Raw genomic sequence first — 144,179 nt, 5'->3', positions numbered from 1 at the left:
ATAATTTATCACAATATAACCAATATAATCATAAAAAAGATTCATGGTATCCAGCCTACATTTTCCTTTGTCTACTATCCATTAATCCTGTCATGATTTGCAACTTGTCCTGAGTTTCAAGTTGTTTTTCACAGTTCTCGATATGGGTGTAGTTACTGAGGAAAAAAACGGGGAGTAGTCAAACTCTTCTGTAGAAAAGAGATAAAGAAATGTATGATACTTTCAAATAAAACACATTTAAAATGTTTCTTTCACTTGCATTTGACATTTATCATAACTCTAAGAACATTACAGAGTAAAAAGCATCATAATTAACATTGTAATTAGTCAGAATGTTTTAAAAAATGTTGGAGTGTGTTGTTTAATATTGTCATTTTCTTAACTGTAGCAAGGTTCAACATGTTGCATATTTTACCACAAAGATGTGGATGTACTTCTGTTTATGAAAGTAGTTCAGTAATCATGGGCTGGGAAGTTAGTGCCTTGTGATATATTGCTCCAGGAATAATCACCTTCCAGAAATGATGCTTCACTTCTTCAGATTTTATGCAGCACCATAAAGGGGACTGTTGCTTTTCAGATAACCCTGAAGACAAGCCCACTATACTGAAGGTCTTACATATAAATAGATAATGTACAGATGAAGATGGGGAGTGAGGGAAGGGATGCAACAAAAAAGCAAGTGATCCAGTGGTGGTGATAAGATATACATGTACATACGTCTACATATTATTATTGTTTTATGGTATCATCCAAAAATACTTATTAATATCTGAACTCCCTTGTGCCTGGTGCTTTTTCCTTTGTTTCAAATGCTGCACTTTACAACCTTAAACATTCTTTTTAATGGAATTTCCTGGAGCATTTTAAAAGAAATATTCTTTTTAAAGGAAGTTCCATCATATGCAACTAGATATGCCATTTCCTTATCTTTGACCAAGAAGAAAATTCTACCTTTTGCAAAATATTACTTTGTCACTCAACAAATTCTAATGGAGCCAGAACATTTCTAAAGCTGCTATGTAGGATATATAATGAAAAAATAATCAGTCCTCATCTGTATTCCCTGCTCAGTGAGAACAATTATACTTTATTCTGTATATTAAGGACACAAGATCTTCAGCACTGATGTTTTAGTGCCAGAGGGCATTCTCAATTGTTTTTCTTCAGTAACAAAAATGGGTTCAAGCCAAAAATCACAGATCCTGAACTCTGGAATCTGCAAAATCTGGGTCTGAATTTTGCAGGTTGAGCCCACCTTTGTAAATAATATAACAAAAGCTATATGTAGATTTTCCCAGGCTTTGCAAATCAATTTTTTTCCTGTAGCCCATTTCACTCTCTTTGAGCTGTGATGTATTTGCTCACATGTTTTCCATTTTCATGGCAGCATCAATTAAGTCCCTTAACTTTGCCCCCGTTTCTCTCAGAATGTCTTGATGTTCCCTTTGAAGCCTTCCTGCCCATTATCTACCATTTTCAATGTCAGGGGCTGACCTTAGCAAGAGTAAAGTTTTCAGTCAATAAACCCTGCCCTCTTGGTAGATGTGTTCAGATGAAAGAACTGAAATTACCAAGTAAGCTTCAGTAGTGGGCACTGTCACATTCTATGATACTGAAGAGAAGAGACAGAAATAGAGCTTTGGTATAATAATGTCTACCCCACATACCCATACATACTTTCCCATAGTTCAATTGATGCTTGGAACTAGTTCAGACTCATCTCTAGTAATTTATTTTTAATGCTGCCATTAACTAATATTTACATGTTTTCAAATTAATTAGTTCCTACCATTTTTTGAAAAAAGGAAAAAATTCTTGTAAAAAATTGCATATACAGTAATAGTGAATTAGAATTTTAAAACTAAATCCCCAGACATTGAATCCATAGAACATCTGTACATGATAGCAATAAAAACAGCCATTTTAGAAAAGTGATAGTCGTGAGTGCATTATCAGAAATAAGGCACAATTAAGGCTAACTTGATGTTTAAATTCACACTTGGGAGCTCAAAGTTAGCTGAAATATAGGTTTTTCGCCTTCCTCTGCAGCATGGGGAATGGGTCACTTGCTGGTGTATTCTCTGTACCTTGAAGTCTTTAAACCATTATTTTTGGACTTCAGTAACTCAGTCAGAGGTTAGGGGTCTATTGCGAGAGTGGGTAGGTGAGCTTCTGTGGCCTGCATTGTGCAGGAGGGCAGACTATATGATCATAATGGTCCCTTCTGACCTTAAAGTCTATGAGTCTCTGAGTTAAGGGCTTGTCTACATGAGAGGTTTAGTTTTCCACTGAGTTGACATGAACTACCTGCTGCACAATAAGTAAACCGCAGTAATAGAGTACACATGGGATGACTGTGCTCTCTTTCAATTTGCATCATTGTGTACACACAGCAGGGAGCTTGGAGCACACTAAGTGCATGGCATTTTGGGAGGTCCTTTGCTTTTCTGCTGAGCTATGTGCATTCTGGGATTTTTTTCTCACTGGTCATTGTGGGATGTATAGCAGAAGACAATTGAATTCTGGATTCTAGGGTCAGACTCCAAAAATCCCATGATTCTGCTTCCTCCATCACATGGTTCCTCTCTGCCTGGGAGGTCTAGCACCACTTTCGAATTGCTGGCTGCCAGCATGGACCCAGCAACGTTCTGTGCCACTATGCTGGCAACTGCGAATCTGCAGATGTTTGGGCCTTATTTAAACTCTTGGAGCAGCTTGGGTTGGATTTTGGACTTCACCTGCCACACCTCTGGGCAGAGGATGTGGCTGCAGCAGTAGATGCTCCAGCAGCAGAGGATGAGGAAGAAGAGGACAACATCGAACAACTGCCACTACTATTGTTCCTGGAAGCTGCATACAATGCAGTGACATTTCTGGGCACAGGAAACCAACATTCACTGGTGGGAAAGGTTTACTCTGAAGACCTGGGACAAGCAGCAGTGATGACAGAATTTCAGGATGATGATGAAGATAACCTTTTTGAGATCTTTGCTGAACTTGCCCAGAACTGCAGTGGCAGCTTTCTTTATGTGGTACCCCGTATCCATTCAGAAACAGATTAACATTATCATCTGGAAGGTGACTATCCCCAAAATGTTACCATCCATAGCAACCAATAATATCATCCATTGGGGCCATTGTCATGCCAGAAGTGCGAGGCCAGGCAGAAGGTACTGTTGCACCCGGTTATAAAACATGGTAATGCTCAGGAGATTATTGATGGCTTTGCATGCACGAGGATCCCAAAACTGTATTGGAGCAACTGATGGGACCCAAGTGCATATTGTTTGCACCCACACCAGGACTCAGAGTTAATGAACAGAAATGGGTGTTTCTCCATGGAGCGCCAAGGCCTGATTGACAATCATTGCAGGTTCCCAAACCTATATGGTCTGGAAAGGCCCACAATGCTAGGATCTTTTGGAACTCATCTCTATTTACCTTAATAAATAAAGGAGATTTTGCCTGCAGGATCACAATGGACAATAATAGTGTCCATTAACATTAATAATTAACATTGTTCTTGTTATCCTGGGAAACCCAGCTTACCCTTTGCCTTTGTGGATAATTAAACCATTTACAGGCCACCTGGACAGAAGGAAAGAACTGTTTAAATGTGATGTCAGTAACTGCAGAATGACAGTGGCATGTGCACCTGGCCATCTGAATGGAATGTGATACTGTTTGTGGGCTATGCTGGAAGCTTTGGGAAAAAGCTTGCATAGGATTATAGCTGCATGTTGTGTTTTGCACAGCATTTGTGGGAGTAAGGGAGAAAGTCTTAATGATGAGTGGGGGGCTGAGGTGCAGAGACTTGCCTCAGAGATTTTAGTAGCCACCAAGTTGTCCAGTAGACAATAGAAACCTGCAGGACAATACTGTCAGGGATGCTTATTGCTCTTACTTTGAGTCTGAGGCCTGAAAATGTACAGCTGAACATCTAGTTGTTATACCGAGGAGTTGGGAGGCGGGGAAGGAGATGGATTATGAGCACTTCAGTTTATTTATGGGTGGTAAAAGTGGCACATTGTGGAACTCCTTATTTTGTCTTGTGTCTGAGCTTTTATAGTTTTCTAAAAATCTATAACTCATGTGAAATGTACAGTGTGTGTGTGTGCCATAAATTGCGGATTGCAGAAAGAATTTCTATTTTTTTTAAAATTATTAATGCACAACTTATAAAAACACTAGAAATAAACCTTTGATTAAAACAACAATGAAACAAAGCTTTAAAATGAAACAGTGCAATTGAGGTCAGCATATAATGGTAGGGGAGGCGTCAATTCACAGGCAAGTATACATCTTGCTTCTGCTTGTTCTACTGCCTTCTGCTGTTGAGTGTCTAAGTTCAAAGTTATCAGGGGCATTCAATGGCTGGAAATAGCTAGGTTCCCAAGTGCAACTGTTCTCGCTGCCCTGAGCTGGGCTGGGTAGAGGAATGGTACCTAGGAGCACAGCTGCAGAGGTATGGCAGAGAACATACGTTAGTGTTCCCAGTTCTCTGTATTGTCCAGGGGCTGCAGAACATGGCTGGGTTGGGAACACTGGATTGCCTGTATGCCCATTAGCAGCATGCGTTGCAGTAGAGCATTCTGCTTCTGTTTTGCCTTTGCATGCATTCTGTACCGTGGATTTGGCCAGGGAAGTGCTGTCTCTGGCCACTTCAGTGCTCATGTTCTCTCCTTCTCTGACCTCAAAAGCAAGCTCCACTCTCCATTATTTTCATTTGAGGGGGGAGGGCATCTGCAAAGAGGTCTGTGAATATCTCATCCTAAATTCCCCCTCAGGTTAGCCAGCTGCTCAGCCATTGATAAAGGCCCTATCCTTGAGGCTCTGGCCACTGCAGGTGCCATGGCTAGATGAGTGTGCTGGGGGGCGGGGTAGAAGGGAAGAAAAACAGGCAGTTGTTATTTATGTTCCAGGGAGGCAATGATGCATTTTTAAAATGTATTTCTGATGTCCCTTTCTTGGGCAGACTTCAGAAATGGTAAGTGGTGTGTGCATGCGGGCTGGATTGGTCTTTTGGGATGAGCAGTATATTCTGTGCCTTGGAGAGACTGATATGGGGTGGGAGGGGTTAGCAGTGCTGGATAGTAATCCTCTCTGCACCCTCTGTAAGCTGTCCTGACTCTTGATTATGATCCACTGAGACAGGTGACTAGGAGACAGGGATTGGCTTTATTCAAAAAGGCAAAGGGAAGACAGTGAGAGGCAGGCTGAGTCCACACTTGTCACTGCGGTATGTAGCTCTATACCACAGTGAAAGGCTCTGGGAGGGAGAGGCAGCGGGATGTTACACTGCTAACAATAGCAGCGTAGCGTGGGAGACACTGCTTGGGCAGGTAGACAGCAATTTAGGGTATATACCCTGGGGTTCAGGTGCTTAGGGCATGTTACTCTACTCATTTAAGCCATGCCTCACCATCTACGCTGCTATTTATATCCATTCTAGCTGGGCATGCAGTGTCTTTACTCCACACGCCACCAAGGATAGATGTATCCACACTTTCTCTGAGCCTCAGTTTCCCTCTTAGAGGGGATGTTGTAAGCATAATGCAGCAATGTTTTGTGAGTTGCTCAGCTATTACCATGATGGAGGCCATATAAACACCTAGATAGCTGCCAAGGCCCTATTTCCAGTATACTTTACAATTTTTGCAAAAAAGAGATGTGCTGAGAGAAGGAATGGGCAACATAGCTAAATCGCAGACAGAAGTCCAGCTTCAAAATCCTATGCTGTGTATGCGGCCCAAACCTGCATGCCTGCCCAAAACTTGGTGGCTTCCAGTATTAGCTTAATTTATGGCCTACCTAGGTTCTGAATATACCTTAGAAAACAGAGACCATGCTGTGTGTGTGGAGAAGAGTGCAGACATACAAGCTCAACAGTCCTGAGGCTTCAGAAACTCATGTTCAACATTTGTAAATAAAATGGTGATAAGCACCTGAATGAAATTTTTATTTATTTTAAAACCCGTGCACGAGTCTGCGGAAGCTTTTTTGCCCTAGCAACCCCGGCGGTCGGCCCCGGCGCCTCCTGGAGTGGCGCGCGTATAGCGCGGCATATAGGGCTCTGCCGACCGCGTGGGCCCCCAGTCCCTTCTTTCTGCCGACTCCGACAGCGGGGACGGAGGGTGGGTTTGGAATGGATATGAGCAACACATCTCGAAGAACAACCGTTACTGGTAAGTAACCCTGTTTTCTCTCTTCGAGAGTTGCTCATATGCATTCCAATATAGGTGATTATATAGCCATACCTTTGGTGGTGGGAAGGACTCAGTTGCGAGAAGCCCTTCTCAGCACGGCTCTGCCTACTGCTGCGTCCTCTCTTGCCTGTCGCACGATGGCGTAATGGGAGGTGAAGGTATGGACCGATGACCAGGTCGCTGGTCTGCAGATATCTTGCAGGGGCACTCGCTCCAGGAAGGCCGCCAAGGTGGCTTGGGCTCTGGTTGAGTGCGCCGTAACTGGTCCCGGGAGTGGTACCTTTGCCATCTCATAACAGGTGCGGATGCAGGTGGTGATCCAGGAGGAGATGCACTGGGTGGAGACAGGTGAGCCCTTCATGCGGTCCGCGACTGCGACAAAGAGTTGCGTGGACTTCCGGAACGGCCTGGTCCGGTCTATGTAGAAAGCTAAGGCTCGCCTGACGTCCAATGAGTGCCATCTCCGCTCCTGTTCCGAACCGTGTGGTTTGGGAAAAAACACGGGGAGGAAGATATCCTGGTTATAATGAAACTGGGACACCACCTTAGGCAAGAAGGTCGGGTGCGGTCTCAGTCGTACTTTATCCTTATAGAAGACCGTGTAAGGAGGGTCTGATGTCAAAGCTCTTAACTCGGAGACCCTCCTAGCCGATGTAATGGCTACCAGGAAGGCTACCTTCCATGAGAGGACCAGGAGTGGGCAAGTAGCCATGGGCTCGAAGGGGGGACCTGTGAGAATGGCAAGGACTAGATTTAAGTCCCAGAGAGGCAATGGTTCACGAACCTGTGGGAACAGCCTCTCTATGCCCTTGAGAAACCTGATGGACATTGGGTGAGAGAAGATAGACCTCCCCTCCACTGGGCAATGGAAGGCCGAGATGGCCGCCAGATGTACCCTCAGGGAGGTCAGGGCTAGGTCCTGCATTTTTAGGTGTAGTAGGTAGTCTAGAATGGCCTGGATGGTGGAGTCCAGCTGAGTCTGAGGCGAGCCAGCCTCACCACATAGGTACATGCCGCCATGTGCCCCAACAGCTAAAGCATGTAGAATGACAATTAGTGCACTATCTAGGCTCCAGTTTTATCCATTTCTGTTGTGAATAATATGCCACGGGAGAAAAAGATACTTGATATTTTACTTTTATAGTGGAGACTTTGGTGACTACTTTGTTACTTGTTATTTCCTTCTCTGCTCTTCTTTTCCCCTAATTATTTGTCTATACATTTTCTTCTTCCTTTTTGTACACTTGAAACACTTTCTTATAGATTAGCATTTTTGTCACCTTTGTTTAGAAGAGATGTGGATATATTTATCTGAGCAACTAGACAAACTTACTCACATGAAGAAGAAATATTGCAAGGAGACGAACATCATCTCCAATTTAAAATATGAAATTAGATAAATAATAGCATAAGAGTGGAGCTGGGTTGGACAAAATAACGGGTAATGAGCAACTGAAGTGAACATGTTGGCTGCAGTTTTACTAATCTAAAGAGCAAAACATATTTGTTCAGAAAGCAGCCCTTGAATGATAAGAAATCTTTTACTATTGTGTCTTTTCACCTACCTATAAGGATGAAAGGATTTCTCCTATAGCAATACCAGGTGTAATCATCTCTAGTATGTATTATTGCACATCTCCTTCCTTATTCCACCCTTCAGCTTTCAATTATCTTTATTAAGTATTGAGCTTTACAGCACATTAATGGTAAGAAAAGTACACATTCAATTAATTTTCCAACAGGTAGAAAATGAATGTCTCCAGCTATAATTCTGTGTCTGTTGTGTCTTTCCAGGATTCTGTTCCAACATATATCTTTTCAGAAGACACCAAACCTGCTGTATGGCAAAAAGAAAAACTAAGTTCAAAGAAGGTAAGGCAACTGAAAGGTAATCAGAGAATAAGTGTCTGAAATTGCAATGCACATTACTCCTGTGAAGTGTTTGTTAAGAAGCTGCATTTACTGTTGTTGGAGGCCCAGTACAATTTGAGTTGCTTGACCACTGTCCTACAGGCCTACCATAGCTTTAGTTGCTTGCTTGGCTATTCTGACCCCTGTAGCATGACATCTTCCAGTTGGCAGAGATCGAATAACCTTATAGATGTCTCAGTTTCTGCATAGCATGGCACATAATAAGACAAAATACAGATACTGTATGCTTGCAGCTACACATAGATAATGGTGATGGGAACAACGAGTTATCCTTGAATATCTGGGAGTACACTGTTTTATTGCCAAGGGGCATACTTTTACTCTGCCCCTCCTAACACCAGATGTTGTTTTAACAACCCCAATTATTATGGTGAGAATGGAATGTAGTTAAGGGTGGAAACCCAATGTAGGTAATTAGCATATATAATAATGAAAGAAAGAGAATTAGGTGAAGGTTGTTTATGGAAGGGTATAAGTAGTTATTACTTAGACAAAGGGAGGCGCTCCATCAACACCTGACTCCATGGGAGGTGCTGCCGGTTGGACTAGAGGCACTGACTCCCTGGCGGGGCCCCTGAAGAAAGCCATTCCTGTATACAGCCTTCTGAGTGACTGCTTAGCTCTCCAGGCTTAATGAGTATGATATATTGTAGTTAATTTTAGGCTTTGTATCTAACTAGTACATTTATAGAAAACCTTGCACATTAAACCTTATTGATCTGCAAATCAGGTGTACTGTGTCTCACTGGTATCCACACTGATCACAAAGTGTCCAGAACCAACAATTGGTGTCCCTGTTGGGCTCGATCAGCTGTGAGTGAGACGATTTTTGAGGCCCACAGTGCAAGGGTTTCTCTCACTGCTTGTCATCAGGGTAGCAACCTGTCTGGCACAGTTCTCCGCGAAGCTGTATTTGTATTTGGCTTCAGGAGGAGGGCATGATGTCCTCTACAGGAATGTGTTGTGAGTCAGGTGGTGGAGGGGTTGCCACTCCCGCTCTCCTTTTGCTAGAACCAGTCTCGGATATGGAAGCTTTTGTGGATAACCTGGGTAAAAACCCATGGTCTGTAGGAACATTTAAGGGTAAAACAGCATATGAAGACTTGATGCTCCAGTGGTAACAATTCACAGAGATAAAGCCTGATCATAAGAAAAAACGCTTGGCTGCTTTACATGGGCTCATTTTAGTATCTAAACCCCTTACTGAAGAGTTAGGGAAGTTAGCCAAAGAAAACAAGGAGCTGCATGAACAACTAATAGCATGCCAAGGTCAAGTACAGAAACTGAAAATAGAGTATGAATCTTCAGTGTACCACTGTCTTACTCAGGCTAATTTGCTCTCTAGCTCTCAGTGTGATGCAGAGGGTTACAAAGAGGAAGCTAGACAGTGGGAGGAAACAGCTCATACCTGGGAAGCGAAATGTAAGGATGCGCAAGCTGTGGTACGCGTTGTCCCGGAGGAGAAAAAGAGGGAAATTGAGGGCCAGTCCCATGCAATTTGTCGGCGGCAATTGTCTCAGTGTAAAAATCGATTGGCTGCTACCCAGGGAATTATTGCTACCATGCAGGCAGACGGAGGTTGTGACAGTGCAGAGAGTGATGGTATGCAGGACTTTGATCTGTCAGCCCTCTGTTATGCAGAGGCCATATGGGATAAGAACAAGTCAGATCAGAACATAAGTCCTTCCCCCTATGCTCCTCTCAGGCAGATAGTAAAACAGCTGGCTAAGGGAGATACGCCACGGGCTACTGCACCTATGGCTCCTGTGATTGTAGAGACCAAGGAAGAGACTATTGGAGAGGGGGAGAGGAAAACACCACTCACACTACCATCCAAGTGAATAAGATACTGAGACCTGAGCAAGGGCAGGCACTGAAAAAAACTTAAGGAAACATCACCCCTGAGAATGTATTTGCCTGGTTTGCACAGCTTACTACAGTGCCTCAGTTAAATTATAGTGATTATGCTTTGCTCTCAAGGGAATGTCTCCCATTAGACACCTTCTTGTGACTTCCCGTGGATATACAGAAAGGAGAAAGAGCACAGAGGGGTACCCTTATGAGGGATGTTTTTGATGTAGTAGATCCTGGCAAGCACATTGAGGTACGTTTTCATTTGGAGTGGCAAGCCCTAGGGGAACTCCCTGATGCTTACTTACAACGTAAAAAGATCCTATGGGAAGCATGAGGAGGAAGGTCAAAATCTTATGAACACAGACTTTCCAACTCATTTCATAGAAGGGCTACGTCCGCAAGTAAAAGTTGCCTTGGGAGGATCGATCCCCTGCGCTGGGTACTGTGGAATCGAGCTCTCCAATATGCCCCTAAAGCTCTAATTGGTGGCAAATCAAATAATCAGCTGGCTGAGCTGATTTGTGAGAAGGAAAGGGAGTCTCATACTCTGGAGAAATGTGTTGATGAGGGTCAATGGCTGGCCCCACGTCCTGAGGGGAAGCCCTCAGAGGCAAGGGAGGCGGGGAGTCCCTGAATCCCCTGATATATGCGGCACCTTTAACATCTGATGAATGGGGATGACCCACTATCTGGGTGAATTTTGAACAGGGGACGTTCGGACAGCATATGCTTGTAGATACTGGTGCCACTATTTCATCGATTGATGACTGCTTAGTTCCTGCAACAGTCAAGTTAAAGGGAAATCACTGGCAGAGATTGGAGGGTTTTGAATGTACCAGCATAGATATGCCCCTTTCTCATCCCCTTACTTACACCATTGTAAGGAAAACATGGACAGGGATTTTTGGTTTGGCACATGCTGGAGAAGCAGCTATTTTGGCATGAATTGTATGCTTAAGATGTAGGCTGTTGTTGATTTAGCTAATTGGGTGTTGTGGATTGGATTGGGAATTCCTAGAGTTGTTGCAGCTGCGCATAGGGTGGCAGCTCTTAAAGCACCAGAGCCACTCTCAGTTACAGCAAAGCAGTATTCCCTGGAAGTTGCTAACATTGTACAAGCGCACACACAAGCATGGACCAAGAATAAATTGGATTGTGGCCAGGTGAATGCCTATGTTCTTATTGTAGGACCTGATCCACCACCCCAGAAGCAGTCAAATACCCAAAGGAGGCTGAGGAAGGATTGTTACCCACGATTACTGCTTTCTTGCAGCAAGGAGTATTAGTGGAAACTAATAGCATAAACAACTCCCCATATGGCCAGTCCGTAAAGTGGAAGGGGAAAACCTGGCGACTTACTGTAGATTACAGGGCTTTGAATACATGTACACCCAAGACAGCCCCTGTGGTGGCTAAGTTACCAGAAGTGATGGCTGCAATAGATATGGGAGCTAAATGGTTTTCAGTATTGGATTTATCAAATGCATTCTTTGCTATTCCTCTGCATCCTGACTGCTGGTATAAATTTGCTTTTACCTATACGGACTGTCAACTCACTTTCACACGTGTTCCACAAGGGCTACACTGCTCTCCCATGATTTGCCATGCCCATGTTATTAAATTATGGGATAGGTGCACAGCACCGATGAATGTTATTTCTTATGTGGATGACATTCTCATTTGGACTGTAAACTGAGAAGCTCAGCTGCTTTTGCTCGATGAAGTAATCTTCCTGATTGAGCAAGCAGGCTTCCAAATTAATTTGGAAAAAGCCCAATTGCGTCAGCAACAGGTCTGATACCTGGGTTCAGTGTTGGGACAAGAAGGAATTACTCCTGATCAGCAGAGAGTGGAATCAGTTTGTAAACTGCCAGCACCCACTGATGTCTCTGCATTGCATTCCTTCTTAGGTCTTACAGGATGGCTCCACAATCATGTGGAGAATTTTGCCTTAAAGGCACAGCCACTGTATCAACTATTGAGGAAGTGAGTACCCTGGAAGTAGATCCCAGAACAGGATCAGGCCCTATTAAAATTGATGCAAGCAGTGATCTCCACTCCTGCATTAGCATACCCAGATAACACTAAACCATTCGTGTTGCAGTTAGCTCATTCCCCAAAGGGAATAGGAACTATTTTAAGCCAGGAGGGGAATTCTGGTCAAAAGCCAGTGGTATTTGCCTCTCGAGTACTGGAAGAGCCATAGATTATTTTTACCCCTTGTGAAAAAGAAATGTTGGCATTGGTATGGGCCTTGGGGCATTGGCAATACCTTACTGGTTCTGCCCCAATTATTTTGCGAACGGCCCACACCTCTCTTAAGTACACAGTGTATGGATAAATTAAAGAAGGGCATGTATCCAGCCCTAGATTGGCTAAATGGATCATAGCTTTAATGAATAGAAATGTTGATGTCCAATCACCTAGAGCTTCCAACCAGGCCCCATATGCTCTGATTATTGAGGGTGCTGATCATAATTGCCCTCTCCCTCCAATGGAACCAGCACTTTCCAATCCTTTTCAGCCTGTAAGTGGATGGGAAGCCATAGAGATTCTACCTGGAAAGCCAGATTGTGGATGGATCATCTTACCTGATATAAACAATCTCCCAAAACAGGGTATGCAGCAATTCGCTATCCAGATGGAATCCTTATGACAGGAAGCTGCATGCCACACTCTGCACAAACAGCTGAACTTGTTGCTGTGCATGCTGCATTAATGGGTGCTGGGACTAATAGCCCTGTAGTTATAGCCTCAGACTCTGACTGGGCTATAAGAGCATGCTTAGATTGGATGTCCATATGGAAGGAAAGCACATGCATAGCTTAGATGCTAAACCCATCTGTCATGCTGGAAAAATTGAGGTATTATGGGAAGCCGGACTGCAACACCAAGCTCCAATCTGGCTACTGAAAGTACCTGCCCATAAGAAATTGGGAGTGATAGCAGAATGGAAAAATAAGGCAGACAAAGCAGCCAAGGAGCGGGCACAAACAGGTGCAGAATGGCAGATGCCAATCACTCCAATAGCTGTTGCTTGGGGAATTCAAAAGGAATCTGTACCCATTATAGATTTAACAGTTTTGCAGAATAGTGATGCTAGCATACAACAGTTGCTGCAACAAGGGGAGGTGAAGGGTGGAAATTTTAAAAGAATTCAAGTGGTTTGCTCATAGCCAAACAGGGGGATCAAGGAGTACCAGTATGGATTGTTCCAACAGGATGACGAGATGATTTAATACAAGCAGTGCATGAAAATGGACATTTTGGTATAGAAAAAACTTTGAGCCACTTAAAAACAGTAGGATGGTGGCCCGAGATTAAATGAGATGTGGAACGCTGGGTAAACAATTGCCTAGCTTGTGCAGTAAACAACCCCGATGTTTCTAAAAAGAAAGGCCCACTAGGCCACCAGAGGCTTGAAGGACCCTGGAGTCGCCTCCAGATGGATTATATGGAGTTACCCACCAGTAAAACAGGCCATTGTTACTGTTTAGTGATTATTGATCCATTTACCAAATGGGTCGAGACCTTTCCCACTCAAAACAACACTGCTCGTACCACAGCTAAGATACTGGTAGATCACGTTTTCTCCAGATGAGGGCTCCCAAAGAAGATTGATAGTGATAATGGTCATTACTTTATTGGTGAGATTTTGAAATACACCTGTGAAGCCTTAGGCATAAAACAAATACCATATCATCCTCAAAGTTCAGGAGCAGTAGAAAGCACTAATCGAACTTTGAAATTGGTTTTGAAAAAAATAATCAATGCTCAAGGCAGAGATTGGGATGCCAAATTGCCCTTGATACTCATGGCTTTGAGAGTAACAGAAACAGCCCATGGGTATTCCCTCTTTGAAGTTATGACAGGATGTAAGATGAGATTCTTGGAGCACTGTGGAAAAATAGTACTCCAGATGAACTCCAACCCAAATTGTTAGGTGATCAATATGTGTCACAGTTGCTACAAAATATTACACGCATACATCAACAAGTGGCCAATGCACTTGGTACAAATATTAAGAAAATGGATCAGCAATTTGGTCCCATATTGAAACCCCAAGAATGGCAAATTGGAGTTTGAGTGCTGTATAGAGTTACAAAGAAGTTTGCACATGCTTTAAGCCAACAATGGGTAGGACCTGTGTTTAAAGTGGATAAAGCCAGCCCCACTGTACATCAAGTAGAGATTAAAAATAAAAAGAAAACATTATATTGGTTTCATTCTTCACAGCTCAAGGCATGGAAAGGCAATACCTAAATTGAGTGCGATGACGGCCAACTCATGTGGTTCTCAGCAGGACCAATAGAATTTATAGGTGAGGGGAATTATAGAAGATCTTCTATTATGCCATATGATTTGGTAGGCCGCTGTATAACAGCAGATATGGAAATTAAATATATGTTGTAAATAATTGATACTAATTGGGGTCTGTAGATCCCGTTTTTGTTTTGTTTCTAGATAGATATCATACAAATCCAAGATGGCACACGAAAGCACAAGATCAAGATATGCAATACGAAGGAGAGTTGTATGGTGTTCTTGCTATTATTTTACTGTGTGTGTGTTTGCTGTCCTATGTTGGTGTGACAGATGTCTCAGACAGATGTTGTGTGATGGTACCCCTGCCCACTACCGTGTGGCTGGGGGAAGATGCTTTGGAGCTTAAGATAATGACTTTTTGTAATTTTGAGGGGCAACTCACAATTAATATCACCAAAATGAGTACCCCCCAAGAAGAAGGTGGCCCAGATGATTTGATTTATTTACACAGAGTGAATTGGACCAGAGAGGAACACACTGTTATGGTGTCAAAATCGGTCTGAAGTAATTTACAACAAAGGATTTTAGCTATTATTACATGGGGATATTCCTCCTAATAAAAGGAAAGACACCTGTTACTGAATTGAAGGTATACTATCCACAATGGATTTTAGTGGATCCCTCTGCAAGTATAGTGATGTACATAAACACCTATCTGAGTGTAGTTGTATATTGTGCTCCCAAGTCCAGAGAATACAATGTTGGGGACTTGGTATTAAAATAAAATTATAAGATCCAAGTACTGGAGACCCCAAAGGTACACCTTGTGAAAGTATATGTAGACATACAAAATATTAATATATCCTGCCTACATCCCCATTGCGCACCGTTTGTAACACCCCTAGTACAAGAATGACTGCACTGGATGGACACCTGGGTAACACACAATGCTAACACACATGCACGTTCCAAGCAAGACATTGGAGAAGATATTTTGGGAGGTATAGGAGCATCAGCAGGAGTGCTGAATGCAATTAATGAAGTAGTTTTGACAAACAAGTTAAGCATCCTAGGCAGAAGCCTTGGAACCCTATCAGATCCCATAGTACACACACATTCTGTTTGGGGATATGGAGAAAAGTTACTTGGAGATATATTAGTATCCTGGGAAATGAATAATGAAAAAGCACGCCTGAGCCTATTAAACCTCACAAAAAATATGATAAATGCTACCTCCAAAGCTTTAGGTTGCCTACAAGCACAACTTTGGGCTCAAGGAATAGGCCAAGGTCTCATTCGACAAGGATTTAGTGGAGTCCTGCCTGATGAAATAAATAAATTGATTTGGGATGATGCCACCACCCAAGAAAGGGTCTTAAGTCATTGGTGGAAAATGTTAAATTTCACAGTAGATGCCCAGACTCAAGTGATTACAGCGTATGTAATGACAATATCTGCTGCTCGCATCATAGACATACACAGAGTAGTTCCCCTAGGCCTCAATGTAAAAACTGGAGTGTTATGGCCTATTGAACACCTGACATGGGGATTGAACGAAGGAAATGAAACTCAATTGGTTAGTTTACAAAGCTGCACACGTGAAGCCATGTTGGGATCAGAATTGGGATATATTTGTGAAGAACCACTGATACAATTTACATCCCCTTGTAAGAAAGATGAATTGGATGTATGGAATTGTTAATATGCTTTGTTACACAATAATAGCATTAATTCTACCATTGTGTACATTGGACAAGGTTGTGTTTGTGTACGCACGCAATGTATCCAAGTTGTAATTAATGGAATTTATAAAAAAGACGTTAATCCTGCCCAAAACAAATGTCATTGAAATGTTGCTGTATTGGAATTGTGTGATGTAGTTTATGAAGTATCAAAGAATATATTTCAGTAATTAATAGTACATATTAATGTTGTAGAATATGTTCAACCTGTGATATTGGGAGTCAATACTGATTTGGTACAACACATGCTAACACATTCAAACATGATAACCCTGCTTACACACATTCAGGAACAATTGAAGACTGTAAATTTGATAGTTAAACATGATGGGACTAAAGTAATCGAAGTCCTAGATTCTGCAAAAGCTGCCACAAGGCACAGTTGGTGGGAAACCCTATTGAGATGGTTCCCCACTGCCACTGGGATATTAAATCTAGCCCTGCATCCCATTGTGCTCGTGTGTGTATTGCAGATAGTTTCTATGATGGCTGCAATGGGACTCTTCTGGTGGACTAGAAGATCCCTAAAGCAACTCAAGGGCATACCTGATGAAAACTATAGAGATTATGAAAAGAGAGAATTATCTCCTCCTTCCCCTGCCCCTCAAAAAAGAGAATTTTTGAGTTGCTTTGTTGTGATTAGGATGTGTTAGATGGTTTATGGTAACATGGGGAAAGTTAGATCAGGGCTATATATTTTGTTAAGTATGCTATAATACTATATGTTCTCACTTTCAGGGTCTGTAGATAACTTCATAGGATTGATATTTATTTCCAGCAAAAGAAACATTTTGTTTTTTGGAGGGAGGAATGGGGAGAAAAACAGAAAACAATGTCTGTAAGAGGTGTTACAGTTTGAAAATATTCAGTAGACACTGTTTAAGACCAGTTGCTGCAAAAATGTTCTTGATTCAAAACATTTTTCAATTTTATGTTGATACAAGTAACCTTATATTATCATAACTTTTTATATTATTCACATAACTTTTTTTTTGTATTATTTCTTCAGTTTTCCGAGGTAAATACTTGACATTTAATGAAGATATGTTATTCTACCCTGGTAAAAGTGAAAGAATTATAGAGAATGTATTTCATTTTGATGTACAGCTCAAAAGCACATCTCTTGCTGACAGGGATAAGGTCGCCTGTCAAAAAATTGTATTTGCTGTCCAAAAATTGATACGTAACAGTGAAAATTGTGAAGCAGTTTAAAACTTAAGATGTGTGATAGAGCTGTTGACCTTTTCTTCAGCAGAGGTAATACAGATAGCATCACCAATATGTTTGCTATGTTCTCAAAATATATGCAGCATTTTTGCAGAGCAAAAGTAGCAGCGTTTGGTTGGATGCTTATAAATGTATTTGTTTATTTTTTGGCTTTTTATTCTTTTTACAAGTGTTGTACATTTAGAAAATGGAGATCTGATCATGATGCTGTGTCATTCACCTCCCACTGAAGTCAACTGAAATGGATAGTGCTTAGCCCTTTAGAAGAGAGGCTCCACACCTCAGATCAAGCCAGATCCTGAAAAGAGACTGAAAAGATTGGGACTGTTTAGTTTAGAGAGAGCTGATAAGAGGAGACATGAGTTATGCAAAAATATTGAATGAATTGGCTACAGAAGGTAGATCAGGTACATCTATTTACCCTTTTTGTAGAAGAACAATGATAAAACCGAAAGGTTGCAAGTTACAAAACTCATAAATAGACATACTTCTCTACCTAAAGTCTGAATCACTTGCGGTATTCATTGTCACAAGGTATAACAGAAGCCAAGAGCTTCATGTGATTTTAAAAAAGAATTATCCATGAATGTGGATAATGAGACCATCCACAGTCCACTTTAGACATTAAAGGGATAGAAGGGAATATGAACGTGCAGGCTTCAGGGCCTATGCTAACTTTAACTGATAGGGACAAGCAAGAAACTTTCCCTCTGGTGTTGGAACTTTTTATGTGAGGCAAATAGGATTTTACAAAGAAATCTATATACAAAGGACCTCTCAACCCTCAGGTTCATACCCCTTCCCATATCTGTCACCGGGAACAACTACTCATGCAACAGAATTAAGTAAATCAAATAACATTTATTGAGCGATAACAAGGAAAATAGCTAAATGGTTTATAAAAATACAGGCAATAAAGCCAGAACCCAAATAATAACTGTGGGAAGCAACACAAGAAATCATACATCACAATCGATGCCTTTACAACAGGTAAGGATCACAGGTGCAGCAAAGATCTGGATTAGGACACCAATGGAACAGGATACCACACCGGAGGAATAGGAACAGGAACAATACAGTCAGGACAGATGAAAATCAGGAACGAGTGGAACACGGGTAAGTTTTCTTCTCCACAGCTAATCTTGGTCCAACATCTTCTTCTGTGAGGTGCGGGCACAACTATCATCAAGATGGACAGCCGCAAGTGCTGCCTCACACGGTCCTTATAAAGAATCCAGTTAGTAGGCAGATTACAGGTCACGTGATCTAGATCTTTTCCCACTGCTTGCAAAAAAGTCCGTTAAACAGTCTGTGAAGAAGGGGACATTATATGGATTCCCAACAACAACCTTTGAAAACAAAAAGGCTCTTGCAACAAATTATCTAACACTGGGTTTATTCCACCACTGTTCACTATGGTGGTTCTTGCATCTTCCTCTGAATCATCTACTACTGGAGACTATTAGAGACAGGATATCAGACTAGATAAACCACAGGTCTGATCCAATATTGTCATGTTTATGTTCATCTGTTACATTGGTCCATTAAAGTCAAATTAAAGTCAATTTTGCAGTTGACTTCAGCAGGAGTAGGATTCTGTTTCAAATGAGCAAGGAAAACTAGAACAAACTATCTTTAAAACTCTGGGTGATGAAGCCAGTCTCCATAAAGGAGGGCAGCAAAGTGCCAAGCTTCCCTGACCAGGAATAGAAACCAGACTGTGGTGGCAGCAATACAAATTCCTGACCACTATACCGTCAGGGACATACCCTATGGAAGGGCAGTTGAAGAGCCAGGTCATTTAGACTGTAAGCTTTTGGAGACCAGGACTGTCTCTTTCTTCTGTGTTTATACAGTGCCTAGCACAACTGGGGCCTCTGAGTGCTACAATAATACAAAATAAATAATAATAATTAACGGTACACTCAAGAAACCACTATAGGATATGGCATTCTGAACAACCTTTGATGAAGAATGCCACAAACCTAAGCTAATGAAAAACACTTTCAGTTTTTAAAGAAATCGAATGTGGAAATTATATTTAATATTTGCGCTTATATCCAGTCCATTGTTGCCCATTTCTTCTGTTTTTTGTTACAGACCCAAATCTACTTTTCCTGGTGAAGTCTCAAGTTTACTTGCTGTCTGGAGCAATCTCCATGCTAGGCCTATGTTGCTCCTCTGGAAGCTGTCAATCTGGGGTATCTCTACAGCCTTGGATTTGGAAAAGGTAGGGTGTTTGTTTGCTCTAAGAAGAAGAGAAGGGGCAGTGGTATTGGGTGAAGGGCTCCGGCATCACATATTGTATACCCTGACACTACTGCGATCCATCTTTCCTTCCCACAGCTACGCCCCCAATCTCTGGGCACAAGGTAGGAAAATAAAATAGATTAAATATAGGTGGGTTGATCCCCATGATAAATAAAATCTGTAATTGGAAACATCTGATCAGCATGAAAAAGAAAGACAGGCAGTAAGCAAAAGAAAATGTCTCAATAAAAATGCCAGTGGATCTGTGGGCATTAATAGGTATCTGATGTTATTTTAAATAAAGCTGTACAAATGCATTAAACTCCATTAGTGCATGAATTTCCAATTATTTTATGTCACCGCAGAAGTATTTAGCTGAGGAGTAATTAAAGAATATATAAAGAATTACATTCTAGAAAACAATTGGGAGGGTGAGCTGAGGGATTTTTGTTTTTTGTTTGGTTGTATTTGTGTGTATGTGTTTTGTTTTCTTTAACATTTCATTTGTCCATTTTATGATATCCAAAAGCTTTTTTGTACTGAAATGGTGGAAAGTATCAGGGATTGGATACAATTAACAAATATGTGCATGCATGCACAATTTGTGATATTGAATAATAATGAGGAATTTATCCTCTAGCTTTATTATTGTTTAATTAATTATGCTAAAGATTCTAGCACCAGAGGTAAGAAGATGTGTAAAAGGACAGTTTTGACTGGTGGGTCTTTGAAGATATGAATACTTTGACGTCATTCCATCAGTAATGACCAGTTTTAAATGAAATGTGAAAGACACCCTAATTCTCACTAATGAAGACATTGCCAAAGCCAGATATCTTTATTTCTCTATGGAAACAGATTCTTTGCTGCCAGATGCCTTCTGCATAACAGGCAAAATTGACTTTGATAATGATAGTTTTCACTTCTTCAGCAGCATCAACTGGGTTAACTAAAATTAGTAAAGTATGTAATATGAAACTTTGTTTCATAATCCCATAGAGTTTAAACTGATAGTTTTAGTTAGATACAGACTCAATAAAGATGCCAAAACTTCAGCTCTGATCCTTATTACAATAACTACAAAATTAATGATGTTGGCCTATTACTTGAGCAAACAATATACTTTGTGCTTTTCTTTTATTAATTCAGGGTCTACTGGAATAAGCATGAAGATGACAGATTTTCTGTGTTTAGAGAATAACTTGAAATCTTTATTAAAGCAATTCAATTATTCATTTAAAAATATTGGCTAACTAGCTTTAAAATATGTTATTTACATGACCATTCACATTGCTTAACCTGGGCCTGTTCTAAATTCCATTGAAAATCGTTGACTACAATGAGAACTAGATCAGATCCCTAATAACAAAACTTAATATTTATGCAAAAAGGGGAAGGGGGGGGGAATCAAGAACAAGAATATATCCAAAGGTAAAGGAGTAGATTGCTAGGGAATGCCAGAAGCTCTTTTTTTTTTTTTATCTATAAATCTTAACAGTGTAATTGTTTACTTGGTACCTTAATCAATAAGGTCCCAATCTTCTTCCTATTGAAGTCAATGTCAAAATGCTTGCTGATTTAAATGACATCAGGATTGGGCCTGAGAATTTTAATAAATCATAGAGATAGGTGACAGATTTCATAGACTTACCATGGCAAAGGTATACAGATTTCACAGTTTGCCACAGACTAATATAAAAAATGACAAAACCACAAAGTCAGTTATGCTGTTAAAATGATTCTGAAATGTGGATAGTTACTTTTAATTAATACAAATCATGGCAAATAAATGTTGGTTTATGTGCTGCATCTGAAATGTTTATGTTATATTATAATGAGTAGATTGACATTGATTGCTTTTGCTGACAAAGCTAAAAAACATTTTTTGGTAGGATCAAATTTTAAAATGTTTTATGGCCACTAGTGCTAACCTTGGAATATACGTTACATAGCACACATGTAAATATCATTAACTCAGTTTAGCTGGAGTTTCCCTGACTGTCTTCTGAGTGCCTAAAACTAGTTTAATCACCTAGAAATTTATAAGGCTCCATCTTAACTGAAAATAAATGTAGATAGATGTCTACAGTATGATAGTCTTTAGTTATTTTAATTAGTACACTGTTTTTTCAAGGCAAGATTTCTTTTTGTGTGTGTCTTCTGTGTGTCTCCTAGCAGCATCATATCTAATTACACTATCCTTTGTGTGTGTTTCAAAGCATTACTATATCAATAGAGGAGGATGGATTTCCTGTTCACCAAAAGAGAAATCCTGAATCTGTTTTAATATTTTCTGGAAGCTCCATATCTTCCCATATGCCACATTTTAAACATAAGTAATTAATTATATCTGCAGTCTTATGTTAGCACACATCAACAAACATATTTTGAATTTTTCATTGCAGATCTTAACATTAGTAGACAGTACAGTAATGCAGGATTTGTGGTCATGTGAAGAACTACTGTATTTCCTATTTAGCACCATGTCGCCCCCACACTTCTGTAAGGGTGAAATTCACCCCAATTAAGAGCATCCACATAAGGCTTTCTACAACACTTAATCCCCACCTAAAATGCACAAGAATGTGGAAGGAGACCCTGGATAACCCATTCCTCCCCTCTGCTGACATACTGCCCTTCTACAAACTCTGTGTATATACTTGAATCCACAGAGAACCATCTGAGAGAAGGGGTGAGTAGGGGCTTAGTGACACAGGGGTAGTGTGCCTCCTTTCTTAATTGAAAGATAGTCCAATCTGACTGTCAAGCCTATACATATTAGTTGGGTTTTTGACCCAATATTGGTTGGATTTTTTACAAAAAAACCTGAGTGTTTGGGTTCCATGGAATATTTAAAAATTTTGTTAACAATCTGAAGGTCCCCCCCAACTTTTTGGTTTCCAGTTTTGTTTTCTTTTTTAATGAAAAATTGGTTCTTCTCCTTCTATCCCCCGTTTTTGTCAAAATTTTCTACAACAAGGGTGGAAATAAATCTCATCACCTCTAATAATTATACAAACTAAGATAAAATCCTAATGCTCAAAAATCTGGAAAATTCACACATAAACCCCTCATTTAAAGATATTTAGAGTGGAAAGAATGTTATCATTGTACATTTGCTGCTGAGGTATTGTGACACCCTTTGTCTGAAAACAACACTCCAAAAACCCCATATTCATCTATCTCATGTAATTATGATGTGTGCTATACATGGTATGACTTGTTTGGTATTATTTTAAAAATCTTGATCTGCTAAACATTAATATCCTGTTGGATTGTTTGTGCTACCATTGTACGTGAAGTTATAAAATATTGTGGTAGAACATGTTGTGAGGAGAGAACCACCTAAAAAACAGCTTTTAAGGTACAACAATATAGTGGCCAGACATGCTAATGGGCCATCAAGGAAAGAATCCACTACCAGGAATTGCTTATAGTGATGACTTCCCTGTACGATGCATGTTTGCAGTGGGATCGCAATGGGAAGCAGCTGCCATGTCAGATGCATGAACTGTTCTAGCAAGCTGAAACAGACTATGAAAAGAGGAGCATGACATCATCACTGGGCTACACTCCCATTCAACTGAACATCTGGAGGGTCATCTGGAAGACAAAAGGACTTTGAAGATGGGAGGGGAGTCCCCAGGCAGGGAAGGTTGCCCACTTATGCCAGCTAACAAAGGTGAGACATTGCTATTTCAATAGTTTGTTAGTGTGTAGAATTTAGACTGTGACCTTATGTTTATTTCATTTGGTAACTTCTTTTAATCTCCTTACACTTGCTACTTATAATCACTTAAAATCTATTTTTCTGTAGTTAATAAACTTGTTTATTATTTTATCCTAACCAGTGTATCTTTGAGTAAAGTGTTAAGAAAAACTTATCAGTAACAAAAGCTGGTGCATGTTCCCTCCACTTTGAGGGATGGATGGACTGGATAATAATCTCCACTGGTCAGGCTTTTTGACCAGAGTAGATGGTGTGGTCCTGGGCTGAGGAGACAGCTGGAGTTTCTCTATTGTTGGTTCATGAGTGGCTGGGAAAAGCATTCATTGAACTAAGTTGGATGTCTGGCATCACCTGATGTTGGGCTGGGTGACAAGAGGGTCTGGAGAGGGTGCCTGTGGGTCACCAGCCAGAATGAGGTGGAGGGCTCCCCCAAGCTAAATAGTTGAGAAGAGTACCCGGTGGTTCCAGAGCTTCTAGGCTGTACCCCAGGAGTTCTGCATAACGTCACAGTTATCCAACCCACTATTAACTTAAAAAACCACTATGTATTTTACTAACATCATACATATTTACAACTATGCATCTAAAACCATAGTTCAATTAATCAATCAAATAAAGAGGCAGAATTAAACATAAGTGAGTGGTAGAAAAGGGCTGGAGTAATAGTGAATGGTCAGTTACGTAATGAAAAATTTACTAAAGGTATGTCTACATTGCAGTGTAAACCTAGGGACTGAGCATATACATTCATGCGTAATCCCAGGTTAGGAATTATTGAAACCTGGGTCCCAGCCTGGGGCTCCAGCATCTACAGTTTATTATGAGGGCCCATGTCCAATCACTCATTTCCCAGACTTCCTTACATCTTCCCAAAATGTTCCCACTCTGGCCCTTTGTTTGTGGTGCAGTGTGGGAAAATTGACTGTCCATCAATTTTGTTTGTCCAGAGGACAAGGAAAATTAGCCCATGTGACTGCGGAAAACTTTTGGTGGATTCCCAAAACACAAATCTAGTGGGGCTGTGTATACACTGCAAAGCAAGAGGGCTTGAACCCTTGGTCCTAGCTTGACTCTGGTTCAGAAACTCAAACTCAAGCCCTGTGTGGTCCTGGAGCTTTGGGTCTGAGTCCTTGTTTAGAACTATTTCTGTGTAAGCAGAAGGGGGGGGGGTCAGACTTGAGCTTCAGTTCAAACCCTATGCTCACATTGCAGTGTAGGTGGTGTTTAAAGGCATTAGACTAGCATTGATCTAATGTATTGCAAATAATATTAATTGTGAATATTGTCATTATTCTATTGACTAATTATTTCTGAATAATTGTTTTCATTATTTAATCATCCAAATTCATTACTTTAATTTGCACCATTTTGATAAATTTCTTGTGTGGAGCAGAATTGAGCAGTCCTTTGAAACATTAAGATTTGTACCAAATGTTGTACATATCAGTAAGATATCAACTAGCCTGGTACTTTGCATCATGTATAGCATAAATGTAACACAACTCTAATTTTTCAGTGACTGAGTTTCTTCTTCCTTTCAGTAATTAAGCAATTGTTTTTCTTATTTAAAAAATTTGCTGTCACTCCTACTCTGAACATTTAATTATCAAAAATAAACAAACCAAAAACTCCTGTAACTTTAAATTAAGATCTTTATAACTATACGACCCCCCCCCCCCCCAAGATATAGATTATGATAGTATCCAAGGGCCAAAACAGCTTCAATATGGTACAGGATATAGAGTGTAAAGAAGTAGTGGATCATTATTTCTATATAATTACACATTAGCTCCAGTACTTGGTTGGCCGTCCTATAATGTAACAAAAAGAGAGTTGCCAAAGCAAACTGAAACTTTCAGCACAGTTATTTGAAGGATATATACTACACAAACAATGTTCTGCTATAGTTTCCCAAGCCTTTGTATGAGTTTATTTAAGACAGAAAATTAATATGTTAAAAGTTACCTTATTTTTCCATAAAAACAACTTATCTCCCACAATTGTTCTGAAATTATTACCTTAGAAAGTGCATAAACCAACTAAATATAGGAGTTTAAACACTTCTGCAATTTTTTATTAATTGTCTTGACCTGCTATTGTCATTGTATGTGCCAATGGCTTAGTTGTTTGTAGTATTTAGCATATTGTGAAATGTTGATGATCCTATTTCAGTAATATGTGAATGATTTTCTTTGTAAAGAAGTGAGTTCTGTGCTAAATCCTCAAGCTTCCACATTTCTGAACTTGTTCCAATTACACTTGTAAGACATTTTGCTTCTTTTCTGCTCTAACATTTCAAGAAATGAAAATTTAACAAGTTTTCCTTGTTAATGTTTTTGCTTTGACTCAGCCCATGGCATGATCAGGCAATAGTGTGGGGAAGACATGTAATCTCAGCAAAATTTGCATGAATTTTAAATCTAACCACTTTTAAAATACCAGATTTGTTTTATTTTAACTTATGACTGCTACATAATTTTATTTAAATGAAGTTTAAAATGTGGGTGGTTTTTTATGTTCTAAAGTATGTTTAAAAATGGGGGAAGATTTTTCTAATATTCCAGCTAAGGGAAATGTGAGATACACATTTCTTTTGCTTATTATCTGTATTACAGTTGCACGTAGAATTTCCAGCTGAGATAGGGACCCTACTGTGGTAGGCTTACCCAGAAACACATTAAAATTCAGAGCCTGAAGGACTACACACAAAGTTGTACCAGTTCACCAAAGTCATGGTATTGCAGCCATTTAATTAAACTGGTGCAACTTAATGCACGGACAATCTTACATGGCTTTAGCTTCCAACTCCCATTGACTGCAGCTACAAGCAGTGTAGCTTCACAGAATTCTCCACAGCTTGACTTCTGCTTTTAAAGAGGGTCCAAAGTGTAAAGGAGCAGCAGCATGATAATAAGACAGCCTGAGAATAGCTTTTGAAATGATAAGGCCCACAGTTCTCCATCCCCATATTCATATCCCTAAATGGGGACTTGGGTAATTTATGGGGCAAGGAGATAAACTCCTCATGACTTTGCCAAGATCGTTACAAGAATTTAAGTGTGAAGATTAAAATTTACACTATATTGTTACTGGTGTGTTTGTGTATGCTGAAGAAGCACAGGACCAGTGGAGGCGAGAACTCATTAAGTGAAATGTTGATTTGGTGATATTTGGTTAAGAAGGGGAATGGATAGGTGTGTGATGGATTTGGAACTCTCTGTAATAATTCATGAATACTTGTATCTTATTCTTGTCTGGGTTATAGTGATGTTTACTGTATGCATATTGTGGCTGATGGCCGGCTTCCCTCAGTGGGTCTCGCACCTTCCTGCTTGTAGTGGGCCAGGAAGTTGCCCGTCACCCCGTCTTCCCTGGGGGAGAGGGGTAGGGACCCGGGCCCACCCGCTCCTCCGGGTCCCAGCCCAGGGGCCCTATGAACCACAGCGGTATACTGCTGGCTCTGTATTGTTTGAGCTGCAGCCTCTTCCCCTGGGCTACTTTTCCCCCCTCAGTCTTTCCAGCCTCTCCGGCCCTATGTCCTTGCGGCCCCTTCCTGGGCTCAGTACCTCCTTTGGGGTTCTTCTGCTCTCCCCCACTTCGCTTCTCCAATCTGCTGCTACTTTTCTCCGCTCCACCCAGCACAACACCTCTGCTTCCTCCAACTTGTGCACTGTGTGTTTGGGGGGGGGGGGGGGAGCCCTTTTATGGAGCACCTGGCTGATCACTAATCAGCCTCAGCTGCTCCTAATTGCCCCCAGTGGCTCTGAGTTAGTCAGCAGGGAACAAAGCCCGGAGCATTCTGGGGCTCACATATCTCCCATCCAGCACTCTTCTACTGCCTTCTGCCTTCACCATATCACAATATATTGAATTAATTCAATAGCCTGGTTGTCAGGAAATGCACACACACACTATGGTGATAGATTCAGATTTATACCTCTGAGCAAACACTAAGAAAGTGCAAGAGCCATTCATTTCGAATCCCTGGTTCAACTGCTGGGCCTGCCACACAGGTTTTCCCAGAAATGATTTGGCTCCTATGAAAGGGGGATGGGAATAAAATAAAAATAAAACTAATAATAATAAAAACCACCTCAGGAAGGTTTAAAAAGAGACACATACCATCAAGCAGAGTCAGGTTTTTTTAGTTAAGGAGACACTAGATCCTGCTGTGTGGGTCTAAGGAAAAGCTACAAGGGTCCCTATAAGGAGGATGGTTAGGCTTTTGATAAGATAGATATGCGAGTAGACCCTTTGTTGTTTTTAAATCTTTTCTTTCTCGTGCTCTGCTTTGTTCCTATGGCTAAAGGAATAAACACTTCTGTTTTAAGAAGGGTTTTTGTATCATTTAAATCCACTGGTCACAAGCTTCCAAAGGGAAGAACTGGAAATGCCTGAACCTAGTTGGACCTCCAGCATAAGAACAGTTGAGTATTAAGAATCACTGAATTCCAACCTGAAAGAGCTGAAGGTAAGAGGCCTCAAACCTGAGAAGAGTATACTCAGACAGACCAGGAGGGGTCAGAGGTTCAGCTAGCCCTGTCACTTTGACAAGGTGTTAGCTAGTCTGGATCATCTTGAAATTTCATCCCTTAGAAAAGAGGTAAAAGTGATTCATCATAGGTTAAAGCTTTCTCTCCAACTTAGAACCAAATCAGATTTCAGCATGTAATTATTCTCTCGTCCTTTTAAAATGCAAGAAAATTGGCTAAGGATAATTAGTGTATGCTTTTATAGCAATTTCCTGTCAGAAAGTGCAATAATACTTTGTACTTCTCCTTTCTACTTGAGATTTTTCACAGCACTTGAATAACATTATGTCACACTATCCCTGTGATTTAGGTTTAGTATTATCTCCATGTTACAGATAGGGAATCTGAGGCACAAAGTCCCAAATCCACAGAAGTACTTAAGTCCCAATTTTTGGCTGCCGTCTAACCGTGTAGGCACCTAAACTCAACTGATGCCTAAATTTTTGAAGTACAAGTTCCCCAGGCACCTGATTTTCTGTTTCTGGACATGCAGACTGCTGCCTCACTCTAGGCATCCAGGCACCTCTCCCTCACCTATGTTCCAGAGTGATTCACAAGCTGGAGGAAGACATTCATTCTCTTATCCTGCCTCCAGGGCCTGATCCAGTAGGCATACTCAGAAGCTACCCAGCAGATTGGGTCCCATTTGAAAATTTGACCAGAGGAAGGGGGTTGGTGCCCTGCATTCCTCCCCTCCCCCCAGCACCTGATAACTTTTAGCCTTGTGGGTTAGTGCGCTCACCTGAGATATGGGAAACCCAGATTCAATCCCCCCTCTGCTAGGAGAGGAGTGGAGAGACCCCTATTCAAATCTTTTCTCTCCCACTGTCAGAGGCAATGCATGGGAGGGCATGCAGGGTCATGTGTCTCCTTTTTCCACTAAATCTTTAATTAGTTACCCACAGTGGAACAGCTTCAACAGCAAAGACTGACATCAGGAACCCCACATCAGGATATCCTATAGCTCAGTGATTAGAACACTCTTCTGTGTGCTGTAGGAGAGCCTTCTTTAAATCCTTTCTTCCATTCAGGCAGAGGGTGAATTGAACTGGGGTCTCCCATATCCCAGATGAATGCTCTAACCACTGGGCTAAAAGTTACAAGATGGACAATGGCTCCTCTTACTATTCCTCTTGCTATTTTGTGTGGAGTGAGCTAGGCACATAACTCATGTTCACAAGAAACTACTTAGACACCTAACCACCTGACTCCAGAAGAAGGGCTCTTGGTTGTGGACTGCAAGCACAAATAGGTGGCTCCCTGAATCCAGGATTTAGGTGCCAACCTCCATGCAAAGGGTGGGGCTTTTAACCCCTCCCCTTTCATCAGCATCTCCCATTGTCTACTTTAGTTAGCTCCCCAAATAGCAAGATGTCTTTGTGGATCACATTCTTAGGCATCTATTTCTCCCCATTCATTGTATAGGGAATCTAGGGACCGAACTCAGGCTTTGTGGGTTCCATTGTTCCAGTGATTTTTCTAGGTGCCAAAAAGTAAGTCCCTTTGTGGACGTAGGCCAAAGTTATTAAATGGCTTGTCCAGTGTCATTAAGCAAGCCTATGGGGGAGTTGAGAACTCAGATCTCCTAATTCCCAGTCATGTGGGACCAACCTTTTCTGTCATAAAAACATTAGGATTAAGAATGAAAAATAAATGTCAGTGGTTTTACATTCTTGGATTATCAAGAAATTCAAATTCAGAAAGCAGAAATTTTCATTACCCCCAGTAGGAAAGTGTCCTAACTGGTGTGTCTTTTGTTCACATCTCAAGTCACAGAACCTCACCCATCCATTCCAGTAATAGATCTTTGACTTCTGGCTGAGTTATTGAAGTCCTCAAATCATGATTTAAAGATTTCAAGTTACAGAAAATCCACCATTTACACTAGTTTAAACCTGCAAATGACCTGTGTCCCATGCTGCAGAGGAAGGAGAAAACCCCCCATGGTTTCTGCCAATCTGATCCGGGGGAAATTCCTTCCCAATCCCAAATATGGCAATTTAGTGAGACGCTGGGCATATGAGCAAGACCCATGAGCCAGACACCTGGGAAAGAATTGTCTGTAGTAACTCAGAGCTCTCCTCATTTAGTGTCCCATCTCTAATTCTTTTCAGAAGCATTTTAATTTTATTTTATATTTGATCTAACAAATCTTAAGTATCTTAAAAGGGCAAATATGTTTGTTTCACTTTGAAACTTGAGTTCTCTTTTGTCATATATTGACAAATTTTTCACTGAAATACTGAAATGTTCCACAGGAAGGAGATACAAATAAATAAATAAAAATTCTGACTAACTCTAGTAACATAATCTTTGCTGTGAGGGGAGGAACAATGACCACCTGGTTCCATTCTAACCTTGGATGCTGGGCTTCCACTTTAAATTCCTATTGCCACTATAGCATGAACAAGGTGCTTGACTATGTTTTAGAAAACATTGGAAATGAAGACAGAGGACCAATAAGGACTAATAAGGAGAGTCTTGGTGTCTCTTGCTCACGCTAAACACATGGCATCATCAGTGGTGCAGAAAGGAGCCACTTTGTTCCTTTCCATCAGTAACAATATGTTTTTCAGCTGGCAGAGACCCAGGGTAATGGTTATGTGCATGATTTGTTTTTTATAATTTTATGAATGGTATTACACATGCAGTGGAAGGTTACCCAGCATTGTGTCACCTTCAGAACAAACTATTATTCGCAGAACATGGAAACCTGTGGAAAAATCTGTGGCTTAGAACGTTGTACAGCCTACAGGTGGAGCGGGATTCATTTCTTCCCAATTCATTTTCTCAAGGCAAATGCTTGTCATTCTCAGAAGGCACAGGAGCATATCTGTTGTCCCTGAGAAAGAACAAATAGAACCAACTATATGACTGTCAAATCCTAGTTCCTTGCTCTATGTTATAGTACTGGTGGATCCTTCCTAAGGGCATCCTTACTGACATGATAGCTAAAGTGCTGGTACTTGTTTATTGCATGTGTGAAAGTGCCTATGACAATTGCAGTGGCAGTGGCAAGCAGCAGCCACAGCAATTGGCAGCATGGCTGCACTGTGTGTCCCGGGGGGGGGGGGGGGAAGGGAGGGAAGCTTTATAAATCACAATACCAATAATCTTTGAGGAAACTGGAGACTGGTTTGATCAACTCCTCAGATTTAGTCATAAGTATCAATATGATGTGTACCTTGTATGACTGAGAAAGACACTATGTACACAAAACTGACCTTAGTGTCTTGGAGTGCAAAACAATATTTCTGTCCACTCTATCTCCTAAACTTAATATATTCCTCTCCACACTGTTGGGCAGAGGCCAGCCTTATGATTTTAGGAAGGGTCAGTGAGATGATTCTTTGGAACTGTCAAACCTATCTCACATATCTTATTTTAAAAAGGGGTATCTTCAGATGTCCCTCAGCCTCCTCCACTGCCAGGGAAAGGAAGCCTGCTGCTGTCTTGGAATCTGGACAAAGTTGTCAACATATTATCATGTCATTATTTTGATGCCTACAAAATACTTGTGAATGGATGGGCAGCTGGTGTGCTGTCACTAGTGCTTACTACACTAATCATAATCATCTTAAACTTGTGCTCCCCACATCCATTCCCTGTTGCATCCTATCTTCTATTTAGACAGTAAGCTCTTTGAAGCAGAGACTATCTCTTTGTTATGTGCATGTACAGTGCCCAGCATAATGGATCCCTGATCCTCAGATGAGGCCTCTGGGTGATGCCACAATACAAATAATAATAATAATAATAATTAATAATAAAATTGAAAATATTTCAAGGGACAATTCTATTCTTCAAATAGGCCAGGGATCTTGGAATAGCAAGGATATGGGGTTGACTGTTTTCTGGTGGATTATTGGTTATTTTATTTGCTATTTGCCCAATTATTTATCTATAGAATATAAACACAACATTAATATATAAGTGTTCAAAATAACCATTTCCATTAGTTTTGTCCAGAATGTACAAATATCTAGGATATAAAGAATTACATTAAAATGAGTGTAAATAAATACAATTAAATGCAATAACCTAAATTATTTTGTAATCTTATTTCTTTATCCCCTTTTTTCTCTTTTACTAGCCCACCCCTTCTATCTTCATGATACTTTATTTTCTCATTCTGGTTTGCTGTTCTCTTTTCATTCTCACCTTTCTCTAGATGAACCAGGAAATAGTTGCTATGTGGAATTCACTCTGCACACTCTGGAAGGAAAGTCTGAACAGCAGGTGGCTTTTCAAAGTAGACAAGAAGGAGGCTGTGTGACAACAAGGAGAACCTGCTTCAGTAAAAAAAAAAATCATTGACCACACACCCCTAGTTGTCATTGATCATTCCACCCCAGAAACCATAGAGGCTACCATCAACAGTTACAACCCATACTTGACGGGGACCACATCCTGAAAGAAAACTTTCTTGAACTCCCTCTTCTGGCCTTCAAAGAACCTCCCAACCTCACCAACCTCCCCAAAGACCAGGATACACCATCTCAAAGCAGCACCAGACTCTACCAGAACAACAGATGCAAAGCCCACAGATGTATTTCCACTGCTGTGATGATCAATACTCTCCACAACACAACTTTCAAGATCTATGAGTCTTACTTATGCTTCTTATAGCATGTGATGCACCTCTTCCAGTGCATCAAATGTCCCAACAACAAAAACAACTATGGATGAAATGAAACAATCACTATGCTCTCAAATGTGTAACACAGAAAAATGATAGAAGATAAATACACCAGATCACCCAAGGGTAAACACTTTTGGCAAACCAATCAATATATCTAACCTCTCAGTCCTCATCTTCAAAGGAAACCTGCATAATGCCTGGGAATTTAAATTCATATCTCTGCTAGACACTAAAAATCATGGTCTGAACAGAAACACTAGTTCTATGGCTCCTTACAACAATTTGTAACCTACTAACCTTTCTTTGGTCTATGATTGCAGAGGTGTTAATTGCCCACTTCATTTAAATTGGTTTCTTGCAACGTGTTAACTCCTTAAGCTTAACTATCTGTCCCACCTTCTATTTAGCTTGGACACTCTGGTTATCTTCTCCAGACCTGAGGAAGAGCTCTGTGAAGCATCAACAGAAGTTGATCCAATAAAAGATATTACCTCACCCACCTAGTCTCGCACAAGATCCAGACAGACAAGGAAACATGGGGAAAGGCTCAGAGGCACCTGCTGAAGAAAGAAGCAATGGGGATCCAAAGGGAAGCAGAACTGGTGGACCACAGGGCACAAACAAGAGTCATGGAGCTATCCAATATGGCAAATCCTGACCTTATATTGACAGGAACATAGCATGGGATCAGGGACATCTTGTAGACATTTGTAGTCAATGAGAGTCTTTCCACTGATTGCAATGGGCTGTGGATGAGCCCCTTACAGAGATGCCTTCCAAGCTAGTTTTGCATCTTATGTCAAACCAGAAAAAGTAGGGAATACTGGCTATGCAAACTCAGTCCATACCCTGAGGTAAGCATCCAAAAGAATATTTCTGCTGGAAAAACTGAAAGCTATTTAAGAATAAACAAAAAATCCTCCCTGCCCACACTGAAAAAAAACCAAACTAACATTGTTCACTGGCTTCCATGTATGAACCTATTAGAATTAATCTGTAAGTAGATGAGAATGGTACTATTTTGTATAATGTGTATGTCTGTGTCTACCATGTAGTCTGCTTCTTAGATCTTTTTTCAACTACTTGCTGATGAACTGAACAAAGCCTACTAGTGATCTCAGCTCCGAATCACTGAGGCAATGTGACAGGTAAGTCTCCAGGATACTTCTTAAAGAAATTCAGTTTAAAATCTTATGCCACTCTGTTCCTTTAATTATTTTCCTTTATCTGTTTTTCTTTATTTATATTTAGTTTTATATTTATTTGTCTTATATAGGTGTAAATATATACAGCTATGGCCATCTAAACAAAACCTACTGCCTTGATGAGGGAATTGTCTTGCATTCCTGTAAACACACCCGCCCTCTTGCAATCCATTTATGTTACCATGGCTATATCCACTGCAGTCATGCTAAACAGAATCTTACTGTTTCTTGTTTATATTATTTTAATATCCTGAAAAACAAAAAGCAGCATAATTTGTAAACGAAAACATCCATAATGCATGTCCAAAGTCATAAAAATAATACTTGTAAAAGCAGGAAGTAAATGAGAAAATATAGATTGTATTATTTATGTCATTAGTCCCCTAGTGATCCCAACTGAGAACAAGATCCCTCTGTGCTAGGTTCTGTACATATTCATAGTACAAGACAGTCTGTGTCCTAAAGAATTGACCGTCTGTCAAGGCCTCTAATGCGGGCAGCCTGATCTAAAGGTCAGAGCCCAGAGGAGTGGTCATAGTCATGGTCAGGAGTCAAGCCAAGGGTCACAGCTGGAGTCAGAGTCAGAAGCCATGCCAAAGGTCAAGCCAGAGTCAGAGCAGAAGATACGCTAAGGCTCAAAGCCAGAGTCATTAACTGGAGCAAGAGTAAGGAAACAGGAATAAGTCATGGTAACAAGAACAAGATGCAGTAAACAGGAAAGCAGGTAGAAACATGGTCTCAGGGATCTTGTCAGCAGTAAACCTAGTAACTAATCCCTCAGACAAGGGATGGGACAGGAATAAGAAGGTTTACACCCAGTGGTTTTCAATCAGCAGTCTGTTGCTAGTCCTCTGCACCCACTGAGTCAGTGAGTGTAACTTCTGGTGGTGGGGTATTAGCAAAAGTTATCTTGTTTGACCCTTGTGTTCCAGAGGGTAGGATTCTTGCATGATCACCCCATGGGCCTGTGGCACCTGACATCATCCCCCTCCCAGGTGTAGGGCCAGGCTTGTCAGGATGATTCCTGTGGAAGGCCCATACTTTTGCAGTGACATCCACATGTTGAGCCAGCTCCTATGAGCATTCTTCAGGCCCATAACCCTTCCAATCAGATCACAGAGGGGCCCTCTATACATTTGGGAGTCCAGGATGTCATGGATGATGTACTCCTCATGGCCTTCTATTTGAACCCATAGTGGAGGTAGCACACGCCACTGGGGAATGGATTGTCAAAGAAAGGCTTCAGAATGGAGACATGGAATAGTGGATGGATGTCCGAGGATCAAGGGAGCTCTAATTCAAACAAGACCAAATTGATCCGCCAAGTAGTGGTGAATGGGCCTGCATTCTGATGATCTAATTTGTACACAGGTTGGCCAGTATGTAGGGATTTTGTCGGCATCCACATCTTTTGACCTAGTTTTGGAGGTGGGACTTCTTCGTGGTATTTGTCAGCATGGCATATGTAGGACATCTTAGTCAATTCCAGGTGCTTCTTTAGGTGGCTTGAGTTTCTTGAGTGGTCTGTCCAGATCAGAAACTGTGGGAAACATTATGGACAAGGGAATGGAGGGATGGAAACATGGATGAAAACCATAGTTTGAGTAGGAGGGGTTGACTTGGGTAGAGGTGTGCTCTCCATTGTTATAAGCTAATTCAGTCAGTGGGAGCAATACAATCCAGTTATCTTGACAGTAGTTTAGGAAGCAGTGAAGGTATTGTTTGATCCCCTAATTGACTCATTCCAACTGGCCATCCATCTGAAAGTAGCGGATGATGGATGTATGGGGGCCAGACATCCAGGAGGTCAAACATTTTACATAATCTGGATATAAACTGGGAGTCACAGTCTGTGATAAGATAGTTGGGGAAGTCATGGAGGCAGAAGACACATATAATTAGAAGGTGTTCTGTAGTTTCTGTGGGGGCAGGAGGCATGTGCCTGATATAAAATAGGCCATGTTGGTATGTTGCTTCATGACAGTCAGTATGGTGTTGTGGTCTTCTGATTCATGATTCCACTAAAATACCAAAACAAAACAAAACACTGAGAGGTATTCAAGACCAGTTGTGGGAAGGGGTGGATCTGGAGACCTAATGGCCTGCTCTGGGGATTATGGAAGGAGATGTTGACAGGTGTTGCAGGACCTGACTTACAACTGGATATCATACTGCATTTGTGGCCACCAGAATGAGTGGGCTATAGCAAGAGAAGTTTTGGATTGCCTAAAGTGACCTGCTCAGAAAATATCATGTTGTGTGTACAGCATCTTCAGTCTTGTGGAACTGTCAGGGAAAGAGCATCAGCCTTGCCATTCTTGTTGCCTGGATACTTCGCAATTGTGAAATCAAATCTCAAGAAGAATAGGGTTTACTGTAACTGCCTTTGATGCAGTGCCTTGGTAGATCTTAGGTATTCTAGATTTTTATGGTCTGTTAAGACTAAGATGGGGTGTTTGGCCCCCTCAAGGTAGTGTCCTCATGTGTCTAATCCAGCTTTGATAATAAGTAACTCCTTGTCTGCTGTTTCATAATTATATTTGCCTGGAGTATGTTTTTGTGAAAAATATGCATATGGGTGCATCTCTCACTGAGGCCCTATTCTTTGGGAGGGTACTGTTTCAATGGCTACATCAGGAACATCAACCTCAAGGATAAAGGATTGGTCAGGATCCCAGTGGACCAGCACTTGGGCAGACATGAAAGCTATCTTCAGGCATTCAAAGTCTTGGTGGGCCTGTGGGGACCAGTGAAACCTTGCAGGTATAAGAAGGATGACAGTCACAGGGGCTGTGATGTTTGAGAAGTCTAAAATAAACCTCCAGTAAAAGTTGGCAAACCCAATGAGTCTTTGGAAATCTTGGATACACTCCTGAATGGCAGATACTTTGAGGGTTCATCTGTGGTCCATCTGTTGACACGGTGAACTCTAAAAATTCTACAGAGAATTGATCAAATATGAACTTTTCCAGTTTTACATATAACCCATGCTGGTGCAATTGTGTGAGATTGTGTGGATTAGAGGGCTCTTAAAGTCTCAGAGAACCATCCTGAGGTGCCTAAGTGCCATGTTTTGATAAGGTTACCAGGGATAAACGGACCCCAAATTACAGGAGTGGTTTGAAGGGTGCTTTGAGGCACTAAGGCGGTTCATATATGTTCCTTTTAAGACAGAGTGTGAGGCTTGAAAAAGATAATTTAGAAAAAGTTGGCAAACTTCCTGAAAAAATTTGGAAAACTACTCAAATTCTTAACCACTTAATAGTCTTTATTTAACAACTTACTAATACAACTACTTGAATCAAACTATTGTCTTACTGATTTACTTTATATGTAACTACAAACAACAAAAATTGATTACATTGAGCAGATTCTAGATACAAAACTTACTAATACAACACTAAAAACTTAAGCAATTTGTTTTACCACAAATCTTATTCCCTTATTCTGTTACAAACTCTTAAAACACATATAAAACTAAAAAAACAACTAACAATTATAAAGCATGTACAAAAAAGCAATTATTCCAACAGTTACAGTCACAATCACTCCTGGAATACAAGTAGAATTATTGCTAGCTTTACGTTCACATTCACTACTCACCACATACAGAGATGAACGCAGATGCAGCAAAGATAACAGATGTTTTATGACCTGGTCTTTCTATTTAGAGCTCTATTTTTTTCATCCAGGTGGGACCTCTATCATATCTGCACCTAAGGTATAGTCCTCCAAACGGAACCTCTATCGTATTCACGCCCAGGGTATATTCCTCCAGGTGGAACCTCTATCGTATTCACACCTAGGGTATTTTCCTGCGGGTGGAACCTCTATTGTATTCGCACCCAGGTATTTTCATCTGCAGGACAAGTCCCAACGGGTTATCAGCTCAGTTACCTAACTATTCTAAGGTAATGTAGGCGATGAGCTGGAGAGAGGCCAGGGGGTGATCAGACCCTCTTGAAGGCACAATTCTGGTGTACCCCTTGGGGAAGCTCGGTGGTCCTCATGACATGGCTCTCTAATTTTTGCTTTGTCTGACATCCCTTTTATTTCCACTCCAGCCTATACATCTGCCAGACCAATTATGGGTATTCCTACGTCACTTTGTCTGTCCCTCCTTGGGTAGGTCCTCAGGCCAGAAGTTTATCCTTCACCACGTATAACTCACCAAATAAAAGTTGCAGCAACTGCAAACTTTCAAATTTGAGCCTAGGAACTGCTGTGCTTGCAAGTTACCCCTATTTCAAGTTCAACTGGTTACTTTTGGTCAGGGTTTTTGCTGCCTCTGAGCTCCTCTCCCATGGGGCTTACAACTTGTATCTCTTTGTCCATTCTCGAGGCCAACAACTTCTTCTACAAAAATAACTAGGAACAATTATAAGAACAGATGGTTACAAAACCTTGAAATATAATGAACAATCTTCAATGAACTTTCCCATTCATCACATATAAGTCAATTACTTGTTCCTTTCCCAACATGGACTTGGGGCACACACACAATACGATGAATTTAACCCGTTATGACACATCTTTCTTTAAAAAAACAAAAACAGAACAAAACTACTGGGGTGCCTGTGGGGGAAGTAGAGCAATGGATGAAATATTTATATAGGTTTTCCTGGAGGTATTCTATTCTATTTCTTGTTTAGACATAAAATACATAAGCCTGAATGCAACTGTGACTCCAAACTCTAGGCTGATGGGCAATTCTATATGTGAAGTGGGGGCAGCAAGTCAGCATTCTGTTTTTTGAATACTTCTGCTAGTTTTGGTATTTCACAGAACAACATGGTTCATTTTGTGGGGTTAACATTTCTGTGTCTAACAAGGTTGCTGAGCGCCATTTGAGGGAAGGTCTGTGTTCTTGGAATGGGATCCTCTGTCTTAGTTTCCAGGGGTCCAAGTTCAGGAACAAGAAGGAAGTTCTTCCTACGGAAGTTTGATGAGAAGGAAATGACACAATGGGACCATAGAATATGGGGATCATGATGGATTAGCCAGGGTGTCCTAAAAATCAGGATGAAATGCAGGAAGGAAATAAGGTTAAACTGTAGAAATTTCTGATGTTTCAGAATTACAACTTTGGGTTTGGTTACACAGGAGACTGCTCTACTTGAAGTCAGTGGATCTATTGTTTCTATCGGATCTGGAGTAAACTTGGGCTTTACTGGAAAACCGAGGACCCAGGCCATGGGAAAATTCCATAAACTTTTCTCCTGATCCTGAATTAATCAAGGCCCATTGTATGGGAAAGGCCTAATCGACCTGTGAGATCTGCTTTTGCAGGTGTATCTGTAGAAATATAGGTGGATGAAGAACTCCTGATTTAACACAATCTGGGGTTTTCTCTCCAATAGTACCCTATATGGGGACCCCTGTTAGTATACAGAATATAGATATTCAGGCCTGACTTTAAATGCGCCCATGTTTTGTAAGTATATCCTTATCATTTAGCTGGTTATAGGGGTGTAAAACAAAGAATCAAAACCACATGCCTTCTCTTACTGTCACAGTCTGAGGCCTTAGACTTTGACTCAGATGCAGGAGTGGCGGCCATAAGCTGGGAAGCGTGCAGTCACATACGCAAATTCCAATATAATATCTAATACCAGGCTGTTAAGACAGTGATCCAGTCTAGCACCTCCAAATAAAGAAAAGATCCTGGAATGTTTAAAGGAAACTTGGTTTGATAGTATTCTGTCTGGCAAAAGAATTACATATCAACAGTTGTGGTTGTAAAATCTACACTCCTTATTGATTTGTCTTTATGGTACCCAATTCTCTATTATCTATTTGAATGATTTCTGTTTGGTTCTTTGATTGTTTCTGTCTGTTGCATAACTAAGTGTGATCAGTTAAGGTGGTGAGATATAATTGATTAACCAATCCTAACATATTGTAACATAATTCTTTAAAGAATCATCTTGTAATATTGTTAAAGAAATGATTGGTTAAGATATATTATAAAAAATGAGGTAAAGCAGGAAGTAGGGAGGAAGATTTATTGGTGTAAAGGACTGAGGGGTCCTAATCGAAGCTTGCTTGAAAAGATCCCAATAAACCTGTTGTATTGCCTGCTGCTGGAGTCTGGACTTCTGCTTCTGTCAGCGAACTAAGAACTAACCTGTGAGATCTGCTTTTGCAAGGGAATCTGCAAAATAGAGATGGATGAGGAACTCCTGATTTAACACAATCTTGGGTTTTCTCTCCGATGGTACCCAATATTGGGACCCCAACCATATGTGAGGGTATTCTTCCCTGTCATCAGGTTAGCAGGATTTTTGACACAAGTGGCTAATACAAACCCTGCTCCTACACAATAGAAGCAGAAGTACACCCATCTTCTTTGTTCTCACTTCCAAAGGAATACCCTGTTAGGCTGCATGGGTTTGACTATGGCCAAGATCACTTGGGCCTGAGGGCTGAGCTTTGGTATGTGCAAGTTATAGGTGGGACCCTCCTACATTCCAGTTACTGTTTGTGAAGTCTGGTGTCTATCCAGATACACAGATCCATAAAGGCTTCTAAACTGGTCATGGGTCCAGTCATCCCAGTTAATCTTATAGTTGTTTGCAAAGACTGCACCAAAACTGATGGAGGAGTGCAGTATCATTCTAGGAAGTCTCTATGGCCAAACTTTTGGGGCAACATAAGAAGTTAGCCAAAGCTCTTGTAAGGCAGTCTCTGAGTTGAAGGTTTGTGAAAATAGTAGCAAATGATTGAAAAAGAATGAGTCCCAGTTGGTCAACAATGGATGGTGCAGCTCTAGAAAAGGGGAGGTCTACACCACAGCCTCCCTGCTAAGCAGGCTCAATGCTATTTCCACCTTAGCTTGATATGTGGCATACTGCCGGGGTTGCAACATAAACAGGAGTCATCATCGGGTAAGGAGCCTGTGAAACTTACTGTAGTACAGTCATATCTTTCCAGTAAAGGGACTCCAGGGTCAGTTGCCTGAGCTGTAGCTAGCTCCTGAAATGAGTGATTTTTTGTATGCAGCTGTAATTCCCTCAGCTTCTGGTTTTCTGCACTGATGACAGCCATCTGCTCCTGCAGACTCACAGGCCCCTGGGGCAATGCCCATGTGATAACTCCTGATATGTCCATACTTAGTCCAGAGGTTCAGGAACAAGTCTAGCAGGACACCGAGAGGGTCTAAGCAAGCATTTCAGGCCTGTACTGTGGGCGGTCTGACCTAGTTGTCAGAGCTCAAGTTGAGTCTGTTGTGGTCACATCAAGGGTCAAAGCTTGAGTCTATAACCGGAGTTAGGACAAGGAAGCAGGAACCAGGGACTAAGGTGCGGTAACAGGAACAAGGAGCGGGAACTAGACGAGGAGGCAGGAACTTGGTCTCAAGGGTCTGGTCAGCAGTAGACCTAATGACTAGTTGCTCAGACAAGTGGTGGAACAGGAACAGGAAGGTTTATTCCTGGTGATGTCCAATCAGTAGTCTGCTGCTAGTCACCTGAACCCTCTGATTCAGAGGGTGTAGCCCCTGGAGGTAGGGTATTAGCTGCAGTTCCCCTACATGACCTTGCATTGTGGTTGTGCTCTTGCTTGATGGGCCTAGATTTGAGAACTCTGGCACCTGACAAAGTCTAAAGCTGGCACTGCACAAAACATTTGTACCAGTATAACTATGTTGGTTAAGGATGTGATTTTTTTTTCTATCAAAACATTTATTCCAGTACAATCACTAGTGTGAATACAATTATTCTGGTATAGTTTATTCCTCTTCTCATAAAGGAATATGCTATAATGATAAAAGAACCTTTATACTGATATTACTAAATCCACACAGGGGGAGTTGTATTGTACGCTGCTTAACTATACCAGTATAGTTAAAGTGGTACAGCTTTTGTGTGCAGCAAGGCCAAAGCAGACCAGACAGAAAGTGTGGGATTAGGGAAATAATGTTATTCCCAGTTTTCACATGGAAAACCAAAACTCGGAGACATTAAGTGATTTACTCAAGGTCACACAGGAGGTTTGTGGTAGAGCACATAACTGAACCCTGATGTCCTGATACCAAGTTCACTGTCTGACCTCCATAACCAACCTTCCTTCCCTCATGGCCCCTGTAATATTCTCCTGTAGTCTGTATTACTACATGTCCTAAATTTCAAAATGCTGAAAGTTTAACTGCAACTGCTGCACTGATTTTATTGCATAGAAATTTATAATAGTCTTCACTTTAAACATATTTGTCATGCTAGCTTGTCCTTAGTTAGATTAATAACTAAATCATTATAAATTTGTGCTAAACAATCAGTTAATTTTACTTCAGGATTCCGTTTGCAATAACCTGCAGTTCTGGGTGCTTTCAGTGTTTTGGTATCTGGGTCCTTCTTTTTTTGTTTGTTTGTTTTTTGGTTTTGGATTTTTGATAGGCAGTTGCGTAATTTCAAACTTGAGTCAAGTTTTAACTTTCAACTTTTAATTTCTAAGATTTATTTCTTTGTAAAATTGCTTGGACTGTTTAACTGATTTGTACATTATTGCTATCTGTGACAGAGTTGCCCCAAGGGCTGTGTTTACCGCTTATAGAGTAAAGCTTTATTTGAATTTGCAGTGAGTGACACTTCATTATCTGTTGGATCTCTTGAATTTGAATAACTTCACTAGGAGGACGAGAAGGTATTTTTGTTATTTTTAGCTGTGTTCATTTTATGGACCTTGGTTTCAATTATAAAGTTTGTTCCATGGTGCTAACGTGTCCTGGCTGGGGATGAATGGATATAAGTAGAGAGCTTGGGGTTACACTCCCTTAGTATTTCCTGGCTACACACTAGTTGAATACCTTAGCTCCATGCATATCTTGCTTTTGTAGTCTCCTCTGCTTATTCAGTTGGAGGGAAGAGGTTGACAGATTGTTTTTTAAACCCACTCCTCAAATATACTTATTTGCTCAAGTCTCTGAGAGGCTTGGCAGGGCCTGCGCAGATTGCTACACCATTTGCTGCCCCAGCAAATGGACAGGAATTATCAATACCATCAAACCTTTGCTCGAAAAGTTATGAATAGATTGAAGTTGAAGTGTTTATTCTTCAATGAGTAGATTGAGCTGTATCTCCATGTATATGATACATTTTGCAAGCGCATCTATTTAAATTAATTGATTATGTCATAATTATCACATCTGTAGAACAGATTAATGACAAACTACAGAAAGATCCTTATAGAATTATATCATTAAATGACAATACGCTACACCGATCATACAGTTCTGGGCTGAAGCTTAATGTGCACAGAGATTTTCACTAAAAGAACTCATTATTAAGAGGAAAAAAGGTTATAGTTGATATTCGAGTCTCATTCTTACAGTACCCATTTCAAACTTTACAATTAAAATATAATGGTTGCTGTAGCACTCAAATTATAATAGTCATATAAAGTTTTTAATACCAGTAGGTCCTTCACTTTTAAGTCCTACACTGAATATTTTATGCATTGTATTGAACACATTCTCAAATTTAAACTAAAGTTAAGATTTAAAGCGCCATAAAATTAAAAATCAATAAACCCTTCCCATAAGTGACATATGTAACATATTGCATGTCACTTTTGCTTACATTTATACCTTTCCCTTGTTCATTTTTTCCTATATATTTTTACTCTTTAAAATATATTTGCAACCTCTCCATTTAGCGAAAAGCATGGCATGAAGCTAAAATGTAAATTGAAATTGCTGCCCTATGACTGTACATTATGTTGCCATGACCATTTGTTTGGACTGCACATTACGTTCTCAAGTCCATTTGATTGGACTACTTCCTTTTCTTTATTCTCCCCTTTTCTTTTTCTTCTTCCACAAAGGTCCTGATTGTGACTACTATTTTAATGATGATGATCATCAAGGCAAATCCCAAAGGGGTGTATTCTTCTTGCAGATAGAGCACCACCCTGACTGGTCTCTAGCTATGTCTTTAAGGCAGTCTGGTTGGATGTTCAGTCCATATTCATCACTGTCAATCATATCGCGCCACAAGCACAGTGTTTACTACCTGGAATAGACGTCATAGTTATAATTTCATGAAGGAAACATGGCAGTTTTCAGCCTGGGGAGAGAGGAATATACAATGTTTTCACCCTCCTCTTCCAATTTCTTCCATCTCCTGGATGCTATTTTGTCAAGATCTTCAGTGGCCATCTCTTGTCAATAGAGCTTCTCCTTTTTGCCCCATGCTGGGTGAGAAGGAAATTGGCATCTGAGGCTTCTCTTCCTGGCTGGCTCATCTCACTCTCCCAACTGCCTCCTTTCCTAAATCTCACTGCAGCTAGGTCTGGCAGGAGACTATGTGCTATGTGCTCAGACTCCTTCTCATAAGGATTCATGGGCATTGGGGATTCCTTGTGGGAGGGCACCAGGAAAAAAGATGGTGTGGGGGTTGGAGGAAAAGAAGACCCGAGGGGAAGGAAATGACTCCAAGAAGAAGACAGACTAAGACAATAGCTGAGAGGTTGGGGGGAGGGGAGGGGAGGAGAGATTGAGGAGAATAAGAAGTGATTGGGGGAAAGAAGGAAGAAAGATTGGGAGGAAAAAAGAAGAGAATCTGAGGAATTTGGGATAAAAAACAAGATAGGTGAGGGCTCTGAGGTGCATATTTTTGGGAAGGGGCACGTTAGCTACACCACTTTTTTTAACAAAATTAATTCAGCCATAGTCTGATGGAATTTTAGCTTCTTCTTGTGTGTAAGGTTATATCACTTAGGATATGTAGGGTTGGGCCCCAGAGTCCTAATTCTGCAACTGCATCCCTCTGGGTGGACCTTTGTGCTTGTGTGGAGCTCCACTGACACCCTCATAGACACAGGAGTGTCCCCACACAGATCAGTTTGCCACAAGCAGGGCCCACGCCCAAGATAATGCACCATCTAATGTTCAACCAGTTTCTGACTATAACCAGCCATTTGGCTTGAACTTTGCACAGCCGATCATTTCACCCATTACTAACAAGTCTTTGTTCCTCAATTATTGCATATCTGATAGTGAAAGGGACACCTTTGCACAGGGCTGGTGATTTATATTTTCTGCTCCAAGCGCTGCCTCCTCACTTTTCATTTTGTTTTTTAAAAAATTAAAAGCCTTAGCCTTCAGTTCATGTTCATTTGCGGAGGAGTTAGTGAGGGGGAAGCCTGTGATTTATGGAAGGAATTGCTTAACATAATGTGACATTCCCTCTGAATTTACTTCAGTGTTGAACACTTCAGTATTTCTCTTTGTTACTCTAGCCATTGTTTCATGCCCACTAAATGCCCTTGTTCACTTCTTGGTAATTTGATTCATTTCCTTTGCAATACATTTTTTTTTCATTTTTATTCTCTATGGGCTCTGGATTTAAGGACACTGGATCCACTGGATAAACAGCTATGCCTGCTCTCCTAGATGTGGAGATGCCCCTGTGTGGCTATTCTGTCTGGCTCCTCACCAGCACAGCCCATCCAGAGTGCTTAAGTGGTAGGGAGAATGTTAATTACTGATTATTATTGTTAACATTATATTTATATTATTCATCATATTCACATATTCATTACCATTCATATTATGGTAGCAATCAAAGGTCTGCTTTGTACTAAATGCTGTACAAATATGGATCACATTGCTTTAGTCCATTCTCACTTTGTTTGTCATCCCGGCTCATCATATCACATCTAAAAACTCTCAGGGACATGAGCTGTGTCTTTTTATGTCTCCTAAAAAACACATAGCATGCTTTTGGGTGCTATACAATAATGGATAACAATTATATTTTGTTGTAATTGTTTAATATTTATATTTTCTTCTGAAAAATAATTACTTTCCAACTACATCCCTGAATCCCAATATTTTCTTAAAAAAAACAAAACAGCAAAAATACAACCAAACAAAAAATGCAACATCATGGGCAGGAAAAAGGCTCCTGGAGATATCAGCATGAAGAGTTCTCATAGAGCCAGTTGAAGGTGGAGGAAAGGATCAAGCACCTCACACTCACTAGGGTGTAAAGAGGAGAGGAGGGAACATGCTATCATCCTGACAGTAGCAGAAGTTAATAGTCCCAGCCCCCAAAAGTTAGGCAACTGGTGAGGAAAGGAGACAAGCAGTCTTCTCAGTGCTCACCTCTGCTCACCAAAATAGCTAAGGAGTTGTCACAGAAGATGCTTTTCCCTTAAGGAGAGGCCTGAGTCCAGCACATTTATGCAAGGCTGCTCAGGGAGTGGGGGTGTGAAAAAGGATTTAGCCTGGGCCCGCAAATTGAACTGTGTTGTGACCTAGCACAGAGGAGGAATGGCCAGGCCCAACCTGAATGGTGCTGCGACCCCGTTTGGACAGGAGCCCTGCAGGACAAGAGCCGAGCCACAGCTGTGGGATAAGTGCAGTGCATGCTCCGTCTCCAAACTTTATCTAATCTTGGTAGAAATATTTTTTGTGGGGAAAAGGGGACTAAGTTTCAGATTTTGTCCTGGGTCCCCCAGAAGCTTCTGTGCCAAGTTCTGGCCCTTTATGAACAGAAGCTTTCTAGGAATTGTGGTTCCTAGAGACATCATGTGATTGTAGGCTGGAAGCAGGGTCTTCTGGGCAAGGGAGAGAAGCTATAAAAGCTGAATTTTTCTAAGAATAACATTAAGACGTAGGAAAAGTCTGAGAAGCTGTCCTCTGCTGGCTGTGGAAATGGACTATGAAAGGCTGGTTAGATAGTAGCAGGCTGTGGAAGCTGAAAGTAGAGCTCCGGAGGTACTCATCTGAAAGCAAGAGAGGAGGCAAATCCCCAAGCACAGCTATCGCTGCTGGTGGAGGTGATTTTATTATGCTAATGGAAGAGCTCTCTCCCGTCGGTATAAAGCAGCAACACGAGTGATCGTGCAGCTGCATCAGTACAGCTATGCTACTGTAAGCTCTATAGTGTAGACATGGCTTTTGAATCTCTTCCCTTAAGACAGGCTGGTGGAGGCATAGGGAGAAGACAGACACATAACCCCTTTCTTTGCACACACACACACACACACACACACATACAAAAGTGTCAGAATGAGTAAGAGAGGAAAGATTAAAGAAGGGAAACAGGAACAGCTGCCACTGGTTTCACTGCCACTGGAAATCAGCTGTCTGTGTTCTGATGTCTCATACTCTCCCCACTGACTGTAGGGAGACTTTCCCCAGCATTTCTGTTATCTCCTGGGAGAGCTCTTTAAAATACCATGAGGGGAAAGGGAAAAACATAGGAGCTGTGTCTGCTTAACACTAATCCTACCTTTTTCTTTACCTCCAAGAAAACTAACTGTTCTCAGGGACCCTGAGACGTCTATGGAGATAAGTCTCCCTTCCCCCTAATCTCCAGAATCCGTCACCTATCTGCTTTGGGTGTTTGATTGTGATTGGGGATGGCATAGGTGCTCGCTCCTCTGCTATACATGGAGGTGCTGTTGCACTTTTGTAGGTTTAGCCATGTTTACATATATGACAACATTCCCATCCTCTCCTGTGGAAGAGGAGTGCTGTTCAAACAGCAAGAGTTGTTCATAGATTAAAATAATGGTAAAGTTTTTAAATATATGTTGCATCTTTCATCCAGACAGATTCTTAAGTGCTTTAAAAACTTTTACTCACTGATTGGGACACGTTTTCAGTATCTGTGCAATTATGTAGTATGTATCATCATGGCAACATAAAGTAAGTGGTAGTGAATGTTAGTATTGTATGTAGCTGGTATACTGAGAAACTTATCAGGGTCAGTTTTGTGCAGACTTGGCCCCAAATAAATCCAAATCCAGTCAAAAAAGTGCAGTACAAAAAAGGTACAACTATGAAGCTCAATCTCTCCTTCCGATAAATTCAGTATTCATTGCTGATCTTTTCTTCATTTAGTCTCGTCTTTGCTTTCCTTCTCATGGAGAACCCTGCACTTACGTTATGTATACCCTAAAATCACATTGCAAAAATGTCTAGGATGATCTTTGGAAAATTGGGAAGGGTTCAGAAAGGAAATATCAAGTAGGAAAGAGGTTATATTGCCTCTGCATCTGACATTAGTGAAGCCATTACTGGAATATTATGTCCAATTCTCATACCTACATTTAAAAAACAATGTTAAAAATTTAGAAAGGATTTAGAAAAGAATTATAAGAATGGTTCTAGGTCTTGAAAACTTGCTTAATATTGAAATACTAAGGAAGTTTAATCCATGTAATGTATCCAAGAAAAGGTTGAGAGGATTTTGTCATGATCTAGAAGAGCCTGCTTGGGGAAGAGATAGGATTGCCAACTCTGCAGGATTGTCTTGGAGTCTCTAGGAATTAAAGATTAATCTTTAATTAAAGATTATGTTATGTGATGAAACCTCCAGGAATAAGTCCAAAGAAAATTGGCAACCCTAGGAAGAGATTGCTGATAGCAGACAGCTCTTTAATTTAGCAGAAATGGGCATAACAAGATCCTATGACGGGAAGCTATAGCAACACAAATTCAGACTAAAAGGAAGGTATAAATTAAGTGATGGAAATTAATAAACCACATCTGAAAATTACTCTCTCCCTTCCATCCAAAAACTTGACTCCTTGGTTGAAAGCTAAAATAGCTCAATTCAGAAATGCCAGTTAAGTTATAATGGGAATTTTAGTTCAGGTGCCTTGTGCTCCCATTCTCCTGTAGAGGTGCACTCCCTGGATGGACTACATCTCCCATGATGCACCATCGTCTCATCAAGGAAGGTGGTATATCATGGGAGTCCCATGTCTCCAGTGTACTATGGGAGATAAAGTCTGGTTAGGGAGTCTTTCCCATAGTGGAGAATGGGGACAGGAAACTGCCAAACTACAACTCATATCAGGTGCTCTAGCGGCATATCTTAATAAAAATATTTCAGTTTTTCAGGCATGGGGGGTTTTTTCAATGAAAAATCTAAATTTTCTGCAAAAAGCAGACATTTGAAAAATTGTTTAGTTGAAAAGCCAATTTTCTGTTCAAACAAAATGTGGCAGGTTCTTCATCAATTGACATGTTATCTTTTAAATGAGTTGATATACGTCAAAGAAAACTTATTGGGTGATGTTCTATGACATGTATTATGCAGGAGGTGAGACTAGAGGATTATAATGGTCCCTTTGGCCTTAAAATCTATTCATCTTAAAAATGGTTATAGTGGCCACCACCTGAGCATCTCCTCTTGGCCAGGGCTGCCTCTACAGTGCCTCACCCCTGTTTCCCCTTCTTCAGGGCTCCTAAAACAAACCTGCACAGTCTCTTTCATTAAAACCACAGCTCTTCTTGGAGTCTGGTGTCATTATTTACAAAATTCCAAAAAGAAACAAACACAAAAGAAATCTTTCACCCAGCTTTAAGCTTGACACAGCCCCGCTCCAAGAGGTACTGTCTTAGCTGGGTCTTCTTTCTGCAGCCGCAATACCCTTCAAAGGCCATTGAAGGAGACCCTGTCTCTCTGCAGCTTCACTCTACAGTTTCCCTTCTAGCTCTGTCCTTAGTGAACTCCTTCTGAGATTTTAAAACTCAAGTGCGGCCCCCAACCCCGTAATTGGGAGCACCTGCTCTGGCACTGGAAGGCTGGACCTATTTTTAATGTGGGGGCCAGCCACCCTCGAACATAAACTTTATTGAATTCTGTTCTTGCATAAATTTATATATCTCACTGTTTCAGAGATTCAGATTTCAAGAGTGAGCCTCTCAGGTAAAAACTATAAAGTTTACTAGCTTTGCTTGCCAGCAGAAGAAGGGTTTGCAGTCACTCACTCTAGCCATCCATAAAGAAGAAAGTATTGTTGACATTTCTTATTGATAAACTGTCAGGATTAAGAATTTGCCATCAAAAGACCTATGGATGCAGTTTGCTATAATTTGGCCTAAAAGAACTGCAGTATATAATAGATACTTTTTGACAACTTTTTATAGCATTCTTCGGCTCAGCTCTCACCACAAAATAAACTTGATTTTATTCCTGTTGGAATACACTTACTAAAATGTATTAAAACAACACAATATCCTAAGTAATTTGGCTGTGAATAATGTAAAACAGAAGAGCAGGATCCCTGCACTAATATTAATCAAGAAAATGGCAAAATTGTAGATATTGCAAAGGTGACAAGTATTTGAATGCTAACAAGATGTCTAACACAGATAGAGACGTACAGCAGAGATGTCACAAAAGTAGTGGGATCGAGGATTGGGAATGAAAATCTGAGCCTTCCAGACTCCTCTAGGGGGATGGTGAAAAAGGGGATTATTGTAACACTGGTGGTAATTTGTGTACAATTCATGGTTGATATTGAGAACAAATTTTTTAAAAATTGATATCAGGTATATAACCCCTGTATCTTTAACAGCAGACTGACCTGGCTGTAGGTTTACATCTCCATCCAAATTACTAACATGGAAACGTTTGGATATTAGGCAAGGACAAATGGCAGATGGTCTTTTTAGTTCTAGTTGCTTATTTCAAAATCAGATACAGAGGGATGCTGGATGACAACTGTTGTGTGCACACACCTGTAAAAAACATACAAGTTATGCAGGAAAGAGAGAAACCCAACCACTTATACAAAGCAAAAAACCCACCCTTCTGATTGACATTTCATAAGAGGTTTTGATCACCTCCCTAGATAGGATCTATGTAAATACCTTTGTGTGGTAATGTTCGCTAATGTAATAGACAAGCTAAGATCAAAAGGTTCACTAATTATACCAGCGAGGGCACAGCTCAAGCAGTCGTCTCCCATGCTGTCCTAAAAAATGGCATGGAGAGAGAGAGAATGCTTGCTCTAACTGATTTACTATGAATTTTTTCTCTACATATTTTTCATAAGACCATATGAATCTTGAAATCTTTCCCTCAAGTATGTAGCTTAGTGACTCTACTTCAATACAATCTCTTGACCTCTTGTGAGATTCAGTCAGGGAGAAACTGTACCTGTCCCAGAGCACGTGGCTGAGGCATACCCAGTAAAAAAGGCCACATGCCAGTGGCTACAATCATCAGGGAAACTGGGAAATCCCAATGACCTCAAGGAGCAAGGAAGTCAGATATATCTCAACATGTTATTGTGAATATAAATTACAGTATAACTGAACAGGTTATATATTTATATATACTTTTATAATTTAAGTGGTATCTAATGCCTAATATAAATACTCTGCTGAAAGGATGAATCAAGGAAGAAAAGACTAATGTGCAACCGCTTTGACCTTTATGAATGGTATGAATATTTACTGTATTATACAGTAAGGGACATCTTGTTGCATCAGATGAATATTAGAACAGTTTGGAAAACTGAATTTCTTGGACTATGACTAATGTAGTGCCCATGCCCCTTTTGAATGGTCTTTAGCATCCCAGTTACTTTTTTTTTTTTTTAAAGATCACTCCCAGTACTTGAAATGATTTGAAATATACTGAGTACCTCTGAATATCCATCACATTAATTTTGCATGACTGTGCTCACCTAGATATTTTGGCACTTTTCATTTTCAAGTAGTGTATTTACAGTTGGTATCTGTGTTATAAATATGCAAGTAGCAAAAGAGGTGATGTGTAGCAGGCTTTTACCAGATTATTTTGTATACTCTTTTGATGTAGAGGATATATATTTAGTGTTTAGTTTCCTATCAAGCATGAAGAGAGATAAATGCAGATACTTATTACCATGAAGTCTATACAATCTTGACTTGTCTCGTTCAGAAACTCATACAGAACCTGCCAAATATGATGCGCTTCCCAGCTGAGTTTTCACTTGAATAGCATTGATGGGGTACAAGAAAGGATCTGAGTATCTGTGGTTTCCAAGGACTTGTTGATTACTTTGGATGAATGAAGTCTTCAAATATGTAATAAGCTAGATGGTACAGAATATTTAATTTTAAACAACGCTCAAATATCAGGATTAAGAAGAAATGTAAAAAACTTCTGTAGATGCACAGATGTTCTCACACTGTTCTACAGACTTAAAAGGAAAAAAAAAAGAAAAAAAATTCATCTACTAATGAAAATTGAAAACTTACTAAAACCAGGATATATAAAGAAGAAAGTCTGAAGTTTAATATATTCTCTACGTGACATCTAGGATGTCTTTGCTTTGACTTGCAGGTAGGCTGAAAATTAAGCTTCTGCCTTCTTTATTGAAAAAGCCTGAGGAAAATTAGTTCTTTTTTACTTCACAGTTCTTTTCTACTTCACACTTCATAGGCATGTGTGACTGTTCACTTGCTGGGCTTATTAGTACATGGCAGTATGAATATATATCTTTGGCATAAGTCACTGACAAAGTTCAGAGATCCTATGTGATATTTGCTGCTAGACATTCATTATGTTTCCATGTCACTACTCCAAATTTTTTATTTAGCTGAGCACTTAGTTTATTTACCTTAAATCTGGCCATTAGTCCAGTACTGAAGTCGTTACTCAACTGAAATTCCTACAAAGCCTGTGGAGTTGATTTATGCCAGCAGTGAATTGGGCCAAAAGAATTTTGCCTGAAAAAGAATATCACCATTTGAACACAATGATTGTTTATGTTGTTGATTGACTATTATATTTTACTGTACTATAAAAGTGAAAAAAACTTTTTTAAATATGTTGTTGAATTTAGATCTTGCATCTTTGAGGTGTAACATCTATAATCACATATTGATACAACACTTCTTAGCATTAGAGAAACGCTTCTCTATATATTGCAAACTGACCATTGAGATGTCTGAAGCTGCCTGCCTAGGCCATCTCTATTTACTTTAATTTAAAATGAATATGTTTATGTCTCTCTGAAATGATCAATGGCTTTAGTAAAAATCCAAACAATAAGGGGTGCCTATCGAAATGTATAAGTGCCCAGTTAAAAGAATAAAAATTACTATCTTTATTACTTCTAAACATATGTGATAATATAAAGTTACTATACGTAGTATCAAATATAAAACATATTCTTTTCTAAGATTAAAAGCTGTTATTATAAGAAACACATCCTATAACAAGACTAGATTATGGAAATAAAAAGTAACATCATATACTTTGTGGGGAAAAGTTATAACTAAGCAAGACATTGGTCATTAGAGTCAGAACCAAATATGGGCAAATGAAGAGTGTTAGGAATGTCATGAAGTGCTCTGAAATGGGGCAGTCACAGGAAAACTATATATCAACAGAGCTCCAGCCTCTGGTAGGGATTTGCAGAAAGTTGGTTGGCAGCTGGAACTGGTAAAAAATCCCAAACACTTTGATCAAAATGTTTATTAAAACACATTTTTTAATGAAAAAAAAAAATCAAAATCAGAAAATTTTGACCAGTTCTCTTGATAACCAAAGTGCTGGTCAGATAATGATAGGAAGGAAACATTTTATGGAGATCTATCCAAGTACGTGTGAATGGCCAATCCATTGGAACATTGTTTCTGTATGGAACGGAATGTTCCCATGTGCTGGCTTTTATCTGGAGTACAGGCAGGAAGGTGCAAACACACGCAAGTGGAGTTACATAGGCTTGAATTTTCATCCGGCCTATCATTGCAACTTTGGATGGCTGCAAAATTGCAGGAACAGTTATGTGTGAGCTCACTTTAGATGACTTGTACATTCTATGTACCTACTTGTGCAAGCAAATAAGATGCTAGGACATTCAAATGACAGTAACAGTGAATACAATAATTACATCCACACTTTGGAGTTTAAGAAATAAAAGCTGAGCCTATGAAAATATCACAGAATACTGTACTGCTGGTTGAGGAAAGAGAAACAACTGCATGCTGAACAATAAGACTCAAACATCCCCAAGTGTTTCACACGCTCTGGCAGTTACCATTAGTACACTCAGGTTCTCCACAAATGAAAAAATGTTGTTGGTAAAAAGTGGGGGAAAGCTTCTACAGGTAAGAATTTGGCTCAGGTATTGCTAACCTTGATGTGTGCACTAGTCTGAAGTTAGACCATTGGTATTAAATATGTGGCCTGCTTATTGTGTGTATTCTGCTGCAGTCTGATGTTGTCATTCCTGCAATCAAGAGTCCTGAAATTATTACAGTCAAACGACAATCATTTCTATAGCCTCTTTTTCATTAGGCTTTCAAGGAGCTTTACAAATAGTATTTATGATGGAACTCTGTCCCTGTCAACCGTCAAAAGAAGAGGTGGAAAGAATCGGTTCTGCATCTAATCCTGAAGCTCCTCCATGCATGAAACTCCCACTGAATGTAATGCAAGACCTATCCTTTAGAGCCAGATTGGGTATGTCCACAGCCCTGGTCAACAGGCTGTGCTCTAAAAATAGCTGTATAGACAGCTCTTTGAAATTGCAGCTTGGGCTCGGAAGCCTGGGAGTGGGGAAGGGGCTTCAGAGCCCAAACTCCAGCCTAAGCCATAACTTCAAAGCACTGTCTATACAGCCATTTTTAGAGAGCCAGCATGAGACTTTCCCCAAGTCTGTTGACCTGGGTTGGAAGGCTCGCTCCAAACTGCTGTGTAGACATACTCACTATGGCCCCAATTCTGTAGAGCTTTTAAACATAGTGCTTAACTTTATAGATGTGCTGAAGTCCCATTGATGATAATGCTTTTAGAAAAGCCTTTATCTTACCTACCTTAGTTCCTTCTGTGCAACTGACACATAGGCAGTCCAGTTCTTCCATTGATTATGATCGCTTACTAGTTGCAGTACTCTTTCCAAGGTGGTTCAAACACATTCAATATCACATCACTGTCTTCTGCCATTTTTTCCATAGCATTCCTCACTTTCTCTTTCCTCCCTCAGGTATTCAGTTCAATGTTTGCTTAGAATGTCTCCCATCTTCCAGATGGTGTACATGTTCCAACCATCTGAGCCTTCTGTCTTTGATATTTTTTCACATGTCCTGTCAGATTGGTTACTCACATTTTTTTTTGTTTTGTCTCTCCATTAAATGTGTAATATCCTTCTGAGCCATCTGTTATGGACAGCCTCCAATCTCTTTTTGTTAGTCACTGTCATTCCCAAGTCTCTGCTCCATACAGTACTATGCTCACTACACTTGTATAGTATAATTTGACCTCTAGTTTGGTGTATCCATTCTTACTGCACATCTACTTCCCTCATATAAATGCCTTATCGTGTTGATCAGTTTTTCAGTTATCAGTTATTCCATAATTTCTAGCAATATTCCACAAGGTCTGGCTATCAAATGCTTTCTTTAAGTCGATGAAGACAAGCTATTGCTAAGTAGTAGCTTTTTTGATGATCTGTTGAAGAATGAATATCTAATCACAACATGATTTTCTGGGATGGAACTCAGCCTGTACTTCTCGTAATATTTAATCCACTATCTTCATTCTATTCAGTATAATGGTAGGCATACCTTACCTAGGATTGATAGCAGTACAATACCTCACCAGTTTGTGCACTGAATAAGATCACCTTTTTTTGGCAGTTCCACAGTGATACCATTTTTCCAATTTTGTGGAACTTTTTCTTTCATTCATATTTCATTAAATATTTATTAGCTACTTAATCAGAATTTTGATTTCCATCTTTATTACTTCTATTTGAATTCTGTCAACCCCAGGTATTTTCCTCTGTTTGAGGTCTTTGCTTGCTGCTCTCATTTCATCCAGTGTGATTGGGCCCTCTTCTATTTCTAACTTAGTATTGGTATTGCTCTTGAATCTGTGACTGACCATTTGGTGTGGACAGATTAATATGGAGTGCAAATGTTCTTTCCATTGTCTGACTTGTTCTTAATATGCTTTTCAGCATGAGAGTCACATATGGGCATCACCTATGATGGTCTGGTACTTCCTGAGACATCTCACTATTCTATAATGCTGCTTGACGTCTTCCCTTTGTGCTGCTTCCTCTGCCTCTGCAGCCCTCTTCAGAACACAGGCATTTCTGTCTTACTATATTTCTTTGTCCTTTTTTCTATATTTTGCATCCACCTCTTGCACTGTTCCTTTTTTGCCTTCAGAGCTTTCAACTCCTCAATAACTGCTAATGTTCCAGAAGTAATCCATGCATCTTTCTTCTGCTAGGTTTGGTGGCCCGCTACTTCTTCTGCTGTCTTGACTACCATATCCTTCCACTTTGACCATCTGTCTTCCAGACTTTCATCAGCCTGGTCCTGTAAACCACAGGAATGTTGCTAAGTGCATTCTGGAATCTGATCTCTGTTTCTTGGTCCTTGAACTTCTCTATTGCTCTAACGCTTTAAAAAAAAATCATGATCTTTTTTGAGTTTAAATTGTAACATGGCCACTAAAAGATAGTAAGCTGAGCCAACATCTGCTTCTCTTCTGATTGACATCTCTCAAAGAAGATGCCCATATCTTAGATATTCACGTGAGCTATAAGATTGATAATTGCATTGTGTCTAGTGATCTCCATATGAACTTGTGAATCCTCTTATGATGGAAAAGAGTGCCTCTTATCCTTTAGATGTTTGTGCCACATAGATTCAAAAACCATTCATCATTATGGCAGAGTTAGCAACAATACTGGTCCAAAGCCTGGATAAAAGAGAAGGGTTCTGCAACTGGGTTTGCTACCCACTCAAGTAAAATCTTACTGCAACAGAAACAGCTTGGTTAAACCAAAACTTGATGATGATAGGTGCAGAAGGAGCTCAAAACCCAGGTATGACTGATCTGAGTGAAAGTCAAAAGGAACTGAGATCTTGAGCCATTACAGCCTGACAATCAAATGTATAACAGGAATAGGCACTTGATATAGTACAGGAAAAAAGAAATTCTCTAGCTCTATACATGTTTAAAGCTTTGTTTAGGGAAATAAAGTGACTTTGCTCAGTACATAGGATTGATTTTGCTCAAACTCATTCAACCCTAATGTATAAAAGTTAAATTATAATATATGGCAAAAAACATATTGCAGATACACTGACAACTACAACTCTACCTGTGGTTGAAATCTATTTTTTTTATACTCGTAAGAAGCTCATGAAATTTGAATTAAAAGGTGTACCATGCAATATTACAATAATAAACTGCTTTCTCTTATTTACAGTACTTAAAACATGATCAGATCAATCTTACCACTAAGTCAAACTGAAAGTCAAATCCAAGTATGTCTTGCTGTATAGTGTTCAGGTTCAGATGCAGTCTGGATTAATTTTCAAAATGGAAAAGTATTTTGCAGAATAGGGTAAGGTCTTTGGCCACTTGAATCAGGGTAGCAATCAATTCTGCAATTCTTTAATTTGAAATCAGTAGGAGTCTTTGTCTGAGTAAAGATTAGAGGATTGATCCGTAGTCTGTGTAGGGAGGAAACCCATAAAGCTTCATCTACTAGTTTTATATTTCCTTATAGGAAGACTTTAAGTTAAGAACAAAATAGTTTCTTGTGGTCTTACTATAGACTCATAGACTCTAAAGTCAGAAGGGACCAATACAATCATCTAGTCTGACCTCCTGCACAATGCAGGCCACAGAACATCACCCACCCTCTCCTTTAATAGACCCCTGACCTATGACTGCATTATTAAAGTCCTCAAATCATGGTTTAAAGACTTTAAGGAACATGGAATCTACCAGCAAGTGAGCCATGCCCCATGCTACCAAGGAAGGTGAACACACACACACCCCCCCTCACCACCACCACCACAGTCTTTGCCAATCTGCCCTGGGGAAAAATTCCTTCCTGACCCCAAATATAGCAACCAGTTAAACCCTGAGCTTGTGGGCAAGACTCACCAGCCACATACCCAAGAAAGAATTCTCTGTAATAACTCAGAACCAACCCCATCTAACATCCCTTCACAGGCCATTGGCATATCTACCACCAGTAGTCAAAGATCAGTCAATTGCCAAACTAGGCTGTCCCATCATACCATCCCCTCCATAAATTCAACAAGCTCAGTTTTTAAGCCAGCTAGATTTTTTGCCCCCACTGCACCCCGTGGAAGGCTATTGCAGAACTTCACTCCTCTGATGGTTAGATACCTGTGTCTAATTTCAAATCTAAACTTCCTGATGGTCAGTTTATATCCATTAGTTCTTGTGTCCACATTGGCACTGAACTTTTTTTTTAATATGAGATGTTAAGAGCAAAGTTTGCTTGAGATCTTGGGTAAAATTTTCAAAAACACCTAAGTGACTTAGAAGCCTATGTTTCATTGACAGTCATTTGACTTGCTTATCTTTCCACTTTGATCTGGCTGGCTCAACTAACAAAGTGTGCAGAAGCTGGTGTACTGATTCTTTCATGTTTCATGAATACGTCTGTCTAGCTAAACCTGGTTAATCACCATGGTTATGTACTTAGATGTGTATGAGAGGAAAAATAGCCTTTTGGTTGAAGCACTGGTCTGAGACTCAAGAAATCTGGGTTAATTTCCTGTATCTGCCACAAAACTTTCCTCTGTGACCTTGGGCTTGTCTTTTTAGGACCAAATATTTAATCAGTGGATGGTAGGCACTCATTACCTTTACAAATCTGGCCATTAACGTCTTAGCGTATCAGTTAGGTGTTTAAGTTCAACCTTTGTGAACACCAGTGGTGCCTAAAATGCCTCTTCAGCTGCTGCCTAACCCTGTAGGCCCTTAAGGTCTCTAGATGTTTAAGTTTCCACCATTAAAGTCCCCAAGATACACAAGTTTCAGCAATTTGGCATGCTCACAGTTGCCTAACACTTAAGTCATGACATCACCTGGCAGCTCAAAATCTAACTTGTACCTAATCCCTAAAGTGATTCACAAATTAGGCATTTCTCCCTCCTGTCTTGCTTTTGGGGCCCGATTCAGTTGACATGTTCTGAGCAAGAATAAACCTGTACAAAAGGTGCACAGAGTTGGTGGTGGTTCCCTTATAACTGTATCCCAATAGTGGGAGCACTGACCTCCCAGGAGAATTAAGCTAGGGGATATTCTGGGGCAGGTGAATCTTAGTCTTTTCTGTTTAAGCTGTTCCACTGTGTATAAATTAAATATTCATTGCACCTAAGAGAGAGAGACTCTACAGCCCAGTGGATAGGACACTCACTTGGGAGGTGGTAGACAGCAATGCAACAATTTTGAATCTCTCATCCATGGTGTCCAAGTTCTGGACTTTGGTCTTCTGTCATAAGAGGTTGAAGCCCATAATGTGGGCAACATCTTGGAAGGTGGGGCTGAAATTCTCTGACTTCTCCACAAGCAAGGTAGCATTGTTGGCATAGCGTTGGTTGGTGAATACTTCTTGACCAACCATGATTTTGACATGGAGCAGCAAGTCCTAACATCCACTCAACAGCTCGACAGTATCATGCCAGGATGAGAATGTATCCCTGCTGCACACCTAAGGTTCTGTAAAAATGTATCAAAAGCCATGAATCAATGAGTGCATTTGCACGGGTACTAATGTGAAGCTTTTACACTAGACTTAGCAGAACATCTGAAATTTTGACTCCTTTCAGAGCAAGCCAAAGTGCTGACCTGTCCACCATATCAAAAGCCACTTTGATATATGCCATGTGGAGTGGACAGTTAAATTCTCACAGCAGCTCAGCCAGAAGCCAAAATGTAAGGACAACATCCAGTGTCGACTGCCCAACAGTGAAACTGATTGCTGTGGATGACAATATCTGTTAAGGATTTTCTTCATCCTATGAAACAGAACATGAGCAAATACTTTTTTCTAGGAACTGATAACAATGAGATTAACCTGTAGTTGCCACACTCGATGAGAGATCCTTTGCCCTTGTACAGAGACACTAAGATGGCAAGTGAAGTGCAAAAGTGTAAGGAAAGCCAAGAAAGAATTAAAAAGCAAGTAGCTAAGGACACAAAAATATACAGCAAAATAAAATGAAATAAAAAACAAAATGTACATCAGAAGCAGGAGGCTTGCCAAAGAGTCAGTGGGCCAGTGGATGATCGAGGTGCTAAAGAGGCAATCAAGGAAGAAAAGGTCGTTGCTGAGAAGCTAAATGAATTACTTGCATTGTTCCTCATTGTACAGGCTATGGAGGAGATTCCCCACACCTGAGCCATTCTTTATAGGTAACAAATCTGAGGAACTGTCTCAGAGTAGGAGTGTCAAGAACGTCTGGAACAAAGTGATAAATTAAACAGTAATAAGTCACCAGGACCCAGTGCTATTTACCCAAAAATTTTGAAGGAACTCAAATATGAAATTGCAAAATTACAAAGTGTGGAATGTAATCAATTGCTTAAATCAGCCTCTGTACCGGATGACTGGAGGGTAGCTATTGTCACACCATCTGATTTTGCGATGAGGAAGTTAGAAGGCTCTTTATGGTTATCAGCTAGGCGCATGATTGCTTTGTAAACAGAATAGAGACTGTTGTGCTTTAGACGGTCCCCTCCTTCATCAGATGGGAAGTTAACATAGATCTCATGATCATATTTTGCCATGGCCCAGAAAATGCCTTTCAACCTCTTAGGTTCTTGGACATCTCCCTGATAGCATGCCTTTCTTTTTCACTAATATATCAGAGGCCACTTCAGAAAGCCAACACTTCTTGCATGATTGATCCACATTGGCATGTGATATAGCATTACATATACCACTCCAGGTGATCTCCATGTTATCTGAGAGGTTATATATGTGATACTTGATGGCCTGTGTGTTTTCATGGCTTCAACAGGATCCTCAGATAGATGTTGAATTTCTGACTTGTGATAAAATGGAAAATACAGTGAGAATTGGGTGACAACTTGTCTACGATCTGAGTTTGTTGATGCTTCTGCACTGCCAAGTGGTGACATTTCACTATGGAGTGTTTTTTTTATTGAGGATGTGGTCAGCTTCTTTTATGGTGTGTGCATTGTTTGAAATCCAAGTCCAGAAATGGTGGTTATATCACCTAAACCAGGAGCCCATAACAGACAAACTTTCAGCAGCACTTAATGTCAAATGTCAGGTCGTGATGTCATTTGCGGAACCCATTTCAAAAAGACCTATCAAACTTTCAAACCCCATTTGATCACAATCAGTCATACCATTGAAGTCTCCAAGCACTAACAGTGTCCCCTGTGGTGGAACTGACTAGATTTTTGCTGTGAGCTGGTGGTACACTGTGTCCTTTTCCACAGGTGATTCATCTTTTGTTTGCACAAAGGCCACAACAACAACTAAGAGTCCATGACAGTACTGGAGTCGAGCATAGAGAAAGCGTGGAGAGGATGGGATTCCATATGGTTAAACTCTGCACTAGAGATTGTTTTATAACAAGTGCCCCACCCTGAGTTCAGTGTGGACCACCAGAATGGAAGAATATTGCTCCTTTCACAGCAACTTGATCGCTTTGTATCAGATGAGCCTCTTTGATGCCATCTATTATAAACTTGTAGCATGAGTTCTTTTGATAAAAGCTGTCTTGTACCTTATGCCATTCAGTGTTAACATGTTCTATGTGGTGAAATGGAACATGCCTCTAAGTTCTGGTTTGGACTTTGATGAAGATGGAGTCAACAGGGCTGTACCATGCCTAAGCAGGCTTTGGGTTGCACCCACCCTATGTATGGAGAATATTCTCTTCCTCCTCAACATGAGAATAATAGGAGCTTTAACCACGGTGCTGTTGTTGTGGTCTGCCAAGGCTGGTTGCCCCTTCATTTCACTCTGCTTCTTTGAGAGATGTAGAAGGTTTTTATTTTTGGGGACAACATCTCCCTTCCCAGGAACTCTTCTCCCAGATGTCATTCATTCCTGAGAGCATGGATTACCATTAAAAAAATCTAGCTCTTTTTCTTCCCTAATTTGGTTGACGCTTCCACAGTCATAGCTTATCCTCTTTCACCACCATTTGGAAATTTGGTTCTCATCCTCTTGGTCCATCATTGGCCTTCTTTTGTTACCCTGAGAAGAAGCCCTTATCAGGTACCACTGATTGGGTCAAGTCAGACCTGAGGCTTGTGTGGATAGGGATAACCACTTCCTGAAGTAAAGCAGCATACACAGCTACTATCTGCTACCCTAGTTTAGCCAGGGATATATATTTTTCTAGTCAGAGAAATGAAAATAGGGACTTCTATACAAACAGGTGCACAATTCTAGTCACTGTAATAATCTTGAGTAAAAGCAAAGTGGCCACATTATTTTCATTTCTGATTCTTTCCCCTGCCTTCATCTTGGCAGTAGTTGTAGTTGTGCTAAAAATTAATCCCTTACAGTGTCCATTCCATATTAGAATAGATCAGTAGGAGGATAAGAGGCTATTTCTGTCTTTCGAGCCTAAATTGAAAGTTTCAGAATTCTAGATTGTCTCTTCAGACATATGTACATCAGTCAGTGCGGAGCTCATCTTATATTTTACCATGCCATTTGTTGGCTATTGGAATAAAAGAGTTCTGCTAGCATGTTGTGAGAGTAATACATACTGCTGCCAGGAAGGGACCCAAGAGAGGTTGGTGTTTCATTCTCATTACCTACTCTGGGCTTATGACTGTGTTAAGTTTGACATGTCTAAACAACACTTCCTTTGCAGTATTTACTGAATAATTTCCCAAATGTTTGAACCTTGAGGCAGTCTCACAACATGTTTAGTCTGTTACACCATAATCACTGACATCCCAAAGGATGGTGTTGAATAATTTATTCCTCTTCCCTAAAGGTTCACATGTGAGCTCCCATATAGGGGTCAGTCTCTCCCTCTCTCCTGTTCAGTGTACATCTAAGGCTGAGAGGATGACTGAGAATGTTGGCTTACACTGTCGTTAATATGCTGATGATATTCGGCTCTGCATTCTTTTCAGCAAACCCACATTCCACTTGTCTTTCCTTGTGAAGTGTTCCAGACTGAGATGGATAAAAATAAATCGAATGAGGCTCAGTCCAGAAAATAACATTAGTTGGCAGTAGAAAATAACTGTGAGAGTAGGCAGTGTTTGTGTCAGTCACTTCTGTTTGAAAAGCTATGCCTAGCTGTTGCCAACATGATTTTTCAGGGTCAGACTACATCAATCTTTGTTTTTCAGATGTGAGTAGAAGCTCAAAATGCCTTATTCAATTCATGGCTGGCCAAAAGGCTGCAAAAAGCTCTCTCTTTGTGGTGAGAACTTTGCCATTGTTGCCTCCAGTCTTAAATTGCAATGCTCTCTACATGGGGCTATGCTAGAAAGACTTTGAGAAGTTTCAGAAAGTTTAGAATGCTGATTCTTAACCATTAAATAATAATGGGGTGGATTGCCATGAACACCAATGATTCTTCACTTTTGCAATCTAGTAGTTTAAGTGCAGTTCAAGCTTTCAGCAGTAACTATCCTTAAAATCCTGAACCATTGGTAACTCAGCTACTGAACCAGACCCCTAGAGTGTTGAGAGTAATTACACTTCCTCTCCTGGAATAAAACTTTCTAGGACTGATGGCAGAGCATTCTAAGTTGAAGGCCTTCCCCTGTGGAACATGTTCCCTTTGATCATCTAGTGCCTAAATTTGTTGCCTGGTTATGCCAGAAGAAGGACAGGAGGCACTGGATATGGTTTAATTAGTCCACAACTTTATTCTTAACTGTCTGGCAGTACCCAGCAGATTAAAGTGTATGGAGCAGGTAATTCCACAATCATCTTCATATAAATTTGGGGGCTTCCGTCTGCCTGCCCCCTTACTCATCCTGGACTCCAGCCAACCTGCTGCTTGGAACTCACTAACCCCACTCTCTTTAATGAGGTGGGAATGGCTATAAAGGGGGGGGTCGCTCCCATCCATGCCAGTCATAGAAGCCCTGAACCACAAATTCTTTAAACAATTACCTCCTTTAAATCCTTTACCAATCCATTTTCTCTGATCACTGTATCCCTTCCCTATGGAGTACCTTCACCAGACCTCCACCCACATTTACATAATGAGTAAATGAGTAAATGACTATAACATCATAGTCTTACTCCAGTTCCAAGTTCACCCCAACTGAGCCCCCACAAACCCGCTGTGGGGAAGGTGGAAAAGAACCCACCTCATCTTGGCTAATCTAGCAGTGAGGGAAAATTCCTTCCCAGCCCCTCAAAAGGAGCGAATAGCACAATGCACACAGCGGATCCTGACAATCTTGTATGTCACCACTTCCGTGGTGGGAGGGCTTTTCATGCTTGGCATGGACCTATATAGTACTCCTTCTCTTCCTGTCACCTGGGGGGAGGGATGGGTTAGTTTCCCATGCTGACTTGCTCTGCAGCTGCTGTAAAATCATTCTTTGCCTCGCTAACCCCTTAAAGAGGTACACACCTTCCTCCAATAAGCCCAACATTGGCTCCCCTGCTTAATGTGCAGTGCAGTCAGTGGGTTAAGAACATGGTATAAAGTGTACCTGCTTCATTCAAGCCTTTAGTTCATGATGGGACACATTGGGTTCCTATCTCAGGCACGTAAAGGGGCATTAGGTAAATCGGGGATCGATATAAATGCATATCTAATGTGAGTTGCCCAAATGGCATGGTAAAGTTTAAATGACTGAAACAAATACATTTTTACCCATCTTTAGTTTCCTTTGTGGAGACAGATTTGATCTGTGGCATTTTACATTCTATAAAGGAGTGCAGTGCATTTGTGATGTTAACTCTATGATGCTGAGCTGTTACACAGAAGCCATTTGGTCAGATTTTATTCTTTTGCATGTATGGAAACTATAACACACAATTTGAAAATAGTCATTTATTTCATCCTATATGCTGTACATACCTTGGTCTCTGCCTCAAAGACCTTATGCTCTAAGGACCCAATCCTCTATACACTTACTATTAAGTCTATTTCTTACTAATCTGCACAGTCCCGTTCACTTAAAAGAGGCCTAAATAGACAACTGTACAATTCCCATACATAATGCACCAGCAATTAGTTATATAAATATCACAGAGAGAGAGAGAGAGAGAGAGAGAGAGAGAGAGAGAGAGAGAGAATATATCTCTATTTATATCTATATATTATATATCTCACATTTGTTGAAGAGTTTTTATTTAGACATACAAAATATATATTCTCACATTTAACAGGTTACAATATATTTTCTCTCTTTTCTATATTTGTCTCCATTAAATCTTGTTGCACAAACTTTATGCACATGCAGAGTATAGTATTTTCGTGTATATTTTAATTACATTCAGTGTCATATGTTTCATGCTGCCTTTGGTACAATAACTGCTGCATTCATAGAAGTTACATATTGTTCAGCAATTAATATTAATCAGACTTGACATTCTGGCCCACATATTAAAAAATGTGGACAAATAATGACTGATGCATGTACAGGTTGCTTAAACACATAAGCTCTTGGACTTGTTCATGGGCATGGCATGTTTGAAAGTCAGCTGAGCACAAATGTGCATGAGCACTGCTTTCAAGCACTTTGCTTCTGGTGTTGGCTGCTGTAGTTTATCAAAAATTAATTTACTGAAAGATGGGGCACCAGAGCTGGAACAGCTAGTCTTTGATCCAGATGAATAAATAAAATTAAGGAATGGCGCTCGAGGCTACTCTTTGAACTGGAAAATGAATCATTTCTGCACTGCCGGCATGTCAGGCGATAAAAATTAATCAATTTGATAATTATTTCTTTGACTTTCCTAGAATACATGTGACATCACTGTGGTCAGAAAAGGTGAATAACTTCTTGGTGGGTTGGGATAGTGGAAAAGGGTTCACCATTATTCTGCCAGAATAATATGTATTAAAAGACTGTTCTGTACAGGTCATTCAACTCAGAATTCATTTAACATATTATCAATTATTTCAATAAGGTATGAAAATATCTTTGCTTTTTTAAAATGGGCATACCTTTTGAATGTAACACATTTTTCTTCTTAACACTAAATTGTACAGTGCAAGCAGCCTCTCGTCAGATTCATGTCAATTTTATTCATAAATTGGAATAATATAGCAACTTTGAGTCTCTTGCCACCTTTTGTGTCATGTCCTCAAAGGAGTTTTCTTTCCTAATTCACTGAGTGATGGAGAGTTTCAAATGTGTTCTTTCCTGAGGCTTTTCAATAGAACAGAGCAACATGTTGCCAACATACAATCTACTGTCAAAACTAGTGTACATTTAAGTTTAAACAAAAATAGAAGACAGAACTAGTTCAGATTATCTGACATACTTCTTAAACTGTCTTATGTTTTCAGTCTTTGAGTAGGACACAATGGATTCTGCAGCCAAAAGTGAATAATTCATTTTTAAAACATAAGACAGTATATTCGAGGTTATTTTTTGTAGAACAGACTTGTGTTATTTTCTTCTGGGGAAGTTATCCAGAATTGAGTAAAGTTTTAAATTTTTGACAGATGTTTGATGAAGAAGGTTTTTTGGTTAATACCGTTCCATACAAACACTTTTTTTTATGTATATACCAAATCAATTTTATGGCCAGCTTTTCATCTTGCAAAGGAAAAGTATGTAGTTTAAAACTAAACTATCTATTAAGGAAATGAAAAAGTTACCCAGAGGGCTTCATGGTCCCTGAAATTAGTGCCTAAAAAATTGCAGATGTCCAATCTAATTTTTAAAATAATTTACAATAAATATAAACAGAAGGATGAAATACTTAAATCTCTTCAGTCAACATCCTATGCTAGTGCCATTTGAATCTTTATTTCTGGAACCAAGCATGGCATTTGTATTTTCCATATAAAGTGATTCTGTCCACTGTTCCCTTTGGCATGTCTTTATGTTGGGTAAATAAAAGCAAGTAATTCAGAGAAAAGGCATCTGAAATGTACCGAGAGAGAGATGGAGGGAGGAATGATGGAATGCTATAAACAGAGTTCTAGGAATGAGAAACACTCGATTCTAATCCCATCACTTACAGACTACGTTTTGGGAACATAATTGAAGTTCTCTGCTTCTTTCCCCATCTGTAGGAGGAGGATGATAATATTAACCCCACAAAGAATATTTAAGGATTAATTAACTAATATTTAGAAAGCATAAATAAACACTAAATATTATCAGAAAAGTACTTAGCAGCAAGATATAATTTGCAAAAAATGAAATACGTTTTTTTTCTTCCGGGTAGAAAAAGTATTTGTTCAGATGAAATCATCTCATTGTCAACTTATAGAAGACAGGTCTTCAACTAAACGAACAAATGGAGATGGTATCAGAAGGAAAATTGGCAGTGCTATGCAATGAAATGTTCTGTGTCCATTGCTTTTTTTATTACTATTTTATTACTATTTTAATCTAAAATACCTTATTTGATGTATTGGCTACTTTATATTATAATAACTTCACTGATGTTTTGCTACTTGTTACATGAGTTAGTATATGTTATTTATTTAAGCATGAGCTCTCAATATATATAACAACGAAATGATGACCAAAGAAAATAAATACTCTGGTACTATTGTTTCAGATGTTTGCATACAATAGCTAACCTTTAATACAAAAGGAGACAATCAATAATGCATGACCAATGAGAGTTTCAGTGAATGAAATAGGAAGTTGTACTATTTATCAGCAAAACAAATGGTAAACAATGAAGTAGTCATTGAAGCAGCCCCAAAGAGATAAGTTCTGTGATTTTTAAATACAGACAACTCTCCCTGAAGTGAGCAAAACTACCACTGAAAAGTCATGGGTGTGTGTGATGCTGGCAGACAAGGTGACAGTTCATGCCAAGGCCCTAGGTATCACTGAACACTGACAAATGCATAGCTGGAAACCAGTCTGGCTTACCTGTGTATTAGCATTATCAAAATAAATATTAGAAGTTAAGTTAATAAGAATGTGTTCAGTATCTTATAAAACGCTTGTATGATGTTGCATGTATTGTTCTTACTCAACTATATCTCATGTTATAATGTAACAACAAACATTTCCACTGTATGTACCCCCATGACTAAATAACTCATCGAACTAAAAAGAAGCCTTGTGTAATGCAAATGATGGTCTCTTACAAGAAGATCTAAAATCCTGTTCATTACATGCAAAGGAGCCATTGTGTGAGATCAAGGATCAAAGACTTTACATTCATTCGTGCACATAAAGAACAGTGCAGGAACTGTTGCTGTCAGCTTGGTTTTTGTGAGAAGCTATAAATATGGACACAAGGAAAAAATTCTTCATCTCTGGACTGTTTGGATTCTAACAGGGCAGGATAACTGAATGAAAAGACAGAGATCTCCAAAGTTACTATGGATAAGCCTAAAAGATTTCTGAGAAACTGGCAGTTTACTACATCTCTGCTATGTTTTGGCATTATTGACTGTGATTCACCTGTACATATATTTTTACCTATTTCATCCTCTCAATAACTGACATTCCTTTTCTTAGCTAATAAACCTTTAGTTAGTTTACTATAGAATTGGCTACCAGTGTTGTCTTTGGTGTGAGATCTGGGAGGCAAATAGACCTGGGTCAGTGACTGGTCTTTTGGAATTGGATCTTTTGTGACTTTTGGTGTAAGTGACCATCTATCACATAGTTCAGCATGCTTGTTGGCAAGATAGACTGGATTGTTTAAGGGGACTATCTTTAACTCCATTATAAAACGGCTGTGGTACTTTGGGGATTCACATTTATTACTGGGTTGGTGAAGTCTAATTATAGAACATACTACCAGTTGAGGTGTCTGCCCTGCTTTTTGACAGTCTGCCATGAATTTGGTCATGAGCCACTCCAGGTAGTGTGACGGTGTTTCCAGAGCAGTAAGGTTTACTATACTGAACTGGAATGTTGAACTGATTTGTAAGTGCAAGGATACAATACAATCGGAGAGTTATAGTAACACAAGAAACAAATGTGGTGAAATCATAATAGAGACGAGAATGACTTACTAGATCACCCAATCCTTCCCAATGACATAGCTGGATTGTTCCCTACTAACCTGTTCCTTAGATTGAAGGTGGATGTAGAAAACTTTATTCTAAGACCCAATAGATAGTGACACTCAAGATTTCTTTGAATTCTAGAAGATCTTTGGTTTCTCTCTGTCAGAAAAAATTCTTGAACTTTCATAGGTTCTACTTGATAACACCTTGAATCCATGTCATAGAAAGTCTTAACCCCAAGTGCTGAGATTGATGGCACATGGCACCATTAGAGTACTTTTTGTGAGGCTTTGAATGTGACCCCTTCACATTCAAAGCAGGGGAAATCCTCTTTAATACCTAGCACTCTAGTCTCAATAGGATTTTTGTCTCCTCATACAGGGAGTCAGGGTATGATTATCTGAGGAATCTGTCTATTTACAGCTTATTAATTCTGTTTGATATTGGGGATATCTCTCTGTGTCAGACTACAGACTCCATATTCCATGAACAGTTTATTTGCCTTCTCTGTTGTTGTCTCTTTACCTCCACAGACTGGACTTTCAAGGGGTGGTGGCACAGGGCTAACAAAAGAGGGTTGCTAAATCTAGATGGTCCTCTATTCAAATAGACATATCCATAGAAAAAAGGTTAACTCCCACCCAGGAGATTGGTTTGTCAGGGGAGAGGTTGCCCAGCAATGAAGTCACCTGGTAGGGAATCTGTGCTCACCTGTTAAGGCTGATAAGGTGGTCACATGTCAGAGGAGACGGAAAGGATTATAGAAGGGCAGGCGTTACTCTACTTTGGCTATTTGGCTGTTTTCATTAGCGCTAGCTGAATGGAGCTTCTGCAGGAACCTGCTGAAGCAGTAGGACCCCAGTGACTCTCAATGAAAGGGTGTATGTGAGGACAGTGAGGAGTAATGGGTTCAGGACTGTTGCTAAATGAAGTGTACCTTGTATGCTTTATCTCTTAGGTAAAAAGTAATTGAGTTAGACACCTTTTCCTAAGCCTGTGTATATTTGTTTCTGCTACCATGCATCCTGGAAGAAGTAGACCATAAACCAAAAAGATTGCACCTTTGGTGGGATTCTGAGGAATGTATAAGAGCTCCTAATGAGTCTTCAGGAAAATGACACTACCCTCTTTGGTTTGCTGGCAGTTCCGAAAAATCAAAGAAATAAATTTCAGGTCAACTCAAAATCAATTAAAAAAAAAATTCTGGTGGATTTTAAAGTTGGGAGAAATTTGTTTTGGGTTGAAAAAAATATTTCATTTCAATTTTGGGCAATTATATATTTTTTTAATAGAAGAAAAGGAAATGTGGAAAATCACAAGTGTGACTTCGGTGCCAACTCCATCATTTAGATACCACTGACAAAACAAGGGAGGTGCCTGCTGTTTACCCTACAGCCTAGTGGATAGGATACTCACTGGGGATGAGGAAAACCTAGTTTGAATCCTCACTGTAGAGCAGGAACTCAAAACCAGGTTTCTCCCCAGTATAGGTAAGTGCCCTAACCACCAGGCTACAAGGTATTTTAGAATGACGCTTACTCAGTCTTTCTGAGTTGAAGCAGTTCCACTTTATATATATATATATATACATGCATAACTAAATATGCAGGTGATTGGGACCCCGGGCCTCTTGCAAGAGTGCCCTAACTATTGGGCTATAGAGTCTCTTTCTGGCTCAATGAATATTTAATTATTTATACAAAGTGGAACAGCTTCAACAGAGCACAACCCCTACAATACCTGGTGGTTAGGGTACTCATAGGGGAAACTGGGATCAAGTCCCTCCTCCAGAACAGGGATTCAAACCTAGGTATCCCCTAGCCCAAACAAATGCTCTAATCATTGAGCCACACTCTTCTATGTGAACAGCACCTAAGTCCCCTTGTGAACCTAGCTCAAAAAAACTCAGAATGTTTTGTCTTTACATTTCCACTTTTTTCCCAACCAAAACAATTTGCAGAAACTGACCTGAATTTGCAAAATATTTGTATCAGTCCAAATCTGGTTTTTTTTTTCAGTGAAAAAGTTGTCCACAAAAATGTTGTCCAGCTCAAGATGACACTGGTTTCAGGATGTAGGTAATTGAATCACAGAGTCCCAACAGCAGAAATGGGTGTCAAATATGAATGTGTGTCTAGGAGTCTGGTGCCCAGACTTTCTCCAAACTCTGCCCAGCCCCATCAAGCTAAGTGCACAGGGGATTCAGCATTTGGATCGTCTCACATAAGTCTGAGTGTCCTGGAGGGGGAGCTCAAATAGCTCTGACATGAGGGTTCTCTACAGTATTTTTTTACATATCTCCAGAGATATTTTGAAGGGTGTGCTTTTTTCATCCCAGTTCCATTTCTAATGATAGTTTCAGATGTGTCCAATTCAGAATGGGGTGTACGGTTACTGCATGTAAACTAATAGTTTACAGTGCTCGGTCACCAAGGGGGATCAGGTTTCACAAATCTTTTGAACCTCAGAGCAATAAAAATCACTTTCAGGGTGACCCTTCAATTGATCAGAGGACAGACAGTAGAACTTTCTCTTAGACAGCACAATGGCAATTTTTTAATCTGATCTGACAAGGAGGCTGTCTCCCTAGATATGCTAGGAATGGAATTAAATGAAGTAGCATTTCGAACAATGCCCTTGTCCTTAGACATTTGAAGGACTAAAGAACACCTCAGTAGTTAAGTTGAACAGCAGAGCAGTATGTGGTTCTGCACAAAGAGCAGTTTCACCACTAAGTTCTTGGAGCATGAAGATTAAATTTTGTTTGAAAAACTTCCATGTTCCACCCCTCCCCAAATCCAGATCTTCTGTCCTGAAAGGAAAGTCAGGGGTTACACTCCTATCTGAAGTTAATTCATATGAAAACTTGCTTTTGAACTGTTAAATGGGGAATGTTTCTGTTGGAATAAGCTATGTAGATCTATATTGTATAAACAAAGTTTTCCACTAACCGTTCTTATGCTTTTAGGTTGAAGTTACAAATGTTTTATAAGATCTAAAGGAACTTCTTATCTTTGCTTTATTCCTCTTGCTTTGGCTGGTCATTCATCTTCGATAAATGCAGAATTACTTCTATTTGTGATGTCTGTGATGACTATGTATCAGGGAGAAATTGTGTCATAACTTAGGCACTCAAATACCATAGTTGTTTGCATGACATACATACCTGGATGGATGGATGGATGGTTGTCTTGTTTCTGGTCAAGTTTCACTAGACATCATCTAGCCAGATCTACTTCCATAAAGGTCTGATGAATCTGTATATACAAATGAATACTTTCACAATGATGGTATTCTCTAGATTATGAATCTCTATTCAGGAGAACAGTTTCATAATCACTCTTTTAATAAGTACCCGCCAGGACGTCACCGGAGGAATGTTGCTGTTTTTCAGATCTTTACTGCGAGGATGTATAGATGAGGAAATTAATGTTTTTTGAAAATGCTTCTCCTTCAAATACTCTCCTTTTATCACTAGTTCATAATTATCTTTACTAAGGTGAACAGAAACTGAAGCATGGTGAGTGGCTGGGATTTTCATACCGTTGGTACAGTGACATTGGAACCATGAAGCACAAGCCCTTTACCCATAAATACATAGTGCTTCCAATGATTCCATGGTTTACATGGCTTGACATGTGGCTTCGATGTACACATAGCTGCAGAATCAGGAGAGAGATACGTATCAATTCAAAGAACAATAATTGTTGTTGTTTTCATGTTTGTACACATTGTTGGGAATATTGTGTACAATTATAGTAATTTCAAAAACACTAGCAATACTTCAATTATATCTATAAGACATTTGACTCATTTGGAGATGGGTCATGGACACCATGCCCCAACATTCAGTCCTTTTTAATCTGAAAATCGAATCGCCCTCATCTATATATATGCATGTTCCACTGCACACTGCAATAAATGTTGCAGTATGAAACTAATATGATTTCAGTAGAACAAACACATTGGATATTAGATTTGATACAGGTACATTCATATAGCTGACCTAAAGAAGACAATGGGAGATACAAAGTAAAATAACAAGTCACATGTCATCACTAGTATATGACAGGACACCTGCAAAGGACCATTGCTGGCTGGAATAACACTTACATCTGGAAGCCCATTATCCAGAGCATAAACATCAGAGGGGTTTAAGTGGCGGCAACATAAGGCTCAATGCTAGCTGAACAGAAACTTTAGTGATGTTGATCTATCAGGTGTAGTTGGGGTCAACAAATGCTTTATAGGACCTGTGTTACAAACGTCTATGTTTTATGGGGATTCCTTGGTGGTGTAGCTATGCTGGACCCAGGGTATTAGAGAGACAAGGTGGGTGAGGTAAAATCTTTTATTGGATCAACTTCTGTTGGTGAGAAAGAGAAGCTTTTGACCTTGCACAGAGTTCTTCTTCAGGACTGTCAAAAGCTTGTCTTTCTCACCAACAGATGTTGGTCCAATAAAAGCTATTATCTCACCCCCTTTGTCTCTCTCTACAGCTTCAATTATCTATTAATAGATAAATTTAGGATACTCAAAATTTCTACCTGGAAATCTTAAACTGCACACTGTGTTTATTATAAATCAGTAATTATGTTGATTCAATGTTCAAATCTATATTTATGGTATAGGATCCATTTTCAAAATAGCGCCATGGGGATTTAAGTGTGTGAATTCCATTAATGTCTATGGGAGTCACATGGCTAATTCTTCTAATGTTTTGAAAATGTATTCTTGTGTATGCATTGTACTGAAATAGAAGTTATATGATTAGCAAATTATGATGGTAAACATTTACATTTGAGGTATATGGAAAGGAAATTTTGAAGCAATGGTTCCATTTATTCCTACCACATAAACAATAAATCAATTCATATATGTTTCTTGCAGTGTGCAAAACTAAAACAAGTTCTGGACAGCTTCACTTAATCTTTTTACATGGCTCACAGCTATCAAATGCACTGTACATCCCCTTCATCATGTGCCAAATATATTTTATTGACACATTTCTCTCCAAAGTGTTTAAACAATCCAATAATTACACTCATACCGTGTGTGATTTTTAGTTACTTCAAATAGTGCTTCATTTTTGGCATACATGGTTTTCCAGCATATATTTAAATAACATACTCTGATTCCAAAGTCAATAAATTGGAGAGGAGCAGTGAGACTTTTGTCCTTATTCCCAAGGTTGTTATGTATAACTATAATCACAACTTGCTATTCATCTCATCAATCTAGATTAAAAAAAAAAAAGTTACTTGGCAAGCTAAATGTGACTCAGTAAAGACCTCCTCCAGATCCACATCTTCTGTGTTGCCTCCAAGAAATGACCCTGGTAATTAGAGATAGGTTGAAGAGCAGTTATTTACTTTGTGTATGTGGGCACGTGCACGTAACATATATAAATAACATATATAAGTACTACATACATAGCATATATATAAATATATCAATTGATTTCCTTTTCTGCACCTCTCATGTTGCTTGTTAACTTAGGCAGTGATCTTGTAACTGGATCCTGTGACATCTAAAATAAGTGGAAAGGAGCTGTTTGGGATTGGGAGTAGAGTGGTGGGTGAGGGTAAGAAATATTTCTTTTGTGAAAGTGACCTGGTATTGGTAAGAGGTAGGATGAGAAGAAATACTATGAGAAATGAAAATTAGGGCACTATTTCTTTTTGTTCTCGTAGAGAACCAAAACTGTAGAACCAGTTTGTGTCCAGATGCCTCAAATGTAAACAATCTGGGTTCAGATCTGCAGAGCAAATTTGTCCTGTTCCTAAAGCGAATGAAATGATTGTATGTCAAATCTCAGTTAGGCAAAGAGTAATATTGTGTTATGCATCTGGAGAAAAGGAAGGCTTTATCAGATGTGTTTCTAAATGACCTCCCTATTATTAATATTTGTGAAAGAGGCTGATTAACTCTAACTAGTATGGTGGTCCTTTGCATATAAGACATGGTCAGGTGAAGTCTTGTGAAAATGTATGATACCTAAAACATGAATGTCAGACTTAATCTCTAGGGCTATGTCTTCTCTGATGGCAGTAAATTCGCCTCCGTAAAATCGACTTCTCTGGATTGACTGAGCGGTCAGTGAAGACCCACTCAGTCGATCCAGAAATGGACATATTAAGAACACCTCCTCAAGTAGCGTAGCGCTGTGTCGACGGGAACACTGTTCCCATCGGCACAGTGCAGTGAAGACAGCGCGCAGAAGACAAGCAGAGAAGTCGACAGGAATTATGTAAGTTTTTTGCGTAGCTTGTATAACTCCGGTCGACTGCTGCCGAATCTCGGAGGTAAGTGAAGATAAGCCCTTAGTTTTTTTTTCTCTCTCTCTCTCTCACACACACACACAAATATATACACATATTTATTTATTTATTTTCAGGAGCTCTTATGTCTGTTAAATTACAGTGGAAAACACTTTCACTTAGTAAAGAACTGTAGAATGTGTGCACATCCGAATGTGCACATGCTAGTGGAAATCGAGCTGAAGGTCAGAGATAAAATGTAACTTGTTGGACCAACAGGTCTTGATCTGAATATTTCCCATGTTACCACAAGAATTGGGCAGAACTACCATTTCCAAATTTAATACAGTGGCCTGCTACTGGATTGTCATGTGGTACTCTGATGACCCTATGAAAACCCAGGTAGCTCTTGCCAGTGGTAGTGGTAATTTTAGAAGTAGATATAAAATATACTTCATGGTCTATGGAGATTTTCACCAATGGGAAACTTTATGGAAATCAGTGTGTACTATGCTACTGACCTGCTGCAGTTGTCCTCAGAAAACTGGTGACTGGAAGATATAATATACTTATGACCAGGCCAAGTCCTTAATGTGGCTTTGCAACTCTCGGTGCTTTCAATGGCATGCATAGATTGAGGTTATGAAAGGGTTTATAGGGCTCGACACATTGTTTCCAAACAGTAAGCTCAGGTCCAAACGCAAAACCTTTATAAAAGCACCACAATTCTCTTTGCTGGTCCTACAAGTCTCAAAGTTAACATTTTAAAACTAACTTTAGTTTAACTGTTCTTGGAACAAATGTGTTTACTTACATTTGTGCACTGATGTAATGGAGTATTGATTTAAAGTCCCAATTATCCCTTATCTGGGAAAAATCTGTGTAAAAGGGATAGTAAAATCTCTGTTTCCTCTCACGGTATTTTTCATTGGGGGGGAAGATGGAATTGCTGCCCCAAGAAGTTAGCAAGGAATTTGACTTTATATCTACAGCACCCACAGATCTTCCAACATACAAAGGAGAGAGCTATTCCTATAAATGCTCTGTGCTTCTACACTGCCTCTCACACCTCTCTCCTCTCCAAAGTGGCTGTTGTTTCACTGTTCGGAGCAACTTTTAAGGAAATGTTGGCAGAATCGGCATTATCTTGTATGTGCCTAGTTACCTCAGGGTTGGTGTGAATGATGCTATGAAGCTTAAACCAGAAACAGATCCCACTGGAGTACCTTCAGAGCAGTTTAGGTGGGACTGGATGTAACAGAATGTACATCTACAGTCTACACCCTACAAACTATTGTAATAATCTTTGTACAAAGTAAGCCTTGTGAAATATCATTTGAAAACTCATAATTTGCTGGTCATTATTGTCTCAATAAAAATTATGTAGCAACACTGTGTTTGAAGTTATAAGATTCCAATGGATGGTGTTCTTAACACATTTTCCAAACTGAGATTGGCTAACAGGCCAGTCTCAAACAAAGGAATTTGTGCTCTGCTTCATTTGCATTTAAGCAGTAAACGTGGTCATCAGGCAGGAAAGGAAACAAAAGAAGCTCCAACAGGTGAGGAAAAAGCATCAGGGTACATACTTCTCTATAGACTCTCTGTCTCCTATATATCAGCTGGAAAGGAGGGGCAAAAGTCCAAAGGACCCCTCTCCTCTTTCTCTCTCTGTCCATTGATTCATAACACAATAAGGGACAAAGGAAGCAGCCATAGAACTGGAGAAGGGGTCCTGATCTAAGAAGTTTGGTCAGTAAAACTGCTGAGAGGATGTGGTCAGAAAACTTTGTGTTGAATTTAACATAGTTTGTTAAGTTAGGCATTAGTTGTGTTTTTTCTTTATTTTTCTTGTAACCATTTCTGACTTTTATGCCTTATTATTTGTACTTACTTAAAATCTATCTTTTTGCAGTTAATAAACATCTTCTATTAAATAATCCAGTGTGTTTAAACTGAAATGTGTCAAAAACTCCATTTGGGGTGGCAAGTATGTGTATATTATTTCTATTAAAGCAAGAATGGACTTTATATAAACTTGTATTGTCCAAAAGAGGGCTGGGCAGTACAGGACATACATTTCTGGGTGAAAATCTACATCTGTGAGTGAATTGGGGTCATCTAGCAGTATAATCCATGTTTTTAAGAGCCAAGATGTGCTGGCTGGCTGCAACACACACAGACACAGCTGGGAGTGACTTGCATGCTGGAGGCTGTTTTTTGAGCAGTCCATCCTGGAGGTTACTGCAGCAAAGCATTGTAACGGCATCCCAGGTAAACGGCAAGGGTGACACAGTTGCTCATTAGTCTGGATTGTACTCTGGGTATATCACAGTGGGAGAGGGAAATGATGCTGTAGAGACAGCTAGCACTTTCCCCAGATTCAGGTCGGCTGTGCCAAGCACATTGGTCTCCACTTGGAGAAGCAAACAAGTGAATGAAAGTAAACAGTACTGAGCTTGTGGACAGAGTAGTTATTTAGGTTTCCATACAGGGCTATTAATGGAGCATGGGGCTCCAAGATCACATAGAGTGTGGACGAGGCTTTCTCCAGTAGGTGAAGGTAATGCCTTAAGAGTCACTCAAGTGTGTAAGGTGGTGGATTTTTTTTGCAAGTATATAGCTATTTTTCATATGAAAAAATATCCTGGGAGGAAAAGAGTAACATTATTTTATTCACTCAGTCACAAGTCTGGTGACATAATTTTGGTAGGCTTTATTTTTTATGGAAAGACTTTTGCACTGTTACAATGATCATCATCATTTGAAGTAACCACAAGGAGACCTTGGTGAAGGAAAGACATAATTTGGGCACTGGAAGAAAAATCAGTATTATATTGACTGCAAATTAACCAACACCAATAGCTTCATATCCTTAGCTCAGAAGGAGAGCAGCAATGCAAACTGCTCCTTCTATGCAAGATGAATGTTAGTTGAGGGAACACACATGGAAACATCTGCTATAAGAAGCCTCTATAAAAATAACATCCCGCTGTCATGGTATCCTGATAAAAGTCAGATCCAGATAGGTACCAGCCACCCTTAGTACTCACTGACTTCAGTGGCAATTGATAACTCTTAACACTTTTCTGAAGTCACTCAGCACTATACAAGATTGGACCCAAAGTTCTTACACATTTGTTTTGATTTTTCTTTTTGTCAGATAATGATAGTGGAAAATGGAAACCTGGACTCTCTATCCTTGGATATATTGCTTCACTCTCATTTCCTATAGTTATCCTTTACCTCCTTTTCAAACCGCTTTACATAAAGAAAGCATCCACTTTTACCATTAAAGTGAAATCCTGCCCCTCCCACACAATCGACATCAAAGGAAATTTGGTCATTGCCTAAAATAGGGCCAGGATATCACTCCTTGTGTTAACATTTTGATTTACCTGGTAACTGCTGCACATAGCATTGGCTTTTAATTCCTCTTCCCTGCTGTATCACTCACTGAAAAATAGACTAATTTCTGTCTTATCTCTGCCATAATGTTCAGTTTTAGAGGACTTTACATAATTTCGTGGACACTTGAATCTTAGTCACACTGTTGGATTTTTCTTCAATGGCATTACTTGCGAAAATGTTGTTTTTTGAAGTTATTCAGTTATTCCTGTGTCCAGAAGGCTTGGGATTATTTCTATGTTGTTTGCCCCTTCCAAAAGAAAAAGAAAAAAAAAGAAAGAAAGAAAGAAAGAAAGAAAGAAAGAAAGGAAAAAGCCTTAACTTTATTTGAATGTCTGAGGGAGGAGGAGTTGTGTGCAGTTCTATTAATTGAATTTCCACATTCCTTACAGTGAATAGAGAAGAGACAGATTATGTTTAGATCATATGAAAGTAGTTTTTTCTTCAAAAAAATTCTAAACTAGTCCATTTATGAAACCTTAATCATTTATAAGGAAAAATGACCACAGACTTTCTGAATGTGGAAGAAAGGTTTCTCAAGAGCTTAGAGTACTTATAAGATTTTTTTTTCTGTTTACATTCAGAAAACAGAAGCTATTATTGTTCAGAGTGCTTCCTCTGCTCAGTATAGCATTAAATAAATAACTCTGCAGGATATAGTTGTGCCAGCAGGGATCTGGAAATAACTGGGTGTGCAACTGTTCTAAGTAGTAAAATGTTAATGTTAATATTCAGATTAAAAACAAGTAAAGGCAAGGAATTAGAGAAAGCCCTATTCCATCTTCCCCTCATTTCATTGTGCTCTAAACCATACAGCATATATTCTATGTAGTACCATGGGCTATAATGAGATTCTTAAACTTCCCATGATCAATGGGGTGAGATAAGGACAGTGAAAGGCCTGATTCTGTGATTTAGTGTGTGGAACTCCCATTAAAATCATAAGCATTTTGACCCTGGCATAACTTATGGGTCTACCTTAATTCTGCATTATTTTGTTTCTGCTAGTTCCAATTAGAATTATTGTCTTTAATTTAAGGCAAATTTCTACTGTCATGACCTCTGCCTACAAGTAAGGATGCTAATTGTTTACCAAAAATTTTTCCATTGTGAAGATATCAAACTTGCCACCTCTCCAGTAGAAACCCACTCGCTGACTCCCTGAGGTATGAGGCATGATGTTTTTGCTTCCTTGAGGGGAAGCAGATGAGGACTGTGGCAGCCAGAGGAGAAGCAAAGTAGGGAGTAGGTTAGCTGGACCTTCCCCACTGTGACTCTAAGCACCCTGTATTCACACTGTAAACACTATTGTAATAATAGTATAAAATGTATCATTTGAAAACTAACAACGTGCTAGTCAATAATACCATGGTGAAATGTATATAGCACATCATATGTGAAGTTCTGAATTCCACCCATATGATGTTAATTGTTCAAAACCAGACAGTCCTGCTTAGCCAGATGTTGTGAAACAGGCCTATATTAAACCAAGGAATGCGTGTTTACCTCAATTTACACATAGGTAGTAAACACAACCAGGGGAAGGAGATGCAGAAAACCAAACAATTTTGCATTTTAGCAGAAAAAGAGCATGGAGTCCCCTTCACCCCCAGCAGACTCCACATCTCCTTCCTCACTGCTTGAAAATCCTTTACTTTGAGGAGTAAGCTTCAAAAGAATCCATTTCAAAAGTTCACTGGACTGTAACAGAAAGGGGCAGAAAATTCCGAAGTATCTCTTTCACCTATGAAGGAAAAAGAAACAGCACATTTGGGCCTTAGGAAGAGATCCTGACTGAGGAGAGAGTTAACCATCTTGAACAAAGCCTTGAACCAAACCTTGTTAGTTTAAGTTTTAGACTTTTAGATGTGTTTTTACTTTTATTTGTTTGTAACCATTTCTAACTCTATCTCTTATACTTGAACTCACTTAAAATCCTATCTTTTTTTTTTCTTTTGGTAATAAACTTGATCTATTAATCTAAACCAACAATGCTGTATGTCTACTAAAGTAAATGTCAGTACTGGTTAATGTGGAAAGCTGGTGGGTTTTGTCTCCCTAAAGGAGCAAATGGATCTTTATATACCTCTGAACGTTGCAGGAGAAGGCTGGACATATCAGAGCACAGGGGTATGGGTACGTTTGGGACTGGGGGTGAGTTGGTGTCACCTACGAGCATTTACCAAGTCTGGTAAAGACAAAAGTGTGTCTGTGATAACTGCTGGTAGGCTGTCAGATTCAAAGGGGTTCAAAGCATAGAGCATATAGAACATGAAGTGCATCCTGGCTGCTGACTATGTGTATTCCCCAGGCAGGGAAACACAAGTAGCAGAAAAATTTAGGGCACTCAGGGTTAAAATACAAGCAGTGATATAATCTCTCACTTGTTCTAATTGCACCCCAGAAAATGACACATACCCTTTTGGGACATGTGGTCAGGAGTTTTCCAAGTTGCTCCCTGAGGAATGGACTAAAGGCTCTTGCTTCTCCTGTTAGGCACATGTTAGGTCATTGGCAGACACAACAATGGTGGGACAGGCAGGTCTGGATTTAGGGGCAGGTGACCCATGTGACCAACTGGGGTGCCAGGCTTGAGGGACGCCAACTCTGGACTCTTGTAGAATCTCATGGAACCTTCCAGACTTTCTGAGAACTAAATTTTCCTCAAACCTCCTAGAATGTTGTCAGCCATACCCTCACAGGTATATGGGAGGGGGCATTGCCAGTCAATCATACAAAAATGAACTGAAGTGAAATGAGAGCACAGCTGCAATATTGTGAACCTTGTTTTATGGTGTAATTTTGGAAGTGTACTTGTGTTTTGAGACTCGAAGAGTATAAGTAATAACTAATAAAGGACATATTAAATGAGACACTAGAGATATCTATCGAACCCCTATCTACACAACAATATAAAAGAAACTCCAAGAGCTTTCTTTGTGCCTTGCAGCTGCCCTTCTCTTAACCTCATTGTGTCAGATGCAGCAGCATCTTCTTTAAATTCATTCTCTCTCTTCAGAGGACTGCAAAGGATACACATCCTGTTTTCAGCATCAACTACCAGGTGGAAGATCCTCATGGAAAGTGTTACAAATATGACTGTGATGTTGCTAAGTGACACTTGCTGGGAGAGCCACACTGACAGCATAAGTCTAATGAGGTACCAAAGGACTAAGGTTTAAGATGCATAAGGCCAGTGAGGTACCAAGTGAATGAGGACTACAACGTCCTGATGGAACTGAAGCGGTGGAGAAAAGCTGAGACTGGAATCCAATATGAGGCACAATGTATGGCAAACCAGATCATTGACTTCAAATTTCTGGTCTCAGTTGTGGTTTGACAAGATATCCTGTTCCAAATAAACTTTATAAGAAAAGCATTACAAACTCAATCAATGGACATTGCAATGGCTACAGCTTTCATGAGAAGCTGCCTTGATTTCATTGTGGCCTACAGAGACAACGGATGCCATCCATTCAAATGCCATCACTGCTGCCAAAGAAGTGGCAAAAACTTAGGAGTGTAGCCTGTCTTCAAGGAAACTCGTATTCATCGGAAGAAGAGACAGTTTGTTTACAAGGGCAGAGATAAGGTGATGGAAACTTGGAAGAAAAAATCAAGAGGGTGTTCTTATTGCTTAATCATTGAACTGTTTGAGTGTCCACTGAAGAAAAGTTTGCACAAATGAAACACCACAAAAAGACCTGGGGGTTTTTGTATGACCTTAGTAAGCTGCTGGTGGACAGTAAAAAACTCTTGAACAATTGTAGAAACCTTCACTGACACTGACACAAGGGGAATGTTCAGACATCATTGATAAAGACCTCGAATGTCAAACTGGATGACATCCATCACATTTTGGCACACAGGAAGCACTCTCCACTCCACTCCATTCATTCATGATGTAGAGCTGAAGGACGCTTTTTCTAATGTGTGTGTAGCTTCGAGGATTCTGCTCATGCCGCTGGTCACAGTTGCGAGTGGTGAGCGCAGCTTTTTGAATCTCAGGCTCATTAAAACAGATCTTCACTTGATGATGGCCTATGAGAGATTGACATCTCTTGCTATTTTATCATTTGAAAATGCCATTGGTCAGTCTTTGGATCTCTCTCTGACACTGTGATTCAATTCGTGAGGGAAAAGGTGAGAAAAGCAAAGGATGGATCACTTGTTCTGTTCATTCCCTCTGAACCACCTGGCACTGACCACTGTCAGAAGGCAGGCTACTGGGCTAGACGGACCATTGGTCTGACCCAATATGACCAATCTTACGTTCTTATGATCTTTTGAACTAAAGGAATAGGGTTAACTTTCTAAGGCTGTCACCTGTTGTAACACTATTTAACACTGGTCCACCCAATGTTGGTGCACAATTCAATTTCTTGATGGTAGTACATTTCAGTTATTCTTTAAATTATAGTTTCACTAAGCTTAGAGGAAATTATTTTTATTTGCTTATATATAGCATGAATAAATACAGATTTACAGATCCTAATACACAAATTTATTGTCTTATATGACAGGGATAACTCATGCATGCAAATCATGCAAAGTCATGAAATAGGCTAAAAATGCAATAAAAATATGGTACTCAAAAGTTTAACAAATGCAAGTGGCAGGGCACCAAAGATGCTCCTTGCCTGGTGTGCCATTTGGTCTAGTGCCGGCCCTGGGGACAGGGGTAGCTTCCTTCTTTAGCGACTCTGGATGTGTTCAGTCTCCTGTTACCAGAAGAACTGTGAACTGAATTATGAAACCATAAGGAAGAGAGAAGGGGATTGATGTGCTAACTAAGAGTTGAATCTACCATGAGAGGAAGGATTAGGAAAGAAAAAGACAATAGGCAAACATTAAAATAAAGCAAAAAGTAGAAATATGTTAAGCAGTGTTAAAAGCTTTTGTGGAAGGGAGATTATAAGCAATGGTTTAACAATAATTAAAATAGATATAAAGTAAAATGTAAAAATTGAAAAAATAAACTGTGTGTAAACTGTATTTAAATTGTAAAATAAACTGTATTTATATAGAGAGAAGAAAAAAAAATCTGCATCAGAGTTTTCAGAGCCTGATACTTATACTAGAAGCTCTTTGGAAGTGTTTCAACAGCACCTAGCCCAATGGGGGCAGCAGTGTGTTGTCATATTGTAAATAAATACCTTTTAACTTGGACTTGGGGGAGAGGTGGCTAAGGATTTGATCCATATCAAATTTGGAAATGGCTGTGGCTTCATTTAATAAAATAAAACATTAACATGATTCAATTCACAACACTGAGCTCCACAAAGTTAAACAGAGATAAAATTTAAAATCTGTTACAGGAAAAAGCTGTAGAATAACTCCAAATGCATACAAATGCTAATAAATCATTTTAATTAAAAAATGGACATAAAGAACCAGTCCAAAGTCAGGACACAATGCCAACAAAAAGCTAGGCTTTGTGAGAGTTAGACTGTGGAAACATTCACTGAATGATAACCATTGCTATATTAGTGGGCAGCTCTATAACTCATCTCTAAAAAGGTTTTTTATCATCTTGTAATAAATAATTGTGAAGAGTTAGAGAGGCCCCATATCAGTAGAGAAGAGCTTAAGGAAAGCCTATGGACCAGATAGCCCCACCTTGGTATACCTGCCACTAATGCCAAGTCTGGAGAAGAAATAAAACAAAAGAGCCTGGCTCCGTTCGGGGCTGACTGGCCAGGAAGGAGGCTGGAGTTCTGCCTCTCTACCTGAAGGAAGCTTTGTCTTCACAGTTGTGGAGAGAGGGACGGCTAATCAGAGCAGCCTATGGGAAAATGCAGTTAGACCCCAAACAATGCGTGATTAACACTCATTATCAATCTTCCAGAATGTCCCTAGTATTCAAAGATTTATTAGAAAATTAACATCAACAAGCTAGAGATTTCCTTAGCAAGCTCTTTTTGGACTCTTGGGGGTCCATGTTATCCAGGCCTGATGATTCAAAAATATTTATCCCTCGTAGATGTTGTCTAACATCCTCTTCAATTACTAATGGTCTGGACTCTTCATAAGATATAAGTAAATCATCCTGCTCCTTTCCAAATATAGAACATGAATAAATATAGATTCACAGATCCTAATGTAGAACAAATATAGAACAGAAATATTTACTGAACATTTCTGCCTTTTTTGCACTATTATGAACAATTTTACCATCTCCATCTAGTAGAGGGCTATACAAATGCTAAGACTTCTTTCGTTCCTAATATTTTATGCCTTTTGAAACTTCTCCACATAGTTTTAGTTGGATACAGTGTACTTTTTCCTTTTCTTAAACTGTTGACTACTATTTCTGTGTACTATCAAACAGATGCCTTTTTTTCATTCCAGAGGGACTGTGATTCAGTGGTGGAGGAAGTGATCCTTGTGTAATCTTTATCTACCTCCCAGGAGTGCTGCCAGGCTTAATTACTAACCACAGTAGTATCCTGGAAAATGGAGTAAAGTTCAAGTAAAATGGCTTTGCTCTTAGGAAAACATACTGAAGCAAAGCAAAGGAAAAGAGCCTCAACATGTGCTTCGGAACCTTTAACCCCAGTAAGGGGCTTCTGCAGGGCACTGAGTGATTAATATGTTTCTCCACCCAATAGGGTATTTAGTGCTCCAGGATTTGTGCTGTGTGTGAACACACTGTCAGTACCCTTTGCCGTGTGAGAGATCTGCTACTTAGGTTTCAACAGTAGGAGTGGGGGTAGGGAATGGAGTTAACTTGTTCAGATGCAGAAGAAATGTTACTTATGATCCCTCTGTAAACAGGATCCATGTTTGGGCCACAATATTTGTAAAGCTCTTTGAGATCCTTGTGAAAAGGGGTTGTAACTGTGAAATGAATGTAATATAGCTGTAGCTTTCAGATACTTCTGTTTTCTTTCTACCTGTTTTTAACACTGCTGTTATAACACACAAAGTTACAGCTATACTAAAAACATTTCACAGCTACAGCACCTGTTGGTCGTGTGTATGGCAGGGTTCCCTAGGTCCCTAAGTGACAGCATTAAATTTACACCTGGGTCTAAGTGCTTGCAGGATCTGGCTGGATATTGCCAGTATAAAAATGTGAATATTGTCAACTTGACAGGTAACTGACATATTTATCTCTATAATAAGTGAATCAACTTAATAAATTGTATATGTGCTACAGGTGTCTTATTTTTATGTTGTTTTTATTTGTGTACAGATTATTATTATATGAACATTGTTCTCAGACATCCGTGTCTGTGCCATAGGGTCCCCAGCTGACCAGCAGTAAGGGACGTGGAACTCACGCCTTTGCTTATCTGTTGAGTGCTGCCTGATTTGTGAACATCATTCCCGGAAGAGCTAGTCTGAGTTGCTGAGAGTTATATTGCTAGAAGCATTGATTCACCATGTTAATTCATTCAGTGAAATAATTTCACGTTTTGATGGTGCTGCATTTGGGAATTGTGCTGCAACTCAGTAAGTTTCATGCATTAGCATACTTGCAGTTACACAAGGCAATGAAGTACTAACATGCCCCTAGATGTTATCAGCAGTGACTAATATCTATGGTCATTTTGCAGAAAATAGGAACGATATTTTCTATCACAAATGGGAGTATAATTATTTCATTGCTTTTTAAGATTGACTCATAGAAATCTGCACCTCAAAGTACAAAAAAAATTAGATATTTTAAGTAAGATCTCCAGGTGGTGTACATTAGTGCACTTCTATTGACTTCAGTGGAGCTGCACTAATTTAAACTAGCCAAGGATCCAGTCTGTACATGTTTGTTGTTTCGTTAATATTACTGCATGTGTGAAGATACATCCGCTAGGCTGAGAAGATTATGTTTAATTGAATGTTAGAGTCTGAGAGAAGTATTGTGCTTCTCCTTTAGTACTTGTGTCTTCCACACACTAGCTACATGTGGTGTGAAGTATTTTCCGTTTCCTTTTTTTAAACTTTATGTCATTCACTATGAGCCAATCCTTATTCTTTTATCACGGAACAGAATAAACAAGCAGCACTCTAGTTTTCACTCTATACAAATCATATCTCAATCCAATCTCCAGGTCTTCTCCACAATATATTAAATAATAATAGTTTTATAATCAACCATCAGTAGAACTACTAATAGTGATTCATGTATTACTAATACATTTTAGTTGGAAGAAAAGTGACATCCAACCAGTATTTTGGCAACATCTACCTTCTCTTCAGTCAAACTTCACTTCCTCTTATACTCCTGAAAAAAAAGTGGTGAAATCTGCCAGAATTATATAAAGAAAATCATACTCCACATGGGCCTTTTAATTTGCCCCAAAATATTAAATAATTTATCATGGTTTGGAGGAAGAAAAATAAAACACTTACGTAACATACTTGCCTTGTTGTATTGACTTGTTCAGATCTGAAACAGAATAGATTCTTCTCTAATATTAAAATAATGAGCTGAGCTAAGAAACGTTTATCCAGTCTTTGAAAATTATTACTATAGGTACCTAGTAGCAAAACATTTGCTATATCAACAAGTTGTGGAGCTACCCTAGTAATGCAATTGCTGGTATCATCTGTTGCTATTCAAGGGTGATGGCTTTTCCCAAGGATTTTCTCAGAGTGGATTGTTTAATATTCAAAACTCTGTAGATAGGGAGATGGGACAAGGTTCACCTTAGCCCCACAGTTAAAAGCAATAATGATGACAATATGTAGGTCTTTGATAGGGTTTTCCATCCATAGATTGCAATGCGGGTTTAAAGTGTCCGTCTCCATCACATACATGGGGAGATTAAGGTGTATTAAGATTAAATGAGTTGTGGAAGGTTACTCAGCAAATCATTACCAGTGTTGCTTCTGGGGGAACATTATATGAATGGTGAACTCTTAGATATGTAAGTATGTTTTACTGACAGTTTTAAGTATGAATTATAATCCAAGTGCAAAATTATAAAAAAGTTTCCCGAGCAATGTTATTCTATAAAATCATAAAGCATGATAGGGTGAATACCTCAATATTTCTGAAAAAACAATGAGAGTCCTGTAGCACCTTAAAGACTAACAAATTTCTGCGGGCATTTGTTAGTCTTAAGGTGTTACAAGACTCTCTTTGTTTTTACTGTATACAGACTAACATGGCTACCCCTCTGGAACTTTTCAATATTCCTGGAGTGCAAGGAAGAGACCATCCTCCTGTCTTGTATATATAAGTTGCTGAGAGAGGAAGGAAGAGCAATTCCTGAGGAGGGGGATGCAATTTTGAGGTAGGGAATTGAGACACTGCCTATTTCCTGCCCCTGTTTAAGAATCTGGCATGGTCACCCCTGCCCCCCCCCCCCCCCCCCCCACCAGATATGAACAATTTAGGCAAGATGGGATAATGAGGCTGACCAGATACATAAACACTTCTGAGAATGAGGGCAGATTGAATGGCTAGTGAATCTGGTTGCAGCTGAACAGAATGTTGAAAGAGAGTCAGTTGGTCTCTGAATTTAGGAATGTGTATTAATCTGAATTTTGAGAGGAGAAGACTAATTCTTGGCAGTATGATAGCTGTGAGCTGACTTTTTTCATAATGGGGAGTCGCTTAGTCATTGGGTGAGGTTGCAAAGATGAAAAAGGTCTCTGGACACCGGAAGGCAGGTTAGGTCAGAATTCTTGAATGGAGTACGTGATTGCCATTAATCTACATTTATTATCACCTGTAGTAAACTGCCCTTTCCACGCTGAGAGAGACTATTGCAAATGTTTCAGTAAAGACATAGATCGCTGTATGGAAAAGGCTGACATTTTATGACTGCATCATTAGAAATCTTATCTTGTCCCACTTCTCAGCTGAGAGGCAGTTCAACAGTGGAATGCATTGGGATCTTAGTTCATGGTGGGAGAATGAGCAGGCCTAGAGCCAGCAGAGGGGTACCATGGGATGCACAGAAGAAGCAGAGAAGAGGATGGCAAAAGTTCAAGAGTGACTCATCTCCTAAGGTGGCAATTTTCAAGAGGAATTGTGGGAGAGTTAGGAAAATAGAGGTTTTGTTCATTTTTTTAGGGTTACAGAAGGAGAAGGTGAATAGATAACTGCTGAACGGGAAGTTGAGAGAATATCACTTATTCATTGTCAGTTTCCCAGTTTTCAGTCTTTTAAAGGTTAAAATTGAAAAGTCTGTAGCTGAAATTGCAGCCAAATCACAAAAGGCTATAAGTGGAGAGCAGGAGTTGGACTGATCTTTGTCTGTGTCATTTTTCAGTTACAAGAAAGAAAAGAGAAACACCACAGTACAGATGCTCTGCAAATCCATTTGTATCAAAGGAATTAACCGAATAAAACTGTTGGATCCACCCAGAAAAGCAAAAGCAGCAATTTAGGAGGAGCTTCCAGGAAGTTTAGTCAAGATGCTTGAATCTTCCAAAATATTTCCTAACAAACCAGGCAATTTATTGTGCATTCTCTTACTGCAGCAGCTGAGGTTAGCAAGATTATAGCTGCTGACCGTCCCAAGGAGAGAGAGCTATTTCTGTTGAAGGCCTTTTTCTCTGTAGGCTTGTTTCTTTGCAGTAAACTTTTTATATACACCAAAGTTAATCTGTGACATTTTCTAATGCAAAGTTCAAGGCCTCTTTATTTGAATTTCCTTGTTAATATTTGTATAGTGTGAGTATGTGAGTATGTTTATACTTTGTTTAGAAAGAATGAGTTTGTTTTTTTCATTGTTCCTTCTTTGCTTTATTGAAAAATGTTGCTTTTTTATTTGCAAACTAGTGAGCTGTTTGCAAATAAAGATACACCTCTACATTCCCACTGCTTTGCACTTCCTCAGCAACACAAAGCAGCTCTAAACTCATCTTCACAAATTTACAGCTATTTTTGTGTTGCCAAAACCACCATAGCATACCACTGAATTTGCCCTGGTGCTTTCAATTGATGATTTTAAGATCTCCTGAACATAGGACATAGATAAGTTTATAATTTAATAACCTCGGGGTTTTTTTACTTTTATTTCTTCTCCATAGAATAGCTGGTGTACTATGTGAATTCTGCAGAGCATCTGAAATGCTGAAGAAGTTAGTTTGGATATTATGATTTACTGGAGACCTGGAGATAGGAACAAAAACTGAAGGTCTAATTCTTCAGTGATTATGAAGACAACCTGGAAACAGGAAGAAGTTGATGGATGGATGTTAGACTTTACTGTCATTCCTGACTTGCATCATTAATAAGGCAATATTTCTGGTAACAAACAAAAAATTTTGGCCCCCAATGATGTAAGAAGTTTTCAGAAACCCTTTCCTTTCTTTTCATTGAGTGTTACCTGCTTTCCTCTGAGGATTTTGATGTAGCTATAATGTTTAGGATGTGGCTGTTTTCTGACAAGCTTAATATGCTGTTCTTAAAGGCAATTGTCTTCCGTTATCCAATTCCTGCTTCAGTTACTATTTCTTCTACACTATGGAAGGAAGGATTTTTTTCACATTGAGGTAATGGAAGTGTTCTTACAGCCAGAGTGTATGATGGTAGTAAGGGTGGGGTTAGAGGGTCTATACTTAAATGATACCCTCCCAAGGCATTTTGGTAGACCTTTCTTGCTAGCACTGAAGAGAGGGGTCCTGCCACTCTGAGAGCTGACACCCTTTAAATGGGCGCAACATTTGTCCTCTTGCTCAGCTCTTCTGTCTATGTAAAATGGTAAGGCCAGACATCTAGGTGTCTAGTAACACTACCAACCCCCACTCCTTGTGCACAAGGAGTGATAGCGAAGATTGTGATTGCACCTGTGCAAGGTATGTGTGCCCTTTCCCAGAGTTTACACAGCCATGCAGGACAATCCACAATATAATCCACGATTTTTTGGCTATATCTTCAGCTGGAATGTGTCAGTGGAGTTATGTTGATGTACATTAGCTTTGGATATTGCCCTTTGTGCCGGGTCTCATCATTTTGACTGTGGTTTTCCCCTTCATTTGTCCATTCTAAATGTAGGCACTCTTGGTACTAAAGAAGCAATAATTCATCGTATTTTGAAACTGAATAATTGGATTTGTTGAAAAACTAGACTAACAAAACCTGTTTTGCTGTCATCGGTCAATCTCCCAAACCATCCTCTTGCTTAGAAATTCTGTTTTCACTTTCTCAAGCCAGCCGCCATGATTTACACTGCAGTGTGTGTCCAAAAATCTCACAGGAAAAGGTCATTCTCATTCTGGCAATTTACTGCAATTGTCAGAAACCAGAACAAATCACAACAAAATAAACTCTGATAAAAAAACAACAACCCAGCTATGCTTAGAGAAATCTACTAGGGTCAGAGTAAGTAAAAACATTTCTGGTTGTGAACGGATGATGCCTGAAAGAGGCTGGTGTTACTCTTAGAATGAGGTTCTCTGCTCATCAATTTGTTTGCTTTTTTAAATCTAAACCATAATCCTAGAAAAAGTTAAATAGTGTGCAATATATTTTGAAAGGGCTATATAGTTATAGTTTTTGTGCATATCAAGCATCCGGTACTTGCGGTGTTGTGCTTAGTTAGAAACATAGAAGGTTAGGGTTGGATGGGACCTCAGAGGATCATCTAGTCCAACCCCCTGCAGGTCAAAGCAGAACCAACTCCAACTAACTCATCATTAGTTGGTACAAATGTTCAATGGAAAAATCTACTTATTCATCCTACACGTTACTATATATTTCTCAAGTTATGGAAACACACCTAAGCAAAACAGAGAAAGAAATCAACGGTTCGGCACTTTTCCTTACTGTTACCATCTAACGGCTATGGAATGTCGTGGCTCTATAGTTAGTGCTTTGGGCTAATTGCTCTGTGAGAGATTCAGGTTAATTTCTGTGTTCTGGGCAAGATGCTTATTGTGTCACTTCTTAAGCTTTCTCAGCTGGGAGGTGTTGAGATCTGGCACCTTCTGACCCTGGGAGGGGAAGAAATGGTTTTACAAATCCTTGTCTAATATAGTAGTGGTGGTGTGCATGGCATTGGTAGATTACCTGGCACGTGAGTCTTTGAGGAAGGAAATGTGAACAGAACAGCACAGTGGGGGTTTCTCCACTGAGAATATAGTTTTAAGGAACTCTCATAATATGAAAATAGGTGAAATCCATCTGGTTGTGTTATGAAGTTTGGCTCAGACCCAGTAAAACCCCATGTCAACCAATACTACAAAGTGTCACATACCTCTAACTGAGTCCCTACAAAGCCAGACTCCAGGTACATTCCAGCTAGTCATTTCTATCTTCTCACATTTGCAGAAAATGTTCTTTTGTCTCTTGAAGTGGAGTTCCAGCACATATCCTGAATTTAACCAAAAAATATGTTTGTTATCTTGTTTCCCCCTCTGTGTCAATAAGAATCACTGAAACAATGCAGCAGAAGGTTTAAGGAAACAAAACCAGAACCATTCATTTGAGAGTCTACAGTAACACAATCTGCTTTACTATATAACCATGTATGGAACCTGATCCTGCTCTCACTGAAATCAATGAACGTTTTACCATTCTCTTTTATACCATGCTCATCACCTCTCTGAGTACCTGACTTCAGTGGATAAATAGGATGTGTCTGGTTTATCTAGTATTGGGTTCACAGTATCAGCTGTACTTTGCAACTCATCAACTGCAACCTGCACTGTATCTATCACTAATATTACAAGAATTCCCCTAGTTTTTCCTTCTCTATATTGAATGCAATTTCTCTATGCAAATATATGCTAACCCCAGAGGCTGGCATAGTACATTCATTGCTTGTGTAAAAACAGGTATATTTTCTCTAATTTTCATGAAAGAAGCTAAGTTATTCCAATATATAATTGTAACGATATGGAGATTCTTATTCTGGCAAGAATTCCTCTTGTCTGGTGAAAAATAAATACAACCTAAAATTGTGGGTTTTTTTAAAGTAAATGCCTACTATATAAAAGACAGTTATTTTATATGTTAAGTAAGATCAATCTGGTTTACCATATTTTTAGTTGTAGCAAATCACAACACTGCCTTACAGGAATATTTTGCTACTGCAGAGACAGGAATAATGCAAGCTCCCTCCACAGCTGCTGCTTGTCAATAGCGTTGCTGTATCAGCAACATGTTTAAACAATCTGGGATGACAAGAATTCTATTTCCTTTTTCTCTCCAGGTGGGAACCACTCCCTCCTCTCTCTATGATTAAAGAGAATGACTCCTATATTAATGGCCCTGGAATCAGGAAATATAATAGCACCTCATTGTAGTGGCAGTCCCAGGAAAATTAGGGTTTCAGTGAATGAAAGTAGATGGTGTTTGTGTGGCGTGTGCAACTGGAATGATCACTTTGGCAGTCCTAAGCAGTCTTTAAACCTATAAATTATGCATTTAAAGGTGTACATGGAGTGCAAGCATATGTTGATGTTCTAGCTCAGTTATTAATTGAATTAATGATAATCTAGAATTTTTATAGTGCCTTTTATCCATAAGCATTTTTAAGCACTTCACATAATATAGAGGGCCCTTCTGAGCAATATGTCTATACATGAATAGTTTTCCTATTCTTTTTTGTTTCCTTTGTCACAACAGATGTAATAGTTGCATGGTAGTGATGTTTTTAAAAAACTGAACAAAAAACACATGTGAGGTCTAGATATTGTATTCAGACAGATATTATAAATGAAAAAGTATGTGGCTGTCTGCAGAACACTTGAAATTGGAAGGTGAAGATCTTGGGAATGTGCTAGAGATTTTAGTCCAATGGCCTTGCCTAGCCTTGAAACTGTTCTTGTACATGCTAAAGTTGCTAGCTCTCACTCTAAAAACTTCCTTTGATTTTGCTAGATTTCTGGGAAAGTGTTAACAAAAACTGTATGTTAATACCCTTGGGTCAAATTCAGATACGCGTGTGCAGATCTCACTGAATTACAACAAAAGTTGACTGTAGATGCCTACGGGTGAAACTTGGCCTCAGGAGACTAATAGCATGCCATCCGTGTTAGCACTTTTCCAGCCACCTAGAAAGATGAAAAGATGTTTTCTTCCAACTGGAATTGTAGGGGAGCGACACATGACTCTCTGCTGGAACAATTTGGCATTACTTAGTGCTTAAAAAAAAAGTTGCTTACATAGCGACAGCAGAATGGGAATATGTGACTTACTACATTTGGTAGCAGTTCTGAGAATGTCATAGTGCCAATCTGCTAGCATTTAGCAAATTGCAGTGTCATTCTGGAACTAGTATTGTTTTCAGAAACGGAGTGGCAAGAAAAGCAGCTCCTATACTTTCAGAAGGCTTGGCTGGTAGAAAAAGATATGGCAGTCAACAGCCATGCAGTTTAAGGACTTGATCCAAAACCCATTGCAGTCCTTAAAAAGCCTGCCTGTGACTTCAGGGGGGTCTGGATCAAGCCCTCAAGTACCAGATGTTTCCCTACACCTGTTTGACCTGTATTTCTTCTTTGCTATAAATAAAATTACTGGCTGTACTTTGTTGAAGGGGCATTCAGGGTTAGAGGCATGCGGCTGGAGGACTATAAAAGGAGGCAACAACATGACCTTATTTATACTTTAGTATTTTCTGTTAAATAATTTCTTAGAGTGACCAGTTGCCTCCTTGGTACTGAAGGCTAGTATGTGGCTGGCTGCAGAACACTTGAAATTGGAAGGTGAAGATTTTGGGAATGAGCTAGAGATTTTAGTCCAATAGCCTTGCCTACCCTTGGTAGTTCTCATTCTAAATTAATTTAGATTGGGAGAGATAGAAGGAAGTTAAGGGGTATGTGAAAATTGAAACCAGAAATAGAAACAACTAGAAATGTCAGATTCTTTTCAAACACTATGTAAAACCCAGCAAGTGAGTATAAAGCAAGTCAGAAGATTAGCAGAATACAATGCTTCCTATTGCTGAAGAACCAATAAAAAACTTAATAACAAAGGAATATAGATGTGTTCACTTCACTTTCCCTCTCTTCAGCTAACAAACATATTACAGCTACTTTGACTGGCCACAAAGGAAAAATATGCTGCCCTGGAACTGAATTTTATACCCTATTAAGAATTCAAATCCTGGCCTACCTGCCAAGATCTGATATATAGACGTTTTTCTTGCATTTAAGAATAAATCTTTGGAAGATTAGAAAGACAAAACCAGGACATTGGAGCTGATAAATGTTCCCAGGTTAATCACCCAGATAGGACTTCTTGAACATTATTCTGACATTGAGTGCTGTCCCCAAACCTTAACGTTGTAAAACTGAAAGGCATATTTACAGCCCAATCCAGATGGACTAAAACAAAGTACAATTATTTCTTCTGAAGTCGACCTTTACATGCAGATTACAAATGGAATGTCTCCAAGATTCTGCTGAAGAAATGACCTCAGTTCCTCAATTGTTATACTTTCATTATGACATCCTTGGACGTGGTTTGGGCTGTGCTAATTAGTGACATTCCTGCTATAAAAGTTGGACTGGCAGTCTCATTTACAGAGCAGCAGCAGGAAGAGTTATTATGAAACTAATTATAGCTATCAGCAGTGGTTCTGTTTTAAATGGTCTATGAATTGAGCAGCCTTATAGAAGCACACACAAGTGAATTTGCCTTTAACAATGAACAGCTCTGTGAAAGTAAAGCAGTATAAATTTATTCAATCCATTCTGGAGCTAGGCAGACAAGTCTACTCTTATTTGTCCACTGAAGTAAATTTCAGTTTAAAACTTAGGCCCTCTTACAATATATTTTCCAATTGCAGTTACACTGGTGTAAACTGAGAATAACTCCATTGTACTCAGTGTCACTCTAGAATTACAACTGTGTAACTAGCTTTGCATCACTACAAATGAGTTCAGAGTCTTGTCATATGTCCTACTTGACTATTAAAATAATGAGAAAAATACAGTTGTATAACTGGATTATGCAGTGTATGTTAGGGTATGTCTACACTGTTGGCGGCAAAGTCACTACTGTCAGATTGACCTATCTGGATTGACTGAGCGGTCAGTGAAGACCCGCTGAGTCGATCCAGAAGTTGACACTGTAAAACCACCTCCTCAATTGGCGCAGTGCAGTGAAGTCGCCACGCAGAAGGGAAGCACAGCAATCGATGGGTGTTACGCAAGCTACTCTGCATAACTTGCGTAACTCCCGTCGACTGCTGATGAATCACCCGGTAAGTGTAGACCAGGGCTTAGTTCGAGGGTTTCCTCACTGTATATTTTACCTGTATGTTAATTAGTAATCCAACAACATCTCTGACTGATAATAGAGAAAACTTAACACACCAATCTTCCAGCAGGAGGAAGAGACTAAATTTGACTCCATTACTAGTCAGATCTTGGTCTCTCTGTTGTGACCACCCATTAATACCAGTTGTGATTTGCTGTGTTCTGGACAGCTACCCAGTTACTGGGAACTCAGCTGAAACAACCATCTCTCTTCGTATTGGTCACCAAACAGCTGACAAATTACAGAACAACACTGGGCCTAAGTGACTTGCCCAAGATAACACAGGAAGTCTGTGGAATACTAGGGAATTGAACCTCAGTCTCCCAAGTTATCCATTCATCTTCCATATGGAATTCAAAATGACGTGGGCCATTGATGTACCTTGGGAATGATTTTCAAAAGAATTGAGGAATAAATTTGAGCCTTTTTGACTAGAAAGTAGCCAAAGACTAGCTGTGAATGTAAATTATTCAGAATGCCAGGAAGAGTGCGGGTTTTTTTCCTTTTTTTTCCTTCTAACTTTTAGTGTGTGGAGACACTGTATATTATCAAAGGTAATGCTTTTCTTTAGGGCTATGAAAATGTCGAAGGCAATATGCCACTTTGTCGAAAATTGTAATACTGCAAATACAGTAGCTGCCATTTCAAAAATTAATGTTTACTCATGCTTACCAGACAGCAATATCTGAGGTTCTACAGTTATTTCCTATTCTAACTGAAGAGGGAGATTTACATCCTTCTGTCTCAAAATCTATAGTTTGGTAACCGGGAGAAATGTCAACAGATGGAAGGAGATTTTTCTTTTAATCCTATTCTCACATTTGACAATGCAATAATTGGTGACCACTGGAGCATCAGTAGGATAGGGAATGCATCATTGACTACAGAATCTCTCTGACATTTTTGGGGGTTTGTCACACTACACTACTGCCTAGTCACCAATAGCTATGAGTTTGCGTTTACTGCAGCCTTCATCAGAATAAAAAATGATGCTGGTGTCCAACTTTCAGGTAAAATCCAGGAAAATAGCAGGTAACACACTCACAACTTGAATAAGTGGATCCTGCTGACCATCTCTTAGCTGTAGTTGGCCTTCATCACTGATAGCAAAAGCTGTAATTCCAGTGAGGTAGCTAGGAATGGCTTTATAAAAGTTAAAATGTAATTTTTTTAAAGTGAACTTGAAAATACAATTTTAAAGAAGAATAACATCTCTATTTGTCCTTGACAATTATCCTATCTGGCTTTGTGTGTGTGTTTTTCCAAGTTTCACAAAGTTTTGACACTAAAGAATATATATGACAAATGATTGGTATCATGTGTCCTTCAGTATTCTCAGCAATGCAAGGGCTCCATTTGTTTTTTAGTATACTCAGCACAGAGATGGGCTGTGCTAAGCATTTTATTGAATTTAGTCAAGGTGCCAGTTTAATAATCATCATCTGTATAATCTGCCTTCTGGGAAAAAATTTGTTAGCCAAAAATCCCTTTTTCTCCTTTCTCTATCAGTAAAGCCAAAAAGCTTTTGGTGAAACTGCAAGCATGTGCTAAAACACTCCCGATTTTCTTATGTCTTTATTTAGAGCTATTTTACCACTCCCTTTTATCAAATATCTTAAAAGAGCACACAAGAAAAAAGAACCATACTGATTTTCCAATATTTCTGCCTGAAAAAATAGAAATAGTAAAATAATAAAGAATAAGCTAAATGCAGTAGTTAGAGTGATAAATGACTGAGATCTAAATATCAGGCAGTTATTCACTCAAGGGGTTCTACTGAGCTCATAAACTCTGAAAGAGAAGTGTGAAGTGTAAGTTGTTTATAGTCATCAGCACACTTTTAAAATTAAATTACTGCCTTATATTTGACTCTTCAATGTCAGTTGTGTTTTCTGCATCTATCCAAAATCTGTCAAAAAGAAGAGAGAAACCTATCTTTTGTTTCTTAAAGGCCAACAAAATGCAAGAAAAGAACCCTGTGTTAAAACAATCTTTAAACCTTTTTCCTTATCTAATTTTGGTGATATCGGGAAAAAAATGGTTGTAATATACATGTAAAACTATATATAGTCATGTAATGACAAGGGAATGGATTGTTCCTTTTTCCTCATGGAGGGCATTTACCATCCAATAAATCGAAAAGGGCCAAAATTCAATTCTGAATTACATCTTGTCTATTCCAAAGCGATTCTGTTAAATTTCAGTAATTTTATAGGCATATAATTCAGCACAGAATTTGGTCCATTGGAGCAGAATTGTATGAGCAAGTAACAGCAAGCCGGCCATTTAAACACATGACTACATGCTCAATCTATTGGCAAAAGGGTATTTATGGAGCTACACAAAAAATGAGGTAGGTTGGGTATTTGTTTAGATTAGGAAAAAAGAGACTTAGCACTAATAGTGGTTCTAATAGTATCTTAATCATCAAGGTGTATACCTACCCATTCTGCTCACAAAGAGGGGGTGATTGTTTTTGCAGCAATGTCTTCTCCTCCCCTCCCCAGTAGGCCGTCTCCGTAGGTCCACATTTCTGTGTAGGTGAGGTGGCAGGTAGAAGATGGTCCAGGGAACACTGGATGGGTTGGGGCAGAGCCAGGGTACTGCATGTCTTCCCTCTCCTACCCCTACGGAGATTTTAAAGGCAAAGTTATGCAGCTGGAGATTGAGGTATTTTTCTGCATCCCCTGTCCCATGCCAAAATTGATTTCACTTGGGATGTGCACAGGAATTTAAATTCCACCGTTTTTGGAGGGGCATATTCTGTGCCCACACTGTGGCCCCAGGCTGGCGGAGGGGCTCACTCTCCCCATCAGATCCCCAGGGCCAGAGTTGCTACCAGCTCCCACTGAGGCCCTGGAGGAGCTTGTTCTCCCCACTGTGGCCCCAGGGCTGGAGGAGTTCTGTGCCCCTGCCAATTATTGGGAGGGTCCTGTGCTGCTGATTGCTGTCCCTTGTGCACAGAACTGATATAACTTCCCTATCAAGGTCCTAAAATACCACTGAGGTGTCTAACACATGAATTTAAACACTGGAATAGGAATTTAGTTGTCTAATCTTAGACTTCCATATTTGAAAGTTAGGCTTAATATTATCACTTTGAGAAAGAACAAGGCATATATGTAATTTTTGCTCACATTGTTAACTCTTTTGTCTTTCTGTGTGGGAGATCTTAATTAATTTAAATTAAAAAGTAATGTAAATGCTTCATTTAATGGGCTGTTTTGTAGCTTGTTAGAAAGCTTTCTATGGCAGTCAGGTGTCCAACTCTCTTGTCTGTATTTGAGAATCCCCCCTACCCTTTTAGAAAACCTTTACCAGTTTAGATAATTATTTATTTTTTTAATTATAGTAGCACCTAGGAGCCCCAGGCATGGGCCAAGATGCCATTGTGCTGGGCCCTCTACAAACAGCACAAAAAGGATGGTCCCTTCCCCAAAGAGCTTACGATCACAGTAACCATGTCTCTAAACTGCCTATTCTTAGTATTTTGCTTACCTCTTAGTCCAGAACATGGCCTGAGCATACACTCTGTGCATTAAGATCACTGTGTGAGCTAGGGAAAAAAGGCTCCCCACCAAACATGGAGCAGTAGTGGAGCCAATTCTCAAGTGCACAAGAGGAAGCAAGAAGCCTCCTTGTTCAGGCACTCTGCCACCCCTGAGAACAGGACATTTAGAGGGGTGTGGAGGATTCAGAGCCTTGGCTCTGCCAGGCAAAGCTTTGGGAGAGAAAACTCCCCTGTTGAATGGGTTGAAGCAGGTGGTTCATCTCCCCATAACTCTTTCACCACATGTAAGAAGCAGCCCTGGCAGAGGCTGTATCTGCCTGAAGCACAAGCTTGCTAATACTTCTCTTGGGACAGTGTGGCCTTGTAGCCCCCACCACCACTCTGGGTTCTGACACAAGTCACAAACCAGCCTTGTGTCTTTTAATAACTTGTAGAACTACACTGAATACAATAGGATTTTGTTTCATGATCACTGCTGGAAGTGATCAGGTGGGTATACAATTCAAACCCTACAGTACATCCTAAAAGTCAGTTTCTGTTTTTCTTTTAACTCACACTGACCAATAAGAATTTCAGATGCAAGTATCAGATTGGAAATGCTTTTCTTTAGAGTTTTAATAATACTCAACTGAAGAAAATGCTATTTACAAGCAATTATAACTTGATTGATACATTTAACCTAATTGAAATCCACCTGTCCTTCTAAAGTATCTACACAGCAAAAGCTGTGTATGGGCTAGCCTATCTGAGCTAGGTACAATAGCAGTGAAGTTAGCCCAATGTGGGCTATTGAGTCAACTACATACCCAGGGTCTTTGCCAGGCTTAGATTACCTATGCTGGAGCCCATGCTGCTCTGCCTTTACTGCTGTGGTTACTTGTGCTAGAGGAAGGCAAGCTACCTTATAGTAATAAGATAAAGATTTTCCTTCTGGCTGCATGCCTGATTTCTGGAAATTCATTGTTTTATGTATCTGTATATAGCGATCTTTGGTTGTAAGACTCAAAAGGGGACTTGCAAAAACTGTCCATTAGGGCATTGCAAACCTTTTGCAGCTGCTGGAGACAGGACTAGTCTCATTGACTTCAGTGGCACAAGTCACATTATTAGTCAGTAGGGAAGGATTGCTTGCAGTATTGGAGCCTATTTCAGAATTCCACTGTATATAAAAATCCCACCCACTGAAGCTGAGAAATAAGGGAACAGAATCACAGGCAATGATCTGGTAGTTCTGGTGCAATGAATATCCCTTTGAGGTCACTAGTTGTTTTCCCTGAGTAACAACTGTACGATTAAACCATAGATATTAAGTAGGATATAGAGTCTACCATTCATAACTCATTCATAACAATTTGGCAATAGTAGAAAGAATTTACAGCTAAATTTCAGAAAGAGAAATACTTTGGGTAGAAAGTTCTTTTCTAGAATAAATTACTGCATAATGAGGACATACTACTCTGTGTGCTTTAATGGCTTTTCTCCAGAAACCTGCTAGGCTTAAGTAATTGTCAGCAAGGACTTATGATTCCAAGGGAACATCAAAGAGAGTCTACATAATGCATAAAACATGTATGTTTATAATACATCACAAACATTCAAACAGTTTTGATTACAGCACATTTAGTTTTTTACTATGGATATGCTGTAGACCTTAAGTTAAACCATTTGGTTTAGCTTGTGGCTTTGATTTTGAACATTTTGATTTAGGTATTGACAAGCTAGCATTGGTTTTTAATCTAACTGGATCAGTTTATTCATTGCACTGTAATCCTGTTTTTCATACTGTATTTTGACCTACAGAAAGACCTTACTGAAAGAATAAAAGTTGAAGGGATTGAAGGATTCTCAATCAATTGACATACTGCCATCAGCTGCTCAGTAATTTTCAATTCTTATGCATGAATCTCATGACAGAGCATAAATATATTTATTGCAAAAATGTAATATATATTTATAGTAAAATACATGAATAATGTTTTTTGCCATTTTGAAAGCCTATTAAGGCTATTGCTCAGCAAATTATTATTATTTTTTTAAGTTCTATGGGAGGGGAGGGATAAAGAAAATACAGAAATTTCTTATGAATTACAAACGAAAGTTTGATCCTGACAAGACTTTATTTGTTCAAGAGTCAAATCCCGTCTCTGGCTCCTCAAAAAGCCAATTATGAGAAAAGAATCTCTGCTGCTGCTGTCATTAGCAGATAGACACTGATGACAGTTTAACTTGTTTTCAGCACAGCTCTTGGGCCACAGCTGCTTACCAGGCAATCTAAGTACCACTCGAATACTCAGTCACAGATTGACCTTGTGGTAATTGAGGTTATGAAAAGGCTCTTGTTCTCTAAGATCTCGAATGAACACCTCTCCCGGCGGGAGACAGCAGGATACTCAGCAATGGCAGGTCTGCTGAACCAGTAAGAACCTTTCCTCAGCTCTGGCCTGTACTGAGGTCAGAGTGAGACACTAATGTCTACAATGGGATATGAGGAAGTAGTAGAGCAGCCAAATTAAAATTGAATTATCTAGATTCTGCAATTATTTTACCTTACTCAAGCCTCATGCTACCACCCCCAAAAAGACCAGTTAATGATGTGGAAACTCATCTGTTAGCACTTTCCTCTCTGGTATCACAAGGAGGTTTTCATAGTCATATTCTTGACCAGGTTGGCATTTTATTCTAAAAAAGTTGTGGGAGTAATGGCTTGCAAAGATTTCATATGGTGTAAAGCACAGAACCATCTGAAGTCAGCAATGGTTTCTTGGCATAGTTTTGCAAAAAGGAGCCAGCAGTTGAACATCTCTGGCCTTGCTAGTGATTAACATTATAGTCAAGAGGAATTAATGTAGAAGCTTTTAGAGGAAATGGGGATAATTAAAATGGGGATAATCACAAAAAATACACTTTTTTTTTTTAAATTCCTAAATCAATTAATCATGCTAGCCACTCCCTTTGGCAAAAACTTCCTGTTTTCAGTATCTCCATCTAAAGGTAAAAATAAAGATACAATATGATTTAGCTTATTTCCACCTTCAGCAGAAAGATAAAATGTTAATTTGTTTTAAATGTTAAGTATAAATTGAATGGGCAGGATATGTACTTCTTTTCTTTCATAATCTGCTAATGGTTCTTGGGCCTGATGTTCCTCTCTCTCACACTGGTGTAAATTGGATATAACTCCAAGGAAATCACTGACAGAGGCTGATACTGAATACCTCTGACCTAAGTTTAGGAGCCTAACTTGGGGCATCCAGATTTGAACATTTTGACCAATGTATTAAATATATTAGGACAAATTTTATAGCCATTAATCAGCCTTAGTAAAGCAAAGTCAATGAAACATTTACCTACTAAGGGATTGATTAAGGGTAACTGTGTGAGGCCCATTGTGTGTTGCCCATAGTCAGTTTTATGTTTGTTTGTTTGTTTGTTTGTGTCTTGCTTACTTGCTTTAGTTTTCTTATTCAGTCTCACGCCCACTTCCACTCTCTTCCCTTTCCATTACATTGGAAGACAATGACTAATGACTTTCATGACAATTAGCACAATGGTACATCTGGTATATTTTATTGTTCTCATACAATTTCCATGCAAAAATGTTTGTTCAATTGTAAAACCAGTAAATTAGGTGCTTTGTGATATTTTATACAGGAATATTACAATCAGAGATACCAAACATTAAATCCTTCCCCACATGATGTCGCCTTTGAGCTGTTCTGGTAATACAAAGGGGACATAACTGTATCTTAAAAGAACAGCAGGCGTTTCCCCTGACTTGGTGTAAAGCCAACTTAACCCAGTTCTGCAAAACCCCATCCTCATACACCCCCTGCCCCACAACAATGTAAAACCATGTTCATAAGAAAGGGGTGAGGTCAGAATTTGCTGTGCTCCAGGAATCCTCCAAAACATTTTGGGAGCTGTTATAAGCTGTTGTAACTTAGAGCAGCCTTGAAACTGCTGATTTACTCTGAGTCTGCTCTAAGTTATGGTGAGAGCTGAACTGTCCCCTTTGCTGATCTAGGGTTGGAGATCTCGGGATGGAGGGAAAGTAGCATAGTGTTCACTGGGCCAGGTTCACTAAGTATTACTGAAGCATATCTGAGAATCTACTACCTTAGACATCTATATTGGGATTGTTTCAGTTACATTTTCTTCTCTCTGACTCTCTTTCCACCAACAATAGTTCTATAGTGTTTCATAAAAGGGCGAAGTAAAAGAAGAGATTTGATTTCCCTCCTCTCTCTCTCTCTCCTTGTCTCTTTTTCCACCTTCTTTTTTTCTGTTCTATTACTCATAAAATTCAAGCAGTTACACTGTCCATCTTCCCTATGTAAATAGAGGCATTTAACTATAACAGAGTAAATCAAATTCCAGATAGTGCAAAGTAGATGTAAGAATCCATTACTGCTCCCATTGAATGACAACTGACATTCACTTCAATGGGAGCAGGTTCTGGGCTAAACTATTTAACATTTTAGTTTTGCAGAAGAGTGGGTGAGCTGATTGCACCTGGTTGTCAGAGATAGAATCAGAATTTTTTATCCAAAACTTTTTTTTTTTAATTTAAAAAATGGCTTTTCAACCAAAATGAAACTTTTTGTGGAGAACTTCCAGTTTGGATTAAATTTTCCAGTGCTTTTTTCCAAAAATCTGAAACCTAATTCTTTTACTGAAAGTGAGTTTGAAAACAATTGAAAAAAAAATTCCTGGGGAAAAAGAGTTTTTTTGGTTTTGTTTTTTACCAATTCCAATTTGAAGTGATCTGTTGTCTTGTTTTTTCAGTGTATAAAGGCTTCCTTTATGTTTTTAGAGCACTCCTGAAAATTCTAGTTGCTAAGTATTACACATACTGAAATAGTCTCTGGTTAGTATCTGAATTGTAAGTGATGGCATTGTGTGCAGAGGAGGAGGGAGAAAATATTGCAGACAAAAAGCTAATTTTAGTAAAGGTTTATGTTTAACCCTCCACTAGATTGCAGGCAGCCAATAATTTTCCATTTAGGACAAAAAAATAAAGCTCATTGTGCTGATCAAGATTTGAAATTTAGTTGCTGACTGATAGACTTTAAGGTCAGAAGGGACCATTATGATCATCAAATCTGACCTTCTGCATAATGCAGCCCATAGAACCGCACCCACCCACTCCTGTAATAGATCCCTAACCTATGACTGAGTTAGTGAAGTCCTCAAATCATGGTTTAAAGACTTCAAGGTACAGATAATCCACCACCATGCTACAGAAGAAGGTGAAAAACTGCTAGAGCATCTGCCAATTTGCCCTGGGGGAAAATTCCTTCCCAACCCCAAATATGGCAATCAGCGAAACCCAGAGCATGTGGGCAAAACTCACCAGTCAGACACCTGGAAAGAATTCTCTGTAGTAACTCAGAACCCAGCCCATCTAACATCCAATCACAGGCTATTGGGCATATTTAACACTAGTGGTCAAAAATCAATTAATTGCCAAATTAGGCTGTCCCATCATGCCATCCCCTCCACAAACTTGTCAAGTCTTGAAGCCAGCTAGGTTTTTTACCCTCACTGCTCCCTTTGGAAGGCTGTTCCAGAACTTCACTCCTCTGATGGTTAGAAACCTTCATTTAATTTGAGTTCTAAACTTCCTGATGGCCAGTTTATATCCATTTGTTCTTGTGTCCACATTGGTCCTGAACTTAAATAATTCCTCTCCCTCACTGGTATTTATCCCTCTGGATTTATATAGAGCAATCATATCTCCTTTCACCCTTTTTTTGGTTAGGCTAAACAAGCCATGCTCTTTGAGTCTCCTCTCATAAGACAGGTTTTCCATTTCTTGGGTTATCCTAGTAGCCCTTCTGTGCACCTATTCCAGTTTGAATTCATCTTTCTTAAACATGGGAGACCAGAACTGCACACGTTATTCCAGATGAAGTCTCACCAGCACCTTGTATAATGGTACTAACACCTCCCTATCGCAACTGGAAATACCTCCCCTGATGCATCCTAGGACCACATTAGCTTTTTTTCACAGCCACATCACATTGGCAGCTCATAGTCATCCTGTGATCAACCAATATGCCCAGGTTTTTCTCCTCTTCTGTCATTTCCAACTGATGTATCTCCTTTTGAAAAAAGAAATCTAGATGGCAGTAAAGATACTATTCTAGTGCCCTTCTTACCCACCTTTACCCTGTCTTCCTGAGGATTCTGATAGGGTCAACTACACTCAGTTCTTCTAAAGTGAACAACAAAAATGTTTCATGCTCGTTCTTGTGCAAAAAAAATATAAGCTTTATTCTACCCCTCCCAACACACTTCAATGGTGTTATCAGTTTACACTATGAAGCACTTTGTGGGAAATTATGAATGAAAAGATAATAAAATGGCTTTCAACTGTCTCAGTAAAACATGCACACTGCCAACGTTTTTGTCATCAATAATTCTCTCATAAACATGGGTCTCTCCTCTCATTATGCAGGCTGTCATGCTTTATTGAACCACATAATTTCACCTAATTAAAATAAGCAGTATGTAGTTTCCTTCCCCCTCCTTTTTTTTGAGCTGGACAAGTGCCAGTAATGATATTTAAAGTATCCTAAGTGGACATCCTATTAAATATTCTTTCCCAGGCTCCTCTCTGCAGTCAAACATACAGTAACTCCTGCTGCTTTCCTTTCTGCATACCAAGTGTCTTCCTATTTATATAATGATTTAATACACAGCAAGCACATTAGTACTCTCAGGTAAAAAGTCCAAAAATGTTTGTTTGTTGGGCAAAGGTTGGATACTTTGTAAAACAGTTGGTTCATATCAAAACAGCAACATAAACCCTTACGACCCTCATAAGATTTACACTATAAATCATTACATAATCACTCATCTGCTACTGCTTTTTCAGCTTGTTTCAGATGAAAACTTAAATTTTTTTACATTAAAAGAATGATGGCTCCTTAATTTCACCAAAGGTCCAAATGGGAATTACGTCCAAACTGCCACATACTGTTTGGAGTAGAAATAAATATGATCCAGCAGAGGCAGTGGTCACTACACATCAGGCAATGTGGAAATCAGTGGCTAACCTGTGACATGTCACTTTAAGAGGCTGCAGGGGGCTAATTTCATTCTATTGAAATAAATTGTATGTTGGAATGCATGTGGACTAGAAATGCTTTTGCTAAAATAAAATCAGGCTTGGAGAAATGTTTGGTGAAAAGATTGTTGAGTTAGTGAATGTAAGGACAGCGCAGTATAGTGTAGATTTTCAGAAATGGTTTACTGCCTCGAATAAGACTTTTGGTAGATTACCTGCTCTATTTTCCCCACACACAGATGAATGAAGATGGCAATAATGTATGTTAATAACTTATCAGAACCTGCTGTGAGTCACCTTTGTGAAGTCAGTTTTATGAACAATGACAAAGTGCCACATGACATTTATTAAAGTCACAAATTTACTTTATGCTTAAATTAAATGCTATTGTTCTGGAATAAAAAGGAGCTAAAATTTACCATATTGCCACCTTTTCATTTCATTTGTTCATTCCATTAGCAGCTTTCATTTTCAAAAAGATTTGAAATTACAGTGAATTCCATTTACACAGATGGATAAGCAGAAAGAGAGCAGTCATGAACATCAGAAGACTGATATGAGTCATTGTCATCATCTATAGTGACATGACTCTCAGAAATTCTAAAATATTTGGTTCTTTGGACTGCACTTGGACCCCAAACATGGTGCAACACTTATTCAAGCCAACAAGAGTGCTGCCTCTTTAAACCAGGGCCGAATTTTGTCCCTTTTATACATTCTATGGGTTTGATGCTGCAAGAATCAAGTTAATGGAGCCACTCGCATGCTTAAGTGCGTTGCTGGACAGGGATTGGGTTAATTCATGTGTTTAAAATCTCTCTGGGCTAAATTCACAAAAGGACTTAGGTACCTAAGTCCAACATTTAAGTACCACTGACATTCACAAAACAACTCCACAGCTTAACCCAGTAAGCACCTAAAGTCCTGTCAGTGCCTAAGCTAGTTGGGGCCTTAGTTCATGACTAAACCCCAGTGGGATTCTCAGACTAGGTGTTCCCCCACCTATCTCACTGGTGTGGGCCCAGGAGGCAGCTTCTACCCAATGCTCAGCAATCAGTGCATTCTCCTGGGATGTGGAAGAGCCAGTTTTGAACCCCACTTTGCCTGATTTGGAGCAGGAACTTAAACCCAAATTTCTCACCTCCCGGAACAGTGATCTAACCACCAGTGTAGTAAGTACCCTGGGGTGAGTCTCTCTCAATCTCTTCTGCTGGAGTGGTTGCAGTTTGTATAAATAATTAAATATTCATTAGAGCAGGGACTTGAACCTGATTCTTGACATTCCACTGCATGACAATAATTATATTTATAAACTATAATTTAATTATTTATACAAAGTGGAACAACTGCAACAGCCCACCCCAGAGTACCCAATAGCATGGTGACTGGGACACTCATCTGGAGTGTGGGACACCTAGACTCAAATCTCTGCTCCAAATCAGGCAGATCAGGGATTTGAAAACAGGTTTCCTACATCCCAGTTGAGTGTCCAAACTGCTGGGCTATTGGCTGTAACAGGATGGGGGCCTCTTTCTGTGTTCTTTCTTTTTTCATGAGAAGTGGCTGAGAAGAAGGTCATCTCCTCCAGTCCCCTGCACTGAGGCAGGGCTAAGTATTATCTAGACCAGTGTTTGGCTAATTGTTCTTAAAAACCTCTACCCTAGTGACAGAGATTCCACAACCTCCCTAGGTAATTTGTTCTAGTGCTTAACTACCCTAACAGTTAGAAAGGTTTTCCTAATGTCTAACCTAAATCTCCCTTGCTGCAGTTTAAGCCCATTACTTCTTGTCCTGTCCTCAGTAGTTAAGTAGAACAATTTATCACCCTCCTTTTTAACCCTCCTTTTTAATCTTTTACGTACTTAAAGATTGTTAACATGTCTCCCCTCAGTCTTCTCTTCTCCACACTAAATAAACCCTGTTTTTTTAATCTTTCCTCATAGGTCATGTTTTCTATACCTTTGATCATTTTTGCTGCTCTTCTCTGTACTTTCTCCAATTTGTCCACATCTTTCCTGAAGCGTGGGACCCAGAACTGGACACAGTACTCCAACTGAGGCCTTACTAGTGCTGAGTAATCTGGATAACAACACTCCTGCTAAATACTTCCTATCTAGGTATGGAACTTATATGGCCCTGTGGTTGTGTACATACCCCTCACAGGCTCTGAATGGGCTAATGTGAACCTGAGAGGCCAAATAACATGCTGCATTCGGAGGAGGAGTCAGGTTTAACTGATCATGAAGCCCAGCTGGGCAGGAGCAGGTTGATTAATATAAAGACAGGAAGTCTGTAGCACCAAAGTGCTCACTGCTATATGTAATGCACCTAACTATTTGAATATAAAGCACTATATAAGTGAAAGGTAGTTATCCATCTTAACTCAATAGTGCTAATTTAAGAATGAAAATGTTAGATCTGTATGCAGTGTTGTTGTAGCAGAGTTAATTCCAGGATATTAGAGACACAAAGTGGGGATGTCTCTTATTGGACCAACTTCTGTTGGTGAGAGAGACAAGCTTTTGAGAAGTTAGTCCAATAAAAGGTATTACTCACCCATCTTGTCCCTCTAATATTAGATCTGACATTTTGGACTAAAATCAAGGGAAACAGTGCAGATAAGAATACTAGACAAATATATAAGGAATTTTGGGAAATAAGAAGGAATGTTGCCCAACAAAATAAACTTCCACATGCTGTTAGGGTTAAAATGTGGTTAGAAGAGTTAAGTGAAAAGGATGGACTAGAAGAAATTAAGGTTTGTAGTTATGGGGTAGTAAATTATACCTGGAAAATCATCCCTCCAGATGTGAATTTAGAATTATATAATAAAATAACAACATAGAAAGCATCATCCTACATGACCGATAAAGTTTGAATTTTTTATATGGTAAATGGAATCACCATCATCAAATATAGAATGATGGATCTAAAGATGAAAAAATAAGTAGAATTGGAGCATCCTTTTGCATCTCTCAGATTGGAATTTAGAAATCTAAAAGAATACCTAATTTTGTAGCCATTATGACATCTGAATTGGTGGGAATAATGTTAGCATGAAAATGGATAAAGGACATACAGCCTGCCACAGTTGTTATCTTTTTGGATTCGTTGTCAGGTATACTTGCAATTAAAAGGGATACTTCAGAGCTCAGGAGTGATTTAATAAATTAAATATTGTTACAGAGTTAGTACTCTCGGGTGTGAACATAGTACTAGCCTGGTTTCCTGCACATGCTTGGATACCTGGCAACGAAATGGCAGTTAGGGAATCGAAAAATGCTTTAAAATTAAGAATTTATATGAAGATTCTCTTGAGTAAGAAGGAATTTAAAAGTTTTTAGTTTAAAAAAAAGATTTAAAAAGGTCAGGCAAGAAATGTGGACCAAGGAGAAAAGAGGGAAAAGATTCTATGAAGTCTGTCCCAAAATAGAGGATTCTGCACTACGTCAAAGTTATGCAAGGACCAGTGAAGTCCTCATATTTAAACTGTTAACTAGTTACTGTGGTTTGAATAATAATTTAGTTTTATTGAATAGACATAAAGATGGCTCATGTAACACATGAAACGTTAAGGGAACAACTGATCACCTGATATGAGAATGCAGAGTGTTTCCAGGGAAGACCGGATCTTTATGAAGAATTTAGATGCTTTATGTTGACAGAATATACTGTCAGGGGTTTAGTGAGAGTATTGGGAAAGTAGAGTAACGTTAGAAAAGCTCTACTGTGTTTTTTTAGGAATCTAGAACAGGATAAGACAGCGTAGTGACTTGAATGTATGAAGAATATAATAGATGATGGTTATAAGTTCAGTAGGTGAATTTGCTTCACCATAAAACATAATAATAAGAAAAGGGCTGTAAGGAAAGAGTCTGCAGTCATTCTCTGGGAATAGAGGGGCAGTGAGATGGAAGCCCAGGAGGGAAAAAGAAACTCTGGGATCCTAGTCAGGCTAATAGAAGGCTGAGAATAGAAGTTGGGTGGTCTTTGAAAAAGGAGTTAAGTCCTGAACAAGGGACAAGGCTAAGAAAGCTGGTCTAAGGAAGAAAGGCCAAGATTAAACGGGAAAGGAACAATAGAGGGGCTTGCAGGAAGGAGTTTGTGCCCTGTGACTGTCCTTGAAAGGAGAAAGCAGCTGGGAAGAAGTCTCTTCAAGCAGGACTGAGAGAAGAAATGCTTCAGAGAAGAAACCCTGAAGATCAGTGTCTCAGGAGGAGCTGGGCCTCCAAAGAGAAGGCCCTGGGAGGCAGCCCTCTGTGATGGAGTGAAGAGAAACTTTGCAGAGCCTGGAATGGGGTGAAAGGTGTTCAGAGGATTGTTTCTGGAAAGGATAGAAAAGTTTTTGTTCCTTTGAGTTGGGATGTGATTACCCCAAAGGGATGGGCTAAATTGTTACCTGGCCAGAGAATAAAGTCACAGGAACAGAAATGACAGCAGTGCCAGGTGGCAGGGGGTGCCAGGTGGGGAGAGATCCATTACACCATTCTTGGCCAAAAGGAGGCAAGCCAGCAGCGAGTCCACTATTTTTCAGACCCCCATTACTATAGTATCTGAATGCCTCACAGTCTTTAGTATATTTGTCCTGCCAATATTCCTCTGCTGTTCCCAGTGCTCTCATCCCCATTTTAGAGGTAGGGAAATAAGCCACAGCGAGGTGAGGAGACTTGACCACAGTCCAAGGTCACATAAGAAGTCTATGGTGGAACAGGAACATGGACCCTTGTCCCCCCAGTCCTAAGATGGTACCCTAACTACTAGACCATCTTTCCTCTCCTGTTTTTTTGTATATCTTGTTTATGTAGATTATAACATATTTTGGGCTTGGATTGTCCTTTAATACATATTTGTATAATACTGCTATGGGACCCTGATCTCAGAAGATTTTATTATTAACAACAGCAATAGTAACATTATTGTATTTGTATAGAAATGAATGAACATGTCTTGTATGCTCCTCCTTCATCATGTCTGGACTTTGGATGAATGCGTCAACAAAAATCAGGATAATTTGTTCTTTAGAATATAAGCAAGTTTGGTTGTACCTTGGCGGATGCTGTGAATTTTAGGTGCCAGAGTTGGGATCTGTAAAGGATCCTTTTTTGTGGGATGATGGTATTTGTATTTGTATTTAAGGTGCTACAGGACTCTCGTTGTTTTTGCGATATTTGTATTGTTTTTCACACCCTAAGAAGAAGTAGAGTTCGTTGGCTGTTTTGAACCTCCCCCAAATATTAGATGTTCATACATTTTTGTTGTGTCTACTTCTAAAGCCTCTAGTGGCATAAGGCTGTGATTAATTATTCCCTGTTTCATCTGTTTCATAATTCAACAAGACATATGTTTTTATAATTGATAAAAAAGTCTTTATTTTGTGGCAGCATGCTTAATCTGTAATATTTAATAACTGACAAAAATACCCATTTTCTTTGTATTTCCCCTTAAACATTTGTAACAGAAAATTGATAGTGCTCTGTGTGTATTTTAAAGTAGATAGTCTGTAGTGTGCTTCCTCTGATCAGTAGTAACTTCTTTCAGTGCATAGCAAATCTGAATTTCAACTCTCTACAGCAGAATGGTGAAGGAGTTACTAAAATGATTCATAGTGTGTTGAAAGTATTTTAAGAACAGCATTTAAGCACCTTATTGAAAGCCCATTAATGGAAAAATCCTGAGGTGTGTGTGTGTGCGTAATACTTGATTAAATATACATACTAGTTCTACATAGGTTTGTATGTTTCTCATTTTAAATTATAAACTATTGGGGGAAGGAATAGAGTCAATATTTTGTTTGTATCCCATTTAATACAGCAGGGTCCTTTGGGCACCATTATAATATAAATATTTAGTAATAATAATAGTGACATTCTAATATCTTGATTCTGAACAAGAATCATGACACCATAAGTGTGAGTGAAAACACAAAATAGAGAAATTGAGCCTTAATCAACTTCTTTATACATTTGAACTCATTAAATTAATCCTGGCTAAGCAATACCTTTGTCAATTACTATTTTCTTGATCCTCTGCACCCTACTAGAAGGTCTTTTCTGATGGTCATTCGGCTCCCTCTTAAGCCTCCTCCATTTTTCACTGATATTTGACACAACAATAATTTTTCAACAGCTTTTCTGCAAAGCCCTCTCTAGGGTGTTTAACCTTGCCTCTTGGAGAAGTGTTGGAATAAAAGTAATGATGTCCTATTAAAGTCATTCCTAATATGAACATTTCATCTCTGTCCTGTGGTGCTCTTCAGAAACAATACAATACAATACCCTTTCCTAGGGATGCTGCTGACACTAATGTTCTGAAGTATTCCTCTCCTTTCTTGTCTGTTTTCTATTAGTCTGTAAAACTTTTCTCTATTCAGCTTCGTAAATGTTTGCTTTTTTGTTTCCTTTCCCTTAGTGCTATGGAAAATTATGTCGTAGAAGATGTCATGGATCAAAAATAAAATGGCAGGATATTATGCAGAGAATTACTCCAGCTTAAAGGTGTAGGATAATCATTACCTAAAGGGGTCTGAAAGGAATTTCCTCACCTTTATACCACTGCATAATTGGCTAAGTGAGTTATGGGTTTTTTTCACCTTCCTCAGATATTGGATTAGATTTTTTTTTTATTGTCCTTAAATCCTTGCTGGAGGAAATGATAAAAAGTGATCTAGAAAGAGGCACTTACAAGCCCACAAAATGCATTTTCTTTGTGTGGTTGATAAGAGTCTTTTTGATAAAGGTTGGCTAGATGAAAGCCATGCTGATAATTCCAAGTGATACGTATGAAAGAAATCTACAGAAGTTAATTTCCCAGGCAGGCACTGCTCACAGGAAGAACTACCAGGATGTGAAAGGATATCAGTAATACTCTTCACTAAGATATTGGCAATGGTGTGAATTTCCCTTTAGATCTAGAACTTCTCTTTGAAGAGTAATTTCAGCTTCAGAATGACAGGGAAAACAAATAATACTTTAAATGCTATAATTTCTCTCAGGATATTGTGTATTTAAGTATAACCCCAGCTTTGAGTCTGCCAGCTCCTGGAACTCCTGACCTTCCAGAAGGTTCTATCCAATGGATTACAACAATAAAGGTAACCAGAGGCCTCAGACATCATTTGCCAGCAATCTTGTAGTCAGTGGTGGGGACAGAATGCATTAGAAACTCCTATTGTGACTTGTAAGGAGAGTTATTCATATATTCCAAGGGCAGAAGGGACCACTGTGATCATCTAATCTTATGTCCAGTATAACACAGGCCATAGCACTTCCCCAAAATAATTCCTAAAGCATATCTTTTAGAAAACAAAAAATCCACTCTTCATTTAAAAATTGTTCGTGATAGGGACTCCACTATAACCCTGAGTAAATTGTTCCAATGTTTAATTAATCTCATCATTAAAAATGTACACCTTATTTCCAATCTGAATTTGTCTAGCTTCAACTTCCAACCACTGGATTGTGTTATATCTTCTTCTTCTAGATGCAAAAGCCTATTATTAAATATTTGTTATGCATGCAGTTACTTATCTATTGCAATCAAGTCACCCCTTAACCTTCTCTTTTGCCAAGCTAAATAGATTGAGCTCTTTAAGTGTATCACTCTAAGGCATGTTTTCTAGTCATTTATTATTCTTGTGGCTCTTCTTTGTGTCTCCACTTTATCAACATGTATGTTGAATTGTGGGAACCCAAACTGGACACAGTGTTCTGGCATTTGTCACACCAGTGCCAAATACAGAGGTGAAATAACTTCTCAACTCCTGCTCAAGATTCCCCTGATTATGCATCCCAGAAGCACATTAGCTCTTTTAAACACAGTGTCATACTGGGAGTTCCTATTCTGCTGATTAGTCATCATGACGACCCCTAAATCTTTTTCAGAGTCACTGCTTCCCAGAATATGTCTCTATCCTGTAAGTATAGCTACTTTTGGGATCTTAAATGTATACTTTTACATTTAGATATATTAAAATGGATATTGTTTGCTTATACCAGATTTACCAAGGTAGCCAGATGGCTCTGAATCAGTGACCTATCTTCCTCATTATTTACTACTCCCCTTATTTTTGCATCATCAGCAAACATTATCGGAGGTGATATTATGTTTTCTTCCAGGTGATTGATAAAAATGTTAAATAGCATAGAGCCAAGGACCGATTCCTATGGGATCCCTTTGGAAACACATCTGCTGGATGGCAATTCTCCATTTACAATTACATTTTGAGATCTATCAATTAGCCAGATTTTAATCCATTTAATGTATGCCATATTAATATTATATTGTTTTAATGTTGTAATCAAAATGTCCTGTAGTACTAAGTCAAACACCTTCGAGAAGTCTGTTACATCAGCACTATTGCCTTAATTAAACTTGTAATCTTATCCAAAAAAGATAGCACATGAGTTTGACAGGATTTATTTTTCATAAACCTATGTTGATTAATTACATTACCCTCCTTTAATTCTTAACTGAGTCCAATATCAGCTGCTCCATTATCTTGCCCCAGATCGATGTAAGGCTGACAGGCCTATAATTACTTGTGTCATCCCATTTACCAGATTTTAAAATGGCACAGCATTAGCTTTCTTCCATTCTTGTGGAACTTCCCCAGTACTCCAAGACCTACTGAAAATGAATATTAATGGTCTAGGAAACTCATCAGCAAATTCTTTAAAAACTCTTAGAAGCAAGCTATTTGGACCTGCTGATTTAAAAATGTCTAAGTTTAAGTAGCTTCTGTTTAACATCCTCCAGAGATACAAGTGGAATGTAAAGAGTGTTATCATGACAATATAATAGACCACAATCTTTTTTTTCTCTAAATATAGAAGAATTTATTGCACACTTCTGACTTTTTTGCCTTAATATTGATAATTCTATTAATTTGAGCTAGCAATGGACCAATACCATTATAAGGATTCTTTTGGTTCCTAATATATTTTTTTAAAATCTCCTTCTTATTGCTGTTAATTGTATTGGCCATAGATTTTTCCTTGTGTCCCTTGGCTTTCCTTATCAATATTCTACAATTCCTAACTTCTGATTTATATTCATTACTATCAACTTTCCCCTTTCTTCTGTTATAGATAGCTGCCTTCACTTCCCCTTTAAACCACTTTAAAGCAAATCTTTTTCTTTTTTTTTTCAGAGGTCTTCATTCTCCATTGTGGCTTTTTTGGCATCTGATTCTTAAATAATTCCGAATTATCATTCATATTTTTCTGATTAAATTCTTCTTCCCAACTGACTTAGTTCATAATTGTTTTCAGCTCTGTGAAATTGTCCCCATTAAATTACCAAGTATATATTAATAGTCTGAACTTTATTCTGTTTGCACAGAATAAGTGTGATCGATTCATAATCACTTGAACTTATACTACCATTAATTTTTAGTTCAGTGATCAGTTCCTCTTTATCTGTTAAGACTAGATCTAATAAAGAATTCCCCCATGATGGCTACAACACTTTTTGAGTTAGAAAATTGTCATCTATAATGTTTAGAAATTCCAAGGATGTTTTAGTATTGGTAGTTTGAGACCTCCAGCATATGTTACTTAAATTGAAATCCTCCATGATCATGCTGTTTTTTTCTCCCTACACATTATAGTTAGGTGCATAAGGAGGCAATCATTCTATTCTTAGTGTGATTTCGTGGTGTGTAGCAGACACCAACTAATACTCCATCTTGTGCTTATCTGTTACGACATTGATCCATAAGCATTCAAGATCATTTCCTTCTGCATTTTCAGTGACTTGGAAACAGGTAATTCCATTTTTGACATAGTGTCACTCCCCTTTCCTTTTTTGCCCACTCGATCCTTCCTACTTAGTTTATAACCCCTGATTTTAACATTCCAGTCTTGCAAATCAACTCACCATGGTTCAGTAAGACCAACTAAACTAAATTTCTGCTCATAAATGAACAATTCTAATTCCTCTTGATTGTTACCCAGTCTCCTATCATATGTGTATAGGCAATTCAATAATTTCTTTTCTGCATGTCCGTTGATTTCTTGATTAATTTTGCTCTCAACAACATAATTTTGTGCTGAGTACTCATATCTTCACTCTTTTTGCCCTCCCCTTTTTCTATTAGTTTAACACCCAGTTTGTCCCTGAGAAGATTGGTCCCATTTCTGTTGGGGAGGAGACCTTTCAAATTATACACCTCCCTCTCCCCACAGAATGTCGACCAATGTTCCAGAAAACCAAAAGCCTCCACCTTACACCACTTACATACTCAGAAGTTCACTTCAAGAATGTTCTGCCTTTTGTCTTTCTTTGCTCATGGGACAGGAAGGATCTCAGAGAAGATTGCTAGGACATTCTTCTGCTTCAGCATGCTTCTGAGTGCTAAAGTCAACTATTATCTGTGATATATCCTGTGATGCAGAGTTATTAGTGCCAATATAAACCAACACCAATGAATCCTTGTCCATCAACTTCAGAAGCCTAACCAACCTTAGAGAGACATCTCATGTCTTGGCTATGGGAAGGAAACACAGTGTCCTTTTCTCCACCTGTCCCTTACAGAATGCTCTTTTAATTCTTCTGAGTATTGAATCTCAGCTAGGAAAATCTTCTGTCTTCCTTGGATGTTTGGAGAACTCTTCTGCATGAGGTGATCTAGACAAGTATCTTGTTGGGCCAATGATGAGCCAGGCTTTCCAGCCCTGTGGGAGGAAACAACCTGACACAAAGAAAAAGAGACTAGTTTTAATTTCAGTTTTAATCTTTGAGTTTGGGAGCTGACAAAGAAGCAGAACAGCTCATGGAGTCTCTGATTAACTCCCCTTTCCCCAACAGGAGTCTTTGAATTGCTGTGAGATCCAGTGCCTGGGTCAGGCAGTTCCAGCCCTGTAGAGACAGTATACATAGTGACAGAGATCCAAACCATTACTGGCTACCAAAAGCTGCTGAGACCTCCACAAGCCAGGGAGGTTTAAAAATTCAACATTCACAGAGCTGCAGGACTTGTCTCCAGACTCATCCCAGCATACCATCAGCCTGGTAAGGTGCCAGGGAGCAAAATGGGTTGTTGGGAAGAGCACAAGTGATGGGAGGTGGGGAATTTATTAATGTTTTAGTACTTATTAGTTAACCTTAATATTTTCTTTCCCTATGTCCTATTTTTCAGCTCCCAATAAAGTCCCCTTTTGTTATTTTACTTTTGGGATGTGTCATTTCTTTGCTGGGGTTTGTGTTGCTCTATTTTATTGTTTCATATTTATTGGGTGTTATATTTCTTGCCAGCAGTGAGAACATTCTTCATTTTTTGCAGGACAGACCTCTTGTATCTCAGTCACAGTAAGGAATGACCTTGTGTGGAGGCACCAAGCATCACAAAAAAGAATCCAGGAGCAAACTTATTTGAGGCGAGGGGAGAAGTCACTCCAAAGAGTAAGTGTCAGGAATGACACTTGAGCTTCGCTTCTGGAGAGGTGCTATATCACTAATGGTTGATGGGTGGTCAAAGACAGACATTGATAGTTCTGAAGGGCATTTTGTTTGATCATCACAAACAGAGGTCCAGTGAAATTATCCTGTGAGAACATGTGAGTAGAACCTTTTTAGGAAGACTAAAACTTCCTAAAAAATTAGGGAGATTTTTCCTCCAAAATATACTCTGATCTAACTTAATCTAGGTACATATCAGCTCATTGCCATTTTCGATCCTCAGAAACTTATCTAGTTTGATCCTTGCTGGACTGGAGAGGAGTAAAGATTCCACTATTTCCGTCCGATTTTCTACCAGCTACACAAAGATACTGACTTGCTTAAAAACCTTTCCTACCTTCCTAAAGCATTATGGGACATGTTGCTGGAGAATATTTTCTTACTGGGTAATTCCTTTCTGGAGACAAGTAACAGTAGAGATAGATGGATGTTCCTTCTTTCACATGTCAGTTGCTCAGGAAATAATCATTGTGAAACCAGACTTTTGGCTCAGCTCCTTAGTGGGAACAATGAGAATAAAGTCAACCTGTGTTCTGGGAAGATGATGGCTTCTGATGGCATACAGGACATCTTCTCTGAGGGCAGTGTGGCTTCATTTTAACTGGAAACAATTGAAGATGGTGGCCTCTGTGAAAGGGGACATTTAAATTGAGGACACATGTGATCTCAGTCCCATTCAAAATAAATGGCAGTCATTTTGTAAGATGGAACTCCTTTGTGAAATTCTCTGAAACTGAACATTATTTCTCAGCCTGTCAAAGAACAAACTTTCACTTATAAAGAATATGACAAAATGACCCTTATCCTGAAAATTCCTTTTCAAAAGTTACATGTTGCATCAGATCTCCAGTGAGGAAAACTTTGGGGAAATGTGCAAAGGTATGTGAGTGAAGTGAAAAGAAGCAAGTGGAAAGAGGAAAATCCTCTGTATATTTTTGTGATGGAGGGGGGATGTGGTCAGGAGCTGGAAAAAAAACTGGCTAGGATGATCTGACTCAAAAAAAACAAACAAACCCACAAACAAAAACAACCCTACTAATGTAATATAACTGTTTACATACATAATTTTATAATTAATCATATTTAAGATTCATTCATAACAAATTACATTTAAGATGATTGAAAATGACTATTTTATATATAGGGGTTCAAAATTGATCATAGTGATGGATTTATGGAACTGGTTTATTTAGTAGAAAAATGATCTTGTGAGAACTTTATAAAATAATTCAACCTAAAATGTATTTTAAGAAAGATTCCTGGAATTAAATCTTCTAAATGAAGAATAATCTGACAACCATCTTGCCTTTTTTGTTCCCAAAAGGTATATGAAGAGTCCATCAAGACTCTCTGGTGGTCATTTTAAAGTAAAATTCATTAAGAAATTTCAGTTTCAGATATAGATCTTTAAAAATTAATTGCACATGAAATCCATTTATTAATATGATTAAAGATGAACAATAATTTTAAAATGAATAATGTATAAAAAATTAAGGTTTTTACTTGATTAATATCCCTAAACAAACTGAAATTTTTTCAAATATATTAATTATGCAGAACTATACAATTTTTTGCAAACTTTTAAACTTTTAAATAGGGTATTGTGATGCTAAGGTCTCTTCATTGGTACAAGGTACACTGTCTATCATCATCAATCTAAAATATGGGAAATAAGGACAACCCAGGGAAGTACAGACCAGTCAGCTTAACTTCAGTACCCGGAAAGATAAGGGAGCAAATTAGTAAGAAATCAATTTGCAAACACCTGGAAGATAATAAGTAACAGTCAGCATGGATTTGTCAAGAACAAATCCATGTCAAACCAACCTAATAGCTTTCTTTGACAGGGTAACAAGCCTTGTGGATAGGAGGGAAGTGGTAGATGTGGTATATCTTGACTAGGGAAATACAACCTAGATGAAGCTACTTTAAGGTGGGTGCATAACTGGTTGGAAAACCATACCCAGAAAATAGTTATCAGTCATTCAGAGTCAGGTTGGAAGGGCATATCAAGTGGGGTCCTGCAATGATCACTTCTGGGTCTGGATCTGTTCAATATCTTCAATGATTTAGATAATGGCATAGAGCATACATTTATAAAGTTTGCGGATGATACAAACTGGGAGGGGTTGCCTTTGGTATCCTTTGAGGGTAGGATTAAAATTCAAAATGATCTGGACAAACTGGAGAAATGGTCTGAAGTAAATAGGATGAAATTAAATAGGGACAAATGCAACTTACTCCACTTAGAAAGGAACAATCAGTTGCACACATACAAAATGGAAAATGACTGCTGAAGAAGAAGTACTACAGAAAGGGATCTGGGGCTCATAGTGGATCACAAGTCAAATATGAATCAACTATTGCAAAAAAAAAAAAAAGCAAACATCATTCTGGTGTGAATTAGAAGGAGTGTTGTTAGGAAGACACAAGAAGTAATTCTTCCACTCTACTCCATGCTGATTAGGCCTCAACTAGAGTATTGTGTCCAGTTCTGGATGCCACATTTCAGGAAAGTTGTGGACAAATTGGAGAAAGTCCAGAGAAGAGCAACAAAAACCATTAAAGGTCTAGAAAACATGACCTATGAGGGAAAATTGAAAAAACTGGGTTTGTTTAGTCTGCAGAAGAGAAATCTGAGAGGGGGACATGATAACAGTTTTCAAGGACGTAGAAGGCTGTTTCAAGGAGAAAGTGGAAAATTGTTCTTCATATCCTTTGAGGATAGGACAACACACAATGGGCTTAAATTGCAGCCAGGGATCCTTAGGTTGACATTAGGAAAAGCTTCCTAACTGTCATGGTGGTTAAGCACAGGAATAAATTGCCTAGGGAGGTTGTGGAATCTCCAACATTGGAGATTTTTAAGAGCGGGTTAGACAAAAACCTGTCAGGGTGATCTAGATAATACTCATTCCTGCCTTGAGGTCCAGGGACTTGACTTGTAGCCCTATGGGATCCCTTCCAGTCTAAGATTCTATGATGTTACTGAAACATGATTAAGGCCATGTAAGCGGATAAACAGGTCTGTATGAGACAAAGAAATGTCAGTTTACTTCTATTTACATATTAGCAGTAAACAAGGCTAAGAAGCTAAACCAGTAGGGGTTATACTGATCCTGAACTCAAGAGACAGGGACTTAACAGGTTTCATGCATCACAGAGACACACACACACAGACATTGAATCCCACAGGAGGCTTTCCTGACTTGTAAGACAAGAACATCCCTTCGGTGATATGAGGAACACAGAGAGAGAATCCATCTTTATCCTTCACCTTAGGCAACAAAGAAATCAAGAGGTTTGATCTCTTATGGATCCTGGCCAAGCTGGCCAGTAAAATCTGGAAACAATACTGTGTGTGAGAGAAACCATCTTGAACAAAGACTGAATTCTTCTAGATTAAATTTTAGTCTTTTAGATTTGTGTTTTTATTTTTATTTGCTTGTAACATTTCTATCCTTTATCCTTTTCACTTGGTAATCCATATATTTTTGTTAATAAACTTGTTTTGCTTTAATTATAAATCAGTGCTGTGTAAGTTCAATAAAGTGTGTGCTTCGACAAAGCTAACATGCATGAAGTGTTTTACTGTCTCTATAGAGCCAGAAAACTTTACACTTTCTCTGTGAAGGCCACTGAGAGGAGCTGATAGGATGATTTTAGCAGTAGAATAATTTGGGGGCAAATTTTGGGGCTGAAAAGTGTCTAAGGAATAGCCTGCAAGGAAGAGTCAGGTTCAGCAAAGGCTTATTAGCTGCTGGCAATCTGTCAGGGTGAAAGCTCTGGACCAAAGCTGCACAGCCACAAGATACCCCGAGTTACAAGACAAATGGTGACCAAACCCTTTACTGGCCTGGGTGAACTCCAAAATGTCATAGGTATACTATGAATATATCTCTGGATTTTTTTATATTCAAATTGTGTTGTGGTTGCTTAGGTAAATCACATGATATTATTTCTATTCCATGGCTGAATGAGCACACAAGCAATTGTTTGCATGTGCAAATCAAAAATTCAGCTTATGTACACTCTCAAAGGTGACTCTGGAAAAAAATCTGCTTTCCATGAATGTTTCTTATTACATGAATATTCATGGACAGCAAATAGAAAAGGGGCATGAATATGACTGAAAAAAAAATTAATTAAAAGTGGGAGAGAAGATTCATGGAAATTCTTTTTTGAAGCATTCACCTGATAGTAGTTATAATACTGTTGTGTCAGGGTCCCTAGCTAATAGAGTTACACATAACCTTAGATATTCTTTTTCTTAACATGCAAGCATGTTTTTAGTATTTTCAGAAATACAGTTCTTGTTAGTCTTGTTATGCAGTACTCTTTGGAAAGCTGTGTTAGATAGCACAGTTTTCACTTGGATTTATTCTTTATATTGGAATGCAATCACTGGGACAGGACAACTTCCTAGAAACTGGGTATTGGTGAGTAGGCTGAGATTTCTGGAAGAGAACATTGCCTTCATGCTGTTTGTGATGCCTCTAAAGTAGTGACTTCCTCACCAGCCTGGGAAACTATCAGCTGGACTGAATTAGTCATAGAATCATAGAAGATTAGTGTTGGAAGGCTCCTCAGGAGGTCATCTAGTCCAACCCTCTTCTCAAAGCAGGACCAACCCCACCTAAATCATCTCTGCCAGGGCTTTGTCAAGCCGTGCCTTAAAAACCTCTAACGATGGAGATTCCACCACCTCCCTAGGTAACCCATTCCAGTGCTTCATCACCCTCCTAGTGAAAAGATTTTCCTAATATCCAGCCTAGACCTCTCATACTGCAACTTTAGATCATTGTTCCTAGTTCTGCCATCTACTACCACTGAAACCAACCTAGTTCCATCCTCTCTGGAACCCCCTTTCAGGTAGTTAAAGGTTACTATCAAATCCCCCCTCATTCTCTTCTGCAGACTAAACAAGACTAGTTCCATCAGTCTCTCCTCATAAGTCATGTGTTCCAGCCCCCTAAACATTTTTGTTGCCCTCCGTTGGACTCTTTCCAATTTTTCCACATCATTTCGGTAGTGGGGGACCCAAAAATGGACACAGTACTCCAAATGAGGCCTCTCCAGTGCCGAATAGATGGGAATAATCACTTTCCTTGATCTGCTGGCAATGCTCCTACTAATGCAAACAAATATGCTAATAGCCTTCTTGGCAACAAGGACACACTGTTGATTCATATCCAGATTCTTGTCCACTGTAACCCTCAGGTCCTTTTCTGTTGAACTGCTGCCTAGCCAGTCAGTCCCCAGTCTGAAGCAGTGTATGAGATTCTTCCGTCCTAAGTCAGGACTCTGCACTTGTCCTTGTTGAACCTCAACAGATTTCTTTTGGCCCAATCCTCTAATTTGTCTAGGTCACTCTGTATCCTATCCCTGCCCTCCAGTGAATCTACCACTCCCCCATCTTAGTTTCATCTGCAAACTTGCAATCCACCCCATCATCTAGATCATTAATGAAGATGTTGAACAAAACTGGCTCCAGCACCAACCCCTGGGGCACTCTGATTTTTACTGGCTGCCATCTAGACCTCAAGCCACTGATCACTACCTGTTGAGCCTGATAATCTAGCCAGCTTTCTATCCATCTTGTAGTCCATTCATCCAACCCATACTTCTTTAACTTGCTGATAAGAATACTGTGGGAGACTGTATCAAAAGATTTGTTAAAGTCAAGGTATATCACATCCACCACTTTCCCCACATCCACAGAGCCAATCATTTCATCATAGAAGGCAATCAGGTTGGGCAGACATGACTTGCCTTTGGTGAATCCATGCTGACTGTTCCTGATCACTTTCCTCTCTTCCAAGTGCCTCAAAATGGATTCTTTGAGGACCCATGATTTTTCCAGGGACTGAGGTGAGGCTGACCAGTCAGTAGCTCCCCAGATCCTCCTTCTTCACTTTTTGAAGATGGGGCACTATATTTGGCTTTTTCCAATGATCTGGGATCTCCCCCTATAACCATGAGTTTTCAAAGTTAATGGCAAATGGATCTGCAATGACATTAGTCAACTCCCTCAGCACTCTCAGAGGCACTGCATCTGGCCCCATGGACTTGTGCATGTCCAGCCTTTCTAAATAGTTCTGAACCTGTTCTTTCAGCACTGAGGGCTGCTCACCTCCTCCCCATTCTGTGCTGCCCAGTGCAGCAGTCTGGGAGCTGACCTTGACTGGAAGACTGAGGCAAAAAAAGCTTGAGTACTTCAGTTTTTTCCACATTATCTGTCACTAGGTTGTCTCCCCCACTCTGTAAGGGACCCACACTTTCCCTGACCTTCTTACTAACATACCTGTAGAAACCCTTCTTGTTACCCTTCACGTCCCTTGCTAGTTGCAACTCCAATTGTGATTTGGCCTACCTGATTTCACTCCTGCATGCTCGAGCAGTATTTTATGCTCCTCTAGTCCTTAGTTCTGGGCTGCATTTATTATCCACATGATCACTGACTTATAAAAAGAAAACAAAACTTCTAGCTATGTATTCTACCCAACCATGAGTCCTAGAGATAACTTTCTCTGGGACTATTGCAGGAACCAGTCCCTTCCTGTAGCTTCTCAACTGAGCCATTTGCTGATTTTTATAATAAATTAACTTCCTTTCCAGCTGGATCTGATAATTGACCAGGGTGGCTGCCCCAGGCCTCTGGCCTTTAAAGGGGCAGGTCAACCTGTTACACTGCCTTTGTTTCAAGACTGTTACATATGCGTAAATAACATATTCAATATACCATAATCTGCATGACTAATTTCTTCTCCACTGAGAAGTTGAACTGCAAGGCCTCAGAATTCTGATACCCAAGACTAGAATTACTGGTCTCAGTACACTGGTGCTGGAAAACGGGGGCTACAATACAATACAATTTAGATATGCTTGCATTTAGAATGAAACTGTCCCTTTCCATGCTTATTTTACTGACAACCTAAATTGCACAGTTCTCTCTTTTTGTATTGCTAGCTAAGTAACCTGAGCACATTCCTCTGCTTTTCAAGTGCCACGTTAGATTTGAGAGAGTATACGATATGAACAGATGGAGTCTAGCACATTTTTGACACTCCTGCTACTGAGTGCTTATAAAGTGTTTATATCTAAAATTGTATCAAATTATGTTAATTAGCACTGAAAGATACTCCTAGTTTGAAATGTTTAAAAACACTCAGATTGTATTCTGTGTGGTCACGTGGGGCCTGCTTCCACTAAAGTAAATGGAAAAAGATATTAATTTTGGGAGGAGTCAGACCCTTGATGTTCTTGTCCATGGTCACTGGAGGACTTTATATTTTTACTTAGCCCTTGGAGCAGAAGGACTTGAAAGCTTTTGAACTGATGAGTTTCAGGGAAAGGAATGGATACAATTGAAGCTCCTTCCGTGATGGGGCACAGTTGGGCTTTAGGATGGGCTTGGATGTTTCACTGCAACTCCATGTGAGTTAAATTGTATAATTTAGCCACTATCTATGAGCTACACCAGCCCAGGAGGAGGGCATGGAAGGAACTTTGCTGTATGGAGGCAGAATATCTGCCTAAGAGCCCTTGTGCATAGTAAGAGGAGTTTCTGACTGCTATACCATCCCCCTGGCTTGCCTTGCCCTGCAGACCAATGCAAGGGGGGTTGTTTTTGCCATTTGTTTGCTCCCCAGAGACAATGTGCGGATTAATATCTGCAACATGCTCTGTGAGAATGAACTCTTGGTCTCCAATGGCCCAAAATACAAAAGTGCAAATAATTGCTTTCATCCCTAAGCGTATGGTACTTATAATGAGACATAATTTTGTTGAAATGTTCTGCCTTGTGGCACATTAAATACGTTGCACAAACGAAAAGTGTGTGATGTCCTGAGGGATCTTGTAAAACAAATTCAGGGGGAGAAACGACTCAGAGTTTCCCAAGTGTTTATTTGGTGCCTCACCTTCTGCCTTTCGAGTGTTTCTAGAATGTTTATTTGAATAGCAGTTAAAGATAATATCTTGCTAATGCCACTCCTAATATTCAAGTTATTTTTATTCCTGTTTAAATATTACATTCAGACTAAGAATGCAACAGATCTGGTACATGGTAATGGAACACGGCCATCACCAGTTTGAGATGTGTTTAGAGAGAAAAACAACAAAAGAAAAAGGAAGGCTAGATTGTGTCTTTAGGCACAGCCCTTAACAAGATGTGATTATGTGGTGGATATGCTACAGGAGTAACTCAGAGGGGCTCAGTGACACCTCTCTGAGGTACTTCTGTGTTTGGAGGGGGTAAGCAATCAGTTCCAGTCACTTTTACAGAGCTTAACTTCCACATCCAATCAGTGCTGCAGGCTAGCACACTGTGGGGGGTGAAGCTATAACTTTGTCCCTCTCCTAGGGTGACCAGATGTCCCGATTTTATAGGGACAGTCCTGAAATTCAGGGATTTGTCTCACATAGGCCCCTAATACACCCCACCCCATCCCAATTTTCCATACTTGCTATCTGGTCTCCCTACCTTCTCTACTTGTCCAGTTGGGACAACAATGCATGCATAACCTTTGCTATCCAGCCTGTCCTAAGTGATGATTCAGACATGTCTAACAAGGCTACATGTAGTGATAGGTGGCGTGACGTTCACTAAACTGTATGAAATCACACACAAACTTGAGGCTGAGTCGATTAGAAAAATACCTATTTCATAATCATGCATTGCCTTTTCAACTCTGGCAACAAAATAAATTTACAGTTTCTTCTGATATCAGAGGCTTGATAAAGTCCTTATTCTCTATCTTACTTTAAAAAAGACATTAACAAACTTTTGAAATTGCTACTTTATTTCACTGTTTGCATGATTCTTCTGCCACTTACACTGGTGTAAATCTGGAGTAACTCCATTGAAATCTGTTGAGCTACATCAATGTACAATTGGTAACAAGCAAGAGAATAGGGACAAGATCTTCTTTACTCTGACGTAAAGCTACCAAAGGGGAAATCCTGGCCTGAGTGAAATCAGTGGGAGTTTTGCCATTGACTTCAGTGGGGTCAGGAGTGTACCATAGAAGTTGAAAATCATATTACAATCTCACATGCTCATCTGAACCTTATACTAAAAATAACTTCAATGTATTTATTACTGCATATTTTTACAGCACCCAGAAGTGTTCTAGGTGTTTTACAATGATGTAAAAACAAGGTTCTTGCTCCACAGCACCTACAATCAAAATTCCAGACATGACTTAATAAGTGAAGGATACAAACACAGAAGGTGGCAAGGTGCAGGAAAAAGATTACAATAATATGCTTTTGTGCTTGTGCTCAGTTTACACACTTGCATTAACAGTCAGCTGTAATGAATATCACTGCAACCTCCAGTACAATTGTTATACTTAAACAATTGCCAGTTTTATCTTAGATAATGAATTGATATGATTACTTCAGTGTATTCCTATTTTCCCAGTCTGTAGTGTAGGGACTACCTACTAGCTGAAAATGCTATAGATATTGAGATAATGTTATCTAAAGTACTATTGGCAGGCTTTTAATACATCCCATGGGCACTTTTCAATGAAACATATCTGAGTGTTTCTCATTCTTGAAACTCAAAACTGGATAGTGTCCTTAGGGACAAGCAGACTAGTTAGCTATTGCATACAGGAGCAGAAGAAGATGGCAACTGAACATTTGCTCATTTTGGGCCCAATCCAACTCTACTGAACTCCCAGAGAATCTTTTCACTATCTCAAATGGGAGATTGGTCAGCCCCTTGGTGACTTTCTTCTTTGTTCAGACTAAATTCTACCACCCAAAATAATAATAATAATGATAATTGGCATGAAATGATTCTCTGTATGACTTGTTCTTTGTCCTATAAATTGGAATAATATCTATTACTTAAAGGTTCAGTTCTTTATCAATAAGATGTCAAATAATCACAGTTAACCAAATTTATTAACCAGTGATGGTTAGTCAAAGGTCAGTCAGCACAAATATTAAAAGATAAGAATTAAATACTTTGCATCTCCATCAACCTGGGGATACACCCAGCAGCATGGACTGTTCTGGAAACATAACTCACTCCTGAGAGGTATATATACCTTAGGCTGTTATCATGAGCAAAAACTCCCCCAAATTAGTTTGTCATTCTTACCCTAATATTTCCATTCCCATGCAGTCTGCACTTACTATTCAAGGTTGTTAGAAACTAGGTTGTACCTAGTTTCTAGCAACAATTATTAGTTGCTTATTATTTTCACAGAGCTTAGAAAAATACTCCTTTATCTGTGTGTGTATGAAGAACAAAAGCTTACACACAGTTTTTAATGTATTTCATTATAGAGGATGCTAGTGAAAATACTTCACTTCAGCATATGTACGGATTCTCATCAGAATAAATAATGTTGGCTAAATTTTAGTAACATACGTCTTTTATATAATGCTGTATTATTTCACATGGCAAAATCGTAATGACAGAGCTGTAATTTTCTCTATGTGGATGGACAAGATTCAGCTACTAAATTCAAAGGCATGTAAAGGGTCGTTCTTGACAGTACATCTTTGACAATAATAACACTGTACTATTGACTAACCATGATTGAAGTATTACAGTGCATGCTACATTTATTCACAGGTGTATTCCAATCATGTAGGTTGCTTCTTAAATGATAGAAAGGCCAGAAGGTACAGAAGAAAACTAAACTAACATTTTAATCTTTATTCTTTCAATTTTTCTGTTAATCATTTCTCCCGATACATAACTGAAGCCAGGGGACACGTGACCTTTTTCTTGCAAATTAGCCTTTCTCAACCTTGATTTCCAACCTAGATATCCCAAGTAGTGCTGTCTCTGAGAAGCAAGAGTCAGATTTGATAAATTAAATAGCAATTGTGTTGTGTACTGTAGGCCTTTGTCCTTGAATGACTGTCTTAGGGACTAGGTGATCACATTTTGTGACTGTCAGACCAAATGCAAGAGATGGTGACTTTGAACCTACAATAGACTTGGTGGATAGTATGGGAAAAAATGTAATTTGGGGTTTTGTTTTCTTGCATTCAGAGAAGCCACATTAGCTCCTTTAGTTTCTTTGCTTTGTCAAATTTGCTTTTCTAAAAGAAGCCCCCCTCCCCTTTTTTTTTAGCCCGCCTCCCTTAAAATATCAAATAAAACCGTTCAGTAAAGCTAATTAAATCAGGTTGCTGAGAGCATAACATTTGTGCAGAAAAAGTCTCAGCAAATATTTAATAGGGAGAGCTGTAGCAAGATCTCCGTTCTATGGCAATACAGTGTCTCCTCAAAATGGTTTCTAATTGTGCATATGCGACTTACTGCAAATAAGAGATAGTTACTTGCCTCTAATTCTTTTTCTCTGAAGATACAATGGGGTATTTAAGTGCACTCACTTTATTGAATTGACTTTGATTCCTGCTCTTGGACCAATGGCTCCCTAATATGAGGTAGGTGGGAGCTTCACTAGTTTTTGTCTCTTTGAAAAACTCCACGGGCACAGTGTCAACTCGAGCTGGAATTCAAGTTGGAAATCCTACAGGGCCCTCGTGTAGTTGTGTGCTCATAATGTTCGTTCTTCTCCTTAAATAAACCACTGTGAGATGGGGATAAGTAGAGCTAATTAGAGCTGGGCAGGCATGGATATTCCATTTTGTGGGAAATAATATGACTTCGATTTTTTTCATTCAGAAATGGAACAAAAACGAAATATTAAAATCTGGAAACCAAAAAAAGAAAACATTTTGGGTTGATCAAAACATTTTGTTTGGATAAAATGAAAACACTTGTTCTAATTTTGCCTTTTCAAACATGTTGAAGTGCACTTTTATATAAAAAGGTTTCATTTTGAAATGAAAAACTGATTTTTTTTGTTCTAAAATGCAAACAATGATGTTGCAATTTTATCAAAATGCTTTCTTTTGGGGACTGGGGATGGGGACGTGACGGTGGAGGGGGGGATTGGTGGTTCTAAGCAAATGTTGTTGAAGCTGACTTCTTTTTCTAAAAGTTTCAGTTTTGACAGAAATGTTTTGATGAAAAATTTGCTCTAGAGCTAATGCAAAACCCTGGGTCACGATGAACAAAGGCTGCAAAGTCCCTATGTGCACCAGGTCTTCAGCTGCTCTCCCTCCGTGCAGCAGAGCTGCAGTGATTCCATTGCATTGAAAATGCTTCTTTCTATAACCTTTTTACCTTGATAAGAGAATGTCACTCTGACTTTCCCTGGTGTAAATTAGAATTTTGTAAGTGAGATTGGAATCTGTCCCTTAATATAGTATTTGTTGCATTTTCATAAACAAGGAGAGTTAAAAGAATATGAAATCTTCATTTAAGAAAAATGTTGGCCAGCTAAGGTTTTGCATGGGAACAAATTCTGCCTTCAAATAAGTGGGTATCTTATTAAAGTTAATGGAAACTGCGTATGCATGTCGGATGGTGACCTGTGGCAATAGTAAGTTAGAAAGAGTGCTGTCTTGTGTTGCTTAGTGTGTGTTTATAATAAATAAAAGCCTGTGCTACTGTACATGGATTTCATCATTTCACACATAACTCTATCTTTAAATCTATCTTTAGTTCATTGGCCAGGTCATATTTCCTGATCTATTTACCCATACAAGTTTTTTTATCAAAAGCCATTGCCTTGCCATTTGTTCAAAAGAAATCAACAAAAATAAAATGAACATTTGTGTTAGATGCAGCATTTGTGGTATGATTTGTGCCACCGAAAAACCCAAAGATTTTAAGTAGAATCATTTTGTTACAGGAAGGTACGTTTTTTAAAAGAACTCTGCCTTTGTATTAACATGCTTAATTTTAAGCATGTGAATGGAACCATTTAGTCTTAAAATTAAGTATGTGCTTTCCTGGATCAGGGTATGCTAACCTCAGCTAAGGGAAAAATCACAATCCATTTAAAAAAGCCAAAAAAGACCAGCTTCCAATGTGCATTTTGCTGTTAAAAGTGATGCTTGTGCACTAATGAAAACTGAACTAGCCTCTGTCAGGAATCAGAGGAATCTGTCAGTCTGTTCATTCCTTTGGATTAATTGATTAGGGAGCATTTTTTTAAATGTAATAGTGTCAGGTAAATCCTAGAGTAGATGGATTGACCTAGAGATGTCACAAGTCTTAAATGGATTGTAGCTATTCCCTGACTTTTTTGTTGTTCTTTTATTTAGTACATAAATACACATTGACCTTCAGTAAACAAATGCACATTATCACCAAATAAAAATGATTATCATCTTCTCCGTTTCAGGCTAGAGTATGAACCTGAAGAATAAAAAAAGATTACATGTGTGGACATTGGTGTATGTGCGCCCATTTGGAAATGTATACTCTATATTTAACCTCAAACTCAATCCAACTGAGCCTTATATTCTAGGTACAATACATTTCCCTAATACAGTTCATGACCACAGAAGATGAATGAATATGGATTATCACAGATGAAAAACTGCCATTCTGAACTTCCCTAGTATCTGTCCCCATTCCCAATAAGTACAAGGACCAACTTGGAGACATCCCAGGTAAGAAGGTGGTGGTGTTGGTCCTAGGGATTGTTGCAGGGAGACAGAATATGGAATTGAACTCAAAATTCCAAGCAACTACTTTAAACTCCTGCAAAATAAATTGTTGATTACAATTATAATGGATTGTGATCAAAGAATATTTATCATATTCTGCCTTATTCTTATATATGGATATTTTGACTGATACAAAATTGGGTCTAACAATTATAAAGAACATTCATAAAGAAATATATAGGGCTAATTCCATTTTTGGCAGACACTGTTGACTTACATGGTGTTAGATTGGTGATAAATTTGACCCACATTCTAGGATCTAATCTTAGCTTTTTAGTCCTTATATTCATTTTGAGCTTACTATAAGCAAAGCTGGTAGTGGAGCCTATACTTAAGGTTGCTTAACACTTGCCATCATACGCTGTTTTGTTTATAACTTTTCCAAACTTTAACCACTCAGGCTGAAATAGTTCATACCAGGTATTGGCCTCAGGCTGATATTATTATTTATTGATTGGGGAAAGTTTCAGCTAAAACTATTTAGCTGTTTCTGATAATGAGATTAGGGGAAAATATGTTGTTTTGACCATGATAAAAACATACTTACAACAGCAGAGACTTAAAGTATGGCAGCTAAATTCTCCAAAGATTTCATCTGCACTAAACATGCTATAGTCCACAGATGCAGGGACTGAGCAAGACTTTCCCTGCAATTTCTCCTCTTGGCTTCTATGAGCTGCTGCAGTACTATTAACTAGAACTAAAAGATCTCTCCTTTGCTCTCAATACTACCTCTGGGCATCTGGGCAGTAGGGAAGAGAGGGAGGATCAAGAATGGAATTTGTTGTTGTGTTGGTGTTTTGTTTGGTTGATTTTTTTAAATTATGAAACTTCGTAAAAAAATAACTACATGAAAAGAACATTGAGATTGCAAAGTCAATCATTCAAAAATTAGTGTTGCCAAAAATTAATGTTTCACAATTTGACAGCTTTGTGCACATGCATTATGATTCAGTCTTTGCATGGTCACATATTGTTTTTTTTAACCACCGGACACTTCCTCATTCATTGCACATGATGGATCTGCTCTGGAGATGAATCAGAGCTGTGTAGTTAAAGAGACTGTTGTCTGTAGGACCCTTGCTTTATTTCTGCAGAAGCTGGAAGGTGAACAAGGCAGGGGATTATAGAAAGAGAAAGTATGTTCTCATGGTTAGTACAGTTAGATGCCACCTTGGAGAGTTTAATACTATCCTGGCCTTTGTCCATAGTCCTATGTGATGTTGGGCAAATTATTTAAAATAAATGTTCACAGTTGGCCATTGATTGGGTGCCCAAATTGAGACACCTGGGCCCCAAATTGGCAGAAGTGCTGAGCATTCATAATCACAACTGAAGTCACTGGGAGCTGTGCTTTGAACATACAAAGCAGCATATAAAAATGCTAAGTGCACTGAAAAATAAACCATAGATGTTTCAAAGAGGCACCCAAAGTTAATGGATACTTCTGACCATTTTGGTCTTACTTTCTCTGTGACTCAGTTCTTCAACCATGAAATGAGGATAATATCAGACCTAATCTCACTGGTGTTTTGAAGATAAATTCATTAATCTTAGTAAAGCACTCAAATACTTGAGAGCACCATAGAAACCCTCAGAAGGAAATGAATAATTCTGTAGTCAATGCAGGTTTGGATTGTGTGTATTAAATAAGACTAGAACCCACACCTGAATATAATGGATATCAAGAAATATTGAATAACTGCCCATTGATTGAATCAGACAGGGAAAAATAGTATGTGATCATTTAATTGGACTATCATAATGCAAAAAGGCAACCTTAATTCTGCCATTTCCTAATTCTGAGTGCTTAACTTGGCAACCGTGACTTTTAATGTAGTTTTTTGGATGTAATGGAACATACTATGCAGGAGAAACAAGACAAGAAAAAGAAACCAGAAATAGAGCAAAATGTAGCAATCTTGCCTTGTTTTAATATAGCAAATACTTGTAAAAGAATGTTTCTCTAAAATTAGTTTATGCCCAGGTCAGGGAAACACTTAAATATGATCTGCAGATGTGACAGTAGCAATTATAGTTTCTCTTACTATGAATGTTCTCAAGCATACTTGTATTTTTTGAAAGCCAAAGTGACATCAAACTAAAGGTCATACTTGGATACTTGCTTATTTATCAGCACCATTTTATCCATATAGAAAATTACATTGCAAACATTGCTGCTGTCTGTGATGTCACACCATGGCACACAAAGCTATTTGTTGAGAGAACACTTGTCAGATGTAAAAAGTACTTTCTCACTGTTAAGCTGTGTTTTGCATCACCATTAAATATGTCTGTCAGTTCAGTGACAAAACTAACATATCCTAAATCTATAAAGTGTTATTACTACTGTTTACCTGAGTCTTCTCTAGCATGTCCATTCATTCTGTTCTTTTTTACTGCTAATAGCATCTAATAACATCTATAATTTTATAGACGTTATAATGTTATAATTATAATGTTATAATGTTATAACATCTATAATGTTATAGATGCTATAATAGCATCTATAACATTGCGTTATCCCCTGAAGTGTGACATTTTATTTGTATCCAAAACACTTAAAGAAGTAGAAGCTAACTAAGCAGTATCTCTTACTAGTGTAAATCCCAGGTCTGTTTCTGCAACATTAAATTTGCAAATTGTAAAATATGGCATTTCTGACAATCCTATAATTACCTGATGAGCCGAATTTTCAAGATGTGCTTGTGATCATCTAAGTTTATGGTTGGGTCCATTGCCCAAGTGGTTTATGTGACCTCTTTTACAATTATGTTTTCAAAAGATTAGCTTTGAAAATCTGACTGAGTTTAATTCACAGAGGCCCTGTCAGCAAAGGCAGAACTTGGATTTCCTAAAGGACTCGATGACTCTTGTCTGTTGTCCAAGATTAGCACCCAGAGGTGTTTTGTGCCCCTCTTTTCCTTCTTTCTGTGGAACAGGAATGTGTGCTCCTCCATCCCGCTCCCCCGTTGCTCAGTCATAAATGCATGATAGAAGCAGTGGCACATCCATACAAGATGACAGCAATATCTCTCCATGAAGAGCCAATGGGACACCTGGTCCTTCTAGCAGGGCACTGCACTTCCTCTACAGGAGGTTTTGACTCTCATGGGAAAAATGCAGATGTCTGGCAAAATACAGGCTTCCAAAGGAACTTAGAACACCACAAGCCTATGATCCAAAACCCTTTGAGGTCAATGGGAGTAGTTCCATTCACTTCAGTGAGCTTTGGAGCACACCCTAAGACAGGGGTGTGATATAAAGGCCGAGAAGCAGCTGACATTCATTACAGGGAAATAGTAAACTAGAACACCAGGTTTTCCTGAGGCCCTGACTAGCATGGCTGATTCAGACTTTTTAGTAGAGTCACCGAGCTCTAGATGTGCACAGCTTTCTTGGCAAGTCACCCACTCAAGGAATCTGGTGAATCTGCCTCATATTATGGTGTGACATCACAATCCTTCATTTTTCTGTCCCCACTGATCAATTACTACCTCCTGTTCCCCACCCACTCCACAAGGTTTACATATGTCATCGGCAACAATGGACTAGCCAAGTTCCTTCACTGAGTCTCCAAAGAATCCTCCACACACCTTTCCAGGGAATCACCATGAAATAGCTTAAGCATTTGAAAAGGAAAAAAATGAAGATTTCTAAATACTATGCATTGTCACTTAATTTATCTGTCTTTTATCTATGGTTTCTTGCCTTAGTTCTTTTCCTCTGTCAGTTGGTATTTTTTGATGTTCCCCACAAACAACCTTTCCAGCACTGATCTAGCACCAAGGACAAACCTGCCTTAGCACCTAACAAGGAAGGTGTGTCCTAGATTGGTGTAATTTTTCAGTGACTAATTCTGGCTAGGTACTCTGATATCTATTTTCAAAATACTTCTTGGCCACACCCACAACACACAAATATTAGCTGCACCACTCCTGGTGCAGTCAGCAGCCTTGTGTGCACTTGAATCACCCTTTTTTTGTGTGTGCTTAGTTCCTCTTAGCTACTTGATGAAACCTTATTATTTGGGTGCATACAGTGCTTTGATAATTCTGTCCATTAATTTCTATACAGACAGTACATGACTCTGAGAAAGTTAGTAGGACATTAATACTGGTGTTAGCCCTCTTCAAATGCAGCACACCACGTCACAATATATATTAGGACTGTTATGCTCCAGTTTTCATCTTGAACACTGTTCATGTTAAGCTGTTACCTCACATTAGTTATTCCCATACAAATTCTTTGACACTAGTAGCCAGTTTTATAGAGTGGAGGCGTGGTTCTAATACCCTTCAGAATGATGAGTGCTGATTTATTTCAAGACCTGCTGCTAATCTTCTTCAGAGAGAATACTTTTATGCTAAAATAACTTAATGCAAATAAGGTTCATTCCTCATCAAAAGGTTTATTCCACATCACTGAGAGATATGAAGAGCCAACATATAATTTTTTTCCCAGAGAAAAACTATACAACTTGAGGAGTGAAGGATATTCAGCTCAGATAGTGGCTAACTAGTTTCCCTGTGTTCCTCTGAAGTGGGAGGAAATTAAAAAGAAACTATAAATGAAATTTTCACAAAGTAAAGGTTCTATTCTGCAAGACAGTGCACAAAGATACATTGATTAGCCTGACCATCAATCTTTGAAGGATCAATTTCTAGACTTATCTGTTAAGCTTTGTCTTCTGCAGGAGTCAGATGCTAATGACAAATTTTTTTGTGTGGAATCAACCTGTCAAAATTAACGGAAAAATAAAAAAGAAGCTGTGTTCCTGTATGGCTTTGTGTAACTGATTGTGGTTACTAGGTTCATATAACTCTCTTAGTGGAGACTTTATTATGAGGTTTAAGTTTCAGAGAAATTAAAATCATATCCTGCTAACTGTATAACTTTCACTTGTATAGATCTGTTGAATTTATGTTATTTGCTGATGAAGTTATCAATTTTATTTACCATCTTCCCCTAATATTAAATTGTTTTTATTTCCTAAGTGTGATGGGGTTTTCTTTAGAATTATAGAATCATAGAAGATTAGGGTTGGAAGGAACCTCAGGAGGTCATCTAGTCGAACCCCCTGCTCAAAGCAGGACCGACCCCAACTAAATCACCCCAGCAGGGCTTTGTCAAGCCACACCTTAAAAAACTCTAAGGGTGGAGATTGCACACCTCCCTAGGTAACCCATTCCAGTGCTTCCTAGTGATTCTAATTAATTCTTATGTGCTGTTGGAAAACTCATAAGTGCCAATGTCCTCCCCAAATTATGTTACTATTTCATGTGCCTTCAGCATGTCTGAATTGCAATTTCCACAAAATGAACTACCAGCTCCCAAAAATCACATTCAATGCATACAGTATGAATTAGGTGAAAAAATATTTCATTTTCACCCCCACCCCTCCATTGCCCAAGTGTGAGACATTTTAGGGAATGTGGATCAGACAGATTCTGGAAAAATGATTTGCTTTTACATTGTCTACAGCAAAGGCATAATTAAGAAACCAAAAAGAAAATTAGATGTTTGCGGGGCAGTTAGAAAAGCAATAGCCTGAGTTGCAAGAAGCTATCAATCCAGTCAATGCACTGGAGAGCAGATCTTGGAGACACAGGGGAAATGTTTAAATCCAGTGCATCCTCTTTGCACCACATTACCAATGGAAACATAGAGTGGATCCAGTGTAACCAGCCATGAGATGATAACCCCTGGATATAGGGATTCACTGATCATGTACAGCTGGTGTAGGGAGGCTTACACACCATCACCTCTGATGACGACGGTATAAGGGCCATAGCTTTAATTTCTCTGCTTCTCACCAGTCTCTGGCATCATTTTAGCCTCTTGAGGCTGTCGACAGCTATTATTACTTAGAGAAGTCTTCAGGATATTCTAACATGCCAGAGGACTAGACCAGCACATAAGGAGTCCTAATATCAGGGGAGCAGAAAAGTGATCTTCACTTTAGCTTTGTGCGTGCACTCACACATATGTGGCCCTTTTCATATGCTCTGTACACTCCTCAACTGAAACTGAGAATCTGAAACACTGTATTTCCTATGGTAAATCAAGATGCACTGGTGTTAACCAGAAAAATATTTTTCTGGTTAACACCAGTGCATTCATCATGTGCATGAAAAATTAAAATAATTCCTTGTTATTCCAAAGGATCTGAACTATGTAGATTGCCCTGTTAGTATGAACCAAAAAGAAGAGTTCTGAAATTGACCTTTTACATTCCTTTCTTGAGTGCTGAGTTTCTGGCATTCTTCTTCCATTTTGGGGAATTTTTTTTTCATTGAAATCCTTCAGGCTCTTTAAATTTAAATAAAGCAAACTTAATGGAAGTATATACTAGGACTTGTTAGGTGAATGTCGCTTTGTTCATTACAAACTAAAAAAAAGCCAATTTACACTTGAAAGACTGCTGATATAATACACCAATACAGCTCTTATTCTAGATAAGCTAAATGTTTTCAAACATGGAGAGGGCAAACTGAGTTTGTATCAAGTTTTCCCTTGGTGAGGTAAGAAAATAAAAATGTCTGAAGGATCTATTACAAATATAAACTTCTTTTACAGAAAATGATCAGTGTGATTATACACAAATTAAAATATTTACTTTTATCTGAATTTAATCTTTTCTTTTTTTTTTTTTGGTGTATACTTCGGGACAAATGTCCTGTTACTTAGTATCAACATTAAACTTCTGCAGCAGTATTGAATTGGAACATACAATCACAGACCCCTATGTTGCAATATAATCCATGTGGGTAGTCTACTGTTTCCATCAGAATCATTACTATAGTCATCAGATTGTAGGATTGGGGCTTTGTTCAGATATGACACAAAAAGCAAATGTGATAAACCAATTTTTAAAAAAGGGTAATGGGTAAGAAAAGCATGTCAGTAATATCACATGATAACTCAGTCATATATTTCAACCTCAGTCCTGCCAGTTATTCCTTTCATTCCTGCAGTATGGTGTATCTTGTCGGATCAAAGCATTTATAATATATCTTTCTATTTCTGCTAAAGGATTATAGTGTCATTATTTATTTATTTATTATTATTGTTCACTTTCCATAGGTGACACTGCAGGAGTGTTTTAGGAAGAATTTGAAAGCAGGGAGGATGGTGACTTTACATGCAGGTGTCAGGAGGCTGTTCCATGTATAGATAGGCTTGGAAAGATTTAGTTTTTATCAGTAAGTGGCAATTTCACTGTACACACATAAACCAACAAAAACAATTTCCATAGACAATAACTGAAATTTACAGAAAGGCAAAGTATGAAAAATGCTTTTTGAGAACTTATTAGAGTTCTAATAAGGATTTATTTAATTCATTCAATTTAAGGATGTTTACTTTGTATGCTTTGTTGACAATTTCTGTTTTAAAAATTATAAAGCTTTAATCCTTTGAATTTCAACAGCTAAAATCATTAAATAATTTTTGTCTGATTTCCCCCCCCCCCCCCATCATTTCCTACAATTGAGACAATTTAAATTGATAAAAATTGGGAAAAATGCTTAAAATGAATATCAATATTATTTGTCAAAATGTATATAGAAAAATTGAATTCTGTCATGCCTATGTATAGGGGAACACTGATATGTATACATGTTTAAACTGGCATAATCAGTGAGTATTGGAAACAATCAGAATCTATCAGGATCAAACTCAGTGTCACATTACTTTATTTTCTTTCCTCATGTATGTTTGCAACACATCTCAATTTAGCATCAGCTGTGAATTTAATTAATGTGTTATTTAGCCCCCCTTCTAAATCATTAATGAAGATGTTAGATAAGAAGAAAGTTGAAACTTGCCTCAGTGGTATGCCCCTAGACATCTCTCTCTATTTGATAAGTTGTCGTTCATCATTAACTATTGTTTATGGTTATTCAGTCACTTTTCATGCCATATAAAAGTGTTCATATCCAAGACAATTTGATTTTTCAGAGTAAGGTTTTGTGAGACATTACCAAATAAAAAACACAATCATGTTTTGCCTGTAAAAAAATCAATCTTTATAAACTAACACTGCTTATTTTTCATGGTTCCATTAGCCTTATTGACTCCAGGAGGAGGGGGAACAGATCAGGCCCTAAAGAACAATAAAAGCACTAGATGATTAATTTTTGTTACTCCTTGATAATATGGTTAATAATTGAGCTCTGTAAACTTTTACTTTGGGTTGAACAAAATGTTTCTTTCAACCTGAAACACAACGTTTTCTTTTAGCAACTACAAAAAAAACCTGAAGTATAATTTTTGAGGGTTTTTTAGACATGGATTTGCTAAATGTTTTGGTTGACTCTAATTTGCATTTTTGTAAAAAGTTTCAGCTGAAAAATTTCACTCAGCTCTAGTTACTTCATAAACAATATCATTTTTGTTAGTCCTACTAAATAGATAGATCATCCTAAAATAAATGAAGTTTTTGATTTAGATTTCTGACTAGTTTGTGATCAAATGTCCCTGAAATGAAAGTTCCTTCTTCTACCTATTGTTAAAATGACTTGGCCAGAAACTCTGTGGAAAACTTTAAAACACAGTCATATTTCTTTACTGATATATTATATTTAATGGCATCTGTAATTAACTGGATGCTCATGATGCCCTGACTATAGATTGTTATTGCTCCTCATAATTATTTTTAAAATTTCCTTTATGTTTATTACTTTTGCTAGTGTATGGAATGTCTCATTTCACTTGTCTTTTTGAAAGCTATTAGTTTTTATTTGTAATACAAACCTGACTACAGTCTTTTGTGTTAACCAGAACAGATTTCAAGTTCAATTATAGCACCCATAAATGCCTCATATTACTTTTTTAAAATGAGACAATGTATTTTTTAAAAACCTAACATACTTAATTGTTTTGTGAAGTCCATAGATCATTTGGGGAGAAATAATGCATATCATGCAAAGTAACAATGAAGAAGACAAAGGGGTCATTATTGCACTGCTACTTCTACTATTACATTTAGACACAATATAATGATTTTTATGTATCTAGCGCCTTTCATCCTGAAATATTCCAAAGCTCTTGAACTAAATACAAAGGATAGTGCATCACAGCAATGCTCAGTACACATAGGGCAGGAATTGTGAGTGGCTTGCAATGGATGTCCATCCCCCTCATCCTGATGGGGAGCAGTCAGGTATTTTAGGGCAGCTCTGAATTGTGCCTGAACGTATCAGGCCTCAGTAGGCCCACTGGCCTTGATCTCAAGAGCATATCATACTCTGATTCTATCCCCTCTCTCCGCCACCACTCTGGAATGTCCTCTCTGCCAAGGGGCCAGCCCCAGGCTATTACAAAATACTGTTATGAGACTTTTACACAATCTGAGAATTCCCCTGCTCTAGTGGAATCCTCAGATGGTGGCATTAATTCTCCTTTGTACTACTAGAACAAGAGGCATCAAAGGGCTAGCCCAGAGACCAGAATTTGATGACATCTCCCCTAGGTTAGTGAGCGGTGTTCAGCTGTCAAAGGACCTGAGCACCTCTCCAGAGTAACACTTCAATTTGTTTTTGTAGTTGTTAGTTTTTTACAGCAGATCATACTCTCATTTTATATGAAAAAGCTGATGGCTGAGAAATTAGGGAGAGTGCGGGCATTTTGCTTGCAAAAATGTTTTAGAAATGAGTATATAGTAGTTGCAGTTTGTTAGTTTTGGATAACTTGTTTAGGGGCTACCATTGATAAAATAGCAACATACAGATCAGGGAAGTGGCAGTAACACGTGCTTCTCGTCTCATATCCCATTGTGGGGAGGCAGTTGTGATAAATGGAAAACCCGATTGGAACTCTAAGCAATTTCTTTTTCTTTTTCTGTACTTTATCTTTATTTAATTGTTTTATTTCTACTAGTTCTTTTCTGGAATTAGGCATAACCAAGAAAACAAAAATTGTCACAGCTAAACTCTATGAAGGTTGAGGTTTCTTAGTCCTCATTTAGGTACCTAAATAAGCATAGACTAATTTCCAAAGGTGTGGAACACTTTTAGGGTATATAGATTTCAGTGGGGTTTAAAGATCCTCAACACCTCTGAAAATGAGATTGCTTCATTTAGTTGCCTTAAAAATATGGATTTAGGACTCTAATTTTAGGCATCTATCTTTGGAAATTTTGGTAAAAAATTCTTTGTTCTCAATATTTAGTCTAAATTTACCTTTATTTCCTAGTTTTCTTTTCTTTTTTTTTTTTTTTTTTAAATTTTGGCAGTCATGACAGATAATATTTAGTATACAAATCTCAAATGAAATATGAATACCAGCTCCTCAGTGGAACAGGTATAGTTTACTATTTTAATATAAATAATATTAATAAAAGGTAATATACTTAATAACTAATACAAATACTAAGACAATCACAATAAAGGCCAGTAGCAAAGTATATTTGATACTTATTGGTTAAAAGACATTTGGTTGGCTGTTTTCATTATTGGCTTCAAAGATATTAATCCCATTACTTCTAATTATACCATTGTGTACCTCTTTACAGGTCCTTCTTGATGCTAATATCATTCATATACTCATATCATGTCCCCCAAGTAGTCATCATTGTCTAATCAAGCTATACTTATTTAGTTCTCTTGTAACGTTTCTTCATAAACCAATCCACCCAGATACTTTTCTTGTTCACTCCTGAACTTCCTAAAATTTGACAACATTTCAGGTACTGAGAAGCCCAGAACTGAATGCAGTATTCCAACAGCAATGCAACCAGAGCCATACAGAGTAGGAATATCTACTCTGCACTCCACTGCTTGTTACCTCTATGAATGCTCCATGGAACTCAAAACCTCAGAGGAATTTGTAAAATATATTTAATAATGTAACACAATTTGTACATGTAGACAAATTGGAGGGAGTCTGGAGCAGAGCAACAAAAATTATAAAAGATTTAGAAAATTTTACATATGAGCAAAGCTTTAAAAAATTGAGCATGTTTAGGCTTGAGAAAAAAAGACTAAGGAGGGGACCTAATAAATCTTCAAATATGCTAAGGGTGTTCTAAAGAAGATGATGATCAGTTGTTCTTCATGTCCATTGAAGGTAGGACAAGAAGTAATGGGAGTAATCCGCAGCAAGAAAGATTTAGGTTAGATATTAGGAAAAACTTTCTAACTACAAGGGAAGTTAAACTCTGGAATATGTTTCCCAGAGGAGTTGTCAAATCTCTGTCAATGGAGTCTTTTAAATGCAGGTTGGATAAACACCTGTCAGGAATGGTCTAGGTTTACTTGGTCCTGACTCAGCACAAAGGTCTGAACTTGATGATATCTCATGGTCCCCTCCAGCCCTACATTTCTATGATTCTATAACTAAAAAAAAAGCTTCAGAAGACCCAAGCTTGCAAAATGATAGTCAGCAGAAGGGGTGACATATTGTAACTATCGTTTAGATATATTTGGTACCACTAGATCAAGTTCAATACCTAAAAATGAGATGCAGCATAAAATTATTAACTTCAAGTGTTACATCTAAAAAGGTGGTAAAAGGGAAGACTCAGATAAATAGAAGGCAGAAGAGTTATCACAGCAAGATCCCTTTGAGAATAGAATGGTTTAAACACAGATTTAACTAAATTATATTCTCTAAAGACCACTGAGTTATTGTGCTAATTCCCAGACAAACTTTTAAATGCAGTTAAAAGCCCAAGAGATATTAGATTGTTGGTGTTAAATAGGAGTCAATTTCTCCTTAAGCAATAACAGTTTATTCCAGGAGGTGACTGGATACAAAGGTTGAGTCCTGTTAATATCTGGATGGGACTCTTGTATGTGCTCAGAAAAATATTGTGTCTACCAATCTCTTCTTGACTGAACTATTTCAACATGGTTAGATGTAGAACTTAGGTTCTCACTCTGTGTTTTTGAAGACACTCACAATACTTTTTGTAAGAGTAGATGTGTTCATCTCTGTATCCAGGTAAAAATGGCAATCCAGGCAAAAGTCAATGTATGTCAGTAATCAGCCTCTTGCTACAAAGGAGGCAGTGTTCAGCACCATTCCGTATCTCTCTCGCAGAAGCGGGTGTGGACTGGAATTCAGGGTCATTGTGGCATTTATGATGTGATGCATGAATGCCTACATTCTAGTGATAGGTTTGCAATTCCAAAGGGAGTTTCATCGGGGGGGCTGTGCTGTGTGAATGTATTTTATGGTTGGATGAATTTTGTTTGATGTAGAAGGAGGGTAATATAGGCTATGCAGGACTCTATCTGCTTATATGTCTTGCAAATTGACATTGAGAAGAGAGGTTTGAGCCTCTTGACAGCCATCATGAGTTAACATGATGCCAAGAAAACATACCTAGAGTTCACTGATGGAAGTGTTGGTTACAAAAGTGTTTGGCAGGAAGCATTTTCTGGATCAGAGATGCTTAGCCTTACCATGAGTGAAAGGATTCTTCAAGTGGTACATTTCTGGGGATGACAAAATATGTCTTTCTGTGGAGCTAACCTCTGTGTGTTATGTATGAAGAAGCCTTTGACCAATTTTAATAAAGACAGTTATTTTTCACTGCTCCTAAAAAAAACCAAAACCCCACAACATTGTTGTATAATGCCACTCCAGCCTCAGTGGATGCAGTTTGGATTAAATGATTTCTGAGTCTACTGTACAGTCTGTAAAACACTTTGGGATCCTTTTTAAAGAGGGCACTAAATAAATGAAATAGCATTGGAGCCAGAATATTAGTAGAGAAAAAGTTTTGTCAAATGCTCAGTCAGAATTTTAAATTGATATGCTTTTGCCATGTCCATGTTCTTTTTGGGTTCACTTTCCATGAACTGCCTTTGAGTTTTAGTGGGACTAATAATCACAGAAGCCAAATTTCAAAGTTGCATGCATGAGCATTAATATGAGAGATGCTTGTGGGCTTGTCCAATCACTGAGTAGAAACAATTCTAGTTAATTTATCTGACCAATGACAACTAACCAATATATCTCAAATAACAAGTATCAAAAATCAAATACGGACAGGAAAATTGTTCACGCTTAATTCACAGAGTAAAAATATTCAAAAAAAGAAATGATAAAATAATTTCAGGCAATGCAATCTGCTTGTAGATGTTTCATATGCATTGAAAAAAAAATGCACCTCTCAGCCTCAAAGACAGGGCTTATGGAGTGAAACTGAAGGAGGAAAAAGGTTGCTACCCTTTTTAGGTGGGGAGGGGCTCCCTCTTTCTCCCCACCACCTCAAGAGAGCCAGTTCCTTGAAGTTTGGTGTGGGTGTCGGTGGTAGGAGAGAGTATCTGGGAGACAGTAGAAGTGGCAGGAGCTCTGTGGCAGCCCACTGGCTTCCACATATCAGATGGGATGGCATATAAGCCCTTTCCCTATTGATGGATGCCATTACAAGGTGGACCAGCAGCTCCCATCTCTCAACCTTGGTATTAGTGTAAGACCAGGTTTTTGAGGCTGCTCTGGGCATCTTGCTATAGTTACCTTTTGGGGACTGCAAGATAATTTTTCC

This window comes from Emydura macquarii, unplaced genomic scaffold (assembly GCF_026122565.2).
Source record: "Emydura macquarii macquarii isolate MOO-44397 ecotype Brisbane River unplaced genomic scaffold, CSIRO-AGI_Emac_v2 contig_3671, whole genome shotgun sequence".
NCBI classification, from domain to species: Eukaryota; Metazoa; Chordata; order Testudines; family Chelidae; genus Emydura; species Emydura macquarii.
Note: the sequence above shows the minus strand (reverse complement) of the source record.